This window comes from Musa acuminata, chromosome BXJ3-5 (assembly GCF_036884655.1).
Source record: "Musa acuminata AAA Group cultivar baxijiao chromosome BXJ3-5, Cavendish_Baxijiao_AAA, whole genome shotgun sequence".
NCBI lineage: Eukaryota > Viridiplantae > Streptophyta > Magnoliopsida > Zingiberales > Musaceae > Musa > Musa acuminata.
This window is the reverse complement of record NC_088353.1, coordinates 20,350,512-20,494,690: the sequence shown is the minus strand read 5'-3', so window position 1 is coordinate 20,494,690 and position 144,179 is coordinate 20,350,512. Positions and strand designations below refer to the sequence as shown.

At 39.0% G+C, this 144,179-nt stretch overlaps 4 protein-coding genes across 8 annotated transcripts; 3 read left to right on the top strand and 1 right to left on the bottom strand.

Annotated features, from left to right (window-relative positions):
- Positions 1–73,808: 73,808 nt before the first annotated feature.
- Positions 73,809–84,305, top strand: LOC103973832 (ATPase 10, plasma membrane-type). Of its 3 annotated transcripts, none has more exons than XM_065152774.1 (22): positions 73,809–73,931; positions 75,217–75,310; positions 75,387–75,506; positions 75,686–75,784; positions 75,940–76,077; positions 76,637–76,771; positions 77,029–77,208; positions 77,595–77,801; positions 77,858–77,977; positions 78,178–78,297; positions 78,399–78,521; positions 78,725–78,829; positions 79,062–79,206; positions 80,280–80,441; positions 80,604–80,842; positions 80,932–80,964; positions 81,054–81,135; positions 81,754–81,914; positions 82,012–82,185; positions 82,674–82,856; positions 83,090–83,253; positions 83,888–84,192. In XM_065152774.1, the coding sequence occupies exons 2-22, from the start codon at positions 75,248–75,250 to the stop codon at positions 83,982–83,984; spliced, it is 2,850 nt and encodes a 949-aa protein (XP_065008846.1). In that variant the 5' UTR covers positions 73,809–73,931; positions 75,217–75,247; the 3' UTR covers positions 83,985–84,192. The 3 variants fall into 3 exon arrangements, with proteins under 3 accessions (XP_065008846.1, XP_009386770.2, XP_065008845.1); XM_009388495.3 differs by having other exon boundaries at positions 73,844–73,931; positions 75,171–75,310; positions 83,888–84,305; XM_065152773.1 differs by lacking the exon at positions 80,932–80,964 and having other exon boundaries at positions 73,844–73,931; positions 75,171–75,310.
- Positions 84,306–85,413: 1,108 nt separating this feature from the next.
- On the top strand, positions 85,414–91,651 carry LOC135639032 (uncharacterized). The gene is made up of 4 exons (XM_065152737.1): positions 85,414–85,844; positions 86,750–86,902; positions 89,339–89,656; positions 90,945–91,651. The coding sequence occupies exons 1-4, from the start codon at positions 85,482–85,484 to the stop codon at positions 91,383–91,385; spliced, it is 1,275 nt and encodes a 424-aa protein (XP_065008809.1). The 5' UTR covers positions 85,414–85,481; the 3' UTR covers positions 91,386–91,651.
- Positions 91,652–92,615: 964 nt separating this feature from the next.
- LOC103973835 (26S proteasome regulatory subunit 7) lies at positions 92,616–108,112 on the top strand. Its single transcript, XM_009388498.3, has 10 exons — positions 92,616–92,775; positions 93,716–93,797; positions 97,928–98,019; positions 98,102–98,179; positions 98,267–98,328; positions 100,013–100,157; positions 100,369–100,587; positions 100,709–100,890; positions 107,303–107,478; positions 107,667–108,112. Exons 1-10 carry the CDS (start codon positions 92,692–92,694, stop codon positions 107,822–107,824), a joined length of 1,278 nt encoding a protein of 425 aa, XP_009386773.1. The 5' UTR covers positions 92,616–92,691; the 3' UTR covers positions 107,825–108,112.
- A 47-nt stretch (positions 108,113–108,159) lies between these two features.
- Positions 108,160–120,141, bottom strand: LOC135638587 (protein STRUBBELIG-RECEPTOR FAMILY 6-like). 3 transcript variants are annotated; one of them, XM_065151757.1, is made up of 17 exons: positions 120,033–120,141; positions 119,779–119,891; positions 118,781–118,913; positions 118,627–118,698; positions 118,486–118,557; positions 118,339–118,410; positions 118,186–118,257; positions 117,710–117,781; positions 117,556–117,621; positions 117,408–117,473; positions 117,015–117,319; positions 114,284–114,561; positions 112,626–112,897; positions 110,636–110,771; positions 109,104–109,240; positions 108,753–108,909; positions 108,160–108,575 (listed from the first exon to the last, which is right to left on the bottom strand). In XM_065151757.1, exons 2-17 carry the CDS (start codon positions 119,882–119,884, stop codon positions 108,429–108,431), a joined length of 2,163 nt encoding a protein of 720 aa, XP_065007829.1. In that variant the 5' UTR covers positions 119,885–119,891; positions 120,033–120,141; the 3' UTR covers positions 108,160–108,428. The 3 variants fall into 3 exon arrangements, with proteins under 3 accessions (XP_065007829.1, XP_065007830.1, XP_065007831.1); XM_065151758.1 differs by lacking the exon at positions 120,033–120,141 and having other exon boundaries at positions 118,781–118,866; positions 119,779–119,892; XM_065151759.1 differs by lacking the exons at positions 119,779–119,891; positions 120,033–120,141 and adding an exon at positions 119,554–119,656.
- Positions 120,142–144,179: the final 24,038 nt, after the last annotated feature.

Here is a 144,179-nt window from a genome sequence, read left to right as displayed (position 1 = left end):
AAAATCTCCTCTTAAGAAAATACCAAGTAGAATCGTAGGATAACAATTAATAAAAAATCTCGATTCATAATAAATCTTAATTTATAAGTATCAAGGAATCAAAATCATGATTTGGATAAAAATGTATTCAAATTTAAATTATCAAATCATCAAAATCAATTTTATAGTTTAAGAAATTCATAAAAGCATAATATACATGGATTCATTAATCTTTTATCGAAAAATCAATAAGATAGAGAAGAAGAAATTTTTAAGAAAAATGCTTTCCTCTTTTTAGTTGTTTCAATTTATGTGATTTATTTCATAGAAGTATGCCTTTTTCATTTATGCCAAATAAAGACATGCATCAACGTTTAAAACCGAAAAATAACTTTTATCACGGTAAAGATTGATAATCCATAAATCACACAAATCATCATGCATAATTTCAAAAGATAAACTCATTAAGCATGATATCATCAAACATGATTTCATAAAGTATTTTTAATCAAAATCAGAAATCATCAATTTAGATACACATTATTTTTTCATAAAAACATACATAGGATTATCATTACATTTAAAACTAACATTTTATTATATTTTCATAAAACATCCAATTGTCATTATCATTTTCAAAATTACTAGCATGATCCCAATTTTTTTAACATTTTCATTACATCATTAAACATACAATTTTTAAGAAAAATTAATATATAATTTTTTTCTAAACTAAATTAGAAATAACTCATGAAATGCATTATGTAATTTTGAAATAAACTAAGGGAATTTTGTTTACCTCATCATCGAAAGTCGTTAAGGCGAAGTTCGTCATTTCGTCTTCATCGGTTTGCTCCTCGTCATCGGATGAGCTCGATTCATCCCAAAGTTCTTCCCTCCTCTTACGTTCATAGCAAGTAGTTGCATTCTTTTTAAGTTTATTTTTGTTATTTAATTATTATTTCATAACTTTTTTAAATTTCATAGTGAGGAGTTCAATTTCACTATCACTTGAGCTTATCGGGTGGTCTTCAATTGTTATAAGTCTAAAATCCTTCCTATTCTTTGGAAGGTTATTCTCATGTTCGTTTTGTGTCATACAACTCATTTTATAGGTCATTAAAGACCCAATAAATTCTTCGAGTGGAAACTTGTTTAAGTCTTTTGCCTCTTGTATGATAGTTACTTTTGAATCCTAAAGAGAACATAAAATTTTATTTACAAGTTCAAAATTTGAAAAACTTTTGAAGTGCTTTTAAACTATTAACAACATCCATAAAATGGGTGTACATGTCTCCAATGGTTTCGCTTGGTTTCATATGAAACAATTCAAAATCATGGATCAAAAAGTTAATTTTTAAATCTTTTAACTTTGCTAGTGACTTCATATGTGATTTCAAGAGTATGTCAAATGTTAAAAGTCATTTCACAAGTAGAAATTTGATTGAATTCATTTTTATCTAAGGCACAAAATAAGGCATTCATGTTAGGATCAAGAGCGGCACTAAGAGGGGGGGGGGGTGAATTAGTGCAGCGGAAAACTTTCCCGATTTCAAAAAAATGTTTGTTTCGATTAAAGCTTTTGTAAAAGTGAAAGAGAGGATTAAGGAGATTTGTAGTAATGTAAATTGTACAAATGAAAAGTAAACCAGAATTTAGAGTGGTTCGACCAATGTGACCTATATCCACTTTCGGATTCCTCCTCTGACGAGGTCTCCAGCGTCCACTAAAGGCCTTCCTTCAATAGGCAAAGGCCAATCACCTTTTACAGCTCTTTCTCCTTTTGCCGGGTTTAGGAGACAACCCTTACATGTCTCACTCCTCTTTCTTTGATGGTTACAAGGCTAAGAGATGAAGGAGGAGAACTCTTCACTTTTACAATAATTTAAGACTCAAGAACTCAAGATTATGCCAATAGCTTTCATGCCCTTTCATGCAGAAAAGGGTGAGGTTTTTATAGACCTCAATGGCTTCAAAATTGGAGTAAAAAAGTATCTCATCCTGGATTTTTGAGGTATTGGCGGTACCACCACCATTACTAGGTGGTACCACCACTAGACACCTAACACTAGGCGGTACCACTGCCCAGTCTGGGCGGTACCACCACTTGATAAGGGTAGTACCATCACTGACAGCATTAACTGCCAGCGATACCACCGCCCAGAAATCCTAGGGCACTGCTTTCCAAGCAGCGCCACCGTCGGCCATGTTTTCAAGGGCCGAATTGGCTACTTAATTTGGCCCAATTCAGCCTTGTTAAGGGCCCAATTAGCTCTAATTAAGTTAGTTAGATTACCTCCCAATCCTAACTTAATTTACGCCCTAACTACAATAATTAAGATATAATTACAGCACTTCTTGTTCCGATGCATCAATTGCTCTTTCGACGAGCTTCCGACGTACTTTCAGCGAACATCCAATGAACTCTCGACAATATTTCGGCGGACTCTCAGCAAGCTCCTGGACTTTACGACGATCTTCTTGGTGAGTTCCGATGAGCTTCTTTCACAAGCTCCTAGACTTCTTGGTTGGTTATGGTAGAACTTCCGACGAACGTCCGGACTTTCGACGAACTCTCGAACTCCTAATAAGTTCTTGATCTTGACTCCAGCACAACACCTGCTTTATGTCTTATTGCTATCATAGTTAATCCTGCATACTTTTCTCAATATATAGATTAAATCAAACAAATTACAATTGACTTCATCATCAAAATCCGAGATTCAATAATCCTCCCCCTTTTTTATGATGACAATCAATTGATGACGAAGTTAACCTTAACTCCCTCTATCTATATGTCATACTTGAGAAAAGACATTCTTGAATTCAAGGGCTTTGAATTCAAGAAACAAACTGATAAGATAAATTCATTAGACTTATCAACATGTACATCATGATTCCTATCATGATCTAACATTCTCAAGATACGATACCAAGTATGATGTCAAGTCATGACATCCATTTTCAAGTATGATATTTCAAATATGAAAGATGACAAAGATAGCAACTCATCATTTTATGGCAAGATATCAATTGTAAAATAGCAAGTTAAGCTCTAGATATCTTATCATAACGAAAGAAATTCAAGCAAACATTTCACGTATATATAATGAAATACATTGCATACATTTATCATCAATTTACCATATTTTGGTATTATTTCTCCCCCTTTATCATCAATAAAAAGGAGAATAATTCAACAATGCAAGTATGGTAAAAAAAATTCAAGCAAGTTTCACACTAAAAAATTCTCATCATTAAATGTTATCAATATTAAAGCGATAGATTCCATCAACTTCTCCCCTTTTGTTATCACAACTTTGCATGAAGAAGAGGAAGAAAAATAAGGAGGGAATCCATTAAGAACTAAATTTGTGAAATGATTTGAATCAAGTCAAAAATTATAAATAAGTTTTTGTTAAAACATGCTTTCATTTTGTCAAAGAGAAGGGATTCATGAAAAGAATCAAGATATCCAAACGAAATCAAATCCCCAATCTTGCAAATAATTATCACACAAAAATTCATCTTTCAAGGATTAAGATATCCATTGGAATTCATAAAATTCATCTTTTATGAGAAGAACAAGGAAGAATTCATGGGAGAGAAGCATCACATGAATGAGACTTCATAAATCACGAATTCGTTTCTTATAAAAAAAATCATTAAGTGATGGAGCAAGGATATGAAGTAATCTTGATATCAAGGAAGATAAAAATGAAATAAATTCATGAAAGCTCCATTCATAAAATACATAAAGATGAAGATAGTTTGAAAAAGATATACATTAAATTCATACATTCGGACAAATTAACATTCCTAATTCTCTTCTAATCAAATCAAATTGTTCTTCACTTAAGAGCTTTATAAAAATATCAGCTAATTGATATTTCATATCAATAAACTCTAAGATTATATCATAATTATTAACATGATCTCGTATAAAGTGATGCCTAATATCAATATGTTTAGTTCTAGAGTTGAATGAGATTTTTTGTTAAACATATTACACTTATGTTATCGCATTTTATGGGAATATTTTTAAGATGAATCTTATAATTCTCTAAAGTGTTTTTCATCCACACAATTTGTGCACAACATGCACTAGCTGCAATGTACTCAGTTTCGATTGTAGATAGTGCAACCAAGTTTTGTTTCTTGGAAGACCAAGAAACAAGTATGTGTCCTAAAAATTGACATGTTCCAGATGTGCTTTTTCTATCTAATTTACATCTAGTAAAATCCACATCAGCATAAGCAATTTGTTCAAAGTTCTCAGATTTTGGATACCATATGTAACATCTCCCATTTTTGAAAATTTAGTAAAAGGTTTGTTTGTAAAAAAATAAGGATTATTTAATAATTATTTTATATTAAATGATTAAATATTTATGTCTAGGGACCTAAGAGTAAATATTAGAAGTTTGATATAATTTATTTATGATTCAGATTTAAGTTTAAAAAAAAAAAATTAGTGGACATGTGTCACTAGCTAACCTAATGGAGCCACCTAAATTTGCTCTAAGGATTACACCTAGCATTTTTCATGCATGCTTGCCACCTTGCAACTTTGCAACCCTTGTGTTAACCAAAAGAAATTAAATAAGAGATTAAAGGAGAAATTAAATGTAACATTCAGATACTGCAGCCAACGTGAGTTTAAGAAGAGAAGAGAAGGGAAGAAGAAGAAGAAGAAGAGGAATCGAACAAGAAGCTTTGATTGAGGTTTTGCATCAACTCCCCCCATTTGGGAATCAAATTTGCTTAAGGCAAGTGTTCTAATCTCTTCCTATAGAATTCCTAATCTTTGTTTTCGTTTTAATTCTTCATAATGCAAAAGATTTCAGCTTAGTACCAAACCGTTCTTTCCTTTTGATACAAAGCCATGAATCTGAAATTTTTAGGTAATCTGACTTCTGTACATTGTTTTCGATCTAACTTTTAGCACTAAACTCTGATTTAGGTAAAACCTATTCCATTTGAAAGTAGACTCAAATATCTTTATTTTGACACTAAGATTGAATGATTTGGAGTTTAAATGCCTACTAAGACTTCTGTTTCAATTAACCCTACAGATTCTACAAAATAGAGACTGAAATTTCTGACCTCTTGTTGCTTAACTACTTATAACTTTCTGCTGTGAACTCAGATTCATACAAAGTATGATTTATTCGAAGCTAGACTCAAAATGCTTTCTTTATATACCTGAATTGAAATTTTCGGAGTATAATTGCTAACTAAAACATCTGCTTTCATCGACCCAATGGATTCAGTAAAACAGAGCAAATATTTTCAGACCTTTGGCTATGAAATTATCTGTAACTCCCTGTTGTAAATTCCAATTCTTGTCAAACTTAATTTTCCTAAAATTAGATTGATAAAGCTTTCTAATGACACATATTTTGCATAAATTGGAGCATAATTGGTTATCGAAATAGTTCATACAATGTCCTTATCAAATTCTGCCAGAATCGAGCTTTGGTCGATTTCGACTCTTCTTGTTTCTTCTCTTTGGAAATCGATTTCGGCAAACACTCTTCAGTTAAGCTTTACATTATTACCTTAAATTCCTGTATACTTTTGTCCTTTATTTATTTGTCTACAGCTATCATCTAAAGTTCATGTTTTCAGCGTAATGATTCGGCACATGCATCCCATTGTTCCGCATTTGCTTTCGATATGTGCCTCTTCCAGTTTCATTTCTTTGGACATTGAATTCATCTAACTTTCTTATTTCAATTGAGCCATATGTGATTTCTTGAAATCCTTGTATACTCCTGCTTTTGTTTCCTTTTAAATCTGAATACATTTGTGAAAGATTCTGTTTGTATCGTATTGACTCGAAAGGCATATGTACATTTCGTTGTTCCGCATGTGCTTCTGATATGTGTCAATGTTATTGTTCGTACTACCTTTTTGTACTCTGGTGTCTTGTGGGATATTGTGAACCTTTGCCAGAAATGGTAAAGGGAGTTATGCTTAGAGCCCGCGATTGCTCTGCCGGCCCCATTGACTTCACTCAGACGTGGGTGGATGGAGCTCCCAGACGTGGGAGACTTATGCTTGGTGGTCATCCAGAAATGGATGGACCATATTATGTTATGATCCCACTTCACCTTTTATCTGTTTGATATAAAATTCAGAGCCGACCTAGCACTTGGGCAGGGTGAGAGGGCTCGAGTAGGAAAGGGCTACCCGTGGATGGAGTCGAGAACTCATCACGGCGTGGAGCCACCACTGAGTTAATCCTCACATGCACTATGCTAGAGTACGACGTTTGAGCTTCTATTTCGTATTTGTTCTTTGATATGTTCTGAAATGCTTCTTATGCTTCCAAAATATTTCCATATGCCATTGATACGTTCTGAAGCATTTCATTCACCATTGATATGTTCCGAACTATTTCATATGCCATTGATATCCAAAATGCTCCTTACGTCTTTGTTATGCCTTGAAATTATCATATGTCATTGATATGCTCCTCATGCCAATGATATGCTCCAATTAACTTTTCTCGATTGTATGAACAAAACGTGCTTCGAACGAAATGACATCGTAATTCTGCATTCATGATGTCCAAAATGCTCCTTACGTCTTTGTTATGCCTTGAAATTACTTTATATCATCGATATGCTCCTTATGCCAATGATATGCTCCAATTTCTTTTCTCCTATTGTTATGTCTAATGCCTGTTTTTGAACGAGGTAAACCTTTGTGATTTTATATCAAATGAGATGACTTCAAATGAACACTTGTATTTCTGCTTTTGTTATCTTGATACTAAGCCTGCTTGAACTTCTCCTATCGCCATGGATATGTTAGTCGCTTGCTGAGCTCTTTATGCTCACCCCGTTGCTATATAAATTTTTCAGGGTAGCTTGTTATGTTCTGAAAATCTAGAATTGGGTTGAGGCAGTGGAAAGCTAGAAGATTTTGGGGCAAATCTTTCGTAATTAATAAGTTGATATTGTATAAGTTCTTTTGTGTGTATCAACGACAAATCTAGATTGATGTATCTTGTAAATATTTGGAAAGTACCTCTTGTGTTGGGATTTTGGGAATGTTAAAGTTTAAACTGTGTAATGATATAAACATGTAATACATGTTGGTTTTGTGATTGTATAGATTGCTACGCTTATGGATTTATGATGTGGTTATGGTTTAGTTGAGTTGGCTTTGGATTTTGTGAATCATTAAGTGATATTATACTATGATTATAAACTGCACAGGTTTTATGAATTGGAAAATTATAGATATGAATGACCTGAATGTTTTCTCAGTATCCTCAAATGTGTGAACGGATCCTGGAATGAATTGTTGTTGAATTATAATACAAAAAAAAAAAAAAAAAAAAATTCAGCGGGGCGTGACACCATAATCCTAGATTAATGGTACCTTTAAGATATCTAAGAATTCTCTTAACTACTTTAAGATGAGATATCTTAGGATTAGATTGAAATCTAGTACAAAGTCCTACACTAAACATGATATCCGGTCTAATTGCGATGAGGTATGGTAAACTTCCTATCATACCCCTATAAGCTTTTTGATCAAAGCTTTCTCCACTTTCATCAATGTCTAACTTAGTGGAGGTACTAATGGGAGTATTGATAGCCTTTGAGCTATCCATATTAAACCTTTATAGTAAATCTAAAACATATTTTATTTGACTAAAAAAAAATATCATTACTTAGTTGTTTGATTTGTAAGCCTAAAATGAAAGTTAATTCCCCCATCAAACTCTTTTCAAATTCAAGACTCATACTTTTAGCAAATGATTCATATAGAGATTTATTCGTAGAACCAAAAATAATTTCATCAACATAAATTTGAATAATAAAAAAATTATTTTTAAATTTTTTTATAAACAATGTAGTATCGATTTTGCTTTTAGAGAAATTATTTTCGATAAGAAATAAGCGAAGTCTCTCATACCAAGCCCTTGGAGCTTGTTTCAATCCATAGAGAGCTTTAGTTAATTTAAACACATTGTTCAACATAAACTTCTTCGAAAATAAAGCCATTAAGAAAAGCACTTTTAACATCCATTTGAAATAATTTAAAATTATTACTACTAATATAGGCAAGGAGCATCCTTATGGCTTCTAATTGTGCCATAGGAGTGAAGGTCTCTTCATAATCGATACCTTCTACTTGGTTGAAACCTTTGGCCACTAATCTAGCCTTATTTCTAACTACGATATCAAGCTCATCTTGCTTATTTCTAAAGACTCATTTAGTACCAATAACTAAATGGTCATTTGGTCTCGGAACAAGCTTCCACACCTCATTTCTCTCAAATTGATTTAACTCATCTTTCATTGTAATGATCCATAAATCATCTTTCAAGGTCTCGTCAATGCATTTAGGTTCAATTTGGGAGAGAAAAGTGGTGTTTACACAAAAATTCTTAAGAGATGAATGAGTTTGAACCCCTTTAGATATGTCTCCTATGATTAGCTCCTTGGGATGAGCATCTACATACTTTCATTCCATATGTAAGGATGTTTCGAAAGAAGATGCATCCAAGTTGCTAGATTGAGAAGGGGTTTCATTTAAATTCAAAGCATCAAAATTAACATCATTATCGAAATCATTTTTCTTAACCTCGGAAACTTCATTAAAAACTATATGAATTGATTCTTTTATAACCAAAGTTCTTTTGTTAAAGATATGAAAAGCTTTAGAAATGGAATAATAACTAAGAAAAATTTCTTCATCGGATTTTACATCAAACTTTCCTAAGGTATCTTTTTCATTCAATATAAAGCATTTACATCCGAAAACTTTAAAATATGAAACATTGGATTTTTTATTGTTCAACAACTCATAAGGAGTTTCGAAAAGTAACGGTCTTACTAGAACCCTATTCATGAAATAGCATGTCATATTTATGGCTTCGGCCCAAAAATATTTGGGTAGGCTATATTCATTTAACATGGTTCTAGCCATTTCTTGTAAGTTTATATTCTTTCTTTCTACTACTCCATTTTGTCGAGGATTTCTTGGAGTAGAAAAGTTATGGTTGTATCCATTAGATTCACAAAATTCTTGGAAATCATGGTTTCGAAATTCACCACCGTGATCACTTCATATTGGAAATCATAAAACCCTTTTCATTTTGAACTAGTTTACAAAACATAGAGAAATACCTAAAGCAATTACTTTTGTGTGCCAAAAAGTAAGTCCATGTGTATCTACTAAAATCATCCATAATGACAAATGTGTATTTGCTACCTCCTAGGCTTGATGTAGTAATTGGTCCGAACAAGTCCATATTGATCAATTGCAAAGGTCTAGAGGTGCTTATTTGGTTCTTAAGTTTGAAGCTACATTTTATTTATTTTCCTAGTTGACATGCATCACACACATTATCTTTGACAAACTTGATATGAGGAATTCCTCTTACAAGTTCTTTAGATGAAATTTGAGAGATTAGTTTCATGCTAGCATGACGTAATCTCCTATGCCAAAGCTAAGCATCGCTATTCAAAAGCGAAAAGCACATTTCATTACATAGATAATTAATGTCGATAGTGTATATATTATTTTGTTTTAAGGCAATCATAGATTTGTTTTTGTATGGTTTTTCAATAAAGCAAGCATTGGATTCAAATTTACTGATATATCCTTTATCACGTTAACACATCTTCAATAAAGAAGTTGGATTTGTGGTAGAACCCTTGCAGATTCTAAACTTGGGGTTGATCTCTTTAGGGGATCGGCCTCCGTAGAACTCTATAGGGGTTCCTCCCTCCAAATTGCTACTCAAAGGCTGCAGAAAAGATTCATCTATTGCTTATCAAAAGAGAAGGAATACATGGCTATTTATAGGGTTTCTAAACCCTAACTCTTAATAGGACTCCTACTCAAGACTCCTACTTCTAACCAACTCCTAATAGGACTTCTACTCAAGACTCCTATTCCTTTACAACTCTTAATTCATCTCTAAGAAACAACCTCCTAATCCTAGCCGGCCTCTTCACCTCTTTAATAAGGGTCAGCTTAGGTAGGTTTTACATGAATGTCCCTCTTAATTAGGACTCTCCTAGCTAGAGTCCTAACAGACCCACCCTCTTCAAATCAGTCTTGTCCTTGAGGCTGATGATTCATGAATTTTGGGAATTTGATCTTCAAGTTGTCATAGTTCTCCCAAGTGGCATCTTATGTTGGTAAGTTCACCTACTGTATTAGCACTTTAGTAGTGGGTCATCGTCATTGAGTCACGATCCGTCGATCAAGAATGGCACTTGGCTGTGTCTGGAGTTCTCCTTGGATAGTCATATTTGGTGGGTGGCTTTGGGCTATCTCCAAGCACGTATTTACAACTTTTATCTGGCTATTGATTTGTGGGTGATATACCGTACTCCGTTTCAATTTAGTACCCTGCATATGGAATGACTTTGTCCAAAATCTGCTCGTGAAGATGCAAGTAGAATTTATCATAAGCACAATGCATCCCTTATAGTGTAATTCTTTTGAGTCCCAATTGTAATGAGCCACGGAGCTTGGTGCTTCCTCCAATTTTTTTATAATCTTACTAGTCTCTGAATCTTCCTGCCATTCCATCTTAATATCCTCAAGGAAGTCGCTGGTCGGAAGTGAAATGGCCGAAACTTCAGCTTGCTCGGGTAGTTGCCAAAGCGCATCTGCAAGAACATTCTCTTTCCCCTTTTTGTAAGTTATTTCATAATCAAATCCAAGAAGTTTTGTTACCCATTTTTGCTGCTCATGGGATGATATCTTTCACTCCAAAAAGTACTTGAGGCTTTTATGGTCGGTTTTAATTTGAAATCGTCGACCAATCAAGTAGGGTCTCAACCTCGTTGCTGCGCGCACAATGGCGAGCATCTCCTTATCATATGTTGAATTATTTTGATGGAAGGGAGATAATGCCTTGCTAGTGTATGTGAGTGGTCGACCATCTTGCATGAGAATGGCTCCAATTCTGACTCCAGATGCGTCGGCCTCAATAATGAAGAGTCGGTTGAAATCTGGTAGTGTTAGCACCGACGTCGTTGTCATGGCTGCCTTAAGTTTGTCAAAGGCAGCGGAGGCTCTATCTAACCATTGGAAGACATCTTTTTCCAGTAAGAAAGTAAGTGGTGCATTGATCTTTCCATAGTTTTTCACGAACTTACGATAGTAGCCTGTTAAACCTAGAAAGCCATGTAGCAATTTTATGTTCCTCGGGGTAGGCCAGTTTTGCATTGCTTCAATTTTGAAGGGGTCCACTATCACACCTTCCTCTGATATGATATGCCCAAGATATTCCACCTTCTGTTGAAGAAAACAAAAATTTGTAGTGGTTGTTGTGTGTTCAAAAGGTGGTTTTCGGTATGTCTTCTTCGCACACTCATATTGGATGATACCCGGATCAAAGGTCCAACTTTGTGAAGATTTGTGCTCCCTTTCATCTAGCAATTCATCTGCTATTGGAATAAGGTATTTGTCCTTGATGGTTATGCCATTGAGAGCTCGGTAATCAACGCATATTCGCCATGTTCCGTCCTTCTTGCGTACAAGTAGCACCGGTAAAGAGTAGAGGTTGCAACTTGGCCGAATAACTCCTGTTTCGAGCATCTCTTTTACAATACTTTCTATTTCATCCTTCTAGAGATGTAGATATTGATATGGCCGAGTATTTGCCGGAGGTTTGCCTGAAAGAATTGTTATATAATGATCATGCCGACGGGTAAGAGGTAGGTTGTACGGTTCGTCAAATATATCTGAAAATTCAGCAAGCAAAGGAAGTATGTTTGGATCTGCAAATTCTATTGGCTCTCTCTTAGTTTGCTGCTCAAGTTGTACCAAAAATCTGCTACATGCTTTATGCAAAACATTCTCCATTTGTTGTGTGCAAATCGTCGTTACGTCGCCCCCACGTTTCCCGTTCAGTATCACCTGTTTCTCCTTACTGTAAAATTTCATAATTAGTTGCATAAAATTCCAAGAAATATCACCTAATGTCGTCAACCATTTAATTATGAGCATGGCCTCATGATCATCAAGAGGGAGAAGGAAGAAATATGCAATTATCTCTTGGTAAGGCCTCATGATCAGCAATAGTTTTACTTGTGGGCGCCTACGATCATATTTCAAAATCCATCCATCGGTGACCTTAACATCAAACCTGTTGCAATTCTTGATAGGTAAGGCCATTTGGATAGTAATCTTACTGTTTAAAAAGTTATTAGTACTACCCGTGTCGATGAGAATAGTGATCGGTTGTTGTTTGAGAAGGCCTCCAACTTTCATCATTTGCGGGTTTGAGTAGCCAGCTATTGTATGTACCGTAACTTCAATCGATTGTGGCTCTTCTTCTGCATCTTCTTCTTCATGTTCAAGGCTCTCTTCTGGATTTTCAATGACCTCTTCTTCTATTGGTTCAATCATAAGAAGTCTCTCTTTACTACAGTGATGCTCACGGCTCCATGACTCGTCACAATGCCAACATAACCCCTTTACATATCGCTCCCGAAGCTCTTCTCTTATTAACCTCTTTGGTGTAGGGACTTGGTTGATAATAGGGGGGGGTGAGGGCTTCAATATTACTGGTTGAGGAGTGACCCTAGTCCTCTGAGCTTCATGGTTCAATTACTCCTCTTGATGTCGTGCAAAAGAGATGGCTGCCATAAGCGTATATGGTTGTCGCGCTTTAACTTCTCCTCGGATCTCCGGCTTCAAGCTCTCAATGAAGGTCCTCAATAGCTATTTTTGAGACAATTCACGAGTTTGATTAGATAACCTTTCAAACCTGGTTTGGTACTCCTGAATGGTAGAGGTTTGTCGGAACTTTGCTAGTTTTCCATCAATATTCTCGTAATCGGTTGGTTTGAAGCGGATCAGCAGTCCTTCTTTGAATTTTCGCCATGAAAAGACTCCATAAGTATGTTCAAACCAGTCAAACCACTGTATAGCATCCCCTTCAAGATGTATAGCTAAAATTTTCACTATAGATGCATCCGCGGTTTTATGGTACCGAAAATATCGCTCCGCGTGCGAGATCCAACTAATCGGGTCTCCTTCTTCCCATCTAGGGAAGTCCACTCTCATGCATGGATAGTTAGGGTTGGTCATAGAGCTTCCCCTCTCTTAGAAGTCATATCTTTGGGCTTAGTGCGATTGGGCAAAGCTCTCTCCTTGATGTGATTTCTTAGGGCTTAGTGGCCGGCCCAATCTGAGTTCGGTAAAGAGCGTTCGAATCTTATCATCCATTCGCGCCTCGAAGACTTCGAATTTAGCATTGATTACCTCCTCAGATGCCATAGTATATGCCATCAAATCTGTGATGTTAAGATCTCTCTTTTGTTATCGGGTTAAAGACATGTATTAGTTGAGAGAGGTGATGGTCGAAAGGGTTGGTAGATTGGTGGATGTAGGCCACGGTTTAGGCTTATTTTGTGGCTATTTTGGGTACAGTTTGAGGGTGTGGTTTGGTGGAGTTTTAGGACTGTAAATGAATGTTTTGGATCTGTGGTAGATGGTAGCAAAGGTTCGATAGAAATAAGTGGAAGTTGCAGCAAGTATGTGTTGTCTTGTAAGAGTAGAATTGTCCTCGAAGAAACAATAGTTTCTCGACGTAATTTGCACCAAAAACTTGAGAGAATTAAGGAGGGAATTGATAGCAAAATCACAGTTTATATGATAGCAAGGATATCTAATTTAATCAAGAAAATTCCGGTAGTATAACAGTAAGGAAATTGGTGCAAGTTGCGATTGTAGAATTCTCGTCGAGAAATTTCAACGGGATACGATGAAAATTTGCAGCAACACAAAATCATTTTTAGAGATAAATTTCTTAATAGATCAATCTTATATGGAAGCCAAGATGATCTATGAAGTATATAAGAAATTTCATTCAAAAAAGATTACAAATAGATGGGTTAAGGCAACAATATGTGGCTGAAATTTTCTGCAGCATAGATTTTTAAGTATAGCAGATTGGACATAAAAGATCAATGGTTTATATTGAGAATTTTTTGATGAAAACAAAGGGAATTCCACTATTAGGAAGTGTTAAGGCTATCATAAAAATTTTGTAGAGATTTGGATAGAAACAATATAGTATCAAGATCAAACAAACAGTGCTATGCGGCTGAAATTTTATAGTGCAGATTTTCAAGTATAGCAGATTAGACATAAAATATCAATGGTTTATATTGAGAATTTTTTTACAAAACCAAAGAAAATCTACTGTTAGGAAATTTCAAAGATGTCATAAAAATTTCGTAGAGATTTGGATAGAAAAAACACAGTAGCAAGATCAAACAGACGGTGCTATACTGTTGGAATTCTACAATGTATCTTTCGTCGTAGAGATGAAAACTTTATGACGAAAAGTTTATGCAGCAATATAGGAATAATTTTTTGGGGATTTTCAAATAAAGATAACTAAATTGCAGCAGTAGTAAGGTAGAAAACCAGAACCTATTGTAATTCACGGGGAGATCATAGGATGATCCGTGGTGGTGGAGATGACGGCGGAATTTGGCAACGATCTCTTAAGCAATTGTGGGAATTGCTTTGGGCGATTGTGGAGGGTTGATGAATGGTTGTGGAAGGGCAGCGAGATGCCAAGAACACTGCTCTGATACTAGGTGATAGAACCCTTGCAGATTCTAAACTTGGTGTTGATCTCTTTAGGGGATCGACCTCCGTGGAACTCTATAGGGGTTCCTCCCTCCAAGTTGCTGCTCAAAGGCTGCAGAAAAGATTCATCTATTGCTTATCAAAAGAGGAGGAATACATGGCTATTTATAGGGTTTCTAAATCCTAACTCCTAATAGGACTCCTACTTCTAACCAACTCCTAATAGGACTTCTACTCAAGACTCCTATTCCTTTACAACTCCAAATTCATCTCTAAGAAACAACCTCCTAACCCTAGCCGGCCTCTTCACCTCTTTAATAGGGGTCGGCTTAGGTAGGTTTTACATGAATGTCCCTCTCAATTAGGATTCTCCTAGCTAGAGTCCTAACAATTTGTTACCTATGGTTTCTTTGCCAATGATTTTACCCTTGTTGTTGTCTCCGAATATGACATATCCTTCATCTATGCTAGTGAGCTTAGAGAATTGAGATGGATCTCTGGTCATATACCTTGAGCATGTTGAATCTCGGATTTTGATGATAAAACTAATTGATTGTGTTTAGATGTTTAACTGCATTTTGAGTGATGTAGGTCTACTCGATCAGGATTAGACAGTTAACGCAGGAGAAATTGACGTTGCACCGGAGGAGATCTCGTTAGGATATTGGATGATAGAAGGCTTCGAACGTCGGGCATTGGGCCAAGGAGAGCGGGATTGCACCAAGGATATCAAGGTTGCGTAGGTCAACCGCCGATTGGGCAACAAGCCACAAGAGAGGACGATGCACTGAAGAATCGGACGAAGCGCCAACCAATTGTTGAATCTCGGATTTTGATGATGAAGTCAATTGTCATTTGTTGTCTAATCTATGTGTTGAGATAAGTGTGTAGGATTAACTATGATGAAAGTTAGACATGCAGCAGGAGTTGCGTTGGAGTCAAGACAATGATCACGTTAGGAGTTCGAGAGTTCGACGGAAGTTCGGACGGTCGTCGGAGGTTCTACGGGAACAAATCCGAGAAGTCCATAAGCTTGCCAAAAGAAGCTCGTCAGAACTCGCCAAGTGGATCGTCGCAAGTCCATGAGTTTGCCGGAAGTCCACAGGAGCATCACCGAGGGTTCATCGGATGATCGACGAAAGTTCGCCGGAAACTCGCCGGAAGAAGCGATTGACGCCCCGGAGCAAGCTGCAGAAATTGTCTTAGGATTTATCGTAGTTAGCACAATGATTAAGTTGGAAATGGGAGGTGATCCCATTAGCTTAATCTTGGGGCAATTGGGCCCCTGGAAAAACCCAAATTGGGCCGAATGGATCTACCCATTCGGACCCTGATTGCTGTGGGAGGTGCAACCGCCCAAGCCAGGAGGTAGCACCGCTTGGGCTAAGTCTCCCAGGGATTCTGGGCGGTGCAACCGCCCCAGCCAGGAGGTAGCACTGCTTGGGCTCAGTCTCCGAGCGAGACTGGGCGGTGCAACCTCCCCTGATAGGAGGTAGCACCGCTTGAGCTCGATCTTCGAGGTCTGGCAGGCGGTGCAACCGCCCCAGTCAGGAGGTGCAACCGCCTGAGCTCGGTCTTCGAGCTCTGGCAGAGAGGTGCAACCGCCCTTGACAGAGGTGGCATCGCCCAGAGGCTCAGTCTTCGAGCTTTGCCAAGCAGTGCAACCGCCCCAATCAGGAGGTGCAACCGCCTGATCCCAGAATTCCGGGAATTGACAGTTTTGAGCTCCAAATTTGAACTGGGTTAGGGCCTATAAATACCCCACCCATTCAGCACGGAAAGGTAGCAACTTACACTCGAAATCTTGATCTCTTTCTGTGATTATTAGAGCTCAAAATTGTTGTAAACGCCAAAAGTTCTCCTCCCTCTGTTCTTCAAAGTTTTGAGTTGTAAAGAGAGGAGAGAAAATTTCTGTAAGGGTTGTCTCCTAAGCCCGTCAAAAGGAGTGAAACTGTAAAGGGGTGGTTGGCATTCGCCTATTGAAGGAAGGCCTCTAGTTGACGTCGGTGACCTCTGTCACGCCCCCCCCCCCCCCCCCCCCCGAATTTAATTCTCATTTAGGAGGTGTGAACCTAATTCAAGATTGATAAATTTAATTCAACAAACAATCCAGGATCCAATCACACATTTGAGGTCACTAAGAAAAACATTCAAGTCATTCACCTTTACAATCCACAATTCACAAAACCTGTGCAGTTTATAATCATACATCATGTCACTAGATGATTTTTAAAATCCAAAAGCAACTTAACTAAACCATAACTATATCATAAATCCATAAGCGCGGTAATTAATGCAATCACAAAACCAACATATACTACATGTTTATATCAGTACACAGTTTATACTTAACGTTTCCAAAATCCTGACGTAAGAGGTACTTATCAAATATTTATAAGATACATCAATCTAGATTTGTCATTGATATTTCATTACACCCAAAAAGAACTTATACAACATCAACCTATCAAGTACAAAATATTTGCCCCAAAATCTTCTAGTCTTCCACTGCCTCAAACCAATTTACACATTTTAGTGAGCGATAAGCTATCCTGAAAAATTTATATAGCAACGGGGTGAGCATATAAAGCTCAGCAAATGACTAACATATCCATAGCAAAGAGGACAGTTTTCAAACAAATGAGGTATCAAAATACAAAGCAGAGATACAAGGTGAAACAGTAGCATGTTTTGTTTGAATGTAGAATTACAATATCATATCGTTCAAAGCACGTTTTATTTATACAATCGAGGAAAGGTAATTGGAGCATATCATTGGCATAAGGAGCATATCGATGACATATGGTAGTTTTCAAGGTATAACAAAGACTTATAACATTTCAGAAATATATCAAAGAACAAAACATGAATAGAAGCTCAAATGTCACATGACGATGCATTCATTTCATTCTTACCCAAAGCATGCATAGAAACATAGCCAAAGCTTTGGATATCATATCAAACACATAGAAGGTGAAGTGGGATCATAACATAATATGGTCCATCCATTTCTGAATGACCAACAAACATAAGTCTCCCACGTCTGGGAGCTCCATCCACCCACGTCTGAGTGAAGTCATAGGGGACCGGCAGAGCATCGCGGGCTTTAAGCATAACTCCCTTTACCATTTCTGGCAAAGGTTCACATTTATCCCACAAACACCGGAGTACAAAGGGACAATATGAATACTAAAATTAGCATATATTGGAAGCACATGCGGAACAATGAAATGTACATATGCCTTTCGAGTCAATACGATACAAACATAATCTTTCACAATGTATTTAGATTTGAAAGAAAACAAAAGCAAGAGCATACAAGGATTCCAAGAAACCATATATAGCTCAATTGAAATAAGAAAGTTAGATAAGTTCAATGTCAAAAGAAATGAAACTGGAAGAGGCACATATCGAAAGCAAATGCGGAACAATGGGATGCATGTGCTGAATCATTACGATGCAAACATGATCTTTAGATGATAGCTGCAGATGTACAAATAAATAAAGGATAAAAGTATACAGGAATTTAAGGTAATAATGTAAAGCTTAAATGAAGTAAGAGTTTTTTTTTCCAAAATCGATTTCCAAAGAGAAGAAACAAGGAAAGCCGAAATCGACCAAAGCTCGATTCTGGCAGAATTTGATAGGAACATTATATGAACTATTTGGATAACCAATTATGCTCCAATTTATACAAAATAGGTGTCATTAAAAGCTTTGTCAATCTAGTTTTAGGAAAATCAAGTTTAACAAGAATTGGAATTTACGACAGGGAGTTACAGATAATTTTGTAGTGTAAGGTCTGAAAATATTAGCTCTGTTTTACTGAATCCATAGGGTCGATGAAAGCAGATGTTTCAGTTAGCAATTTTACTCCAAAAATTTCAAATCAGGTATGTGCAGAAAGAATTTTGAGTCTATCTTCGAATAAATCATACGTTGTATGAATCTGAGTTCACAGCAGAAAGTTATAAGTAGTTCAGCAACAAGAGGTTAGAAATTTCGGTCCCTGTTTTACAGAATCTGTAGGGTTAATTTAAACAGAAGTCTTAGTAGGCATTTAAACTCCAAATCATTTTATCTTAGTATCAAAATAAAGGTTTTTTTGTCTACTTTCAAATGGAATAGGTTTTGTCTAAATCAGTATTTATTAAAAAATGTTATGACCGAAACATTGCATAGAGGTCAGATTACCGAAAAATTACAGATTCATAGCTTTATATCAAAACGAAAGGAGGTCTGGTTCTCATTTGAAATCTTTCAAATTTTGCAGAATAAAAATGGAAACAGAGATTAAGGTTACTGTAGGATGGGGTTAGAACACTTGCCTTAAAATTATTTGAATCCCAAATGTGAGAAAATTGATGAAAAACCTCAAGCTCTTCTTCTTCTTCTTCTTCTTCTTCTTCTCTCAAACTCACGTTGGCTGCAACTCTTCAGGTTTGTTTTCTTTAACCTTTCATCTAATTATTTAGGTTTTGGCTAATACAAAAGTTGCAAGGTGTCATGCATGCATGAAAGGGGCTAGGTGTCATCTTTAGAGAAAAGATAAGTGGCACCAACCTTAGGTTAGCTAGTGACACATGTCCACTATATTTTTTGTTTTATTTTTTTTTAACTTAAATCTGAATCTTTCATAAATTATATCAAACTTCTAATATTTACTCTTAGGTCCCTAGCCATAAACTTTTAATATAATATCATTGAATAAAAAAATAATTATTAAATAATCCTTATTTTTATAAACAAACCTTTGACTAAATTTTTAAAAATGGGGGATGTTACAACCTCGTCGGTGGAGGAAGCCAAAAGTGGAGTAGGTCAAGATTGACCGAACCACTCTAAATCTCGGTTTGCATTTACTTTGAGCATTTTATCTTTACTGCAAACCTCCTAAATAGCTACTGCTTTCTGCGCTTTTACGAACGAGTTTCTAAGTTCAGAGCTTTCCGAATCTGCGTTTAGATGTAAATCGGCTTTTTCGTATGATCATTACATTTCAGTTTACGTTTACGTTTTGATTTCAATCATAACTGCAAACTGCCTTCTGCGCATTTATAAAACATATCTCAAAGTTCAGTATCTTCAAAATTGGCATTTACACGTAAACCGGTTTTATCGTACGAACTTCGCATTTCAGTTTGCGCTTGCATTCTGATTTTTGTTATAAACTGCAAACTGCCTTCATAGATTTACTTTAATGTCATCTCGCTTAATCTTAAGTTAAAGTAATCTTAAAATCAGCTTTTATATCGAAATTATTTTTATCAAACGAACGTAGCTTTCGATTTTAATAGTGAAAGATTTCCGCTGCACTAATTCACCCCCCCCCCCTCTCTTAGTGCTCTTGATCCTAACATCAATGACGTGCCGGGCAACATAATGTCAATTCGCGTTGTAATAATTGTCTAGATCGGAGTAGAGTTTTGGCTTGTGTGCAGGATTAACTACGATAACGACGAAGACATAAAGTGAAACAAAGTGTCGAAGTCAAGTACGAAGGATCTGTTGTGAGTTCGAGAGTTCGACGAAAGTCCGAAGGTTCGTCGGGAATGCTGCCGGAACTAGCCAAGAATGAGTAGGGAGCTTGCCGAAGGGTTTTTCGGAAGCTCGCCGGAAGGTTCGTTGGAAGTTCGCGGAGCTCGCCGAGAAAGATCGGAGCATGCCGAAGAAGCTCATTGGAACTCGCCAAGATCAAATCGTGAAGTCTAGGAGCTTGTCGGGAGTCCATAGAATGGTTTCCGAGAGTTCGTCGGAAGACCGTCGGAAGTTCACCGGAAGCTCGTCGGAAAAAGTCTTGACTTACGGACTTTGTAATAGCTTAGAAAATGTCTTTAAATTCGTAGTTAGCATGTTAATTAGGGTTAGGATTATGTGTTAATCCTAGAACTCAAGTAGGGGCCAATTGGGCCCGAGTTTGAACTGGTTTGGGCCAAGTTTGGAGCCCAACCAATGAGCTAAAATAGTGTAGGCGGTGGCACTGCCTAGAACCTGAGAACCAAGCGGTGGCACCGCCCAGCACCCGAGAGCCAGGCGGTGGCACCGCTAGTCCACTGTCAGTGTCAAAAACTGACAGGCGGTGGCACCGCCAGCATCGGGAACCCAAAGAGAATTCAAATTTTGGAGCCCAAATTTGAATCCTCTTGAGGCCTATAAATACCCCTCAAATCTCAACTGAGATCACAACTTTTTGAGAAGCAATTGATTGAGAGAAATGTCTTAGAAAAGTCCTAGCTAGTCTTGTTTTCAAGTTGCTAGTGTTCACCTCCTTCTTTCTTGCTGAAAATATATAAGAGAGTGAACCGCTTGTAAAAAGTTGTAAGAGGGGTATTTACCCTTCCCCTTAAAAAGATTTGCTAGTGGAAGGTGGGAGCCTCATCGAAGAGGGGCCTCGCAAGTGGATGTAGGTCATTTGACCGAACCACTTTGAAATCGGCGTGATCTCTAGTTTGCATTTACTTATTGTCATTTATATTACTGCAAACCATTTGCACTTTAATGCTCTACTTCTTTGTCTCCTTCTTACGTATCCCTTCAAGTTAAAATGCAATCGAAACGGTTTCAATCGAAACGTTGCTTTTATCGTACGAAGTTTTCGAAAGTGTTTAAATCGTCAAAAGTTTATCGTACTTTACCACAACACTAATTCACCCCCCCCTCTTAGTGCCGCTCCAATCCTAACAATTGGTATCAGAGCCTGGTATTTCTTATTTTGGATTTACACCCGAGAGAAATGGCTCTTCATGGCTTTCAAGAGGGCTTATCGGTTTTTCGTCCACCGTTGTTTAACGGATTGGACTACACTTATTGGAAAACTCGAATGAGATTTTTCTTGATTTCTATGAATTTGGATTTATGGAATATCGTTGAAAACGGTTTTCAATTTCCCTCTAAACCGATGAACGAATCATCGGATTTGGAGAAGAAGTATTTTTCTTTAAACGCAAAGGCTATGAATGCCTTATTTTGAGCTTTGGACAAAAATGAGTTCAATCGGATTTCAATGTGCGAAATAGCTTTTGATATTTGGCGAACACTTGAAATCACGCACGAGGGAACTAGTAGAGTCAAAGACTCGAAAGTTAACATTTTAATGCATGATTTCGAGTTTTTTCGAATGAAGCCGAGCGAAACCATTGTTGACATGTGCGCACCCGTTTTACGGATGTCGTCAATGGTTTACAAGCTCTTGGCAAATGTTTCTCGAATTTTAAACTTGTTAGTAAAGTTTTACGATCACTTTCTAAAGCTTGGGAATCAAAAGTAACAACAATACAAGAAACAAAATATTTAAATATTTTTCCACTTGAAGAACTTATCGGCTCATTGATAACATATGAAATGGTGCGCAATGCACATGATGAACACAATCAACACTTGAACCACCTTCCAAAGAATAGGAAGGATTTGGAACTCCGGACAAATGAATACCACTTGAGCGATGACTCAAGTGATGAGGACAATGATGAACTTGAACTTCAGACACTAAATCTTAATAAGTTCATTAAACAAAAATCTAAAATAAACAATGAACTTGAACGGAGGAAGAGGCCAAAGAAGAGGAAGGCAACCAAGGATGAATAAAAAACTTCCAAAGGTGAAACGGCGAATTGGGCTTTGACGAGCTTCGACTACAAGGTAAGTAACTCAACTCTCTTGAATTATTTTGAAATTACATAATACTTTTCATGAGTTATTTTTAATTTAGTTTAGGGTTAATTACATGAAAATAAAAAAAATTAGAAATCATGCTTATCATTCTAGTAATTTTGAAAATAATCATGAAAATTATATGTTTATGATAAACAAAATGATTTTGATTAAAAATGCCTTATGAAATATGATATCATGCCTAATAAATTTATTTTTTGGAGCTATGCATGATGATGATGAGTTTTGGGTAATTTATAGTTTATTGATTATTGATGATTTTCATAATGATCTTTTACGATTTATGGATTATCGATTTATACCATGATGAAAGTTGCTTTCGAAAATGATGCACTGCTTTTGTATGCAAACTAAGCATGAAAAGATAGATTCACCTAAAAAGAAAAATGTATGACTACAACAAATAACAAATGATTTTGGTTGAAATAACTTTATACTCAATGAAACCATCATTGATGAATATGCTTTATGTTTAGTAGTTTCTTTGGCTTATATGCTCTATCATGATAAATAGTTTGAAAATAAATGAAATCATGTTTGATTTGAAGTAATGCATAATGATCATGCTTAATGATGCATTTTTTGATTTGACATAAAAGTGGCTTTAAAAAATGATGTATGTTTTGATTTGACATAAATGAAATAGGCATGCTTATATGAAATAGTGAAGTGTCATGCTTGACAATTGTATACTTAATGATGTATAAAGTTCTAATGAAAATATTAATATTTTAATACTATGATTTGATGATTTTATGCATGACATTGTAAAGTTATATATAATGATGCATAATGATGAAATTGTGTAATAAAAATATTAAATATTTTGAAACCATGTTTTAGTGTCATGCATATTGATCATGCTTAATAAATCTCAAAATTATGCATGATGAATCTTATGATTTATGGATTATTGATTTTTACCATAATGAAAGTACCTTATTGATCTTTGTTGTAATAAATCTTACTCTTTCGGTTTTAAACATGATACATGTTTTTATTTGGCATAAATGAAACAAAATCATATATTTTGAAACAATCTAAAAGAGGGAAACATTCTTGAAAATTATTTTGCTCAATTTTATTGATTTTGATGAATCCATTTGTATCATCTTTGTGAATCTCTTGGATTTTGATAATAATTTTGATGATTTAAATTTGAATAAATTTTTATCGAAATCACGATCTTGATCTCTTGAAATTTATAACATGAAATCCTTTATGAATCAAGATTGTTTTCTATTTAAAAGGAGATTTGTCGAAATGTTTCATAGTCTTTTAGTATTCATGATCTTTATAATTACGTTTTGAAACTCTATGTAAACCAAGAATGTTCATCATGATTCTCTCTTTGAATATTTAAAGAGGAGAATTTTCTAGATGAATCATGATTTTGATGATTGAATATTTGATGTGAATGAATTGAGATCTTGCTCTCCTACTATTCTTTTTGCCATTCACCAAAAGGAAGACTAATTCTAATAAACCATGATATTCTATATGAATTTTATTGTATTCATGAAGTAATATCTCATCACTAATTTTTGTTTATATTCCTTCATGTGATGATATGAATGTATGAAACACTTATGATATGATTTTTTATACAATTCCATGTATTCGTGAAATATTTATCTCATCACCCAATTAATTCCTCTTGATACTCCTAATGTGATGAAGTGAAATTATGCATGAAATACAAATGGGGAGAAGTTTTGATCATGCATGGTAGGATATAATTTGACAAATTGATACCATCATGATATGAAACATTTATGATTTACAATACTTGTGCTTTCTAATTATGATGTGATGTATTACATATGATGTAAATCATGATTTAAAATACTATGAGTTGTTGCTAAAATGATGTATTATAAATATTGATTTAATGTTTTGTATCATGAATACTCTAAATGATGAATGTTTGGTATCATGATCAAAATATTGACAAATAATTAAAAATTTTAGTATTATGTATGATATCCTCATAATGTTGATCGATTTATTCAATATCGTGCATGAATGAATATAAAGATTTTTTTTTAAATGTACATATTCTAATTTGAAAATATGATGATGCACAAATAAGATTGATACTTACCTTTGTCATAATTGATGTAAAGAGTCTTCCCTTCTTTTTTACAATGACAAAGGAAGAGATAGCTAGCTTGCACAAGTCAAGAAGATGCAAAAACTTGATTGCTAGCTTGCCTATCTTAAGTAACAAAGATTGCTAACTTGCTTATTTCAAGAAGCAAAAGTTGTCTTCTTGAACATCACTATCTTGCCTATCTCAAGAAGCAAGACTTGCAACCTGCACATTACAATAGGAAGCAAGAATCGATAGCTTACACACTTCAACAAGAAAGCTATCTTGTATTTGCTTTCGAAATTTTTGCTAGCTTGTATGTTGCAAAACTTGATCACTTTTTCAAACACTTTGCTAGCTTGCACTTTGTAAAGGAAGCGAAAATAGCACTTCTGAAAAGAGAAGAAATAACTTACTATCTTGAACATCACAAAAATTTGCTACCTTGCATGATGTAAAATTTGCTAAGATCACTATCTCAAAAGAGTTGCTATCTCAAAAAAAGCAAATGTGCTATCTTGCCTATCTCAAAATACAAAACATGCTAACTTGTTACGGAAGCAAAATTGCTAGCTCAAACATTGCAAAGGAAGCAAAAATTTGCTAGCTTGCAACTTGCATATCATGAAAATTGCTAGCTTGTAGTCTAAAAGAGAAGCAATTAATTGTTATCTCAAGAAAAGAAAATATGCTAAACTTACACATCTTTAATTGCTAGATTGCATGACGATAAAATTTGATACTATGTTCTTCATGCAATGTATGGAACTTTTTATCTCTAAACGCATAAGAGTAGAGCTACTTCTCCTTTTTGTTGATGACATAGGGGGAGAAGCATATTGATGACTTCATGCATTGAATTGAATATTTTATACATATTTGCATGATGGTTTAAATGTTTTTCATAACATGTGATGAATGTTACTTGGATTTGGGATAATCCAAGTGTTCTATCAATGGCATATTGATAGGGGGAGTTTTGGTTAAACTCCAGGGAGTTAAGGTTGTTAGGAACGGAGCGGCATTAAGAGGGGCGGTGAATTAGTGCAACGATAAAGTATGATAAACTTTCGACGATTTAAACACTTTCGAAAACTTCGTACGATAAATGCAACGTTTCGTTTGAAACCGTTTCGATTGCGTTTTAACTTGAAGGGATACGTAAGAAGGAGACAAAGAAGTAGAGAATCAAAGTGCAAATGGTTTGTAGTAATATAAATGACAATAAGTAAATGCAAACCAGAGAAGACGGTAGTTTATAGTGGTTCGGTCAATCATGACCTACATCCACTCCTCTGATTCCTCTTCCGTCAAGGCCACCGGCATCCACTAATGATCTTCATTTACTAGGCGAAGATCAACCTCCTTCTTACACCCCTCTTACAACCTCTTACAAGTGGTTCACCCTTTTACAAAGATTTCAATGAAAAGAAAGGAGGTGAACACTCAAGCTATTGAAAACAAGACTTTTCCTAAAGCTTTTCTCAACTTCTAGCTTCTCAGAAATGAGGGGTATTTATAGGCCTCAAGAGGATTCAAATTTGGGCTCCAAAATTTGAAATCTCTTTGGTTTCCAAGGCCGGCGGTGCCATCGCCTGTCAGTGGCGGTGCCACCGCCTGTTAGTGTCAGACACTGATAGTGGACGGGCGGTGCCACCGCCCAACCAAGCAGTGCCACCGCCCAGCTCTCGGGTGCTGGGCGGTGCCACCGCCTAGGCCAATTCAGCTCATTGGTTGGGCTCCAAACTTGGCCCAAACCAGTCCGAACTCAGGCCCAATTGGCCCCTACTTGGGTTATAGGATTAATACCTAATCCTAACCCTAATTAACATGCTAACTATGAATTTAAAGATATTTTCTAAGCTATTACAAAGTCCGTAAGTCAAGACTTCTTCCGGCGAGCTTCCGGCGAACTTCCGACGGTCTTCCGATAAACTCTCGGAAACCATTCTGCAGACTCCCGGCAAGCTCCTAGACTTCACGATTTAATCTTGGCGAGTTCCGATGAGCTTCTTCAGTAAGCTCCGATCTTTCTCGGCGAGTTCCGCAAACTTCCAACGAACCTTCCGGCGAGCTTCCGAAAAACCCTTCGGCAAGCTCCCTACTCATTCTCGACTAGTTCCGGCAGCATTCCCGACGAACCTTCGGACTTCCATCGAACTCTCGAACTCGCAACAAATCCTTCGCGCTTGACTCCGACACTTTGTTTCGCTTTATGTATTCATCGTTATCATAGTTAATCCTGCACACACAAGTAAAAACTCTACTCCGATCTAGACAATTATTACAACGCGAATTGACATTTTGTTGCCCGGCATGTCATTGGTTGGCGCTTCGTCCGATTCTTCAGCGCATCGTCCTCTCTTGCGGCTTGTTGCCCAATCGACGATTGACCTCCGCAACCCCGATATCCTTGGCGTAATTCCACTCTCCTAGGCCCGATGCCCGACGTCCGAAGCCTTCTGTCATTCAATACCCTGACGTGATCTCCTCCGGTGCAACGTCAATTCCTCCTACTTTAACTGTCTAATCCTGATCGAGTAGACCTGCATCACTCAAAATGTAGTTTAAATTATAAACACATATCAAGTGGTTTCATCATCAAAATATGAGATTCAACAATCTCCCCCTTTTTGATGATGACAACCACTTGATGACGGAGTTAACCTTAACTCCCGGAGTTTAAACAAACTCCACCATCAATATGCTATATTGATAGAACCTTGAATTCAAACAGAATTCAAGTAATTGTAATATTCATCATGAATACTTGCAACACATCATCATGAACATATGCATAAACTTATGCATCACATGTCATGTCATCAACATACTTCTCCCCCTTTGTCATCAACAAAAAGGAGAAGCACCACAATCAAGTGTTTGTTATATGGGTTCAACTCATTGCATGAAAAACATAATATTAAATTTTTATCATCATGCAATCTAGCAGTTTTACAACATTTTAGAACTTGCAAGCTAGCAATTTAGAGATGTTAAAGAAAGCAACTCTTGCTTCTTGAAATATGTAAGTTTTATATGCTAGCAAATTCAAATATATGCAAGTTGACATATTTGCTTTTCTTGAGATAGGCACAATAGCACATTTTTACATTTTCTTGATGTTTCAAGCTAACAATTCTCAGTGATGTTCAAGATAGCAATTTCTTCTCTTTTAAGAAGTGCAATTTTTGCTTCCTTCTTGAATTGTGTAAGCTAGCTATCTCCCCCTTTGTCATTGTCAAAAAAAGAAGGTAAACACCTTTTACATCAATTTCTAAATCATGACAAAGGTAAGTAATCATTCTTATTTGTGCATCATTATAGTTTCAATGCACAAATTCATTAACATTACATTTTTTTTTTTTTTTTTTTGCACGATACCGAAAAATCAATCATCATTATGAGCATATCAAACATGATATTCAAGCATTCATGATATATCATTTTGGCAACATGATCATAGCTATTCCCATTTTATCATGCATGATCATAACTTTTTCCCATTTTATCATTGTAAACAAGAAAGAATAAGGGAAGAACAAAATAGTGCATAATATTTCAATTATTTCAAGGCATACAAGCCATAAATCCAATGGTATTATGTCATGAAAGATAAGACCTCTTGAATTACAAAAGACATGATTCATTTTATCAAATCACTTCTTTTTATAAATAACAAAAATTGTAGGTGTACAAAGAAGAGATTGTGAAAAAAAAATCTCAAGTAGTAAATCCAAGAAATCAAGATCATAATTTGAATACAATCTCATTTAAATTCAAATCGTCAAATTCATCAAAATCTCAACATTACTTTCAAGAGATTCAAAATGGTATACATAGATTTATCATAATAAACATCAAGATCAATAGGATAGATAAAAATAATTTTTCAAGAAAAAAATATTTTCCTCTTTTTAGTTGTTTCAATTCATATGATTTTATTTCACTTATACCAAATAAAAACATGTATCTTGTTTAAAACCGAAATTGTAAGATTTATTACAACAAAGATTAATAAGGCACTTTCATTATGTTAACCATCAATAATCCATAAATCACAAGATTCATCATGCATAATTTCGAAATTTATTAAGCATGATCAATATGCATGACACTCATTTATTTTCAAAATATTCATCATGTTTATTTTCATGAGATTCACAAGAATGGTAAATTAAATTCATTAATCTCAATGGGATATAAAATTTATTTCCATTTCATACAATCGATTTCATGTGAGGGTGTTCAAGTTTTTTTGTGAAAACATGTATCATCATTTAAAATCAAAACATAAGTTTTGTCATAAAGCCGTCAAGACCAAACACATAAAAAATAAAACATCATGATATCACATCTAACATCAAAAGACTATCAAGAAATTCATACATAGATGTACATGCACTATGTCATCTTAATATGTCATGAGAATGTCATCTTAATTCGTCATAAAAATGATTCAACTAAAAACATGTTAATCCAAAATGAGAGTTTCAAATCAACATTTACTTCAAAAACTCATGCATGACATAAAATCATCAACATACATATGTATGGATTAATCCTAAGCATTATCACATATCATATTATCATCCCTAATATTGCATCATTCAACATTTCAAAACATAACATGCAATATACATTTTATGATCAAATTTTTAATTTTTCAAAGATGCTGCAAAGAAAAACATAATATGATTTTTGAAAAACAATTTTTTATTTCCTATTCCTATTATCTAAATTAAGCACTTCATGAAAAACTTCAAGTAATTTCAAAATAATTCAAGAGAGTTGAGTTACTTACCTTGTAGTTGAAGCCCGTCAAAGCCCAATTCGCCGTTTCACCTTTGGAAGTTCTTGATTCATCCTTGGTTGCCTTCCTCTTCTTTGGCCTCTTCCTCCATTCAAGTTCATTGTTTATTTTATATTTTTGTTTAATAAACTTATTAAGATTTAGTTTTCGAAGTTCAAGTTCATCATTGTCCTCATCACTTGAGTCATCACTCAAGTGGTATTCATTTGTCCGGGGTTCCAAATCCTTCCTATTCTTTGGAAGGTGGTTCAAGTGTTCATTGTGTTCATCATGTGCATTGTGCACCATTTCATATGTTATCAACGAACCAACTAGTTCTTCAAGTGGAAAAATATTTAAATCTTTTGTTTCTTGTATTGCGATTATTTTAGGATCCCACCTTTTTGGAAGGAATCTTAAGATCTTGCTTACGATATCAAAATTCGAAAAAGATTTACCAAGAACTCTTAGATTATTGACGACATCCATGAAACGGGTGTACATGTCGCCTATAGTCTCGCTTGGTTGCATTCGAAAAAACTCAAAATCATGCAATAAAATGTTAACTTTCGAGTCTTTGACTCTACTAGTTCCCTCGTGCGTGATTTCAAGTGTTTACCAAATATCAAAAGTCGTTTCGCACGTAGAAATCCGATTGAACTCATTTTTGTCGAAAGCGCAAAATAAGGCATTCATAGCCTTTGCGTTTAAAGAAAAATACTTCTTCTCCAAATCCGACCATTCGTTCATCGGTTTAGAGGGAAGTTGAAAACTGTTTTCAACAATATTCCATAAATCCAAATTCATAGAAATCAAGAAAACTCGCATTCGAGTTTTCCAATAAGTGTAGTCCAATCCGTTAAACAACGGTGGACGAAAAACCGATAAGCCCTCTTGAAAGCCATAAAGAGCCATTTCTCTTGGGTGTAAATCTGAAATGAGAAATACCGGGCTCTGATACCAATTGTTAGGACCGGAGCGGCACTAAGAGGGGGGGGTGAATTAGTGCAACGGTAAAGTATGATAAACTTTCGATGATTTAAAAACTTTCGAAAACTTCGTACGATAAATGCAATGTTTCGTTTGAAACCGTTTCGATTGTGTTTTAACTTGAAGGGATACGTAAGAAGGAGACAAAGAAGTAGAGCATCAAAGTGCAAATGGTTTACAGTAATATAAATGACAATAAGTAAATGCAAACCAGAGAAGACGGTAGTTTATAGTGGTTCGGTCAATCGTGACCTACATCCACTCCTCTGATTCCTCTTCCGTCGAGGCCACCGACATCCACTAATGATCTTCCTTTACTAGGCGAAGATCAACCTCCTTCTTACACCCCTCTTACAACCTCTTACAAGTGGTTCACCCTTTTACAAAGATTTCAATGAAAAGAAAGGAGGTGAACACTCAAGCTATTGAAAACAAGACTTTTCCTAAAGCTTTTCTCAACTTCTAGCTTCTCAAAAGGTTGTGTTCTCTGCTGAGAAATGAGGGGTATTTATAGGCCTCAAGAGGATTCAAATTTGGGCTCCAAAATTTGAATTCTCTTTGGTTTCCGAGGCCGACGGTGCTACCGCCTGTTAGTGGCGGTGCCACCGCCTGTCAGTGTCAGACACTGACAGTGGACGGGTGGTGCCACCGCCCAGCCAAGCGGTGCCACCGCCCAGCTCTCGGGTGCTAGGCGGTGCCACCGCCTAGGCCAATTCAACTCACTGGTTGGGCTCCAAACTTGGCCCAAACCAGTCCGAACTTAGGCCCAATTGGCCCCTACTTGGGTTATAGGATCAACACCTAATCCTAACCCTAATTAACGTACTAACTACGAATTTAAAGACATTTTCTAAGCTATTACAAAGTCTGTAAGTCAAGACTTCTTCCGGCGAACTTCCGGCGAACTTCCGGCTGTCTTCCTATAAACTCTCGGAAACCATTCTGCGGACTCCCGGCAAGCTCCTAGACTTCACGATTTGATCTTGGCGAGTTCCGATGAGCTTCTTCGGCAAGCTCCGATCTTTCTCGGCGAGCTCCGCGAACTTCCAACGAACCTTCCAGCGAGCTTCCGTAAAACCCTTCGGCAATCTCCCTACTCATTCTCAGCTAGTTCCGGCATCATTCCCGACAAACCTTCGGACTTCCGTCGAACTCTCGAACTCACGGGATTGCACCAAGGATATCGTGTTAGGATCGAGAGCACTAAGAGGGGGGGGGGTGAATTAGTGCAGCGGAAATCTTACAGCGATTAAAAACCAAAAGCTGCGTTCGTTCAAAAACTGTTATGATGCAAAAGCAAATTCTCAGTTTGTATCTTAGTGCAGTTTGCGTCTAAGCGCAGATTGCGTCTAAGCGCAGTTTTGCGTCTAAGCGCAGTTTACGTCTAAACTCATATTTACGTCTAAACGCTGTTTTACGTCTAAACGCAGATTTACGTCTAAACGCAGATTTACGTCTAAACGCAGATTTACGTCTAAACGCAGTTTTACGTCTAAACACAGATTTACGTCTAAACTCAGATTTACGTCTTAAACTAAGATTTATGTCTAAACGCAGATTTACGTCTAAACGCAGTTTTACGTCTAGACGCAGATTTACGTCTAAACTTTGAAACTTGTTTGTATACTCGCAGAAGGCAGTATGCAGTTGGAATCAAGACATAAACGTGAACTGAGATCTGATGATTGAGCGAGGAAAGCCGATTTACGTCTGAATGCAGTTTTACGTCTAAATGCTGAAACTCGTTCGTAAAATCGTAGAGGAAGGTTTGCAGTTATCAATAGGATCAAAATGTAAGTATAAACTGCAAAGAAGCTCGTTCGTAAAAGCACGGAAGACAGTTCTGCAGAATCAAACGTAAACGTAAACTGTAATGTATGAAAATACGAATTTACGTCTGAATGCAGATTCGGAAGAACAGCACTTAGAACTTGTTCGTGAAAGCGCAGAGAGCAGTAGTAATGAAGGAGGTTTGCAGTAATGATAAAGTGCTCGAAAATAAACGCAAACCAGAGATTTAGAGTGGTTCGGTCAGCCTTGACCTACTCCACTTTTGGCTTCCTCCACCGACGAGGTTGCCGACGTCAACTAGGGGCCTTCCTTCAATAGGCGAAGGCCAAACTGCCCTTTTACAATTTCTCTCCTTTTGACAGGCTCAGGAGACAACCTTTACAGACCTTTCTCTCCTCACTTTACAACTGAAAACTTGAAGAACAGAAGGAGGAGACTTAAAGGCTTTACAACACTTTTGAGCTCTTAGAATCACAGAAAAGATCAAGATTTCGGTGTAGGTCTGTATCTTTTCAGTGCTGAATGGGTGGGGTATTTATAGGCCCCAACCCAATTCAAAATTCGAGCTCAAAACGATCAAATCGATCAAATCCCAGAATTCTGGGATCAGGCGGTTGCACCTCTTGACTGGAGAGGTGGCACCGCTTGGCAGAGCTCGAAGACTGAGCTCAGGCGATTGCTTCTCTCTGCCAGAGCTCGAAGACTGAGCTCGATGGTTCCATCACCTGGCAGAGCTCGAAGACTGAGCTTGGTGGTTGCATCACCTGGCAGAGCTCGAAACTGAGCTCGGTGGTTGCATCACCTGGCAGAGCTCGAAACTGAGCTCAGGCTGATGCACCTCTCTGCCAGAGCTCGAAGACTGAGCTTGGTGATTGCATCACCTGGCAGAGCTCGAGACTGAGCTCAGGCTGATGCACCTCTCTGCCAGAGCTCGAAGACTGAGCTCGATGGTTGCATCGCCTGGCAGAGCTCGAAACTTGAGCTCTGGCGGTGCTACCTCTTGCCAGAGGAGGTTGCACCGCCCAGTCTAGCTCGAAGACTGAGCTCTGGGCGGTTGCACCTCTCGGCTGGGGCGGTTGCACCTCCCAGCCTCGCAGCCCTGGCGGTTGCACCTCCTGGCTGGGGCGGTTGCACCTCCCAACCTCGCAGGAAGACATAGCCTGGGCGGTGCTACCTCCAACCCTGGCGGTGGCACCTCTTCACTATTCCAGCTCACTTGGTTTGGCTCCAAACTTAGTCCAAACCAGTCCGAACTTGGGCCTAATTGGCCCCTACTTGGGTTATAGGATTAACACCTAATCCTAACCCTAATTAACATGCTAACTATGAATTTAAAGACATTTTCTAAGCTATTACAAAGTCCGCAAGTCAAGACTTCTTCTAGCGAGCTTCCGGCAAACTTCCGGCGGTCTTCCGATGAACTCTCGGAAACCATTATGCGGACTCCCGGCAAGCTCCTAGACTTCACGATTTGTTCTTAGCGAGTTCCAACGAGCTTCTTCGGCAAGCTCCGATCTTTCTCGGCGAGCTCCGCGAACTCCCAACGAATCTTCGGACTTCCGTCGAACTCTCGAACTCGCAACAAATCCTTCGCGCTTGACTCCGACACTTTGTTTCGCTTTATGTCTTCATCGTTATCATAGTTAATCCTGCACAACAAAACAAAACTTCGATCGAGACAATTAATCCTAAGCAATTAACCAAGTTGTCCGACATGTCATTGGTCCCTCGACGCTTCGTCCGATTCTTCGGCGCATCGTCCTCTCCTGCAGCCTATTGCCCAATCGGCCAGTTGACTCCGCAACTCCGATATCCTTGGCACAATACCCGCTCTTCTTGGCCCGATGCCCGAGTCCATGGCCCGAAGCCTTCTGTCGATACGTCGACCGATCCACCGGCCCGACGTCCAATCTTCTGACATGTTCCTCCGGCACAACATGATTTTCCTGCTTTAATTGTCTCATCCTGATCAAGGCATCCTGCGTCACTCAAAACGCAGATTAAATCATAAACATATATCAAGTAGTTTCATCATCAAAATACGAGATTCAATAATCTCCCCCTTTTTGATGATGACAACCACTTGATGACGGAGTTAAACTTAACTCCCGGAGTTTAAACAAACTCCCCCTATCAATATGCCATATTGATAGAACGTTGAATTCAAACTGAATTTAAGTCATTGCAATATTCATCATGAATACTTGCAATACATCAACATGAACATATGCATAAACTTATGCATCACATGTCATGTCATCAACATACTTTCATCAACATACTTCTCCCCCTTTGTCATCAACAAAAAGGAGAAGTATCACAATCAAGTGTTTGTGTGTGATATTGGTTCAACTCTTTGCATGAAAATCATAATATCAAGTTTTATCATCATGCAATCTTGGAGCTAGAAGATTTAGCAAGTGTTACATCATGCTTAGAACATTCATGCTATCAAGTTTTAGATATGCAAGTTTTATAGCATATAAGATAGCACTTTTGGTAATGTTCAAGATAGCAAGTTCTATATTATGCAAGCTAGCAAATTTTTATGATATACAAGTTTCACAATATATAAGCTAGCAAAAATTTCGAAAGCAAATGCAAGATAAATTTCTTGTGTAAGCTCATGATTCTTGCTTCCTATTGCAATGTGCAAATTGCAAGTTTTGCTTCTTGAGATATTCAAGATAGTGATGTTCAAGAAGACAATTTTTCTTCTTGAAATAAGCAAGTTAGCAATCTTTGCTTCTTAAAATAGGCAAGCTCGCAATCAAGTTTTTGCATCTTCTTGACTTGTACAAGCTAACTATCTCCCCCTTTGTCATTGTAAAAATGAAAGAGAGAATACAGTTTTGTAGTTCTCTTTTCCTTTTAGAATGATTTCAAAATCATGACAAATGATGAATAATCAAGTTATGAATGTCAAGATAATTTTTCATCATGAATATTTTATCATTGCATGTATTATTATCATAAATTGAAGTATTACATGCATGATATCATATCACCATTTATAATTACATTAATATTTCAATATAACAATTTCTTCTCAAAATGTGTAACTTGGCACTCATAGCATTTTAAATCATGATTTACATCATATGCAATACATCACATCATATCTAGAAAGCACAAGTATTGCATGCATAATTGTACATCATAAATGTTTCATATCATGATGGTATCAATTTTGTCAAATTATATCCTACCATGCATGATCAAAACTTCTCCCCATTTTGTCATTGAAAACAAGAAGAAAGTAGGGGGAAGAGCATAAAAGTGTTAAATATTTCAATCATTTCAAGGCATTTACATCATAGATCAAGTCATGATTCGTGATTCATCATAAAGCAAGTTAGTTTTTAATCATCACATAAGGCTTTTAAGGAATTTTTGAAACATAGGAGAATGATTAATTTAAGCGTACAATGTTTCAATCCAGTTCAAGTCATGAATATCATAAGATATTATTTGTGACTTCAATTTTGCAAGATCAAGATTATGATTTAGATAAAACTTATTCAAATTAAATCATTAACTTGAAGTTCATAATCAAGTCATTAAAATTAATTTCGAGATTCATAAAATATCATGAAATCATTAATCTCGATCAAATGGGAAAAGCATTTTTTTTTTTTAAGAGATTCCTTTTCATCTAAGCATGCCTTAGTCTTTATATGCCAAATTAAGATAAGCATGAAAGTTCAAGACATAAGGCAAATAAATCTTGTATTATGAAATATACGATATCAAGGCTCATGATTCATTCGAAAAGATATAGTACAAAGAGCAACTTGAAACATTCTTATCAAGATCACATTTTAAAATATTCCAAGTTTCAAGATATCAATATGACACTTCATTGAATTGCATTTCATTTGAAGAACTCCTTTTTGATAAATGTAGGGAGCATAATGAACGATCTTGATTTATAAAGAGCTCCATGTTATAATTATCAAGATCATGATTTTAATAATTATTCTCTTTAGCAAAGAATCACAAAAGCACTTTATTTTTGCATAAGAAATCTCATTGTATTATGATTTATAATTTTTTTTTCTGCACATGAATCATAGGAGATATGAACGTGAAACAAATCTTTGCAAGCAAAAACACTATCATTCATATTTCAAGATGGAATTTATAAGCAGGAATCATTTCATCAAATCCATTTTAGAAAAATATTTTTCATAAGTGTATGAGAGAATCTGATTGTTAGGATACCAATTGTTAAGTGAATCCAAAAATGAAATTAACACTTTCATATATTCAGACATGATTTTTGCTATAGATCTTAAAATTAAGTCAAGAAGATCAAACAAGCTCATGATCATGGATAACTTAAAATCACATGCATAAAATTGTTAATAACCATTTCATATTACATCTTTATGCATTACTTTAAATCAAACGTGATTTCATTCAACAATGTTAATCAAACATGATACACATTATTACTTCTTAACCATGATCAAAATCATTTTGTTTGTTTATCATAAAATATTCAATATTATTTTCGAAATTATCAGCATGATCATAATTTTTGTATTTTTATTTTTAAACATGTAATTTTCAAGAAAATTAATTCTAAACTAAAAAAGAAAATATATCATGAAAGCATCAAGTAATTTCAAAATAAACCAAAGGCATTTTAATTACCTCAATGTCGTAGGCTAGTAAGGCGTAGTTTGCCGCCTTGCTTTTGTTGACTTTCTCTTCTTCGGAGGAGCTCGATTCATCCCAATTTTTGTTCTTCTTCTTGTGTTTAAAGCAAGTAGTTCGATTGCTTTTTAATTTTCGTTTCATTTGTAGTTTAAGTTCACCATCACTTGAGCTTATGCTCGAGTGGTCTTCAAATGTTCTATATCCCAAATCCTTCCTGTTCTTTGGAAGGTGGTTCTCAAGTTCTTCACGTGCATTGCACGTCATTTCATATGTGATCAATGAACCAATTAGTTCTTCAAGTGGAAATTGGTTCAAGTTTTTCGATTCTTGAATAGCAGTTACTTTTGAATCCCAAGTTTTAGAAAGTGAGCGCAAAACTTTGTTAACGAGTTCAAAATCCGAAAAGCTTTTACCAAGTGATTTCAAACCATTGACGACATCCGTAAATCGGGTGTACATGTCAACAATGGTTTCGCTTGGTTTCATATGAAAAAGCTCGAAATCAAGCAGTAAAATATTAACTTTCGAGTCTTTGACTCTACTAGTTCCCTCGTGCGTGATTTCAAGAGTGCGCCAAATATCGAAAGCCGTTTCACACGTAGAAATCCGATTGAACTCATTTTTGTCCAATGCGCAAAATAAGGCATTCATAGCCTTTGCGTTTAAAGAAAAATTCTTCTTCTCCAAATCCGACCATTCGTTCATCGGTTTGGAGGGAAGTTGAAAACCGTTTTCAACGATATTCCATAAATCCAGATTTAGAGAAATCAAGAAAACTCTCATTCGAGTTTTCCAATAAGTGTAGTCCAATCCGTTAAAGAACGGTGGACGAAAGACCGACAAGCCCTCTTGAAGAGCCATTTCTCTCGGGTGTAAATCCGAAATGAGAAATACCCCGCTCTGATACCAATTGTTAGGATCGAGAGCACTAAGAGGGGGGGGGGTGAATTAGTGCAGCGGAAATCTTACAGCGATTAAAAACCAAAAGCTGCGTTCGTTCAAAAACTGTTATGATGCAAAAGCAAATTCTCAGTTTGTATCTAAGTGCAGTTTGCGTCTAAGCGCAGATTGCGTCTAAGCGTAGTTTTGCGTCTAAGCGCAGTTTACGTCTAAACTCAGATTTACGTCTAAACGCTGTTTTACGTCTAAACGCAGATTTACGTCTAAACGCAGATTTACGTCTAAACGCAGATTTACGTCTAAACGCAGTTTTACGTCTAAACACAGATTTACGTCTAAACTCAGATTTACGTCTTAAACTCAGATTTACGTCTAAACGCAGATTTACGTCTAAACGCAGTTTTACGTCTAGACGCAGATTTACGTCTAAACTTTGAAACTTGTTTGTATACTCGCAGAAGGCAGTATGCAGTTGGAATCAAGACGTAAACGTGAACTGAGATCTGATGATTGAGCGAGGAAAGCCGATTTACGTCTGAATGCAGTTTTACGTCTAAATGCTGAAACTCGTTCGTAAAATCGTAGAGGAAGGTTTGCAGTTATCAATAGGATCAAAATGTAAGTATAAACTGCAAAGAAGCTCGTTCGTAAAAGCACGGAAGACAGTTCTGCAGAATCAAACGTAAACGTAAACTGTAATGTATGAAAATATGAATTTACGTCTGAATGCAGATTCGGAAGAACAGCACTTAGAACTTGTTCGTGAAAGCGCAGAGAGCAGTAGTAATGAAGGAGGTTTGCAGTAATGATAAAGTGCTCGAAAATAAACGCAAACCAGAGATTTAGAGTGGTTCGGTCAGCCTTGACCTACTCCACTTTTGGCTTCCTCCACCGACGAGGTTGCCGACGTCAACTAGGGGCCTTCCTTCAATAGGCGAAGGCCAAACTGCCCTTTTACAATTTCTCTCCTTTTGACAGGCTCAGGAGACAACCTTTACAGACCTTTCTCTCCTCACTTTACAACTGAAAACTTGAAGAACAGAAGGAGGAGACTTAAAGGCTTTACAACACTTTTGAGCTCTTAGAATCACAGAAAAGATCAAGATTTCGGTGTAGGTCTGTATCTTTTCAGTGCTGAATGGGTGGGGTATTTATAGGCCCCAACCCAATTCAAAATTCGAGCTCAAAACGATCAAATCGATCAAATCCCAGAATTCTGGGATCAGGCGGTTGCACCTCTTGACTGGAGAGGTGGCACCGCTTGGCAGAGCTCGAAGACTGAGCTCAGGCGATTGCTTCTCTCTGCCAGAGCTCGAAGACTGAGCTCGATGGTTCCATCACCTGGCAGAGCTCGAAGACTGAGCTTGGTGGTTGCATCACCTGGCAGAGCTCGAAACTGAGCTCGGTGGTTGCATCACCTGGCAGAGCTCGAAACTGAGCTCAGGCTGATGCACCTCTCTGCCAGAGCTCGAAGACTGAGCTTGGTGATTGCATCACCTGGCAGAGCTCGAGACTGAGCTCAGGCTGATGCACCTCTCTGCCAGAGCTCGAAGACTGAGCTCGATGGTTGCATCGCCAGGCAGAGCTCGAAACTTGAGCTCTGGCGGTGCTACCTCTTGGCAGAGGAGGTTGCACCGCCCAGCCTAGCTCGAAGACTGAGCTCTGGGCGGTTGCACCTCTCGGCTGGGGCGGTTGCACCTCCCAGCCTCGCAGCCCTGGCGGTTGCACCTCCTGGCTGGGGCGGTTGCACCTCCCAACCTCGCAGGAAGACATAGCCTGGGCGGTGCTACCTCCAACCCTGGCGGTGGCACCTCTTCACTATTCCAGCTCACTTGGTTTGGCTCCAAACTTGGTCCAAACCAGTCCGAACTTGGGCCTAATTGGCCCCTACTTGGGTTATAGGATTAACACCTAATCCTAACCCTAATTAACATGCTAACTATGAATTTAAAGACATTTTCTAAGCTATTACAAAGTCCGCAAGTCAAGACTTCTTCTAGCGAGCTTCCGGCAAACTTCCGGCGGTCTTCCGATGAACTCTCGGAAACCATTCTGCGGACTCCCGGCAAGCTCCTAGACTTCACGATTTGTTCTTAGCGAGTTCCAACGAGCTTCTTCGGCAAGCTCCGATCTTTCTCGGCGAGCTCCGCGAACTCCCAACGAATCTTCGGACTTCCGTCGAACTCTCGAACTCGCAACAAATCCTTCGCGCTTGACTCCGACACTTTGTTTCGCTTTATGTCTTCATCGTTATCATAGTTAATCCTGCACAACAAAACAAAACTTCGATCGAGACAATTAATCCTAAGCAATTAACCAAGTTGTCCGACATGTCATTGGTCCCTCGACGCTTCGTCCGATTCTTCGGCGCATCGTCCTCTCCTGCAGCCTATTGCCCAATCGGCCAGTTGACTCCGCAACTCCGATATCCTTGGCACAATACCCGCTCTTCTTGGCCCGATGCCCGAGTCCACGGCCCGAAGCCTTCTGTCGATACGTCGACCGATCCACCGGCCCGACGTCCAATCTTCTGACATGTTCCTCCGGCACAACATGATTTTCCTGCTTTAATTGTCTCATCCTGATCAAGGCATCCTGCGTCACTCAAAACGCAGATTAAATCATAAACATATATCAAGTAGTTTCATCATCAAAATACGAGATTCAACATATCGGCCCAGGAGAGCGGGATTGCACTAAGGATATCGGGGTTGCGGAGGTCAACCGCCGATTGGGCAACAAGCCACAAGAGAGGACGATGCACTGAAGAATCGGACGAAGCGCCAACCAATGACGTGCCGGGCAACATAATGTTAATTCGTGTTGTAATAATTGTCTAGATCGAAGTAGAGTTTTGGCTTGTGTGTGCAGGATTAACTACGATAACGACGAAGACATAAAGTGAAATAAAGTGTCGAAGTCAAGCGCAAAGGATCTGTTGTGAGTTCGAGAGTTCGATGAAAGTCCGAAGGTTCATCGGGACTGCTGCCGGAACTAGCCGAGAATGAGTAGGGAGCTTGCCGAAGGGTTTTTCGGAAGCTCGCCGGAAGGTTCGTTGGAAGTTCGTGGAGCTCACCGAGAAAGATCAGAGCTTGCCGAAGAAGCTCATTGGAACTCGCCAAGATCAAATCGTGAAGTCTAGGAGCTTGCCGGGAGTCCGTAGAATGGTTTCCGAGAGTTCGTCGGAAGACCGTCGGAAGTTCGCCGGAAAAAGTCTTGACTTGCAAACTTTGTAATAGCTTAGAAAATGTCTTTAAATTTATAGTTAGTACGTTAATTAGGGTTAGGATTAGGTGTTAATCCTATAACTCAAGTAGGGGCCAATTGGGCCCGAGTTTGGACTGGTTTGGGCCAAGTTTGGAGCCCAACCAGTGAGCTGAAATAGTGTAGGCGGTGGCACCGCCTAGAACCCGAGAACCAAGCAGTGGCACCGCTTGGTTGGGCGGTGGCACCGCCTAGCACCCGAGAGCCAAGCTGTGGCACCGCCCAGCACCCGAGAGCCAAGCGGTGGCACTGCTTGGCTGGGTGGTGGCACCGTCAGTCCACTATCAGTGTCAGAAACCGACAGGCGGTGGCACCACCAGCATCGGGAACCCAAAGAGAATTCAAATTTTGGAGCCCAAATTTGAATCCTCTTGAGCCCTATAAATACCCCTCAAATCTCAGCTGAGATCATAACTTTTTGAGAGGCAATTGATTGAGAGAAAGGTCTTAGAAAAGTCCTAGCTAGTCTTGTTTTCAAGTTGCTAGTGTTCACCTCTTACTGAAAATCTCTAAAAGGGTGAACCACTTGTAAAAAGTTGTAAGAGGGGTGTTTACCCTTCCCCTTCAAGAGATTTGCTAGTGGAAGGTGGGAGCCTCATCGAAGAGGGGCCTCGCAAGTTGATGTAGGTCATTTGACCGAACCACTTTAAAATCGTCGTGATCTATGGTTTGCATTTACTTATTATCATTTATATTACTGCAAACCATTTGCACTTTAATGCTCTACTTCTTTGTCTCCTTCTTACGTATCCCTTCAAGTTAAAACGCAATCGAAACGGTTTCAATCGAAACATTGCTTTTATTGTACGAAGTTTCCGAAAGTGTTTAAATCGTCAAAAGTTTATCGTACTTTACCGCTGCACTAATTCACCCCCCCCCTCTTAGTGCCGCTCCGATCCTAACATAGCATCCACTATCAAGGTATCATCTCTTGCTCCTAGCTTGTGATGATACATTTTTCTACAAAAAATGATGATTTTTAGGTAACCATTTGACCTTGAGTGCCTCAAAAATTGATCTACATAGTTGCTTATCATGTTGCATTGAGTCATTTAAGGTTCTTTTAGGAACCCAAATCAATTTATGTGGACTACATTTCTTGAATGGACAATGATAGCTATGTACTCAAATTTACAACAAAAGTTACATTTGTTTCGGGATGAAACATGCAAAGTAGGGCCTTTAACAAAGGTAGTTGGATTTGGTGAGAGCTACTCACAAATCCGATTCCTCATTTTCTATGAACATGACCCTTGTTGGCAAGGATCATGTTCAAGGACTTGCTACCAACCTCAAATTTTTCTAACGTTTCTTTGAGTAGTAGCAAGTTTTCCTTTCTAAGTATTTCTAGTTCATCACATTTCGTATATGGAGCTAAACTATCATTGTGCTCAACTTTTAATCTATTGTAATTACTAACAAGAGAATCATGCTCCTTTTCTAATAATCTATATTGTTTACTAATTAATTTACATTCATCAAATAAATCATAAAAAGTATTTAATAGTTTATCAAAGGATAAATTTACATCAAATGAACTTGTTACCTCATCTCCAATGGCCATTAGTGCATAGTGAGCAACTTGCTCAGTGATGGTAGGCTCCTCTTCTTTGGATGCACTTGAGTCATCTCATGTTGCTTTAAGAGTTCTTCTTTGATTACCTCTTCTTGGTTAGGAGACATTCACTCTTGTAATGTCCCAACTTCTCGTATTCGTAGCATATTACTTGATCTTTCTTGGGTTCAAATTTATTTTTAGTGTTATTTTTAAATTTGTTCCTTTTAATGAATTTTTTGAATTTCCTTATTAAGGGTGCCAAGTCTTCATCAAGATCCTCATCACTTGAACTTCTTTCAAGTGGTCTTCTTGGGTTTTTAGTGTCATATCCTTCCTGTTCTTTGGAAGGATATCCTCAAGCTCTTCATGAGCTTTACAGGTCATCTCATAGGTCATTAGTGACCAAATTAGTACTTTGAGAGGAAAATTATTTAGGTCTTTGGCCTCTTGAATGGCCATGACTTTAGGGTCCTAAATCTTTGGAAGGGATCTTAAAATTTTATTAACAAGTTCAAAATCTGAGAGACCTTTACTAAGTCCTTTTAAACCATTGATAACATTCGTAAATCGGGTGTACATGTCTCCAATAGTCTCACTCGGTTTCATTTGAAACAACTCATAAGTATGCACTAAAAGATTAATTTTTGACTCCTTCACTCTACTAGTGCCTTCATGAGTCATTTCGAGTATATGTCAAATATCAAAAGCAGTTTCATAAATGGACACACAATTAAACTTATTTTTATCTAAGGCACAAAACAAGGCATTCATAGCCTTTGCGTTTAAAGCGAAAGTCTTCTTCTCCAACTCATTCTAATCGTTCATTAGAAGAGAAGACTTTCGAAAGCCATTTTCTATAATATTTCATAATTTAAAATCCATTGAAATTAAGAAGATTCTCATTCTAGTCTGCCAATATGTGTAATCCCTTTAGGTTGTCGGCAAATGTCATCTCTCTTGGGTTTAAAACTAAATAAGAGTGAATCTTACTCTGATACCAATTGTTAGGATCAAGAGCGGCACTAAGAGGGGGGTGAATTAATGCAGCGAAAAACTTTCTTGATTTTAGAAAAATGTTCATTTCGATTAAATCTGATTCCGACGAAAATAGTTTCGATTCAATCCATTTCAGAGATATTATGAACTTGAAAGCTTTTGTAAAAGTGCAATCGAGGATTAAGGAGATTTGCAATAATGTAAATTACACAAAAGAAAAACAAAACAGAATTTAGAGTGGTTCGGTCAATATGACCTACATCCACTTTCGGATTCCTCCTCCGACGAGGTCTCCGGTGTCCACTAAAGGCCTTCCTTTAATAGGCGAAGGCCAACTACCTTTTACAGCTCTTTCTCCTATTGCCAAGTTTAGAAGACAACCCTTACAAGTCTCACTCCTCTTTCTTGGATGGTTACAAGGCTAAGAGATGAAGGAGGAGAACTCTTCACTTTTACAACACTTTACTCAAGAACTCAAGATTATGCTAATAGTTTTCGTGCCCTTTCATGCAAAAAATGGTGGGGTTTTTATAGGCCCCAATGGTTTCAAAATTGGAGCTAAAAAGTGTCACATCCCGGATTTCTGGAGTACTAGCGGTACCACTGCCATTACTAGGCAGTACCACTACCTAACACCTGACACCTGACATTGGGCAGTACCACTACCTAGTCTTGGCGGTACCACCGCCTAGTCTGGGTGGTACCACTACTTGACAGAGCTCGGAGACCAAGCTCTGGCGGTACCATCGCCTGACAAGGGCAGTACCACCAATGGTAGCATTAACTGCCAGCGGTACCACTGCCCAGTCTGGGCCATACCATCGCCTAGAAATCCTGGGGCACTGCTTTCCAAGCGGTGCCACCGCCGGCCATATTTTCAAAGGCTGAATTGGCTGGTCAATTTGGCCCAATTCAACCCTGTTAAGGGCCCAATTTGCCCCTAATTAAGTTAGTGGGATTACCTCCTAATATTAACTTAATTTACACTCTAACTATAATAATTAAGACATAATTATAGTACTTCTTGTTTCGGTGCGTCAATTGCTCTTCCAGCGAGCTTCCGGCGTACTTTCGGTGAACATCTGACGAACTCTCGGAAATATTCTGGCGGACTCCCGGCAAGCTCTTGGACTTCTCGGTTGGTTCTGGCAGAACTTTCGACAAACATCTAGAATTCCGACGAACGTCCGGACTTCCGACGAACTCTCGAACTCCCAATGAGATCTCGATCTTGACTCCAGCACAACATATGCTTTATGTCTTACTACTATCGTAGTTAATCATACACACTTTTCTCAATATATAGATTAAATCAAACAAATTACAATTGACTTTATCATCAAAATCTGATTCAACAATTCATAGCCTTTGCATTTAAAGAGAAAGTCTTCTTCTCCAACTCATTCCAATCGTTCATCGGAAGAGAAGACTTTTGAAAACCAAATTCGACTATATTCCATAAATCGAGATTTAACGAAAGTAATAAAATTCTTATTCGAGTTTTTCAATATGTGTAGTTCGTCCCATTGAATATAGGAGGACAAATGAGAGAGTGACTCTCTTGAAAGCCAAAAAGAGTCATTTCTCTTTGGGTGTTAATCCAAATGAGAAAAATGTGACTCTGATACCAACTATTAGGAACTAGTCGGCACTAAGAGGGGGGGGGGGGGGGGGGGGTGAAATAGTACAGCGGTAAAAACGTTAATTTCGTGAATCTTTCGTTTCGATTAAAATCGATTCCGATGAAAACTGTTTCGTAAATATCTTAACTTAAAACACGTTTGTATATATAGTGGAAGTAGTAGGCAAGTAAAGTAGTTTGCAGTAAAGGTAAATTGCTTAAATATAAATGCAAACCGAGTTTTATAGTGGTTCGGTCGTCGTGACCTACATCCACTCTTGATTTCTCTTTCGTTGAGGCCACCGACATCCACTAATGGTCTTCCTTCAATAGGTGAAGACCAACCACCTTCTTACCATTGCCTGTGCTGGGCGGTACCACCGCCTACAGCACTGACACTAGGCGGTAACACTGCCCAGTCTGGCGGTACCATTACCTTACACCCTACCATTGGGTGGTACCACCGTCTAACAGTCTCTTAGAGACTATGTTGTTGAATCTCGTATTTTGATGATGAAACTACTTGATATATGTTTATGATTTAATCTGCGTTTTGAGTGATGCAGGATGCTTCAATCAGGATGAGACAATTAAAGCAGGAAAATCATGTTGTGCCGAAGGAACATGTCAGAAGATTGGACGTCGGGCCGATGGATCGGTCAACGTATCGACAGAAGGCTTCGGGCCGTGGACTCGGGCATCGGGCCAAGAAGAGCGGGTATTGTGCCAAGGATATCGGAGTTGCGGGGTCAACTGGCCGAATGGGCAATAGGCTGTAGGAGAGGACGATGCGCCGAAGAATCGGACGAAGCGTCGAGGGACCAATGACATGTCGGACAACTTGGTTTATTGCTTAGGATTAATTGTCTCGATCGAAGTTTTGTTTTTGTTGTGCAGGATTAACTATGATAACGATGAAGACATAAAGCGAAACAAAGTGTCGGAGTCAAGCGCGAAGGATTTGTTGCGAGTTTGAGAGTTCAACGGAAGTCCGAAGGTTCGTCGGGAATGCTACCGGAGCTCGCCGAGAAAGATCGGAGCTTGCCGAAGAAGCTCATTGGAACTCGCTAAGATCAAATCGTGAAGTCTAGGAGCTTGCCGGGAGTCCGCAGAATGGTTTCCGAGAGTTCATCGGAAGACCGCCGGAAGTTTGCCGAAAGCTCGCCATAAGAAGTCTTGACTTGCGGACTTTGTAATAGCTTAGAAAATGTCTTTAAATTCATAGTTAGCACGTTAATTAGGGTTAGTATTAAGTGTTAATCCTATAACCCAAGTAGGGGCCAATTAGGCTCAAGTTCGGACTGGTTTGGGCCAAGTTTGGAGCCAAACCAAGTGAGCTGAAATAGTGAAAGAGGTGGCACCGCCAGGGTTGGAGGTGGCACCGCCCAGGAGAGGATCTCCCAGCGAAGCTGGGCGGTGCAACCGCCCCAGGCAGGAGGTGGCACCGCCTGGGCTCAGTCTCCGAGCGAGACTGGGCGGTGCAACCTCTCCTGACAGAGGTAGCACCGCCTGAGCTCGGTCTTCGAGCTCTGCCAGGAGAGGTGCAACCGCCTCAGTCAGGAGGTGGCACCGCCTGGGGCTCAGTCTCCGAGCCAGACTCAGGCGGTGCAACCGCCCCTGACAGAGAGGTGCAACCGCCTGGGCTCAGTCTCCGAGCTCTGCCAGGCGGTGCAACCTCTCCAGTCAGGAGGTGCAACCGCCTGATCCCGGAATTCCGGGATTTGATCGTTTTGAGCTCCAAATTTGAACTGAGTTGGGGCCTATAAATAACCCACCCATTCAGCACAGAAAGAGCAACAGATCCACACCGAATTCTTGATCTTTTCTATGATTCTAAGAGCTCAAATTTGTGTAAAGTCCAAAAGTTCTCCTCTTTCTGTTCTTCAAGTCTTGAGTTGTAAAGAGAGGAGAGAAAGGATCTGTAAGGGTTGTCTCCTGAGCCCGTCAAAAGGAGAGAAACTGTAAAAGGGCAGTTGGCCTTCGCCCATTGAAGGAAGGCAGCCAGTTGACGTCGGTGACCTCGTCGGAGGAGGAAGCCAAAAGTGGAGTAGGTCAAGACTGACCGAACGACTCTAAATCTCTGGTTTGCTTTTATTTCGAGTACCTTATCATTACTGCAAACCTCCCACATAACTACTGTTCTCTGCGCCTTTACGAACAAGTTCTAAGTGCTGATCTTTTCGAATATGCATTCAGACGTAAATCTGTGTTTTTCGTACGATCAGCTTACGTTTGTGTTTTGATTCTGCAAAACTGTCTTCTATGCTTTTTATGAACTAGCTTCTAAGTTTGGATCTCTTTGAAACTGTTTTAGATGCAAACTACGTTTAGACGTAAAACTGCGTTTAGACGCAAACTGCGTTTAGACATAAAACTGCATTTAAACGTAAACTGCGCAAACTGTGTTTAAACATAAAACTGTGTTTTAGACGTAAACTTCTTTTAAACGTAAAACTACGTTTAGACGTAAAACTGCGTTTAGACGTAAACTTCGTTTAGATGTAAAACTGCGTTTAGACGTAAACTGAGTTTAGACGCAAAACTGTGTTTAGACGCAAACTGCGCAAACTGTGTTTGGACACAAAACTGTGTTTTAGACGTAAACTACTTTTAGACGCAAACTGCGTTTAGACGTAAAATTACGTTTAGACGTAAACTGAGTTTAGACGCAAAACTACGTTTAGACGTAAAACTGTGTTTAGACGCAAAACTGCGTTTAGACGCAAACTGTATTTAGACGCAAACTCAGTTTAGACGTAAACTGTGCTTAGACGTAAACTGCGCTTAATCTTAAGTAATCTTAGAATCGGCTTTTACATCGAAATCGTTTTTATCGGACGAACGCAGCTTTCGTTTTTAAATCGCTGAAAGATTTCCGCTGCACTAATTCACCCCCCCCTCTTAGTGCTCTTGATCCTAACAATTGGTATCAGAGCGGGGTATTTCTCATTTCGGATTTACACTCGAGAGAAATGGCTCTTCAAGAGGGCTTTTCGGTCTTTCGTCCACCGTTCTTTAACGGAATGGACTACACTTATTTGAAAACTCGAATGAGAGTTTTCTTAATTTCTCTAAATCTAGATTTATGGAATATCGTTGAAAACAGTTTTCAACTTCCCTCTAAACCGATGAACGAATGGTCGGATTTAGAGAAGAAGTATTTTTCTTTAAACGCAAAGGCTATGAATGCCTTATTTTGCGCTTTGGACAAAAATGAGTTCAATCGGGTTTCTTTGTGCGAAACGGCTTTCAATATTTGGCGCACTCTTGAAATCACACACGAGGGAACTAGTAGAGTCAAAGACTCGAAAGTTAATATTTTACTACATGATTTCGAGCTTTTTCATATGAAACCAAGCGAAACCGTTGTTGACATGTACACCCGTTTTACGGATGTCGTCAATGGTTTAAAATCACTTGGTAAAAGCTTTTCGGATTTTGAACTCGTTAACAAAGTTTTACGCTCACTTTCTAAAACTTGGGATTCAAAAGTAACTGCTATTCAAGAATCGAAAAACCTAAACAACTTACTACTTGAAGAACTAATTGGTTCATTGATGACATATGAAATAGTGCACAATGCACATGATGAACATGTTGAACACAATCACCTTCCAAAGAACAGGAAGGATTTGTAACTCTGGACAAATGAATGCCACTTGAGCGATGACTCAAGTGATGAGGACAATGATGAACAAACCAACCTTCCAAAGAACAGGAAGGATTTGGGACATAGAACATTTGAAGACCACTCGAACATAAGCTCAAGTGATGGTGAACTTAAACTACAAATGAAACGAAAATTAAAAAGCAAAAAGAATGGAACTACTTGCTTTAAACGCAAGAAGAACAACAAAAATTGGGATGAATCGAGCTCCTCTGAAGATGAGAAAGTTAACAAAAGGGAGGCGGCAAACTACGCCTTACCAGCCTACGACATTGAGGTAATTAAAATGCCTTTGGTTTATTTTAAAATTACTTGATGCTTTCATGATATATTTTCTTTTTTAGTTTAGAATTAAATTTTCTTGAAAATTACATGTTTAAAAATAAAAATACAAAAATTATGATCATGCTGATAATTTCGAAAATGATAATATTGCATGATAAACAAATAAAATGATGTTGATCATGGTTAAGAAGTAATAATGTGTATCATGTTTGATTAACATTTTGAATGAAATCACGTTTGATTTAAAGTAATGCATAAAGATGTAATATTAAATGGTTATTAACAATTTTATGCATGAGATTTTAAGTTATCCATGATCATGAGCTTGTTTGATCTTCTTGATTTAATTTCAAGATCTATAGCAAAAATCATGTCTGAATATATGAAAGTGTTAATTTCATTTTCGGATTCACTTAACAATTGGTATCCTAACAATCAGATTTTCTCATACACTTATGAAATATATTTTTCTAAAATGGATTTGATGAAATGATTCCTACTTATAAATTCCATCTTGAAATATGAATGATAGTGTTTTTGCTTGCAAAGATTTGTTTCACATTCATATCTCCTATGATTCATGTGAAGAAAAAGAATTTATAAATCATAATACAATGAGATTTCTTATGCAAAAATAAAGTGCTTTTGTGATTCTTTGCTAAAGAGAATAATTATTAAAATCATGATCTTGGTAATTATAACATGAAGCACTTTATAAATCAAGATCGTTCATTATGCTCCCTACATTTATCAAAAAGGAGTTCTTCAAATGAAATGCAATTCAATGAAGTGTCATATTGATATCTTGAAACTTGGAATATTTTAAAATGTGATCTTGATAAGAATGTTTCAAGTTGCTCTTTGTACTATATATTTTCGAATGAATCATGAGCCTTGATATCATATATTTCATAATACAAGATTTATTTGCCTTATGTCTTGAACTTTCATGCTTATCTTAATTTGGCATATAAAGACTAAAGCATGCTTAGATGAAAAAGAATCTCTTAAAAAATGTTTTTCCCAAGATTCGTTGGGAGTTCGCGGAGCTCGCCGAGAAAGATCGGAGCTTGCCGAAGAAGCTCGTTGGAACTCGCTAAGAACAAATCGTGAAGTCTAGGAGCTTGCCGGGAGTCCGCATAATGGTTTCCGAGAGTTCATCGGAAGACCGCCGGAAGTTTGCCGGAAGCTCGCTAGAAGAAGTCTTGACTTGCGGACTTTGTAATAGCTTAGAAAATGTCTTTAAATTCATAGTTAGCACGTTAATTAGGGTTAGGATTATGTGTTAATCCTATAACCCAAGTAGGGGCCAATTAGGCTCAAGTTCGGACTGGTTTGGGCCAAGTTTGGAGCCAAACCAAGTGAGCTGAAATAGTGAAAGAGGTGGCACCGCCAGGGTTGGAGGTGGCACCGCCCAGGAGAGGATCTCCCAGCGAAGCTGGGCAGTGCAACCGCCCCAGGTAGGAGGTGGCACCGCCTGGGCTCAGTCTCCGAGCGAGACTGGGCGGTGCAACCTCTCCTGACAGAGGTAGCACCGCCTGAGCTCGGTCTTCGAGCTTTGCCAGGAGAGGTGCAACCGCCTCAGTCAGGAGGTGGCACCGCCTGGGGCTCAGTCTCCGAGCCAGACTCAGGCGGTGCAACCGCCCCTGACAGAGAGGTGCAACCGCCTGGGCTCAGTCTCCGAGCTCTGCCAGGAGGTGCAACCGCCTGATCCCGGAATTCCGGGATTTGATCGTTTTGAGCTCCAAATTTGAACTGGATTGGGGCCTATAAATACCCCACCCATTCAGCACAGAAAGAGCAACAGATCCACACCGAATTCTTGATCTTTTCTATGATTCTAAGAGCTCAAATTTGTGTAAAGTCTAAAAGTTCTCCTCTTTCTGTTCTTCAAGTCTTGAGTTGTAAAGAGAGGAGAGAAAGGATCTGTAAGGGTTGTCTCCTAAGCCCGTCAAAAGGAGAGAAACTGTAAAAGGGCAGTTGGCCTTCGCCCATTGAAGGAAGGCAGCCAGTTGACGTCGGTGACCTCGTCGGAGGAGGAAGCCAAAAGTGGAGTAGGTCAAGACTGACCGAACCACTCTAAATCTCTGGTTTGCTTTTATTTCGAGTACCTTATCATTGTTAGGATCGAGAGCACTAAGAGGGGGGGGGGGGGTGAATTAGTGCAGCGGAAATCTTACAATAATTTAAAAATGAAAGCTGCGTTCATCCGATAAAAAACGATTTCGATATCAAAGCAGAATCACAGTGCAGTTTGCGTCTAAGCGCAGTTTGCGTCTAAGCGCAGTTTGCGTCTAAACACAGTTTGCGTCTAAGCGCAGTTTTACGTTCAAACGCAGTTTTACGTCTAAATGCAGTTTTACGTCTAAACGCAGTTTTACGTCTAAACGCAGTTTTGCGTCTAAACGCAGTTTTACGTCTAAACGTAGTTTTACGTCTAAATGTAGTTTTGCGTCGAAAAGTAGTTTTAAACCTTGAAAAGTGTTTTACGTAGAAAGCAATTTGCAGTTATAAATGGAATCCGAATGTAAGCGTAAACTGCAGTGTGAAGATCGTACGAAAACACGATTTACGTTTGAATGCAGATTCTGAAAGATCAGAGCTTAGAAACTTGTTCGTAAAGGCGCAGAGGGCAGTAGCAATGTAGGAGGTTTGCAGTAATGATAAAGTGCTCAAAGTAAAAGCAAACCAGAGATTTAGAGTGGTTCGGTCAGTCTTGACCTACTCCACTTTTGGCTTCCTCCTCCGACGAGGTCACCGACGTCAACTAGCTGCCTTCCTTCAATGGGCGAAGGCTAACTGCCCTTTTACAGTTTCTCTCCTTTTGACAGGCTCAGGAGACAACCTTTACAGATCCTTTCTCTCCTCTCTTTACAACTCAAGACTTGAAGAACAGAAGGAGGAGAACTTTAGGACTTTACACAAATTTGAGCTCTTAGAATCACTGAAAAGATCAAGAATTCGGTGTAGATCAGTATCTTTTCAGTGCTGAATGGGTGGGGTATTTATAGGCCCCAACCCAGTTCAAATTTGGAGCTCAAAACGATCAAATCGATCAAATCCCAGAATTCTGGGATCAGGCGGTTGCACCTCTTGACTGGAGAGGTGGCACCGCCTGGCAGAGCTCGACGACTGAGCTCAGGCGATTGCTCCTTTCTGCCAGAGCTCGAAGACTGAGCTCGATGGTTGCATCACCTGGCAGAGCTCGAAGACTGAGCTCAGTGGTTGCACCGCCTGGCAGAGCTCGAAGTCTGAGCTCGGTGGTTGCATCACCTGGCAGAGCTCGAAACTGAGCTCAGGCTGATGCACCTCTCTGCCAGAGCTCGAAGACTGAGCTCGGTGGTTGCATCACCTGGCAGAGCTCGAAACTGAGCTCAGGCTGATGCTCCTCTCTGCCAGAGCTCGAAGACTGAGCTCGGTGGTTGCACCGCCTGGCAGAGCTCGAAACTTGAGCTCTGGCGGTGCTAAATCTTGACAGAGGAGGTTGCACCGCCCAGTCTAGCTCGAAGACTGAGCTCTGGGCAGTTGCACCGCCTGGCTGGGGCGGTTGCACCGCCCAGTCTAGCTGGGAGACGCAGCCCTGGCGGTTGCACCTCCTGGCCTGGGCGGTTGCACCGCCTGGTGCAATCAGGGTCCGAATGGTTCACTCCATTCAGCCCAATTTGAATCTTTTCAGGGGCCCAATTGCCCCAAGATTAAGCTAATGGGATGACCTCCCATTTTCAAGCTTAATCATCGTGCTAACTACGATTAACTCTAAGACAACTTCTGCAGCTATGCTCCGATGCGTCAATCGCTTCTTCCGGCGAGTTTCCGGCGAACTTCCGTCGATCATCTGATAAACCCTCGGTGATCCTTCTGCGGACATCCGGCATACTCCTGGACTTTGCGACGATCCACTTGGCGAGTTCCGACGAGCTTCGCTTGGCAAGCTTCTGGACTTCTCGGATCTGTTCTCGCTGAACCTCCGACGACCGTCCGAACTTCCGTTGAACTCTCGAACTCCCAACGTGATCATGATCTTGACTCCGGCGCAACACCTGCTGCTTGTCTTACTCTCATCGTAGTTAATCCTGCACACTTATCTCAACACATAGATTAGATAACAAATGACAATTGACTTCATCATCAAAATCCGAGATTCAACAATCTCCCCCTTTTTGATGATGACAATCAATTGATAATGGAGTTATCCTTAACTCCCCCTATCTATATGCCATAGTTGAGATAAGTCAACCTTGAATTCAAGACCTAAGAATTCAAGTGATGTATTGATAAGTTAGATCAGTTAAACTTATCAATGCTCCCATCATGATACCCATCATGATGTATCTCTTCAAGAATGATGTCAAGGCATAACATACATCATCAAGTTTGTATGATAGTGTTTGTAACTATTCATCATGTAATCATATAACGCTGCGAAGGATTATTACATGATGCACACATTTGAGATTTTCTAGCAAGTTTGCATTTACTTCACAAGATAGAATATCAAATCAAGACATGATGCAAACTATAGCACATGTTCACATATCTCTTGGTGATGCAAGGATGGCATAACTATAACATTGTTTATAGCATCACTCAAGTATTTGCAACTATGATATAGACATGATTATGGCAGTTTAGCTATGACATAGTGTTTATCAATTCATATGTTTCTCCCCCTTTGTCATCAACAAAAAGCACGATAGCATTATCAAGCACATAAAGGAAGTCATGACACATATAATACTTTGAATATCTCTTTATTGTTTGTTGCTTGAAGGAGGAAAGTCATTTTTCAAAAAGTTTTCATAGCATTCAAACCGAAAAATGAACTTCTTACATGCATTTGGTTAAAAATATTTGTCACATAATTTGTAACATGTTATTTGATCAAGCGATATCAAGGCATGTAATAGTAATACCATCCGAAAAATAATTTTGACTATTCATCATGTATTCGGACACATCAACATTCCTAATTCTCTTCTTATGTAATCAAATTGTTCTTCACATAGGGGTTTTGTAAAGATATCAGCTAGTTGATGTTTGGTATCAATAAACTCTATGGTTACATCATGATTAGTGACATGATCTCGTATAAAGTGATGTCTAATATCAATGTGTTTTGTTCTTAAGTGTTGTATAGGATTTTTAGTTAAGCATATTGCACTCGTGTTATCACATTTAATGGGAATATCTTTAAGATTCACTTTGTAATCTTCTAAAGTGTTTTTCATCCATACAACTTGTGCACAGCATGCACTTGCTGCAATGTATTCAGCTTCGGTTGTTGATAGAGCAACCGAGTTTTGTTTCTTAGATGACCAGGATACAAGGGCATGTCCTAAAAATTGACATGATCCTGATGTGCTTTTTCTATCTAGTCTACAGCCAGCGAAGTCTGCATCAGCATACGCTGTTAAGTCAAAATTTTCTGATTTTGGGTACCATAATCCTAGATTGGTAGTTCCATTAAGATATCTGAGTATTCTTTTGACTGCTTTGAGATGAGATATCTTAGGGTCTGATTGAAATCTAGCACAAAGTCCTACACTGAACATGATGTCTGGTCTGGTGGCAGTGAGGTAAAGTAAACTTCCTATCATACCCCTATAGGATTTTTGATCGAAGCTTTCTCCATTCTCATCAATTTCTAACTTAGTGGAGGTGCTCATAGGAGTGTCAATGGCTTTTGAATTATTCATTTTGAACTTCTTTAGCAAACTCACAGCATATTTGGTTTGACTAATAAAGATGCCATTGCTTAGTTGTTTGATTTGTAGGCTTAAGAAGAATGTTAACTCTCCCATTAGACTCATTTCGAATTCACGACTCATAGTTTTCGCAAAGGATTCACAAAGAGATTCATTTGTAGAACCAAAGATAATATCATCAACATAAATTTGAACAATGAGAAAATTGTTTTCAAGGTTCTTGATGAATAATGTAGTATCAACCTTGCCTTTTATGAAATTATTTTCAATAAGAAAAGAACTAAGTCTCTCATACCAAGCCCTAGGAGCTTGTTTTAAACCATAGAGAGCTTTAGTTAATCTAAACACATGATTAGGGAGACTATTATTTTCAAATCCAGGAGGTTGTTCAACATAAACTTCTTCGGAAATAAAGCCATTAAGAAAGGCGCTTTTAACATCCATTTGAAACAACTTAAAATTTTTACTGCTAGCGTAGGCAAGGAGCATCCTTATGGCTTCCAATCGTGCCACAGGAGCGAAGGTTTCTTCGTAATCGATACCTTCTTCTTGGTTGAAACCTTTGGCCACTAATCTAGCCTTAATTCTAACCACGATACCATTTTCATTTTGCTTGTTTCTGAAGACCCATTTAGTACCAATAACTAGATGGTCATTTGGCCTAGGAACAAGCTTCCACACTTCATTTCTCTCAAATTGATTTAATTCATCTTGCATTGCGATAATCCATGAATCATCTTTCATGACTTCATCAACGCATTTGGGTTCAATTTGGGAGAGAAAGGCGGTATTTGCACAAAAGGTTTTAAGAGAATATCGTGTTTGAACTCCCTTTGATGTGTCTCCTAAGATTAGCTCCTTAGGATGAGCATCTACATACTTCCAATCCTTGGGTAAGGAAATCTGAGAAGTGGATGCATCCAAGTTGCTAGTTGGAGACGGGGTCTCGTTTAAATTTAAAGAATCAAAATTAACATCATCGTCAAGATCATTTTTCGTGATTTCAGAAGTCTCATTGAAAACAACATGAATGGATTCTTCAATAATTAGAGTTCTTTTATTAAAGATACGAAAGGCTTTAGAAACTGTAGAATAACCAAGAAAGATTCCTTCATCGGATTTAGCATCAAATTTTCCTAAGTTGTCTTTTTCATTCAAGATAAAACATTTACACCCAAAGACTTTGAAATATGAAACGTTGGGTTTTTTATTATTCCATAACTCATAGGGAGTTTTGGTTAGTAGAGGTCTCACTAGAACTCTATTTAAGATATAGCATGCAGTATTTACGGCTTCGGCCCAAAAATATTTGGGTAGGTTATGTTCATTCAACATGGTTCTTGCCATTTCTTGTAAATTTCGATTTTTTCTTTCTACAACTCCATTTTGTTGAGGGTTTCTAGGAGTAGAGAAATTATGGTTGTATCCATTGAGTTCACAAAATTCTTGGAAATCATGGTTTTGAAATTCACCACCATGATCACTCCTAATTGACGAAATCATAGAACCTTTCTCATTCTGAACGAGTTTGCAAAACTTGGTAAAAGATCTAAGGCATTCACTTTTCTGTTTTAAAAAGTAAGTCCATGTGTATCTGCTATAGTCATCTATGTTGAATCTCGGATTTTGATGATGAAGTCAATTGTCATTTGTTATCTAATCTATATGTTGAGATAAGTGTGCAGGATTAACTACGATGAGATTAAGACAAGCAGCAGGAGTTGCCCCGGAGTCAAGATCAGGATCACGTTGGGAGTTCGAGAGTTCGACGGAAGTTCGGACGGTCGTCGGAGGTTCAGAGAGAACAGATCCGAGAAGTCCAGAAGCTTGCCAAGCGAAGCTCGTCGGAACTCGCCAAGTGGATCGTCGCAAAGTCCAGGAGTATGCCGGATGTCCGCAGAAGGATCACCGAAGGTTGTCGGTTGATCGACGGAAGTTGGCCGGAAACTCGCCGGAAGAAGCGATTGACGCATCGGAGCAAGCTGCAGAAGTTGTCTTAGAGATAATCGTAGTTAGCACGATGATTAAGCAGGAAAATGGGAGGTGATCCCATTAGCTTAATCTTGGGGCAATTGGGCCCCTGAAAAGATACAAGTGGGTCGAATGGAGTGAACCATTCGGACCCTGATTGCACCAGGAGGTGCAACCGCCCCAGCCAGGAGGTGCAACCGCCAGGGCTGCACGGCTGGGAGGTGCAACCGCCCCAGCCAGGAGGTGCAACCGCCAGGGCTGCACGGCTGGGAGGTGCAACCGCCCCAGCCAGGAGGTGCAACCGCCAGGGGTGCACGGCTGGGAGGTGCAACCGCTCCAGCCAAGAGGTTGCACCGCCAGAGCTCAAGTTCCGAGCTCTGCCAGGCGATGCAACCACCAAGCTCAGTCTTCGAGCTTTGGCAGAGTGGTGCATCAGCCTGAGCTCAGTCTCGAGCTTGGCCAGGTGATGAATTCACCAAGCTCGGTCTTCGAGCTATGGCAGAATGGTGCATCAGCTTGAGCTCAGTTTGGAGCTCTGCCAAGTGATGCAACCACCAAGCTCAGATTTCGAGCTCTGCCAGGTGATGCAACCACCAAGCTCAGTCTTCGAGCTCTGCCAGGTGATGCAACCATCGAGCTCAGTCTTCGAGCTCTGGCAGAGAAGAAGCAATCGGCAGAGCTCAGTCTTCGAGCTCTGCCAGGCGGTGCCACCTCTCCAGTCGAGAGGTGCAACCGCCTGATCCCAGAAATTCTGGGATTGGATCGATTTGATCGATTTGAGCTCGAAATTTGAATTGGGTTGGGGCCTATAAATACCCCACCCATTCAGCACTGAAAAGATACAGACATATACCAAAATTGTGATCTTTTCTGTGATTCTAAAGAGCTCAAACGTGTTGTAAATCCTTGAGTCTCCTCCTTCTGTTCTTCAAGTTTTCAACTGTAAAGTGAGGAGAGAAAGGTCTGTAAAGGTTGTCTCCTAAGCCTGTCAAAAGGAGAGAAACTGTAAGAGGGAAGTTTGGCCTTCGCCCATTGAAGGAAGGCAGCTAGTTGACGTCGGCAACCTCATCGGTAGAGGAAGCCAAAAGTGGAGTAGGTCAAGGCTGACCGAACCACTATAAATCTCTGGTTTGCGTTTAATTTCGAGCACTTTATCATTACTGCAAACCTCCCTCATCTCTACTGCTCTCTGCGCTTTCACGAACAAGTTCTAAGTGCTGTTCTTCCAAATCTGGATTCAGACGTAAACTCGTATTTTCGTACATTACAGTTTACGTTTACGTTTGATTCTGCAGAACTGTTTTCTGCGCTTTTACGAACAAGCTTCCTTGCAGTTTACGCTTGCATTTTAATCCTATTTATAACTGCAATCTGTCCTCTACGATTTTACGAACGAGTTTCAACATTTAGACGTAAAACTGCATTCGGACGTAAATCGGCTTTCTTCGCTCAATCATCAGATTTCAGTTTACGTTTACGTCTTGATTTTAACTGCATACTGCCTTCTGCGAATATACAAACGAGTTTCAGAGTTTAGACGTAAATCTGCGTCTAACTGCGTTTAGACGTAAATCTGCGTCTTGACGTAAAACTGCGTTTAGACGTAGAACTGCGTTTAGACGTAACACTGCGTTTAAACGTAAAACTGCGTTTAGACGTAAAACTGCGTTTAGACGTAAAACTGCGTTTAGACGTAAAACTGCGTTTAGACGTAAATCTGCGTTTAGACGTAAATCTGCACTTAGACGCAATCTGCGCTTAGACGCAAACTGCACTTAGATACAAACTGAAAATTTGCTTTTGCATCATAATCGTTTTTGAACGAACGCAGCTTTTTGTTTTTAAATTATTATAAGATTTCCGCTGCACTAATTCACCCCCCCCTCTTAGTGCTCTTGATCCTAACAATTGGTATCAGAGCTCGGTTAACTCTCTAAAGGATTAAAACCCAAGAGAGATGGCATACGCCGGAAACCAAGAGGGGCATTCGATTACACGTCCACCCATGTTCAGTGGAACGGACTACACTTACTGGAAGACCCGAATGAGGATCTTTCTTATTTCTATGGATTTTGAACTATGGAACCTTGTTGAAAATGGATTTTCAAAATCTTCTCTTCCAATGATCGAATGGAACGATTTGGAAAAGAAGGCTTTCGCTCTTAATGCAAAGGCTATGAATGCCTTATTTTGCGCACTAGATAAAAACGAATTTAATCGTGTTTCAACTTGCGAAACTGCTTTTGATATTTGGCACACACTTGAAGTGACCCACGAGGGCACAAGTAGAGTGAAAGAGTCAAAAATCAATTTGTTGCTACATTCTTTTGAACTTTTTCGAATGAAACCGAGTGAAACCATTGGCGACATGTTTACCCGTTTCACGGATGTCGTCAACGGTTTAAAAGGTCTCGGAAAGAGCTTTTCGGATTTTGAGCTTGTTAATAAGATACTAAGATCCCTTCCTAAGAGTTGGGATCCTAAAGTTACCGCCATTCAAGAGGCAAAAGATCTGCAAAATTTCCCTCTTGAAGAACTAATCGGGTCATTAATGACCTACGAAATGACATGCAAAGCTCATGAAGAGCAAGAAGACATCCTTCCAAAGAACAGGAAGGATATGGCACTTAAAACTTCTGAATGCCACTTGAGAGAAAACTCAAGTGATGAGGATTGTGACGATGACTTGGCACTTTTGACAAGAAAGTTTAAAAAATTCTTCAAAAGAAACAAGTTTAAAAATGATGTGAAAAATAAACTTGAACCTAAGAAGGACCAGGTGATCTGCTATGAATGTAAAAAGCCGGGACATTACAAAAGTGATTGTCCCCAAGTCAAGAAAAGAACAACAAAGAAGAAGGCGCTCCAAGCAACATGGGATGATTCGAGCGCATCCGAGGAAGAAGAATCCAACACCGAGCAAGTTGCTCATTACGCCTTTATGGCCATCGAAGGGGAGGTAACGGATTTATTAGATGCTGATTTATCTTTCGATGAATTACTAAATGCCTTCCATGATTTATTTGATGAATGCAAAGTTATAAATAAGAAATACAAGTTGCTAAAAAAGCTACATGATAATCTCACTTGTGAGTTTGATAAGTTAAAAGTCGAACATCATGATAGTTTAAACTCATGTATCAAATGTCATGATTTAGAAACTATACAAAAAGAAAACTTGCTGCTTAAGGACACCTTGAAGAAATTCGAGGTTGGTAGCAAGTCATTAAACATGATCCTTACAAACAAGGGTCATGCTCCCAAAAGAAGTGGGATTGGATTTGTGAGGAGTCCTCACCAAAATCCAACTACCTTTGTAAAAGGCCCCATCTTACACGTTCAACACCAAACCAAGTGCAACTTTTGTTGCAAATTTGGACACAAGACACATTGTTGTCCATTCAAGAAAACAAGTCCAAACAAATTAGTTTGGGTTCCTAAAGGAACCATGATAAACTCTATGCAACATGATAGAAAATATAGATCTGTTTATGAGGCACCCAAAAGCAAATGGGTTCCTAAAGATCATTCGTTCCTATAAAAAACATTAAAAGTCTAGGCCGGAGCAAGAAATAATGTTCTGCTCCTTAACTCTCAATAATCATAAACCAAGAATCAAAAAGGAACTCACAACACTTAAGTAACAAGTGGAAGCTATGAAATCACAAATACGATACAATTTGAAACTTATGATTCATATACCCCCCTGATCTTCAAAAACCTGTTCATCTACGAATTAATTCCTGTAGAAGCTAAACATGTCATGATCTTAAAAGGGACACCAAACAAACATTCGTATGCACGTTAAAAGATCTATCTTACAAAGAGCTTCTTCCTTAAATAAAAACTCATACGAATTCATGTAAATCGATTGCTCTGAAACTCTCCTCAAGGCAAAGGCTCCCTAAATCAAAACATCCTAAAATGCTCACCTGCTGCAGGCGGTGGCACCTCTCCAGCTGGCGGTTGCACCTCCAGCCTTCACGGGTTGCCAGAGGTTGCACCGCTCCAGCCAGAGGTGCAACCGCCAGCAGCTCTGCCCCCTTAAAATCACGCTAGGGCCGGCTAAGGAACCGACCCCAACTCACCCCCATTTCCTCCTCTACTCTTCCAAGACTCCTCCATTCCCACTTCACTCCTCTAAGCCTTCCAAATACCTCCCATTTCGGAGCAAAACATCAAGAATCCTTCCTTCTCTTGAAGATTTTCACAAAGGTATTCTCTAAGAAGCTCTTAAATTCTGTTTTATTCTTCATCTACTTTAGCTCATCATCATCCCTTTAAAACAGCAGTAGTAATGGGATCTAGAAGATCCTCAAGGGACAAGGGAAAGAGGAGAGTTGTAGAAGAGTTTGATCTCTCTCTTTTTGATTCCAAAAACCATGCTGAAAAATTTCTCTCCTTCGAACTAAGAAACATCAATAAAGGAAGATATGTAGATCTGAATGAACTAAGAGATGTAGAGACTATCCATTGGTTTGCAAACCTAAATCTACTTCCCATTTTGCAGATCAACGAACCCATTTATCCTAGACTAGTTAGATTGTTTTATAACAATATGCAAAAAGATGATGAAGAAAGGATATCAACCTATCTATTAGGACAACACATTTCAATCACTGATAAATTCATTTGTGATATAATAGGTATTCCCATGAAAAGCATAGGACTTTACTTTAAAGGATCATGGGATGAAAATACTATTGGAACATCTTACGTTGACACCTTAGGAACAATCCTTGCCAATCCTAACGTAGAATCTATTCCTAAAAGTTGTGAACATCTAATGCCCTTTAACACTAAGATACTTCATTATATCATGACTAGTATAATTCTTCCTAAGCAATACCATCATGATGAAGTGAGTCAATTGGAATTAGGAATTATGTACCTAATTATGAAAGAACGTGACATTTGTCTTGGCTATCTGATCCAACAAAACATGTTGGAATTATCTACGAAAGATATGATGCTCCCATATGGTGGAATTATTACTAGAATAATGAAAGCTTACGACATTCAAATACCACCAGAAGAAGAAGTAATGAAATCAGATAGATACAGCATAATAAACAAAAATCTACTTCACCGACTGAGATGTCACTATAGAAACGGTAACTGGGTTAGAATGCCTAGAAGAACTGATCCCCCTCAGCTTGAACCTGAACCAGAGCCGGAAACCCCAGTCTTTAGGAGTACCCACTCTCCTCCGATCTGTCCCTTTGAGGAAATACATCCGGTTGAGCAAACTCACACAACATCCATCGAAGATATCGGGATTCGGATGGACCGATTTGAGCAACGACAAGAACGGCTTGAACGTCGACAAGATCAAATCCTAACCGAGCTACAACAAATCCATCAACAATTTGACTCTTTATTTAGGCACTTTAATCTTCCACCTCATGAATAAGCTTGTATAAACAACTGATGTTTTTGATATGACATGTTGTAAACTCCTTATGTTATTCATGAAGGACTTTGTCTTTATGGTTACCTGATATGCTGTACATATGTTACCCATACCAATGCAAACATCTCTTGTTATTTATCTCTCTTGTTTACTGAAACTACAAAGGTTTAAAAGCCTATGCCTTGAAAATATGAAGCAACATACCAATGTAAGTTGATAAGTTAGCAGTATGACATTGATATGGTAGCTATTGCTAATATGTTTGCTATCATGCCATGTATCAAACAAAAATTTGCATCATACAAGCTGATATCTTACCATGTGATACAATGCTACACTTGCTAAAAATCCTGCTATGCAATATGATATAATGCTGTACTTAAAATAATTGTGTTACTACATCAAAATTATTCGAATACTATTACATGCCTTGACAACGCTTAACATGTCGCAAATTATGTGACAAATATTTTTAACCAAATGCATGTAAGAAGTTCATTTTTCAGGATGTATGCTAAAAATGGGATGTTCCCATACACTCTTATTAAAACTCCTTGGAAAATGACTTTCCTCCGTCAAGCAAAAACAATACAGTGATATATGTGTCATGACTTCTTTTATATGCTTGATAATGCTATCATGCTTTTTGTTGATGACAAAGGGGGAGAAAAATATGAATTGATAAATACTATGTCATAGCTAAACTGCCATAATCATATCTATGTCATAGGTGCAAATACTTGAGTGATGCTATAAACAATGTTATGCCATCCTTGCATCACCAAGAGATATGTGAACATGTACTATGTCATAGCTAAACTGCCATAATCATATCTATGTCATAGTTGCAAATACTTGAGTGATGCTATAAACAATGTTATGCCATCCTTGCATCACCAAGAGATATGTGAACATGTACTATAGTTTGCATCATATCTTGATATTGTAAAGAAAATGCAAACTTACTAGAATATATCAAATGTAAGCATCATGTAAAAAGTCCTTCGTTGCTTTATATGATTACATGATGAATGGTTACAAACACAATCATACAAACTTGTTGATGTATGTCATGCATTGACATAATTCTTGAAGAGATACATCATGATAGGCATCATGATGGGAGCATTGATAAGTTTAACTGATCTAACTTATCAATGCGTCACTTGAATTCTTAGGTCTTGAATTCAAGGTTGAATTATCTCAACTATGGCATATAGATAGGGGGAGTTAAGGATAACTCCTTTATCAATTGATTGTCATCATCAAAAAGGGGGAGATTGTTGAATCTCGGATTTTGATGATGAAGTCAATTGTCATTTGTTATCTAATCTATATGTTGAGATAAGTGTGCAGGATTAACTACGATGAGATTAAGACAAGCAGCAGGAGTTGCCCCGGAGTCAAGATCAGGATCACGTTGGGAGTTCGAGAGTTCGACGGAAGTTCGGACGGTCGTCGAAGGTTCAGAGAGAACAGATCCGAGAAGTCCAGAAGCTTGCCAAGCGAAGCTCGTCGGAACTCGCCAAGTGGATCGTCGCAAAGTCCAGGAGTATGCCGGATGTCCGCAGAAGGATCACCGAAGGTTGTCGGTTGATCGACGGAAGTTGGCCGGAAACTCGCCGGAAGAAGCGATTGACGCATCGGAGCAAGCTGCAGAAGTTGTCTTAGAGATAATCGTAGTTAGCACGATGATTAAGCAGGAAAATGGGAGGTGATCCCATTAGCTTAATCTTGGGGCAATTGGGCCCCTGAAAAGATACAAGTGGGTCGAATGGAGTGAACCATTCGGACCCTGATTGCACCAGGAGGTGCAACCGCCCCAGCCAGGAGGTGCAACCGCCAGGGCTGCACGGCTGGGAGGTGCAACCGCCCCAGCCAGGAGGTGCAACCGCCAGGGCTGCACGGCTGGGAGGTGCAACCGCCCCAGCCAGGAGGTGCAACCGCCAGGGGTGCACGGCTGGGAGGTGCAACCGCTCCAGCCAAGAGGTTGCACCGCCAGAGCTCAAGTTCCGAGCTCTGCCAGGCGATGCAACCACCAAGCTCAGTCTTCGAGCTTTGGCAGAGTGGTGCATCAGCCTGAGCTCAGTCTCGAGCTTGGCCAGGTGATGAATTCACCAAGCTCGGTCTTCGAGCTATGGCAGAATGGTGCATCAGCTTGAGCTCAGTTTGGAGCTCTGCCAAGTGATGCAACCACCAAGCTCAGATTTCGAGCTCTGCCAGGTGATGCAACCACCAAGCTCAGTCTTCGAGCTCTGCCAGGTGATGCAACCATCGAGCTCAGTCTTCGAGCTCTGGCAGAGAAGAAGCAATCGGCAGAGCTCAGTCTTCGAGCTCTGCCAGGCGGTGCCACCTCTCCAGTCGAGAGGTGCAACCGCCTGATCCCAGAAATTCTGGGATTGGATCGATTTGATCGATTTGAGCTCGAAATTTGAATTGGGTTGGGGCCTATAAATACCCCACCCATTCAGCACTGAAAAGATACAGACATATACCAAAATTGTGATCTTTTCTGTGATTCTAAAGAGCTCAAACGTGTTGTAAATCCTTGAGTCTCCTCCTTCTGTTCTTCAAGTTTTCAACTGTAAAGTGAGGAGAGAAAGGTCTGTAAAGGTTGTCTCCTAAGCCTGTCAAAAGGAGAGAAACTGTAAGAGGGAAGTTTGGCCTTCGCCCATTGAAGGAAGGCAGCTAGTTGACGTCGGCAACCTCATCGGTAGAGGAAGCCAAAAGTGGAGTAGGTCAAGGCTGACCGAACCACTATAAATCTCTGGTTTGCGTTTAATTTCGAGCACTTTATCATTACTGCAAACCTCCCTCATCTCTACTGCTCTCTGCGCTTTCACGAACAAGTTCTAAGTGCTGTTCTTCCAAATCTGGATTCAGACGTAAACTCGTATTTTCGTACATTACAGTTTACGTTTACGTTTGATTCTGCAGAACTGTTTTCTGCGCTTTTACGAACAAGCTTCCTTGCAGTTTACGCTTGCATTTTAATCCTATTTATAACTGCAATCTGTCCTCTACGATTTTACGAACGAGTTTCAACATTTAGACGTAAAACTGCATTCGGACGTAAATCGGCTTTCTTCGCTCAATCATCAGATTTCAGTTTACGTTTACGTCTTGATTTTAACTGCATACTGCCTTCTGCGAATATACAAACGAGTTTCAGAGTTTAGACGTAAATCTGCGTCTAACTGCGTTTAGACGTAAATCTGCGTCTTGACGTAAAACTGCGTTTAGACGTAGAACTGCGTTTAGACGTAACACTGCGTTTAAACGTAAAACTACGTTTAGACGTAAAACTGCGTTTAGACGTAAAACTGCGTTTAGACGTAAAACTGCGTTTAGACGTAAATCTGCGTTTAGACGTAAATCTGCACTTAGACGCAATCTGCGCTTAGACGCAAACTGCACTTAGATACAAACTGAAAATTTGCTTTTGCATCATAATCGTTTTTGAACGAACGCAGCTTTTTGTTTTTAAATTATTATAAGATTTCCGCTGCACTAATTCACCCCCCCCTCTTAGTGCTCTTGATCCTAACAATCTATGATGACGAAAGCGTATTTGCTACCTCCTAGGCTTGATGTGGAGATGGGTCCGAACAAGTCCATATGGATCAATTGTAAGGGCCTAGAGGTGCTTACTTGATTTTTAGATTTGAAGCTACTCTTAATTTGTTTACCTAATTGGCAGGCATCACATACATTATCTTTGATGAACTTGATATGAGGAATTCCTCTTACAAGTTCTTTGGATGATATTTGAGTGATTAGCTTCATGCTAGCATGACCTAATCTTCTGTGCCATATCCAAGCATTCTCATTTAAAGCAGAAAAACATGTTTCATTACATAAATCATTGATGTCAATAGTGTATACGTTATTTTGTTTTAATGCAATCATAGATATGTTTTTGTGAGGTTTTTCAATGACGCAAGCATTAGATTCAAATCTGATAATATATCCTTTATCACACAATTGACTAATGCTCAGGAGGTTATGTTTTAGACCATCAACTAGCAAAACATCTTCAATAGAAAAGTTGGATTTGTTACCTATGGTTCCTTTGCCAATGATTTTACCCTTGTTGTTGTCTCCGAAGGTGACATATCCTTCGTTTATGCTAGTGAGCTTAGAGAATTGGGATGAATCTCCGATCATATGCCTTGAGCATCCACTGTCAAGGTACCATCTCTTGCTCCTAGCTTGCGATGGTTTAGTTTTCTACAAGAAAGGATGATGTTTAGGTACCCATTTGCTTTTGGGTTCCTCACAAATAGATCTACATTTTTTATCATGTTGCATAGAATTTGTCATGGTTCCTTTAGGAACCCAAATCAATTTGTTTGGACTCAATTTCCTGAATGGACAATAATGTGTCCTGTGTCCAAACTTGCAACAAAAGTTGCATTTGCTTCTAACATGTAAGATGGGGCCTTTTACAAAGGTAGTTGGATTTTGGTGAGGACTCCTCACAAATCCAATCCCACTTCTTTTGGGAGCATGACCCTTGTTTGTAAGGATCATGTTTAATGACTTGCTACCAACCTCGAATTTCTTCAAGGTGTCCTTAAGTAGCAAGTTTTCTTTTTGACAGATTTCTAGATCATGACATTTTATACATGAATTTAAACTATCATGATATTCGATTTTTAACTTATTAAAATCACAAGTAAGACTATCATATACCTTTTTTAGCAATTTGTATTTTCTATTTATAACTTTGCATTCATCAAATAAATCATGGAAAGCATTTAATAATTCATCGAAAGATAAATCAGCATCTAATAAATCCGTTACCTCCTCTCCGATGGCCATTAAGGCGTAATGAGCAACTTGCTCGGTGTTGGACTCTTCTTCTTCAGATGAGCTCGCGTCATCCCATGTTGCTTGAAGAGCCTTCTTCTTTGATGTTCTTCTTTTGACTTGGGGACAATCATTCTTGTAGTGTCCCGGCTTTTTACATTCGTAGCAGATCACTTGGTCCTTCTTGGGTTCAAGTTTATTTTTTACATCGTTTTTAAACTTGTTTCTTTTGAAGAATTTCTTAAACCTTTTTGTCAAAAGTGCTAAGTCATCATCACAATCCTCATCACTTGAGTTTTCTCTCAAGTGGCATTCAGAAGTTTTAAGTGCCATATCCTTCCTGTTCTTTGGAAGGATGTCTTCTTGCTCTTCATGAGCTTTGCAAGTCATTTCGTAGGTCATTAATGACCCGATTAGTTCTTCAAGAGGGAAGTTGCGCAGATCTTTTGCCTCTTGAATAGCAGTGACTTTAGGATCCCAACTTTTAGGAAGGGATCTTAGTATTTTATTTACGAGTTCAAAATCCGAAAAACTTTTTCCGAGTCCTTTTAGACCGTTGACGACATCCGTGAAACGGGTAAACATGTCGCCAATGGTTTCACTCGGTTTCATTCGGAAAAGTTCAAAAGAATGCAGCAGCAGATTGATTTTTGACTCTTTCACTCTACTTGTGCCCTCGTGGGTCACTTCAAGTGTGTGCCAAATATCAAATGCAGTTTCGCAAGTTGAAACACGATTAAACTCGTTTTTATCAAGTGCGCAAAATAAGGCATTCATAGCCTTTGCATTAAGAGCGAAAGCCTTCTTTTCCAACTCATTCCAATCGATCATTGGAAGAGAAGACTTTGAGAATCCGTTTTCAACAAGGTTCCACAGTTCAAAATCCATAGAAATAAGAAAGATCCTCATTCGGGTCTTCCAGTAGGTGTAGTCCGTTCCACTGAACATGGGTGGACGTGTAATAGAATGCCCCTCTTGGTTTCGGGCGTATGCCATCTCTCTTGGGTTTTAATCCTTTAGAGAGTTAACCTTGCTCTTATACCAATTGTTAGGATCGAGAGCACTAAGAGGGGGGGGGGTGAATTAGTGCAGCGGAAATCTTACAATAATTTAAAAACGAAAGCTGCGTTCATCCGATAAAAAACGATTTCGATATCAAAGCAGAATCACAGTGCAGTTTGCGTCTAAGCGCAGTTTGCGTCTAAGCGCAGTTTGCGTCTAAACACAGTTTGCGTCTAAGCGCAGTTTTACGTTCAAACGCAGTTTTACGTCTAAACGCAGTTTTACGTCTAAACGCAGTTTTGCGTCTAAACGCAGTTTTACGTCTAAACGCAGTTTTACGTCTAAATGTAGTTTTGCGTCTAAAAGCAGTTTTAAACCTTGAAAAGCGTTTTACGTAGAAAGCAATTTGCAGTTATAAATGGAATCCGAATGTAAGCGTAAACTGCAGTGTGAAGATCGTACGAAAACACGATTTACGTTTGAATGCAGATTCTAAAAGATCAGAGCTTAGAAACTTGTTCGTAAAGGCGCAGAGGGCAGTAGCAATGTAGGAGGTTTGCAGTAATGATAAAGTGCTCAAAGTAAAAGCAAACCAGAGATTTAGAGTGGTTCGGTCAGTCTTGACCTACTCCACTTTTGGCTTCCTCCTCCGACGAGGTCACCGACGTCAACTAGCTGCCTTCCTTCAATGGGCGAAGGCTAACTGCCCTTTTACAGTTTCTCTCCTTTTGACAGGCTCAGGAGACAACCTTTACAGATCCTTTCTCTCCTCTCTTTACAACTCAAGACTTGAAGAACAGAAGGAGGAGAACTTTAGGACTTTACACAAATTTGAGCTCTTAGAATCACTGAAAAGATCAAGAATTCGGTGTAGATCAGTATCTTTTCAGTGCTGAATGGGTGGGGTATTTATAGGCCCCAACCCAGTTCAAATTTGGAGCTCAAAACGATCAAATCGATCAAATCCCAGAATTCTGGGATCAGGCGGTTGCACCTCTTGACTGGAGAGGTGGCACCGCCTGGCAGAGCTCGACGACTGAGCTCAGGCGATTGCTCCTTTCTGCCAGAGCTCGAAGACTGAGCTCGATGGTTGCATCACCTGGCAGAGCTCGAAGACTGAGCTCAGTGGTTGCACCGCCTGGCAGAGCTCGAAGTCTGAGCTCGGTGGTTGCATCACCTGGCAGAGCTCGAAACTGAGCTCAGGCTGATGCTCCTCTCTGCCAGAGCTCGAAGACTGAGCTCGGTGGTTGCACCGCCTGGCAGAGCTCAAAACTTGAGCTCTGGCGGTGCTACCTCTTGACAGAGGAGGTTGCACCGCCCAGTCTAGCTCGAAGACTGAGCTCTGGGCGGTTGCACCGCCTGGCTGGGGCGGTTGCACCGCCCAGTCTAGCTGGGAGACGCAGCCCTGGCGGTTGCACCTCCTGGCCTGGGCGGTTGCACCGCCTGGTGCAATCAGGGTCCGAATGGTTCACTCCATTCGGCCCAATTTGAATCTTTTCAGGGGCCCAATTGCCCCAAGATTAAGCTAATGGGATCACCTCCCATTTTCAAGCTTAATCATCGTGCTAACTACGATTAACTCTAAGACAACTTCTGCAGCTATGCACCGATGCGTCAATCGCTTCTTCCGGCGAGTTTCCGGCGAACTTCCGTCGATCATCCGATAAACCCTCGGTGATCCTTCTGCGGACATCCGGCATACTCCTGGACTTTGCGACGATCCACTTGGCGAGTTCCGACGAGCTTCGCTTGGCAAGCTTCTGGACTTCTCGGATCTGTTCTCGCTGAACCTCCGACGACCGTCCGAACTTCCGTCGAACTCTCGAACTCCCAACGTGATCATGATCTTGACTCCGGCGCAACACCTGCTGCTTGTCTTACTCTCATCGTAGTTAATCCTGCACACTTATCTCAACACATAGATTAGATAACAAATGACAATTGACTTCATCATCAAAATCCGAGATTCAACAATCATTACTGCAAACCTCCTACATAACTACTGCTCTCTGCGCCTTTACGAACAAGTTCTAAGTGCTGATCTTTTCGAATCTGCATTCAGACGTAAATCTGTGTTTTTCGTACGATTAGTTTACGTTTGTGTTTTGATTCTGCAAAACTGTCTTATGCGCTTTTTATGAACTAGCTTCTAAGTTTTGATCTCTTTGAAACTGTTTTAGACGCAAACTACGTTTAGACGTAAAACTGCGTTTAGACGCAAACTACGTTTAGACGTAAAACTGCGTTTAGATGCAAACTGCGTTTAGACGTAAAACTGCGTTTAAACGTAAACTGCGCAAACTGTGTTTAAACATAAAACTATGTTTTAGACGTAAACTTCTTTTAAACATAAAACTATGTTTAGACATAAAACTGCGTTTAGACGTAAACTGCGTTTAGATGTAAAACTGTGTTTAGACGTAAACTGAGTTTAGACGCAAAACTGTGTTTCGACGCAAACTGTGTTTGGACATAAAACTGTGTTTTAGACGTAAACTACTTTTAGACGCAAATTGCGTTTAGACGTAAAATTGCGTTTAGACGTAAACTGAGTTTAGACGCAAAACTGCGTTTAGACGTAAAACTGTGTTTAGACGCAAAACTGCGTTTAGACGCAAACTGTATTTAGACGCAAACTCAGTTTAGACGTAAACTGTGCTTAGACGTAAACTGCGCTTAATCTTAAGTAATCTTAGAATCGGCTTTTACATCGAAATCGTTTTTATCGGACGAACGCAGCTTTCGTTTTTAAATCGCTGAAAGATTTCCGCTGCAACTTCTTCTTTTTAATTATAATTTTATTTTTTGATTATTATTTTATGAACATTTTAAATTTACTTGTGAAGAGTTCAAGGTCATTATCACTTGAGCTTTTGCTCGAGTGGTATTCTTTTGTTCCAAGTGTCAAATCCTTTATATTCTTTGGAAGGTTGTTCTTAAGTTCATCATATGCTATACATGTCACTTCATAGGTTATTAAAGACCTGATAAGTTCTTCAAGCGAAAAGTTATTTATGTCCTTTACTTCTTGTATTGTCGTTACTTTATGATCTCAATTTTTTGGAACTCAACTTTTTGGAAGGGATCTTATAATATTGTTTATAAGTTTGAGATTAGAAAAATATTTGTCAAGAGCTTTCAAGCCATTGACGACATCCATAAAACGAGTATATATGTCAATAATGGTTTCACTTGGCTTCAGTCGAAACAATTCAAAATCATGCATCAAAAGATTTATTATAGACTCTTTAGCTCTATTCATGCCTTCATGAGTTACTTCTAGTGTGTGTTAAATCTGATATGCAGTTTCACATAAAGAAATACGATTAAACTCATTTTTGTTCAAAGCACAAAATAGAGCGTTCATGGCTCTAGCATTCAAAGAAAAAGTATTCTTCTCCAAATCATTTCATTCGTTCATTAATTTAGAAGACTTTTGAAAATAATTTTTAATAATATTCCATAAATTAAAATCTATATAAAGCAAAAAAACTCTCATTCGAGTTTTCCAATATGTATAGTCCGTCCCATTGAATATAGGAGGACGAATGATAGAGTGACCCTCTTGAAAGTTGGTAAAAGTCATTTTTCTTGGGTGTTAAACCAAACAAGAAAAACCTTAGCTCTGGTACCAATTATTAGGATCAAGTCGGCACTAAGAGGGGGGTGAATTAGTGCTTTTGGAGAACTATGTCGATCGTGAAAATTCATACGATAAAACTATCTCAGAAAGACGTTTAAGTTTAAAAATGTTTGTAGGAGAGTGATGAAGATATAAAGTAGTTGTAAAGTAAATAAATAGCAAAGAAGAGAAGGCACACAAATTTTATAATGGTTCAGTCATCGTGACCTACGTTCACTCCCGATTCCTCCTCTATTGAGGCTACCGACGTCTACTAACGGTCTTCTTTCAATGGGTAAAGACCAACTATCCTCTTACAACTCTTTTCTCCTTTTGATAGGCTCAGGAGAGAACCTTTATACCCTCTTTTTACAAAGTTTTACTCGTACTCTCTCTTAGAATAGTCTCTAAACTTTAGGAAAAGAAACTTTATTTTATAAGGGTTTACAACTTTAGAATTACAAAGTTTTGTTCTACTTTCGTGCTCTCTTAAGTAGGAAAGATTAGGGTATTTATAGACCCTAAATGACTTCAAAAATTGGAGCCAAAATTCAAATCCTTGAGATTTTGAGGTATTAGCAATACCACCGTTTGCGGCATTTACACTCGGTAGGACCACTACCTGACACTAGGCGATACCACCACCTGATATAGGCTCGAATACTATGTCTTAGAGACTGAGCCGCTAGTGGTTCCACCGCCTGGATCGATAGTGTCATCGCTTGCCCCAACTTTTTGGATCATTGAATGAGCTTTCTACTAGGCTCAAAACAGTCCCAACTCAGGCCCAATGGACCCTAATTGAATTGGCATAGTTACACCCAAAACCAACTCAATTACGACCTAACTATGACCAATTAAGACAACCGATTACAAGACTAGAATTCTATGTTGTCCGGTATGTTATTGGTTCATCCAACGCTCGTCCGATCCTTCGGCGCATCATCCTCTCCTTTGACGTATTGCTCAATCGGCATGTTGACCTCCCGCAACTGCTGATCTTCTTGACGTAATGTTTGATACTTTGGCCCAATGCCCGAACTCACAACACTAAGTCTTTTTGCCGGCACATCGACTAATCCTCCGGCCGACGTCCAATCTTTTGATATATTCAATCCGGCCCAACATCCTTTTCCTCCTATTTTAATTTACCTTTTCTGATCGAAGTTAGTCTTGCATCACTCGAAACACAGATTAGATTGTAAACTCATCAATTGATTTTACCATCAAAATATGAGATTCAACAGTCCATCCTTTAGCACTTCAACTAATCTTTTGGCCTGACGTCCAATTTCTAATATGATATACTCCGACCCAGTGTTTGATTCTCCTACTTCAATCGATTTATCTTGATAAAAATTAATCTTGTGTCACTCAATTTAAACATTCATTGTATCATAACTTCATTAATTAATTTCATTACCGAGATTCAACATAATAATTAAAAAATATATCATAAACTTAACACAAGATAATATGGTTTCACACTCCATTCTCATATCCTAGAAAACAACCAAGATCTTCATCATATGATAATAATTAAATATAATAAATATCTCTTTTAAATCAATCCAAATCTAAATCAGAAATCAATTTCCTTTCACATCAATTTAGAAGAATTATTCTCTCATCCGTCTCTAAATCCACTAAAAAACCCTGGAGCACAGTGTCTCCCTCTATATATCACTGTCATCATGTATTTATTACACTAATTATCCGAAAAGTTAGAATCTGATTGAATTCCTTGTAGGTGTTTGAATCTAATAATGACTTCTAAAAAATACCATTCAGTCCTAACAAAAACGGTAAAGTTTAACACCTAAAATATTATTATGATATAAAAATTAGTAAAATGGTATAAATTTGTATATAATTTATGTTGTTGTTTCCTTGGTCTCTGACATCACATCAAGTATACAAAATATATAAATTGAGAATATAACAAAATCTAAGAGGCTCCTAATTTATTTAAATATAGGGAATTGATCCACACCTAACCTTCCAACAACCTGTAATCACTTTGTTTCTGTTGCATTAATGCTTGCGTACGTAAGTCATCAATTCTTAAACACACGTAAAAGAGAACATCTCTCATGTCTTATTGTTGATTTCAATTGCATGTGCTCGGCCTAAGAAACAAAGTACAGAATAATTGGACGGTCCCGATCCTCGTCCATCTGCCCATGCACACATCTGAGCCGTTCAATCTGTTGATATGACGCATCAGTGTGGACTCCACCTCGCGTTGCCGCACCTGACGACGATGGACGGATGAGACGGGAAGATGAGAGGAATGGACGGTCGAATTGGGATCAGAGCCCCAGGCTCCAGTTTTTGGTGACGGTGGGGAAGGGTAGGTTTGACGGTCGAGTGGAATTTGAACAGCCGTTGGGGAGAACGCGAGCGAAGGTATGGCGCGAAGCGACGCCACCGCGGCACCCAACGGTCAACCGCTCGACCGGCATAAAGCCGCTCCCTTCCCTCCTCCGGCGACACTGCGTCCAGAGCTCCAGCTTCTCCTCTCCTCTCCTCTCCTTGGGTCGGTAAGTGTTGTCCAATCCGGCTGCTCTTTGTCATCTTGGTGTGATTACTCGAAGGAATTCCCCTTCATGTTGTGTTCGATTTCAAATCTGATAAGAGAAACCTGCATCTGAATTCGATATCAGATACTTTTGGAATTAGATAATCCGGAATGGGGTTCCGGACAAATTTGTCTCAATGATAGATTAGTGTATGGAGTCGAAGTTTTTCTTTGTGTTATAAGCAATCGGGACATGCTGTTTAAGGGGTACATCTGAGAGAGATTGTCATGTATGATTATAGAGGGTTGGGACAAATCTGTTTCTAGAAAAGATCAAATCTTTTCCTCTTTTTTTTCCTCAATTGGCAACTGATAGGTAACAATTATCCAAACATATTCCATAAGTAAATGAAAGAGTGGAGGACAAAGTAAAACACGAAAACAACAGATCAATAGTTGCGAGAAACCACATGGAGAGCAGGATCGGATTGACATGAACTTGAGTAGTCACTTTCATGGCATGAAATAGAGAAACCACCCATGTAGCTTTCTTGAAAAGCTCATCCGCAAAGGCCACAGTATTCCTTGCAATACTGGTCTTGAAGATCATCTGACATGGGTGAATTCAAGAGTCTTCTTTGGCTGTTTTCCAGGAAGGCAGAATAAATTCTGATTAGTGCAAAGGTCTCAATTAGGTAAGAAGGTTGAAGTCTAATTAATCCTCAGTCTTCATCGGTTTATGGACTCTTGATACAATTGGATAGGAGACCACAATGTGATTTATACTTTCAGGTTGCTCTCTACAAAGAAAGCAAGAGCCATCTGTTTTTCATCATTCCCAAATTAGAAGTTTAAAATAGTTGACCTAGCTCTTATGACCTACCCATCTGAAGACTTCTTGTTAAGAACTTGAGTCCAAGTTCCTGATTTCTCTAAGGTCTTCTCATGCGAATTTTTGCATTACTCTCATACAATATATCTTTTTTAAGGCCACTAAGGAAACACATTGCTCATTATTTTTTAATATGCCATTGTCGTTCATACAATAATTTATTCCATGCTTGATCATCAACCCTCCTCTTTTTTGTCTGACATAGAAGTCTAAAAAACTTTCAGATGGTCCTATGTTCATCTGTTAATGACTGACATTCTTATGCTTTAAAGGATTGGATTATAAAATTGTTTATAATCAAGAAGAATTAATTTGTTTTAGTTGCCCTTTATTACTTCTGATTATCTTGTTAAGTCCATAATTCTGCAGAAATTGTCTGATACAAATTTGTGTATTGAATTGGTACCAACCAAAGATATCTAGCTGGGGTCCTTAACATTTCAAACATGGAAGATCTGAATAAGCCATTGCTTGATCCAGAAAACTTTACTCAAGATTCAATGGATTTGGTAAGGATGTAGAAAGTCCTTTTTGAGGAATCATTTAAAAAATGTTACTCTGTTAGATTAACCGAAGATAATACAGGAACGCATGCCCTTGGAGGAAGTTTTTGAACAGCTAAGAACTTCTCGAGATGGACTTTCGTCAGCAGATGCTGAGTCACGCTTACAGCTTTTTGGCCTAAATAAGCTAGAGGAGAAGCCTGTGAGTTCTATGTTGTCATTTTTTAACAATTCTGCATTCTTCCAAGTGAATAAAGGTGAACTGTAACCTGATATCTTCCTTTAGAATCTTGGCCTACATTGATAACAATGTTATGCATTTGAAATTAGGGGCATGATAATCCAAACTATTGCTGATATTCTATGTTGGTTTAAATTTAGGAAAATAAGTTTTTGAAGTTCCTTAGTTTCATGTGGAACCCCTTGTCATGGGTTATGGAAGCTGCAGCAGTGATGGCAATCGCACTTGCTAATGGTGGAGTGAGTTGTCTCAGATTATTTTGTTCTTTTTCTAGAACTTGGTTGTGGATAAGTTTAAATTTCTAACTGTGTTTATTCTCATGTGTATATGTGTATATCGTATTTCTCAATGCTGCTCCTTGACTCAATTTCCATGTTTTTTATCTGGTTATTAGAGCGAGGGTCCTGATTGGCAAGACTTTGTTGGAATTATCTGCCTACTGATTCTCAATTCAACAATTAGTTTTATTGAGGAAAACAATGCTGGAAATGCAGCAGCAGCACTTATGGCTCGTCTTGCTCCTAAGTGCAAGGTATCTCCTGGCTGTTTTACTAAACTAGTTTTTGCACATATACTACCAGAGGCAGTCATATAAACTCATAAATGATGTCCAGTAATTGACGGAGGGTAAACAGATTCAGTAGCTTAGGAACATAAGAAAATAAGATAAAGCTTATATTATGTCAATAAAATCATGGAGATAAACAAATTATGTAGGTTAGAAACATCAGAAAACAAGGTAAGCAAATTTTATGTCCATAGAATAAGGCCCACAACTATTATGACACTGAGAACTCAATAATACAATAGTATTTATTCTGGCTGGCCTTTTAGCGAAAGTTTCTTAATTTTGCTGATTGAATGCCCTAAATTGATCTGTTTTTCTCTCATTAGTGTATTTAGTATTGCAGCTATTGGTTGCATTTTTTTTGTTGATCTTGTCATTTCATGGAGGATGAGTGTCTCTACAATTGTTTTTTCATGCTTTTAGCTCTTTTCCTTCTGTATTAGGAATAATAAATCCCTTGATCATGGTAATGTATTTGTTACTTCTGTAAGTTACATTGTTGACTGAGCATGCATGTCCCTAGGTACTCCGAGATGATCAATGGCAAGAGAAGGATGCAGCTATTCTAGTACCAGGGGATATCATCAGCATTAAGCTTGGTGACATTATCCCAGCAGATGCTCGTTTGCTTGAGGGTGACCCTCTGAAAGTTGACCAGGCAAATCGTTTATCTTTTTCCTTCCATAACAGCTTTACATTTCTGAAGAACTGATGATTATATTGTTATCTGATGGAATTATTGTGTAGCAAATTGCATAGTGAGAAATATGAGAATGGTGAATAAGACACCCATTGTGTATCTTGATTTTAGTTCTTCCATGCTGCGATAGCCCATGATATCATATGCTAAACTAGTATTATATCATTCACAAACTTTACAAGTTATTTTTCTGAGACTTTATTATGATGATGCAGTCAGCTCTGACTGGTGAATCTCTACCTGTCACAAAGATGACAGGTGACGTAGTATTCTCTGGTTCAATTTGTAAACAAGGAGAGATTCAGGCTGTAGTAATTGCAACTGGAATTCACTCTTTCTTTGGGAAAGCTGCTCTTTTGGTAGACTCTACAGAAGTAGTTGGGCATTTTCAGAAGGTAAGCACCACCAAAACCATGGAAATAATATATTGTTATTCTTCAGAATCTGTCAGTTCACTGATATGTCATAATAGATGACGTTGAGGAGGATATGTGAAATGCAGTATTTGCAAATCATCATGTAGTCCAATATACCTACTTGTTAAATATGATAATTGCAACTTTCTTAATCAGACTATTAGCTTATGTTCCCTTGTGGCACAAAATAAACTGGAATGTGTAAGTTATGGAACGAAAATACCTAGAGATGACTAACCATAATTTCAAACCTTGATATTATGTAAAATTCAATACCTTAACCCTAGCAATGCATGCAATTGGCATATTCACTAGTGAACTTTTTTTTTCTTATGACTATATAGCTGACCAGTTGACTTATTCAGGTTCTTACTTCAATTGGGAATTTCTGTATATGCTCGATAGCCGTTGGAATGATTCTTGAGATCATAGTCATGTTTCCAATCCAACATCGTTCATACAGAGATGGAATCAACAACCTTCTCGTTCTTTTAATAGGAGGCATACCCATAGCTATGCCGACAGTGTTATCTGTAACCCTTGCAATTGGTTCTCATCGCCTCTCTCAACAGGTATATCCTTGGAATTTAACTGTAATATCCGGACGTTATCTTACATCTATGTACAGGGTGCAATTACTAAAAGGATGACAGCCATCGAAGAATTGGCTGGAATGGATGTTCTTTGCAGCGATAAAACTGGCACACTCACCTTGAATCGACTCACTGTTGACCGGAATCTTATTGAGGTATCAAAAGGCTTTTTTGTTTGCTCACAAGTTATACATGATGTTTCAAAAAAGATTTGATTATTAATGATCACACATTTCTGCCTCAACTATCAGGTATCAATTGAATATATGACATAGCATGAAGAAATGTAGGTTTATTAAGGGCTTGTTTTTTATATCTTTGCCATGTATCAGAATGCCAAAGTATCATCCTGTAGGTTTTCAGTGAGGGCATGGACAAAGACATAATTGTTTTGCTTGCAGCAAGAGCCTCAAGGCTTGAAAACCAGGATGCCATTGATACTGCTATCATTAGTATGCTTGCTGATCCTAAAGAGGTAAAACAGAAATTTTGATATGAGTTTCGTAGTTCTTCATATAAAATTTTGCCTTGTTTTTTGTCTATGAAGTCAAAAGTTATAAATGATTTTTACTACAGGCACGTGCAAACATCACTGAAGTACATTTTTTCCCCTTCAACCCAGTGGACAAACGGACAGCAATTACATACATCGATTCAGAAGGAAACTGGTATCGAGCTAGCAAAGGTGCTCCAGAGCAGGTGCTAGCATTACGATTATAAAGAACGAACATAATCCATTAATTCATTAAGACCAGTTTCATGTTGAAGCAAAATCTTTGGATCTGACAGGGTTGTAAATGAATATCCAATTGGCTATGAAGATACGGTTCTAGTGTCATTCAAAACATGTTTTATATCTATCTCTGCTTAAAAATCTGAGATTTTTTTGGTCATTACTTCAGATTCTAGATCTATGCTATAATAAAGACAAAATTTCTGGAAAAGTTCATGCAATCATTGACAAATTTGCTGAAAGGGGACTACGCTCTCTTGGAGTTGCTTATCAGGTAAGGCCTGGAGACTTGATAAAATAATTAAGTTATACACACTAGTCATAATGAAATTGAAATTTGCATTAAGTTGAATATATTTCAATTTTTTACAAATTAGATTGTACAAGGTGGCTGTCAATTACAGATTCAATATTTCTGTCTGTTTCAAGCTGCTCCATGTGGCAGTTGCAGTTTGCAAATTAAGCCTGCTTGTAGTCAACTTGATGCGTGTTAAAAACATTTTCAGGCCATTCCTGAGAAAACAAAAGAGAGTTCAGGTGGTCCATGGGTTTTTTGTGGCTTATTGCCATTGTTTGATCCACCTAGACATGACAGTGCTGAGACCATTCGGAGGGCACTGAACCTGGGTGTCTGCGTGAAGATGATTACTGGTACGTGTAGGACTTCAAGAAATTGTTATGGTTGCCTCATTTAAATTGTTCTTTTTTGTTAAATAAATATCTTTCTCAATCTTATAATTCAAGTCAAACATAGATTGTCCCATGTTTTATTGCTGATACAATGCAGTCCTGGCATGTTAAATAGGCATGCTGTTTAACATGCCAATCTGCCAATTAAGGAAACTGGACATGCAGATAGATCTAAGTAGTTCAAAGCAAGTGCAGGTTCAAGGAGTTGTCAAAGTTTTAAAAAGATGATAGTAGGAACCAGAAAGTAGACATATGTATAACTGTCACCATTGAAATATAAACTAAAAGCTCATATTACTGTAACCATTACTCATATGACAACACGGAACAGTTGCCTTTAGTAATAACAATTAAAGGAGGATAAATACCTTTTTATTTGAACTAAATTTTATGAATTTAGTTCTCCTCACTTTGTTGTTTCTTTCATTTGCTAGCAGAAACAATCCCTCTATGATCCAAAGGCTTCCTCTGGATTAGAGCTTCAGTCATGTAATTAAGTAGATGTTCACGTTTTACAGAACATCAACAACTTTGAGTATCAATCTGAAATGAAAAATAACAATTTTCTATTAAAAGGATGGAGATCAATTTATTTCCCAAGACCTTATAACTCTTATCTATCTGATCATGGGCGATATGACTTAAGATATTGATGTGTTCTTTTTCCTCATAACTATGCATCCTTGTACATAAAGGTAGAGAATTGGTGTCAGGGACCATGGTAGGGTCATATATGAGTCTTAGAAATATCTGGTAAAAAAGAAAACACCAGAATCCTTGTCCACATAAGGTGGAATTATGTGAAAGGATCTTCAGCAGCCGGCAAGGTGACCACCCAACAAAGGCTGCCCTTAATTTTAATTATCAGCAAATTAAGAATCATAAATATGGCTGATAGCAGTTGAAGAAAACTTACTCTTATTTATATGGTGATTGATCTGATGATTATCAAGCCTACTGAATCTTGACATTGGCATTCCTGAAACCTTCAATTTCTTTTACTTATTGCTTAACAACAATTTTTACTCCTGTAGGTGACCAGCTATCCATTGCTAAAGAAACTGGAAGACGCCTTGGAATGGGAACGAACATGTACCCTTCCTCATCATTGTTCGGTCATGATAAAGATGAAAATGAAGCTCTTCCAGTTGATGAACTTATTGAAAAAGCGGACGGATTTGCTGGTGTCTTTCCTGGTAGTTTGAATTGCTTAATGCATCTTCTGAACATTCTGTCATAGCTGCAAGTTTTGGCATAAATGTTTCCTGGCATTAACCATGCGTTACGGGAGTATGTTTGGCACTTCTAATATGAACTTTCAGAATGGAGTGAACATGTTCCTTTTTGTCAACTTTCAGAGCATAAGTATGAGATTGTGAAAATTCTCCAAGAAAAGAAGCACGTGTGTGGGATGACAGGAGATGGTGTCAATGATGCTCCTGCACTCAAGAAAGCAGACATTGGAATAGCAGTATCAGATGCCACTGATGCTGCTAGGAGTGCTGCTGATATTGTTCTTACGGAACCCGGCTTGAGTGTCATTGTCAGTGCAGTCTTGACCAGCCGGGCCATATTTCAGAGAATGAAGAACTACACAGTTGAGTATTAAAAGGAAAATATTATTTTTTTTTCCTTCTTTTTCTTATAGGTTAATTTATTGGTAGTCATTATCTAAAATTGATGCAGATTTATGCTGTGTCCATTACTATACGAATAGTGGTAAGTCAACCTGAATAATCTAGGTTTTTCTCTCACATCAATATTGATGTACAGATCATCCTAATCCTCTATGTTTGGTTCTTCTGCAGCTTGGGTTCATGCTTCTCGCTTTGATTTGGGAATATGATTTCCCTCCTTTTATGGTTTTGATAATAGCCATTCTGAATGATGGTAAGAGTTATTTGCAGGATTTGGAGCGCACTAATTCATGAAACTCTTCTCTACTAGGAAACCATCTTAAATGGAAGTGTTCATTTTGTGGAAGCTTCATAACCCGTCATGTGAATCAGTATTTTTCTTCAAATTCAAATGATAGATTGCAATGTTAACCATGCCAACCTGTCCATATGATACACATACTCCCAACACAATCTATGTTCTGCATGAATATAGCAGTGCCAAGTTTGTGCTCATGGGCACAACCTCTGTGCTATGGTACTTTCTAGTTCTGGAATGGCATCTCACTTTGAAGAAACCTTATCCGAAATATTTTTTATGGTAGTCTCTTGCTAAGGATATTTTTCTATTTTTATTTAGTGCAAAACCTATTTCCTGATCATTGAAACCATACCAATACAGACAGACAATATTCAGGAAGCACATACAAACAGTTTCAATATCCAAAATATATATATCATGCTGAAAGCAACAACAATATCCGAGATACAATCAGTGATTATAAAAAATTGTAGACATATAGTACGATCGCTGCTTATGTTGTTTTATTTCTACATAATATTTTATGAAAATATTTGAGTGATTAGCATCATGATACGTTTTTCTTTCAAGGGACCATCATGACAATATCCAAGGATCGTGTGAAGCCATCACCACACCCCGATAGTTGGAAACTCAATGAGATTTTCGCTACAGGTGTTGTCATAGGGGCTTACCTTGCATTAGTTACAGTTCTCTTTTACTGGGCTATCATCAAGACTAGCTTCTTTGAGGTACTGCAGTTTATGTTGTTGTTATTTATTTACCTTTTATTCATGTTCTGATGGTTCATTTTAACATGAACTCTGTCTTTGTTTTGTTTAATTGCAGACTCATTTCAAAGTTAGAACTCTCAGCAGCAGCATTGAAGAGGTCTCGTCTGCTGTATATCTGCAAGTTAGCATCATCAGCCAAGCTCTTATATTCGTCACACGTAGTCAGAGTTGGTCATTTTTAGAGAGACCGGGTACTCTCCTAATGTGTGCATTTGTTATAGCTCAGCTGGTAAGTGCTCTAAAAATTTGTTATTAAGTTGTCCATGTTCATTTCCAAAAGAAGACCGTAAACTTGGTTCTCACATCTAGAATACATAAAGCAGCTTAGGGTCAGATGAAATGCATGCAAACTTTGATTTGTTCAATGATATCTATGAATGTGTGCATTTGTTATAGCTCCGCTGGTAAGTACTTTTGAAAAATTGTTTTTAAGTTGTCCATGTTCTTTGCCAAAAGAAGACCATAAACTTGGTTCTCACATCAAGCATACATAAAGCAGCTTAGGGTCAGATGAAATGCACGCAAACTTTAATTTTTTTATGAATTGTTCTGTTGTTCTTTGGTGTCTAAATTTTCCAAGCCCTTCCTTCTCAAGCTATCATGTGTTAAAATGCACCTCTAGGATACTTTCACTGCTCAACTTGATGAACCGAATGATATGGCTGGCTCTTATGGTTAAGTCATGCATCGAACAATAAGCTTTCCAAATTGGTGCAGGTTGCCACCCTGATTGCAGTTTACGCACATATCAACTTTGCATCGATTCGTGGTATAGGCTGGGGCTGGGCTGGTGTGATTTGGATTTACAGTTTAATTTTCTACATTCCTCTTGACATAATCAAGTTCACCGTTAGATATGCTCTCAGTGGAGAGGCATGGAATCTGCTGTTTGACAGAAAGGTCAGTACACGGCAACTTTGTTACTCTTCTCTCCCTGCTTTCGAAATTCTTATTCCTTGTGTTAGCTAGAGAAGCTCAGATGTCAGAGTTTCATCATTAATTACTCCAGTTAAAAATGTAGCTAGACACTCTTATGCTGCTTCTTTATTTTCTTGAATTTTCTTTACGTTGCTCAGAGCAATCAAGTTAGAAATTGCCATCACGAGCTAATCAGCGTTCTCACTCTATCGCAGACTGCTTTTACTTCCAAAAAAGACTACGGAAAGGAAGATAGAAAAGCTCAATGGGTAATCTCCCAGCAGTCCTTGCAGGGGCTTATACCTTCTGATATCATTGCCAATGGAAGACGGTCTTCTTTGATTGCTGAACAGGCAAAGAGACGTGCTGAGATAGCCAGGTAATTGAATTAACAACAAAATACTTATGAATAGGCAAAATCATACTATTAAACATGATATGATTCAGATAATCGATCGATCAATAAACTAACAGTTTCTGTCTTAATAAATGGTGGCCATTTGGAAGTTTAAGTAATTCTTGAGATCTTTATGCGGATTGTGATTAGTCTCTTTCTCTTCCTTTACGATCGTCTTCATTTGAAATAAATTAAATATTCACTCAGTTCCAAGTCATCGTAAAATTCTAGGTCTTTACCATTCCTAAAATTCACTCCTATCCGACACGATCCTTCACTCGGAATGTACTTGAAGAAAGTTCTCTAACTTGAGAACATAGTTTATGTCAGTAGTTATTATTTATTTCTCCTCATTCAATATGCAAGAGACCCTGGCCATCGATCAAAGCTGACCTGAATGGCTATAGGCAAAATTGAGACTCCTTTCCGTATTGTACTAATTATCAGATCGACTTTTGTGATACTTTGCATTGGCAACAAAAAGTTTGGCAGCATGTGATGGGTTCGTTCTTTACTCGATGATCCTTGCCTCAACAGTTTTGTTTCTTGAACATCTTGTTTCGAGTTCTATTCTTTTCATGGTTTCATTCTAACAAAGAGATGTTCTGTTTTGCAGATTGGGAGAAATACACACGCTAAGAGGACACGTAGAATCTGTAGTGAGACTGAAGAAGTTAGACATCAATGTTATTCAAACTGCTCACACAGTATGATACCTACCAGCGATAACCTTTTCACTACAACTGCGGAATAGATACATGAGACTCCGGTTAAAGAACTTTTGCTCTTTTACTTTTCACCACATTCTGATAAGCCCATAATATGAACAAGATAGGTGATTTAAGTTTATGATAGTCATTAAAATGATGGATTCGGACAATGTTCCTTCATGCAATGGAAGTGCCAGTTTTTTTCGCGTCAGACCAAGTCATGGTCAGATGTAATTGAGTTGTCAGCCAAATAATGCACACTCTGATTCAAACTTCAATAACATTGAGAAGAGTAAACAAAAGTCTCTTATTCTGTTTACTATACATACATACACATATACATATATACATACATACATATATATATATATATATATATATATATATATATATATAGACTGGCTGTTGAAATTGTCCTTTCTGTTCTATAAAATTAGCTGCTGACTAGTTTGTTTAAGTAGATATTGCAGTCTCTATTTTCATGTGAGCATTTGCTGATAAAAATCACGTTGAAAGAGAACATAATTCTGAATGTTCCTCTGTCAAGCAAGATTGGATCAATCCTTGTTCAGAAATTAAATTTTACTCCTCTTTTATATGATTTGTTTGTAACTTTTAGCCAATAATGAAACTAATCATACTGATCCAGAGTAATCAAATAAATGACAGAGAAAAAGGTGGATGAGCTTCAAGTTCCACTAATATGTGGAAGAAGCAATCTCCTTTTTGTTTCTCATTGAACTAAAAGCTGACAAAAGAAATCACTGAGGATTTGCTCATATTAATAAAAACCCATTCAAGATTTTAATAACTTGTTTCTCATTGTTTTCTTTATTAATTACACAATCATCTTAATGGTCAATTAATATGATTTTTTTTTTTTTGTTGCGTAGAAGAAGAAGCTCACAACCTCCCATAATTCAAAGTATTCTTACTAGGGTTCTTGAAATATCTTTATATCCTAAAAATAGCTAAAACTCTGACCTTTTATTTCCCTCAGCCCGAGCCCAAGCAACAATTTGTTGTTAGTTTCTATAATGAACCAGCTCAAAAAATAACCTGATTAATTTAAATTTGACTGTGATAAGATATCAGTTCCATAGACAACATTTAATTTAATGATGACAACAACGACGACGACGAAAACAACAATGACTTGCTAACAAAGAACAACAATAATAGTAGTAGTAGTAGTAATAATTATGATCATAACAATAATAATAATAATATGTATTATGTATAGTTTTAATCACCCAACCTGTTTGAGATCAAGCAAACTCAAGCCGATCAACAACCCTCTGTTTATTATAAGGATTAGCGCCAATTCGAGCTCAAATATTATGGGCCGACTCGGTCCTATTAATTTACGAGGAATCCCCTATTAGTTTAGGGGTTGACATTGGAGCCCCTTCCTATAAAAACCTAATTAAAGCTCTTCGCTTCTTTCAAAACCCTAGTTATCCTACCCCGGAGCGCAGAAGAAACCTTGGTCGTTCGCCCATGGCGGAAGCCACCGATGGCCGAAGCGACACGAAGAAGAAGAAGAAGAAGCGGAACAAGCGAGTGAGCGTGGAGATGGAGGGTCTGTCTGAGGCCGCCGATCGCGTCGCCCCGGTCGTCGGCTACTTTCCCTCGGGATACGATCCCCGGGGGGAGGGCGCTGATCCCAGCATCAAGGTCTTCAGGAACAAGAAGCGGCCCAACCGCCTCGAGCTCGTCGTGAGTCCCAGTGGCACCGGCGTCGACTTCGTTGGCAAGAGCTACGCCGGCGAGGCCGCGGGAGCACAGATCTGTAGCTACGCGCTCGGGGTCCTCGACAAGGAGTCGCAGACCCTCAGGATTGTGCCCATCGCCTCCAACAAGGTTTCTTATCTGAATAAGATCATTCTTTTTGTTGCAATTCATCTTAGCCACTAGATTAATGGTAGACGTTCGAACTACGGGTTTGGCTTCGAAAAGCAATCTTTTCCCAGAATTTGTTCGTGATGTGGTTTTAGCTACTTTTTGCATTATTGGGTCTTTAAAATTGGAGATTTTTGTAGATTACTGACATCGTTTAACTTTTTGTATTAGATTTCTTGATTACTAGAGTTTAAGAAGACCAATGACTTGTTTTTCTTCAAACATATTCAGAAATCAGATTTTCTGTTCATGTTTTAGTTGAATAGCTTAAAAGAATTTTTTGTGCAACAAGTAATCTGCGTTGTTTAAGACCCTTAAATTAATTAGTGGTAATGATCATTATATTTTATTAGAATCTTTATATGTTGTTGAAACATACATTTGCTGATTCTGGCTTGTTGTACATCTGATTTCTATTTTGTGCTTGTAATCTTGAAGGATCCTATGGCACACTGATTGGATCTTTCATTGCTATGTTTCTCAGTGATGCACCTAATATCTTTTTTTATCGGGGTCTGTATACTATGATGTGGGTATTTTGTTCAACGTATTTAAAGATGCATCTCGTTGGTACTTTTTTCCCCACCACACTTTATGTAAATTTAACATCTTGATGTCTCATTACTTAAAAATATCAGAGGATCCATAGTTGCTGTCTGTATGTTTGAGTATGTCTAACATGGAACTCCACAATAAAGGGCAGGTTCACGAATTACACAAAATCATCATCTTATTGTTCATGCATCTGTGTCATGACTGCCGAAATTATTCGGGTTATGAGTTTAAGCCTCAACTTTTGGTTCCTCCAATTTATGAAGTTATTGCACCTATATAGTACCATATCTTGATTAAAGTGATTAATGCAGATCTTAAGATTGGAGCCACGGTTGAAGATGAATCCTTTTGCTGATACAGAAGTTTCAGACGGTTTAGCTGAAGAGAGTATTGCTACAAGCAAAACAGAACGAAAAATGGTGGATCTTACTAGTCTTTATGGAACAAAGAAGGATAGGGACAAGGTAATGGCTTTTACCTTTGTACTTATTACCTAATATGCCATTTCATGTTTTGTGGATTCTTTAATATTTCAATTTCAGCGATTTGAAACCTCAATGTACTTATTTATGTACATTCCTTCTTGATCTTCTTGGGTTAACTTGGTATAACTGTATATGCAGCTGCTTACCTCTATTGCTGTATATGCCTCAATAACCTGCATGCTGCAATAACTGACAACATTCTTAATTCTTTTTATGTCATTGGTTGATTTCAAAATGATAGTGCAATCTTCATTGAAGCAATAGGAGGTTCTTGTAAGATGATAAAGGTACAAGAATCTTTGTCTTACAAGGGTCAATAATCAAGAAAGTACCTAACCAAAACTTAGATAAGAAGGATAAATACAACTTTTTTGTTTGTGTGGATCTATAATAAACTTCACTTTTGAACATTAATTAGGGGTCTTCTGTTATTAATATTGTTTGTCTTATTTTACATCATTAATTAGGTCTGTGTTGTTGGTAGCAAGGAATAGCATGCTCCATGCTAGTTAATGATCTAAATGAAATAAAATAGCATTGATAACATGGATCCCTGATTACGGTTTGAATGTCAAGGAAGGCAAATAAAATATTATTATGGTTGCAACAGGAGCTTTGACATTTTATGTTCGTCTTTGTTCTTGAGTTCTCTTGGCTGGAATCTTGTTGATTCATGAGCCTTTGAAGTGCTAATAATTCTTTCTTTCAGGCAAAATTTTAGACTGTTGATATGTATTTTAGTTGTATTGGCTATAAAATAGAAGGATGGTCAGTACACGAGTTTCTTGCCAATGGAGGGTCTCAAGAAAGTCAGATTATGCAGCCTTATTCTCATAAGAAAACAATCTATTTCTGTGACTCAAATTAGGGTCACCCATGACATAGAGGAGTAACCATACTGTTGTCAAACATTGCCTTCTATATTAGCTTAGAGAAGACAGACCTAAAAATTGCTTCAGATCTGAGTCTATAGATAGCACTTGTCTCCAAGCCTAGAACCCCAGTGATTTCAAAGCCCGGAGAAAAGGCTGGAATTAAACTGATAGTCAGCTGGAATTATGTCTTCCAGTGAATTCTAGCCTGCTGAAATTAGCTGTTCCCATGAATATGGGCTGTGCAAGGCTGATTTAGGCTGTTCCAGCTTGTCATTGACCTGATCTGATTCTTTTTCTTCCTTATTCTGACCTGTTGAGCTTTATCTTTAACTGCATGGAGAAGTTAAAAAAGTAGATATCTATCTCTTTGTCCAGAGGAGTATGTAAGTTTGGTCCCTAGAGTCTTGAGTTTAATTATATTTCAAAGATTCCTAAGTCTGTACAAAGCAAGGTATACATTTTCATTCGGACCAGTTTGTATCAGCCAGTATTTACTGGTGCAAATGTGAACTACTTGCAAACTGCCCAATTTTGAGTGGTCCATATGGGATAGGGCTTACCATTGTTCATAGTGTGGTAAGCTCTTTTTTTAACCCTAAAATACCTCATGCTGTTTGTCACCCATCAGTGGTACTCCTATCATACTCTAATACATTTTGCTCCTCCTTTTGCCCCCATTCTCCTCCTTTTTCTTGCTTTGTCACACACTCCTCTTGTTCTTCAGCTTCTCCTCCTCTTTTTTTCCTTCTCTTTTTCTCTTCCTCCCCCTTCTAGTAATGTGGTACTTATTGACATGTGTCAATTCGTCGGTTTCCTGTCAGGTCCATATCAGTCTAGCTGATGACGCATATAAATCACAATCGTTGGTGTAGAGTATTTGATGTGAGACAAATATGTCTTTGTGCTGGTCTTTTGCACAATCATGGCACTTTCTGATCAACAAATAGCTAACAATGTCAGAAGGAAAAGAATCAGGCTGTATTAGTGGAAGTTAGCTGTTGCAGGTCTAGCATCTTTCAAGTGATGGGAGGCACGTCATCTTGACTATGTTAGCTATCTTGTCATTTTTTTTTTCAGTGAGAAAGGAGTCTCAATTGAAATCTACTTTGCTTTTCTAATATAATTTGTTATAGAAAACTCCATGGCATCTGTTCAACGTTTAATTGATTTGAGTTTTGGAACTCCCTGACATAATTAGTTGTTGATCTCTTCATTTTTTATTGTGGTCCATTTCTAAAGTTTTAGAATTCCATTTTTAGCTTTCTTCCAGGCTTAATGATTCACTTATATACTACATTTGATCTACATGGTGCTGAAGAAGCACCTTATCTTGCCCTCGTGTGTTTTGGTGCTCTATCTATGATCTATCTCCTTTGAGAAAAGCTGTGTAGTTCTCTCATTTTAGCAGAATGTAATATAAACTTTCTAAAAAATCTGAGGTGCAGGTATGATAAAGCTATTTCTTTACTAGTTGATCATGGAATGAATTCACTAGTAGCAAAAGCATTGTTTTATATTTTAACCAACATACCATATGCAGGATAACAAATGGAGGTCGCTGATCCAGCAACGTAATGATTCTTCAGCTCGTGAACATCTAGAGAACATTAATCTCAATGCTGACGGGGAGAGTCAGGTTCTTGAAGATACTTTAGAAACAACCACTCGGAACATTCCACCTTATGATGCTTCTGCTGATACACCAGAGAAAGCATACCTTTTGGATGAGATTATTCCCAAAGGTGAAAGGGGTCACCTCCTGGATATTTTGGACGATTTACACTCTGGAACAGATATCCCTTCAAAAAGTTATCCAAGTTTTGTTTTTAATCGTATGCACAAACTAAGGGAGATTCAGGTGCATTATCTTGTTTCTTTGACCTTATTACTGAGCATTATGCTTGATCATTTATTTAGTATTTTGTTGTTGCCATTTAACTTAGTGTGCTTTATTCCTTTACAATGATCGAGTGAATTCCGCTAGCTTCTTGTGTCTTATTTGGTTATATTATGCCTTCTATTATTGCATATGATCTCATTTAAGCTACTCCATTTATTGTTTTAAGGCCTATAGACAATTCTTATAAAATAATTAACTAATTACATCGGCCTATATGAGCCAATACATAAATATATTTGAAACAGAAGTTGCAGAACTTTTGAAAGTATGTTTTTACTTTTCCAACTTGATTCTCATGCCGTAATTTAAACAACTCTTGGAGCATAAGGTTAAGCAGTGGTATAATGAAGTCATGTGACAGGCTACTTGGTTCTTCTCTAATAAGCCTAGTTCATCAAGGTAAAAAAAATTGATGTACTTTATTTTTTGCGGTTTAGTTTGAGATGCCAAACCCATAATACAAACTGGCAAATTTTTTTCCAAAAGATTTTACATAAGTGTGATACAGAAATATTACCAATTGTTCACTTTGATAAGGGAAGTCTACCTAACCAACAGCTCCCTATTGTTGAGGGAGGCATTTTTTTGGTTATAAGGTGAAATCCTTGTGAACATAAGCTAGGCAGCACATGAGAAATACCTGTAAACTTTTTCTTCCTTACATGTTCATCACATATGTATCCATGCTTCTAGTAGATGGTACATTCTACTAAAAGGAGTTAGAAACTCATCAAAGGAGGTGTATACTTCCATAATTTCTTTTGTTTTGCTGTGAACCATGAAAATCAGGATTTCCTAAATTTGGGTATTTTTACAAGATAAATTTAAGTCCTCTAGTGTGGAACTTGAGCATATACTCATGAAGGCATCTACTTTATAATTACTTGCTGTGTCCAGATTTTTCTCTTAGTGAAGTCGAGAGCATCTGTGCAACATGCGTTTTCTAGTCATTCAGCATTCTTGATGCTTGTTAATAAAATGTATTGTTTCTTATTGAATGTAGACTTCAGTTAAAACTTTCCTCATCATGTTATTAAGTTTCTAGGGAGGAAAAGGTCGTATGAAGTAAGCAAGTAATTGTAATCAGTGGCATCACCACTCTGCCAAATATACACACTTCATAAAGAGAAGGAAGTTCAATTAAACAAAATGTGACTGTGTGTTTCTCGATCAACCTATTTTGTTATTGTACCACAAACAATCATTTTTCTAGAAAAACTAATGTTTCATCTCCTGACATTTACAGGATGAGAAAGAGAGAGAGAAACTGGCTTGCATATTCTCATACATCTCTCATCTTCAAAATTTTTGGGAACGATCACGCCCTTCTCGGCATTTTAAGTCCGCTTCTCATGACAAATCCACCGATCACCTCAAGATTCCACGCATTGTATATCAGAAGCTGCTGAGGATGTTTTTGGATCGTGAATCAAATGTGCTATCAACAGAGAAGAATGAACTTCTTATTGGGCACATACTGGTGCTCACACTTTTCGCTGATTGCTTCCAAACAGACCCATCTGACATTGCAAGAGACTTGAAGATGACTGTCCAGACTCTAAAACCATACTATCAACAATTAGGATGTAAAATCTTCCGGGAGTCCCCTTCTGCGCCCATGTTTATGATTCTTAATGCTCCACTGCAGTTCCCAGAGATAAGGAGGACTCAGAGACGACGGAAGTAGCCATCCCAAATTACCGCTGGTACCAGATAATTTATATTCATGCATACATCTATGTGACGGAGGATGAGCATTTTTCATGTATCTTTTACAAGACACAGGTCTTGCTATCTATTTGCAGTACGAGAAGGATGATTGCAGTGCCTAGTCTTTTATGTTTTTGTGTTTCCTGCTGCTCAGTTGAATGTGTTCTGAGACGCAATGCTTATCTCTGTGCGGATACGTTTATCTTAAAAGGGCTATTATTATTAAATTGACGGCTTTGCATATGATTGGGTGTAAGACAGACTTCCTCGAGACCAAACTCCAATTTTTGTGGCTACTCATTTTCTTTCATGGTGGGAGATCATTTTGCATTGCTGAATGCAGACGTTGTTGACACACTGGACTATAATAATTTGTATGGCTCGTTATATGACATTGCTGTGTGATTCTTCAGAATAGAATTTGAGTTTCCATGTTCATCCAAGTGTCTAAGCTCAAAGCCATTTCAGATATTTTTGTTCAAAATCCAACTATATGCTCTACAAGTAAAGTTATATATTCATTCACATTACATGAGCAAATAAGTTAGCATTTAGTTTTTTTTTTTCTTTACAGTTTATTAAATAAAGTATTGTGTATTTATCTCAAATATCAAGTACACATTAAAGCTGCTTGTTTTCTAATTATATAACATTACCCCTTTGTTTTTTTTTAAAGCAATTAGTAAGCTTTTGTTTTTAGCTAGCTGGTATCTTCATATAGAATTTAACTTTACCAATAAATTGGTGAATTTGAACTAATCGAAGTTTGATTGTTTGTAGTTTGGCTAACTTCATCATTACGTTGGTTTATTTTTAACATGAACACAATACCGCTAATGCCATCCCTACTAATCAAAATTAAGAACCAAATTAGTACAGATTTGTTTTCTCCTGAGAAAACGAATATCCGAGGAGATTTAATTGGAAATTTTGCTGTCCGACGCCGTCTCTCACAAAATGTGGCGATCGAGTAATCCTGAAACATATCAAGGGTGACGTGGCCCCGCACGTTTCTTACGGGTGACAGTTCTTAGGGGTGATTCAGCATCTACCACCCTTGCGTTGCAAGCCAAAATTGTATATCTCGCGATATATGGAGGCGATCATCCAAGAGATGAACTGTGGACCGTTCGCTGCCCATCGGACGGACGATGCTACACGAGTGGCTTCCTTTTTGTCTGCTGTTCCCTTATATTTTGGTTCCGTGCGACTGGAGGAGCGGCCGCCGATTGATAACGCAAGACAAGCCCAAGGGAGAGCGAGCGGGAGGAGAGCAGAGAGCCATGGCTCCCGAACCCGAGGACGAGATCAGCGAGAAGAATCCTCGCCCTCTTGACGAGGACGACATCGCCCTCCTCAAGACCTACGTGAGCCCCTTCCTCTCGTCCTCCTCTCCGTCCCTCTCTCTTCGATCTGTAATCTAATCTTCGATCCTTCCTTCTCCCCTCTATTCCTGTCTCTCTCCGGGTCCAAGATCGTATCTTTTGTCGGTTTTGTTCTCGAGAAGCTCTGCTGTCAGGTGGTGCGAGTTAGGGCTCCTCCTCTTCTGTCCCTTTTTCATCTGTCATATAATCTTCGATTCCTCGTCCTCTTGTTTCTTATATTCGGGTTTGGTGTGAGTTAGGGGCTCCTCCTTTTCCATCCTTCTTTGAGATTTCCTATCTTCGTCTCTTCTTTTCTCTCTTCCAGTCCTTAAACCTCTTCCATCCGTCTTTAGTCCGTCATGTAATCTTCAATTTCCCTACTCTCGACTCTTCTTGTATATCTTCGAGAACAAAGATCGATTTTTTCGTTGGAATTTTACTCCTTAGGAAGTTCTAGGGTATACTCTTCCATCTCTCTTGGATCTGTCGTGTAACAACCTTCAACTTCCCCTTCTATTGTCTCATCTATTCCTCTTTTCGAGTCAAAGTTTAATACATTGGGTCTTCTTTCTTGTTTTGTTTTTGGCTGCCCGCTTTTTATTAGATATTTTGTTATTCTGAAATGTGGGCTGTATTGTGTTTGCTTAACCTTTACGATGCTTTTCTTCTTTTTTTTTTCCCTTCTCGCCCAGATTTTCCATTTGATTTCGCGTCATGTCACCTTCAACTGTAGAGAATTTTTTCCAGAATCTGCATTCGTTATCATTTCATGGTTTCCTTCTTCCACGTCAGCTGCTTCAAGCTTCGTGCTTTATCAATTTGCATGCTAGGTTCAAGCTGCTGTTGTTTACCTTGGCTTGTGGGATACCCTTGTTTTTGGATGGTTAAGAGTATTAGCCTTAATGCTCCAGTTCCTGATCTCTCTGATATTTTTTGATGGCAGGGCCTGGGGCCTTACTCTACAAGCATTAAGAAGGCCGAGAAAGAAATCAAGGAATTGGCCAAGAAAGTTAATGATTTATGTGGTATGTTTGTGAAAAAAAAAATCAACCGAGTGTGGACTTTGTTGACAAAGCCTTCTCAGTTTCGTGTAATCACTAATTATCACTATTATATGCTTTTTTGAGCAGTTATGTTATAAAGTGCTTGATTTAGACTGGAAAGGGAGTGGACTAGGAGCTTTAGAGTTATGATACAGTCTAAAATTTGTTGATTGAATGAGAGAAAGGTAGAATGCTTAAGTAGAAACATGACATGTATCAAAGTTGAATGCAAAAGCAAAGCTACACAGAAACATGTCATATAAAGGTAAATCCATTTGTAAGCATGTCACGAATTGATTTTATAGCCAATGGTTATCAAGTCTCAGATTACTTAAAATTATTGATTATGAGTCTCACAAGAGAATGAAGACGTGCTAAAACTGAGTTGTTCTAGTTTCATTGAGTGAGCAGGTTAGTAAATATTGATAATTTCACAATTTAACAATGAAGCAAGTTCTGATGCATGGTTGAACTTGTAAAGTAATGAACAATTAAATGGTATTTGACTCCATTGCACGTGATGGGCATAGTCATGATTCGTCTTACTGGTTCGTACCGGTGTACCAACTAGTTGTTGGTACGGTGCATATCGATTTGTACCGACATATTGACACATGATATGGTAGGGTGTAGTGACATTTTGATATGTAACACTCATGCCAGTCACCTATCGGATTGGTATGTACCACCCGTATTGGGCAGTATGGGCATAACTAAGTTATAGTAAACCTATGAATCACAATGTAAATTGTTAAGACCCCAAAGTAGTTGTACCATTAAATGAATATGTTATAAAGAATCAGTTAAGATGTTATATGTTTGTTTGGAAGATTCTTTCGTGCTTGGTGAATCAAGATATTAGATTCTCAAATTAGTAACTAGAGAGTCCAAGATATGTAAGATCTAAGCTATTTGAGAATAGAGATTTAAATTTTTCTGCACCATATAGGAACTATCAGTAGAAATGATCCTTGGAGAAGGATAAAATGTGGACCAATATAACGGAAATAGTTCTTGTGGTTAATATGCTTTGCACATTAGCTAGTTGAGGCATTATATAATGGTCTTCAAATATGACCTTTGTTTTATGAATGGTGGTTTCTCATCAAATATCTCTTCACAAGCTTCATCTTAGTATGACTTTTTTGTACAATTGATTTTTTTAAGGCTTCTCTTGCTTTTTAGCTTTTTACTAACTCCTGCGAATTTGTTTGGTTTCAACTTTTGAACATATACAAGAACTTTGTTTCATCTTGGAGTAGGACAGGATGTGAAAGGTTTACCACCGTGAGAGAGAGAGAAAGTACCTGGACTTTGATTCATTGTCTGTCCCAAGAGCGATAAATGTCAAGACAATGGAAACACACAATATTGTTCGAGACTCATTGTGGCTTTAGTAGTGCACCTGGGGATGAAAGTCCCAAAGTTTCACATAATGGTGTGAGAAAAGAAAAAGAATTTTTTTTTTTTCAAAACTCATTGCCCAATATATAAACTTCTAAATTCACATTGATATATAATCTTCTCTTTGCACAAAAAAGAATTTATTGGTATTGTTGTCCTTCTTTGCATCAATTAAACCTAAATATTTTTTGTAAATGTTTGATATTTTCCCCTTCCAGACAATCTAAATAGGTAATGCAGAGACATGGAAAAGTTATGTGACAACTTATTACATGCCAATCTAGGCTTGGATCAAGTATCCCAACCCAATCCAGCTGATTTCAACGTTTAATCATAGTCACCATCAAAAAACAACCATGATTTGGTTGGAATCAGTTGATTCTATGTAGAAACAGATACTTTAGGTTGATTTATGCAATCTGGCCCTAAAACGTGGAGGTTGGTTGCTGGAGGAACCACCACCTCTCTTTTTATTAAAATTACCATCTGTTGATGTGACCACTGCTTTCTCTTTCCCCCGATATTTTTTCAAATATTTTAAATTTTTTGCCTTTTTATTGATTTTATTTGCTTATATATATGCCATATGTTGTTATTATAATTTTTATACTTATGTTCTTAATTATTTTCTGTACTTCAATTCTTTTAAAACGAAATTTGTTCAATTTTCAACTACAACTATCTTATTTAATAAACCACAATCCCAATTCTTAAGCGGATCATGCACAAACCTTGGATTCTGTCACAGCCACAAGTCAAACCTAATCGTAATTTGTTTTTCCTATCACAATAATCTTTGTTTTGATATCAATATTTTTGTTATTGTTGTCAATTCATTTTAGCCTTTTAAGGCCATTAGATTGGTACTAGTTATACCCCATTGTCTTTTATATTAATTTAATCCATCACCACCTACTGAAGTGGAACTATTGCGGCATTGTAGTTTCCTATACTTAAGGATTAATGATTCGGTGATATTGTGAGAAGGCTGATGCTGATAATCGTTTAGCTACATGGGCTATTCCATCATGATACTAAGTGACACAGTGAATTTACAATTGGCACATAACTGCTGGTGTGTTCTCTGAGCAAAGAAAACTAGAGAGACAGATATACACACAAGGGGCAATTGTTACTCTTGATGGAACTTTAATTTTTCTTGTGACATTCTTAACTACAAACTGAGATCTATCGATGACATTTTAAAATTACAGTTATTTTTTAACTACCATCCTTTTAGGATACCATTGATGTCAAGAGAATCAACCTAATTCAACTTTCACAACTTTTTTAAATTAACACAGAGATCCTTTTGGATTCTTGTGATAAGCAGGTAATGTTGAAATGCCACAAGGCCAGGTGGTTTTATATTCTCAGTTTGAGACATATCAATCCACTATTGTACTCCTTTATAATTGAACTCCATTTATGACCAAAAAAGTCACTAAGTGCATTGTATTCGACTCTCTTTTGTTTGATGATGCTTTCAAGTGTTAAAGAAATGGGATGTCTAAATTTTTCATGATCTAAACTATATTTGAACAGTCAAATTTGTCTAAATCAACCATACTGCATGTTAATTTTATTTTTGTTTTTTTCTTTAGTTGAGAAAACACAAATCAGTCAGTGTTACAACAACGAGAAATACAAAAGGCTTGCAAACTCTCAGAAAAGAATCAGTATACACTTCCTGTGAATAAGAATCCAACAAATGATAGAGTGTGTATCAGTTGGTAATGTCATAATAACTAATAGAAAAGCCTTAGTTGGATCTCTGGATGTATTGAGGCCAGGTTTTTTGTGCATACTTTAGCACTCTTTTAATCTTTCCACTTCTGTTCACCTCATCAAGACAAAACATTGGCTGTTAGGAAGTGTTGCCTGCTCAAATTACTAATAATCTGGTACTACTATGTTACATGCTGTTAGTGTCCTACCTAATTGTTTTGGTTTGAATTGTGTCATACTGAATTAGAAGTTATATTATGGAGGCTCATCTGCAATGGGTTCTTATTTAATTGAACCCCTTTATAATTGAACTCCATTTATGACCAAAAAAGTCACTAAGTGCATTGTATTCGACTCTCTTTTGTTTGATGATCCTTTCAAGTGTTAAAGAAATGGGATGTCTAAATTTTTCATGATCTAAACTATATTTGAACAGTCAAATTTGTCTAAATCAACCATACTGCATGTTAATTTTATTTTTGTTTTTTTCTTTAGTTGAGAAAACACAAATCAGTCAGTGTTACAACAACGAGAAATACAAAAGGCTTGCAAACTCTCAGAAAAGAATCAGTATACACTTCCTGTGAATAAGAATCCAACAAATGATAGAGTGTGTATCAGTTGGTAATGTCATAATAACTAGTAGAAAAGCCTTAGTTGGATCTCTGGATGTATTGAGGCCAGGTTTTTTGTGCATACTTTAGCACTCTTTTAATCTTTCCACTTCTGTTCACCTCATCAAGACAAAACATTGGCTGTTAGGAAGTGTTGCCTGCTCAAATTACTAATAATCTGGTACTACTATGTTACATGCTGTTAGTGTCCTACCTAATTGTTTTGGTTTGAATTGTGTCATACTGAATTAGAAGTTATATTATGGAGGCTCATCTGCAATGGGTTCTTATTTAATTCTAGTCCTGATGAAATAGCAAAGCTTGTTTGAGTTTATAATAAATAATAACATTTCTTATAATTAATAGGAATAAAGGAGTCTGATACTGGTTTAGCTGCACCAAGCCAATGGGATTTGGTCTCTGACAAACAAATGATGCAGGAGGAGCAACCACTACAGGTAGTTATATTTCTGTGGAAATTATGTTTTTTTTTCTTTTTGTTTATTTTGGTTTTAGGTGAGCTACTCGTTTCTTTTGAAGGTTGCAAGGTGTACAAAGATTATCAATCCGAACACGGAAGATGCCAAATATGTGATAAATGTCAAGCAAATAGCTAAGGTAAAATTTGACTTTTTTAGGATTCAGATATCTGAGTGAATGTTGACACTTAATATATATATTTGGGGATGTCTTTGTCATATGCAGTTTGTGGTAGGGCTGGGAGATAAAGTCTCACCTACTGACATTGAAGAAGGGATGCGTGTAGGGTAAGAAATATCTTTCCCTATGGATTTTGTGAAGCTATTGATGTTGTTATTGTTGTTAGCTGGCAGAACTATAAGTCAATAAAAATGATGATACAAGTGATCAGTGTGCGGTTGATGTAAGAAGTTATAAATCATCTGGGTAAATGGATGTCAGAGAGGTGTCGTCATAGCAAGGTTTGAAATATCGTACCGTACCGACGTTTCGATATTCTCTTGGTACCGTATGATACAGTATACCAAGCGGTATATCGTTCAATATACCGTTCGATATATATATATATATATATATATATATAATTTGATGACATTGCCTCTCTCTTCTCCCCCAGGCAGGGCGACATCGTCTCGTTTTTATATATAAAATATTTTTTTAAATTTTTTTATATATAAATTTTTTTTTACATATAAAATATTTTTATAAAAGGTGACATCGCGTCGCCTTATATATATATATATATATATATATATATATCGTCCGGTAACTAGTGGTTTGTGTATCGGTCAGCTTACGGCCCGGTACGTATCGCCCGGTACGAGCGGTATTATTCGAAACTGCATACCTTGCATCATAGCTTAAAAATGAGGCTACTTTATGTTAGATTGAGTATGTAGTTAATCGAATCTGTAGGAGAAATTTTTGGAAGGTTCGCAGGCATAATGAATCTTTAGGCCTGTACCTGTTAAACTCTGATTTCATCTTGTTTAATACCTGGTGCTAAAGCGTACTTGCAACTTTTGATGGATAAACAAAGATCACTGATTCTTTTTGTAATGGGGAAGAATATTGAGAGCAACTCTGTAGTGGTACTGGTATTGTTTTGAGAGCACTAATTAATTAAGAACAATAACCTATCTTTGGATCAAGGATGAAAGATGAACATCATCTTTGCTATGTGGGCAGCTTCAGGTAGTGCATCATCTTTTTGTCAGTTGATGTACAAAACAATGTAAACCATGGTTCTTGGATCTTGTTGTAAATTCCAGTTGTGTTCCACTGTTAGTGCTCTCAATTTTTCTGGTGGAATGATTAGAGATATCGAGCTATAAAATTCAAATAAAGATGTTATTGGAGAGAGAGCTTTCAATATCATAAAGTTTATCATGCACCTTAGTAGGAGATTTTGGTTGTTTCTATATTTTCAGAAGTGCACACATTTAGATCTTGATTCTTAGAAATGTTGCCTCTGAATTTTAATTTATTTTTTTTACTTTGAATCACATCTAAGATCTTATGTAAGCAAACAAAACGTTTGTTTTGCATGAGTGTAGACAATTCTTGTACAATGGTGCCTGGTTTCTGCCATTCTGTGGTATGGTTCCAGAATTACCTATACTAGAAAATGGAAACATTCTTTTGTGAGAAAATTGTTGCTAGTTTGCCAAGGGGATTCAGATCATGGTATAAAAAGTCTCTCCATTGAATAGTATTTGCATAGTCAATTTGGCAGGGTGACAAATATAACTTCTCAATTCGTTTTTCTTCATCTTTTGGCATTTTGCATAGTAGAAAGGACTGGCTTTCTGATATCGGGCGAGGGTAGGATTCAACTATTTAATGTCATAACTACTGCATGCATTCTCATTCATCTTTTATTCTCAGTGTTCCTTTTTTGCCCCTTGTAAGAATACATTTAGGCTTCTCAATCCTTCATGGATATCACATCTATTCTCTTTCTGATTGCAGAGTTGACAGAAACAAGTACCAAATTCAAATTCCCTTGCCACCCAAGATTGATCCAAGTGTTACAATGATGACAGTCGAGGAGAAGCCTGATGTTACATATAATGATGTTGGTGGATGCAAGGAGCAAATTGAGAAGATGCGAGAGGTGTGTATGAGCTGTTTGTTGACCTTTTTCAGGGTTAGCTTATTTATTGATGTAGTTATAGCATATGAGATGCATTTACTAGGAGGAAAATCTGATATATAATTTCATTGTAATGTGTGCGTTTATGCCCGAGTGACCTGACTAGGCCTATTGGTTGTCAGCTTGCACACCAATATCTTGATATTCTTTGTTCATCTAACTTTTTCTGTAGGTTGTGGAGCTTCCTATGCTTCATCCAGAGAAGTTTGTCAAATTAGGTATTGATCCTCCAAAAGGTGTTCTCTGTTACGGACCCCCGGGAACTGGCAAAACACTATTAGCTAGAGCAGTAGCCAACAGAACAGATGCTTGCTTTATTCGTGTCATTGGAAGTGAGCTTGTTCAAAAATATGTTGGAGAAGGGGCTCGGATGGTTCGTGAACTTTTTCAGGTTGTCAAATCTTCCTGAGTAATCTGCCTTCTCTTCCTTTCATCCTTGAGAGTTCACATTCTTTTGTGCTAAATTTGTTGGTCTTCTATAGACTTGTTTGTTAATTGTTCTCCTATTATAGATGGCACGGTCAAAGAAAGCATGCATTGTCTTCTTTGATGAAGTTGATGCTATTGGTGGAGCTCGGTTTGATGATGGGGTTGGTGGTGACAATGAAGTTCAGCGCACAATGCTTGAAATTGTTAATCAGCTTGATGGTTTTGATGCCAGAGGAAATATTAAAGTTCTAATGGCTACCAACAGGTATACTATTTAATTTGGATTTGCTTTTTTATATCACTTGGAAATGGCATCTAGGCCACGGCTTAAGTTATGAGCATTTTTGGTGTCTGCATTTTTATCTGCTGCAATAGACTAACATAAGGACAATTTCTGTAGTACCTTGCAATAGATTCAGAATATCATTTTTATCTCTTTAAAATCTCTAATACCAGTCAGATATGCTACTTTGTTTAATAATCTCAAGTTATTCTTGTCATTGGCTTTATTATAAGTGGCCAGCCTTAACCGGGGTTAAACCTGTTCGAGTGTTTGATAACCAACTCATGTTTATAGCTAAGTCATTCTTATGTTTATCGTAAAGCATCTAAACATGTCCATTTTATGTTGCCTTTGATGTATGGCCACAAGGCAGTTGGAAGTCTAAACCTTTGTTACATCAAGTCATTGTCATCAGTACATGAGTACCATGCTGATGACAGAACAAGTACAACACATCAATGAACTGCAACTCTTTCAAATTTTACATTGGGTACTTTATATGGGGAGCAAAGCAGGGTTTGCAAAATTGTACCGGGTGGTACATACCAGTCCGCCAGCAGACCAGCACGCCGACCACCCGCTACTGGGCGGCATTAGGCTTTGGGCTTCGACAAGTTGTACAGATCTAGAGCACTGACATATCTGGAACACCAACAGGTTGTACGGCCTCGCCCTGATGATGTTGATTAGGTTGGAGTTGAGGGGAGCGACGGGCGTGGGCCACCCGGACACCATCTGCTCGTTGGGGAGCTCGGTGAAGTTCTTGGAGCTGTCAGCGATGGCAGGGAGGAGGGTGGACTTGTTGAGGTTTTGGTTGAAGGTGTTGGGGTCGTTGTAGTTGAGGAGGATGTGGGCGGAGATGGCAGTCTTGATCTTGTCGGTGGGGAGGGATGAGATGGGGGATATGGCGGTGTTGTCGACGACGAGGATGGTGATGGTCTGGTGGCTGTTGATCACGTCGACGAGCTTCAAGTTAGTGAGGTATTTGGTGAAGGCGGAGTATTTGGGGTAGGGGTCGAGGATCTCCTTGTCGTCAAAGGTCGCAGCCGAGGCGACGAGGAGAAGAAGGAAGGCTAAGGGTTTGGAGGCCATTTTATCCAGAGCAACGACCTTGGCCTTGGTCTTGTCTTCACCTTGGAGGGCTTCGGAATGTTATTGTGGCACTACTTTTAGGTATTTTCAGAGGATTTTATACCTTTTTTTTAGGTGTACTGCTCTGTCACGGACAAACTTCGAAACATGATGTTTGATGTAATGCTTATGTATGTCCGTGTCTTTTGGGCATGTTCATGCCTTGTACAACATCTAGAGGGGCGGCCGAAGGCTTAATAGTCCCATTTTAGTTGGGTTGGTGGCCTCTTTAGGCTTGTAAATAAAGGTTGTGTAATGTGGACACGTGCGAGAGATTTTCGGTCTGTAATGGACCATTTTACCCTTTGTTGTGCCACTGTTCAGAGCTTGTAAAGTCTATTTGTAATTTGCATTATCTATGAAGTGTTTTTCGGAGATGTTTGCTTGTGGATCCCGATTGAGGCATTCTCTCTAGCCCGTTCTCTCTTTTGTTGGTCCTAAGGGACAATGGGAGGCTTTGGGGAGGCTGACCTTTGCGGACGGACACGCAGGGGGCACCGACTTAGGCAAAACCAGCTAAGTTCGTGACAGATGGTATCAAAGCGGGACAAGCACTCATAGAAACACTTGACATGCAAACGTGGGGGACCTAGTGGGGCTGCGTTGAGGGCAGTCAGCACACGCGCGACCATTTGGGGGAAAACGGGCATGGAGATGTAGGGAAAAGGAGTCGCTCGGAAGAGCGGGCATCCGACACTAGCATTCAAAGGAATGGCCAACCCTTCGTGCAAGAGGCACCACAAGAACAGGCAAGCTTGGAAGAATGTGGAACGCACAAAGGTTGGGATGGCTGAGTTTGAGCTACGGCTCAACGTTGACAACTATACTTGATGGTGCTCAAAGCAAGCGAGGTGCTTGGCAAAGGATGAGACCATGCAAGGTGAAAGAGTTGCTCAGCGATCGAAAGAGTTGTGCAAAGCTCATAGAGGTGAGGGGAAGTGCTAACTCAAAGAATTCGATACTCATGCATGGGCTTGTATGCGGACGATGGAATGTTCGTGGCCATCCCAAGGCGACCGAAACTCGGCGCCATGAAGCATTGAAACTTTCTCTTCGGCATGTGAAGGATACGTCCGTAGGAGGCTGAAGTGTGCAACGAGTTCAGCATGTTGCTAGGCCTTGAGGGGTGCAGCGGGGATTGTATTGACGGTGAGTCGCAATCTAGCAAGTGCGTTTGCAGGAGGCAGAACAATGCACAGTTTGTTCAGCAGATCGGAGTAGTCCAAGGGGATGGTGGTCTCCGAAACGAAGAGAGATGTTGCTCCAACGGGATAGTTATCTAGGAGGGATAAGTCCCGGCTCTCCAGAGAGAGAATCATGTGGGATGGACCTCACATGTTGAGGAGGAGTACCTCAACAAACAACAACTCCACGAAGCTCGATGGACTGAGCAAGCGGCGAGGAGTCGTCGCATGATCTCGCTTGAGAGAATGCATTGGTGGATGCATTACGAGATTAAGTGGGGGAGCGACCCAAAGCAACTTAAATGAAGGCACACTTGGAGTCGATGTGGAGATCGGACTCAAGGGAGGGTCGACCCGTGGAATGGTGAGCGCGAGGGCCACCATCAACTCAATGTGAAAACGAGGAGCGGAGCAACTTGGGTGTAACTTGGCGGAGTACTCAAGCCGCATGAAGGGAGCCAACATAGAAGTTGGAACGTGGAGCAGAGGCACAGTGCTTTCCTTAGACAGAGGTCAAGGACATGAACTCTTGTAGAGGCAAGAGTAGGATCATGTTGTTCCATGGGTCCTTCATTCTGACGGAGCAGACTCATCTTGCATGGTGCCAAAGACGAAGGGAGCTTCGGGGCATATGCACCTTATCTCGGAGAAGCATTTGATGGAGGAACTAAGGCGACTCAACTTGCGGAGGCGAAGTTGGGTACAGAAGGCCTTAGCACGGGGCAAGAGGACGCAGAGGCGGGTACTCTTGAAGAATATGCCACAGTGTTGCCATTCGAGTTGCTATGAAGGAAGCGCCGCGCAGCGGAGATTGTGCTGGTAGGGGCAGAGGCCCAGGATCCAGACAATAGTGCACAAATTACAGTGAAGTCGGTGGACTTCGGGAGCTACTAGGCGACGGACTGTCCTAGAGCGGTGCTTCATCTAGGTGTGACCCAAGAGTGGGTGGATGAAGGTCAATTGCCAAAGGAGCGAACAAAATCGAAGGTGGAGGAGACCCTGTGATGTATTGGCAGAGGCCACACATGGAGGGTTCACAATTCGAGTTTATTCCACAAGGATCAGAATGCAATGGAGATGTCACCAGGAGGCGACATGGTGCAGCGGATCGTGGTGGAACAGTTCGTGGCAATGCGATACACACGACTTAGTCCCGGGAGGGACTAGATCATATGGAGGTATGATCGGGAGCTATTGGAAGCTCCACTTCGGTGAACAACACGACGGTAAGAAGGGCTATGGATTCAAGGAGTGAAGACCATGGTACCGCAGAGGCGGGTCTTCCGTGCGTGCATCGAATTTTGCTTCGGATGAAAGCCTTGGTCATCAGCATATGGGGGCTGTGTTCCACTAAGGGAAAAGTTCGAATGCAAGTACCAGTGAGTTCCATGGGAGGAACTTGATCATGCAGAGGTATGATCGAAGCAGCTGGAGAGTTGGACTGCTTCAGAGCTCATATTCGCTTAAGGGAGCCCGACAAGTCAGAGGACAAGGCCGAGTAAGCGAACGTTGCTACCAAGGAAGCTAAGGAGAACAGAATCGGTGCAAACCCTACAACGTGATGGCAGAGGCCATGCATGGGAGTTGCAGTCTGTCTTTCCATCGACCAAACGGACTGCTTGGAGAACACAGAGGTGTTGAAGCAGGGGGTCGAAAGGGGCGAGGAAGCGACGACGAGTCCAGAGGGACTTAGCTACCCAAAATCAAGCAATCAGTTAGAATGGAGGTGGACTCGGAGGAGTGCCACAGAGGCATATCTACTGATTGTGAAGAGAAGGGATACAGATGCGAGGCGACGGATAGTAGTGCCATGGGCATGGCAGCGCCATGGTACCGCAGAGGCGGGACTTCCGTGAAAGTCATTGATCCCTTGCTCTCATGGAGGGAGAGCGCTTGGTCGTGAAAGGGGCCGAGGAGGTGGAGAATGCAGAGGCAATCTCCAAGTACAGAGACAAGGCTGAAGGACAGAGGCCGAAGAACTTCGTAAGACCAGTGTCAATGTGCTTCTCATCAAGATAGCCGAAAGTGAAGGACTTCGGGTCATGCAAGAGTGTATAACCAAGGAACGAAGCAGGCAGTACGTGGTGTTGTACCTTTGCTACTCAGAGGAGTAGGCGGCAGGGTTTGATGGAGAAGATGGTATAATCCCAGAGGCGACCAAACCTATGAGAGAATTACTCCAAGTTGGGGTGAAAACTTCCTGCATTCCAGAAGTTCGATGGCATTGAGAAGGTGAATCACAGTAACTAACTCAACGCAAGGAGTGCAAACACTTCAAGTGCTTCAGAAGTGTGAGCAAAGAGCAGGCGAAGGCTAGTAACCAACTCGATGCATGAAGTACAACCTCGAGGAGGCGGGCGAAGTCAAGTAACCTTTGCCTTCTCAACTCTTAAGAGAATGGGCGAAACCGAGTACCCCAATTCTCTTATCTATCCAACAGAGGAGCTCTGTATATGTTCAAAGACCCTTCGAAGATAATAGAAGACAATAGTTGTCAAATCCTCACCAACGGTGATCAGTGTTACTGAGAGTAGATTGTCCGCTTCATTTCCCAACGAAATGCCAATCGAAAGCGGAAGTGATACGAACCTACTTGGATGTGACAACTAAGTGAAAGAAAGAGTCAATGAGCAAATTTTGTGGAGGAAGGACCCAAAACTTCAGAAGTTTGCGAGACGATGCTCGTTAAAGCTCCAACAAACATCCACCCAGTTCAAGCAGCATGTGGAATTTGAGAGACTAGCGCAGTAAGGATGGTCTTTTCCTTCATTTGGGGGATCCGCAGGAATCAACAAGGATCAACACAACTCAACCAACCCCACACCAGAGTCGGAGTCATTGGTGAGTTGAAGCAGCATGGCGGATCAAAGGTTCGACTACTCAAAAACAGCAGCGGAGAGCAGCTGGGAGTCAAGAGGCACATTGTAGCCCGAGCAGAAGATTGAAGACTCAGCAAAGGCGAGGAGTTGCAGTGTCGACAAAGGCTTCAACGAGGACGTCGAAGGAATAAGTGGGGGAGAATGTCACGGACAAACTTCGAAACAGGATGTTTGATGTAATGCTTATGTATGTCCGTGTCTTTTGGGCATGTTCATGCCTTGTACAGCATCTAGAGGGGCGGCCGAAGGCTTAATAGTCCCATTTTAGTTGGGTTGGTGGCCTCTTTAGGCTTGTAAATAAAGGTTGTGTCATGTGGACACGTGCGAGAGATTTTCGGTTTGTAATGGATCATTTTGCCCTTTGTTGTGCCACTATTCAGAGCTTGTAAAGTCTGTTTGTAATTTGCATTGTCTATGAAGTGTTTTTCGGAGATGTTTGCTTGTGGATCCCGATTGAGGCATTCTCTCTAGCCCGTTCTCTCTTTTGTTGGTCCTAAGGGACAATGGGAGGCTTCAGGGAGGCTGACCTTTGTGGACGGACACGCAGGGGTGCCGCACGACTTAGGCAAAACCAGCTAAGTCCGTGACAGCTCGGTACCCCATATCGTACCATACCGAGCAAAGCTCACTACATTGGTACAGCATGAGATTTAAAACCTTGGAGTAAAGTCCCTTCACAGGGTGATTGTCAGGTACAAACAGTCTAGAGTGGGAATTTAACCTTTGTGACATCATTGTTAGTTTAATAACATTTGCAGGGCCATGCTTGATATTTGCAACTTTGAAGGGACCACTAGGATATTATGCTACACTGCAAGGGTACAATGCAATTTTCAACATGAATATAATATTCATTATTCCATCATTTATTTCAAATTGATATCTTAGCTAGCATGTTTATTCTTTCTGAAAGCATCTGGCATCTGATGGAATTCATGAGTTCTTCAATTATGATGTATATGCTATGGCTTTTGGAGCATCTAATAGCAACATATTTTGGTGTTGAACTCCTTGGTTTTTCAACATTGCAATTTTTTTTTATTTTTAAATTGTCAATGTCCTCATTTCCATCTGGTTTATAAATTTGTCTATTTGCAATACATTCGTGGTTGTTAATGCTTTAACAATTGAATTGGTAATTGTCCTTTTAGCTTAAGCCGAGTCTAACTGTTTTAGCATGTTTGCTATGAAATAATACAGGCCTGATACTTTAGACCCTGCACTGCTGCGTCCTGGACGGTTGGACCGTAAGGTTGAGTTTGGTCTACCTGATCTGGAGGGCCGAACGCAGATATTCAAGATCCACACCAGGACAATGAACTGTGAGAGAGACATCCGGTTTGAGCTTCTTGCCCGCCTCTGCCCCAATTCCACTGGTGAGGAAATGCCCAATTTTCTAGTAATCGGCATCATAAAAAAATTTATTTTGATAGATTTGTTTTATGAAAGCTTAGGTGGATGTTTATGTAGCCATTTTGAATCAGTCTGATGAGATTATGTGCTCCAATCAGAATCTCTTTTTGATACTGATGATGTCTGTTGTCATTTTGTATTTTATTCGAAGGGGCTGATATAAGGAGTGTTTGCACTGAAGCCGGGATGTACGCGATCAGAGCACGGAGGAAGACTGTTACAGAGAAAGACTTCCTCGATGCAGTGAACAAAGTCATCAAGGGTTACCAGAAGTTCAGTGCAACACCCAAGTACATGGTCTATAACTAAACATGACTTCATCGAAACGATCGAAGGAAGGCAAACTGTTCATCCACCGTGCGAGATGTCTTATTACTTGATTTTTATTTCAACTAATGAAGGATTGAGCCAGGGCCTGTTTGCAAACCACTTGTTGTGGACTTTCAGCTACTTTCTTGTTCCATTAGCATGTGCATGTTTTGAAGCCTGGGTTTTCAAGATTGATATCATATCCATTCCTTGTGAAGTGTAGCTATGCATGTCACTCTTAAACTCTTAGATGTTGAAAGAATTGCTCCGTTAAAAGTTTTGGTTTTAGGGTAACAAAATATTTATCCTTGTGATCAATCTGAATTATATTCAAGTTATTTGGGATCATGGATGAAACCATTCAAGAAAGCATCTGCATTTTGCTTGAATTCCTGAAGGGAGATCAGTCTTTTCCCCTCATCAAAATTGAGAAAAAAGAAGAAAAATAGAACGGTACAAGGACGAAGTTTTGATTCAATATCCTTGCCACTGGTGGAATCAAACCATCATGTCTTTGCCTCAGTGCAGAAGGAAGGTGATGTGCCCACAGCTGACATCGGTACGAGTAACATGTAAGAGGAGATGGGAAGCTGCATCCCTGGAATTAGAGCATGTAATCATCTGGTTCATCAGCTCGGCTCGTCTCCTGCATCTCCCCACCTACCATTCTCTTGCTCATGTTAGCCCTCTGAACCAGGCGGACTAGGGCTTGCACGACCTCTGACATGGGTGGCCGGAACTCGGGCTCAGGCTGTTGACAGCAACAAAGGTGGGATTCGTTATTGATTCCTAGATTTCTAATGGGAACAAACGAGTAACACATAATGCAGCAAAGTGTTATCGTGCAGTTTGGGTTCACAGAGGCAGATGCATGAGATTTTGCATGGACAGAGGCGGAGAGCAAATCACGAGGGATGAAGGGTTTAACCTGGACACACAGGGCTATAACATCAGCAAACCGAGACAGCGATTTTGCTGGGTATAGCCCCTTGAGGACTGGATCAACCATCCTATCCAGTGCATCAATGTCATGGAGCTGGGGAGTTGCCCACTGAACCAGTGACTGCTCTGGCCTCGGTCTTGAGCTGCACAAAAGTTTGCCACAAATCAGACCATCAACATAAACAATGAAACCATCGCTGAAGTATCCAAAGAGAATGCATTTATCATATGGCAGGAATTTAGATATAGTAATAATGTTAATTGAGGCTTATAACATAAGAAACTTAGTGCTTAGATGCCGTTTCTGAATCAACTTCTATCAGATTAACAGAAGTACCTGTCAAAAGGTTTCCGCCCAGTCAAAAGTTCAAGCATAACAATGCCAAAGTTGTACACGTCACTCTTCAAAGTATACTGGCCAGACATGGAAACTTCAGGTGGATCATATCCGGATGCCATATTCTGATCTGATGCCTGTAGAAATCATCAAGACAAACTGTAGCACTTTAATAGGCAAATTGTTGGTTTAAAAATATTTACCCATACAAAAATCCTTAAGTAAATGTCATTATACTACTCACCAGTCATTATGATAATGTTCACTTGGAAGCTGTAAAATCCATTGATTTAGCCACTCAGGAATATACAGCTCTTAATGTTTGGTTCTGTAGTAAAGCAAAATACTAAATCTCGAGTCTGGAATTCCAAAGCAATTTATCTAGGTTGAAATCTGCCTAATTCTTTGTTTTGATTTAGCATAGAACTAATATCATTCACTATTCTATCTGTTTGAGTTATGTTTGACTTGTAAAAAGGAAAACATATCTATCATTGATCTCAAATTGTTGCTATAACAACTTTTATGTGTTTCTTAAACTACCTAGCATATCCCTTAACTCCTAGTTACTGATATTATGTATCCTCAGATCCAGTAAACACACCCACCACCCTCCTTGCCAATCAAAGAGAAACAAGGTATTAAAAAGATTCTCCCACTGATTCAAGTCCTAGTCACATCTTTTATTCAGTTTACAACTTTAGATCACTAATTATTGTATCTAACATAGATTACCATGGTAGCATCATGACTATCATCTTGCAGCTAGGCTCTATGTTTTTCTTCCATCAGTTAGATATCACAAGTCCAAATAATTGACACCATCTCATTCTTCTCCTTTCACCCAAAAGTTAGATATCTGATCTCAACCCCACATGCCTAATGCTGCAATCGAACGTCATCAAACAGATGTCTCTTTATCAACACAACTTAGGTTCGCTCTCCACTGGCCCTATCAGCTAATACTTTTTCATGTTGTCCTTGTGTCAAGCTCTTGTTTGTTTTCTGCATATTCCCCAGCTAGGCTATTTCAATCCTCTGAATGTCTACTGCCTAAGGCAAACAAACTTACTGAAATACTGTGCAAACTCAAGAAGTAAAAGACTCATTAGCCACAAATCACTCTCTTCATTCTATGAATAACTAGTTGCAGTAAAGAGATTTCTCCCCTCCCTTTCTCTGTTCTTCCCCTTCACTATCAGCCTCCTACAAACAGGATGACTTTTATTAGTTACTAGGGACACTAGTACAATTTTCTTCATAATGAATATGGTAAAACGTGTATCAATGGCAAATGACATAGATTTGATCAAATGAACATAGAACGTAGGAATGGATTCTCTCCGGGAAAATGTCAAAGCAAAAAGACATTTAATTAAGACTCTTTCTTGTAAAACATGCATAATTTCAAGACAAATATTAGGAAAATATATTCCATATATATTTAAGACCAAACTTCAGCATTGTAATTCCACTACTTAACCTTGTAAAAACTAATTCAAAGCAGACAAGTTTATCACGTTATGCTTCACCTGGAATTCTGCATCAGGTACAAGGCTTTCCAACCCACAATCCGAAAGGTGTGGGTTGAGATCCACATCTAATAAGATATTGGAAGACTTGAAATTTTTGTGGACAAGAGATGGTGAGCAAACCTCATGGAGATACCTGCAAACCTCATTTGAAAATTTGACAGTAATTTAAGAGGAAAATAAAGGCAAAAAGATACTTCAATTAGGTGCTGAAGGAAATAAGAACCAACAAAAAGAAGCATCATAAATTATAGGAATTATCGAGTAAAACTTTTAATAGAAATTTTCATTTTGCACCATGTTTTTTGTGAAATTATGATTCAAACCCTCCCTTGCAGTGCACACCGTCTTGTCTCATATAATTATATCCTGCACCCTTGGCCAACAGGAAGTGGTCACCCAAAATGTTTCCTTTGACCCTCAGGATCTGTTTGTTGGCAATATATTAAGAAAAATCCCTACTTCCATAATAACACATAGCTTGTTCTCATTTATCAGATTTACATTTCTCATTTCCCCTTGCCATTTTTTCTCCTGTCTTCAGCCTCCCACCTCTGCTCCACACTCCACTTTTTGGGAGTAGCTTGCCTTACCCGCTTCCTCTCTCTCTCTCTCTCATCCAGCATCTATGTTTGCATATTAAAAGACAACTGCTCTTATTTCAGCATTCATGCAGGAAGGTATTTTCTGTAATACATAAGTCACAAAAGGTGTTTCTCAAACTTTTACTTTACCACTAACCAATAAACTAATATTTTCATCAATTGGTTGCTCAGGGTATTTCAACTCATGAAATATTACATAAGTTTTTGAAAGAAATGCTAATGACAAGGTATAGAATGTACTGAAGTGATTGTATAAATTGTAATTTTATTAAAGCATAGCTGTGAAATGAAAATTTCTCAAATTTTAATAGAAATAATCTAGGTGTTTGGACAACCTATTTTCAAGGCAATTGGGATGGTGGTTTGGTTGGGTGGCGGAGGGAAAAAAAGGCAAAATGGCATAACTTGTGAATAATATTCATGAACTAAAACATAAATAGTTCATAAATTTTATAAGTTGTGTGTATATATTGAGAGAAATATGAGTTCATTTTGTTTGAATAATATATGTTTACTATAAAATCATTTCACACGGACTTATTGGAGATTCCATAAGTATTAGAGAACTATAATTTGTGGAGATGATGACAATTAAAAGTTTGTAGGACTTATCACTTAAATTCAAGGACTAATCCTATAGAATGTGCTCCATCATGACTGGTCATTCATACTCATGTTAGTTTTAAAAAAATGGTTGTGGTACAAGAACATCCTACCGAAAACAACCACAAATGTAATATGAGTTTCAAGATACTACTTCCAATACAAATCCCCAAGCTAATATAACATAATTCAATCCCAATTCTCAAGATAATATCACCCTGACAAGGATAATATGCACACATGACAAATAAAATCTGACCGAGAAGCTTCACACTTGTTAAGATGATTGATTGTTATATTCAAACATAAAGTTCACTAGTCAATGAAAATAATTTCTAACAAGATATGTTGTGGTAGAAACAGCTAAGTTGTTCAATTTTATGACCAGTCGTTCGTGAGATATTACTCACTGGACAAGATTAATGTGTCATGTAAGCCATATTAGGTCTGAAAAAGCTACAAAGGGAAGATAGTCCAAAGTCCAAACATGTACATGAATTGCTTATGAAGACCTAAAAAGCACATAAAAGAAAAAAAGTAGCACCATATGCTTGTGAGTCAGAATAATGTTGATGAGAAATGAGATAATTGATTTTATTTATGACAACATCAAGATCTATCTGTGCAGGGATTTTCTCAAAATAACACTTGCAGTAAGCCTGAAGCAAGACTAGCAATAATTTCTTGACCAAATGGCAACTATGCTGCACTCATTGTTTTGTTTTCTGCCAATAAATTTCAGGTCAAGCAGAAAAAGGCTTCAAAACCATACTTTCACTTACTCTAATGCTCGTGCAGTACCAAGGGCTATCTTGATACGGGCAGTCCAACTCAGTGGCTTGCTGTATTCATCTGAGAGGTGAAGCAGATCATGTAATGGACCATTCTTGTAATATTCATATACCAGCAAATGTTGTCTATACTCAGAGCAATAGCCTACAAGTTCACTCAAATTTGGGTGATGCAGATTAGATATATTCGAGACCAGCTCAATGAAGTCATCTGATGACTGGTGAGGAAGAGCTGAAGAGTTTATTTTCTTCACAGCCATAACCTGCAGAATAATAAGCATTTTATATTTTAGTTCCTTTGTTCCTAAGGATGGCAACTAGTAAACATGGTCTCATTAGAGAGTAAAAAACATTAATCAAGAAAAAGTTATGAAGTATATATATTTTACAGAAATGAGGAGTTTGACTCCAAAGATTCCTTTTCAGTTTACATGGATAGAAGTTGTTCCAGAAACTTCATATTGAAAAAACAAAGAAATATAGCTCTGGTAAATGAAGTACATTCAATGCTTGTAACTAGGGAAATAAGATTTCGATAATCTGGATTATTATGCTAACAACAGCATTTCTGTTGCAGTGGATGAGTTGAAATGCTTCTTTGTTGAAGCACGTGCAATGCATCTCTTCTTTCTTGTGCACAAGGAATTGTATGTTGCATTCGTATTTTACAAGTAAATTAAGTTAACATAAGACTGATCAGCATTATTGGGCCTGCTATTATCAGTAATCCTGCTAAAAGTGAACATTATAATGGTGATTGCTTTTTAGATACACTATGTTCCCAACTTGTCATTCTAGATATTTCTGCTAGATGGTTCTGGTTGACAAATGTAGTTTACATGCTTTGAGGTTGTCTCCTTAATCAAATTACAAATTTCTTCAGCCATCCAACAGAACTTGGTTCTTCTGCTGACAACTGATGCTTTTCAATAATATGATTGACCTTAAAGGATAAAACATGATTTTTCATCTCTCGAGTTTGTCTTTATGGCCAAGAGAAATAGATGCCTAACATTAAATGAGTATGTTATTCAAATTGACCCGCAGGTGAAAATGAAATGTGTTTATCTTTCCTATGTAAGTTTTCCAATAACGTGTGGGAGAAATTGCTAGTTTTTAATAGCTTCGGTTTCTGATATGCAACAAGTTCTCTAGCACAAAGTATCAAAGGCAGAAATATATTGCAAGGTATGCAGTGATTTATTACTACTGCGTATTATGGTCTGAATACAATTCTAGATTGTTTTCCAGGCTATTTTGTGATGAAGAAGCCATCTGAAAATTGTAAATACTGATAAGAGACAATTTCGAGGGCTTTCTGCATGATAGGAACTGCCAGCTGCTTTGTGGATCCAGTTGGAAGTTGGTTTTCTGTTTTCCAATAATTGAACTTGTTTTCTTGTTTCATAACTTTTGGCTTCTCAAAGGTAGTTGAGAATTGTAGTGATTATAGTTGTCTGTGGTTTAAATAAGTTGGGGTTTGGTTCAAGTCCTATAACCAGGAGACATTGTGCATTGTTTATGCTGTTCTGTTTTGGCAAGGAACAAAATCACTTGTGAAAAGTTAAAAAGAATGTGTGCTTCAGACTACAGATCAGAAGTTTATTGAGAAAGGATAACACAAAGATCTGGTTTGAAGCAAAAGATACCTTTCCATCACTAAATTGTGCCTTGTAAACACGACCAAAAAGGCCTTCACCTACAAGATTATCTATGTTGAAGCTGTCTGTACCAATCTGCAAATCTGCTACGGAATAAACAGTCACTGCTATTGCTGTTGTATTATCCTTCTTCACAACAGGCTTGTTTGAGAAATCATCTTCACCCAGTGATTTGTGCCTTTCTATCGGTGGAGGTTTAAGGGTTATGGGAGCTAGTGGCGAGAATGTCACTGTATCTGTAGAGGATGTCTGGATTGTCTTCATCCCTACAGAAGATCATTCACATGATAAGCAAAATAACAATATGAATATGAACCAGAAAATCAAGTTACAGTGCCTAAAGTGAGAAAATGAGGGACATAAATTTGTGTAGAAAGTATATTACAAATTGGGTGGACTAATTTAAAGAGACTGGCAGGTTGCATTGTTGTTGTTTCAATGGCAATGAGTCCACAACAGTTGGAACTTTGTTATGAGTTATTCGTTTAAGAATGGACATCTACATCAGTTTTACACGGTGTCCACTTGTCTATCTAAACTCTTAATATGAATAACTCTGATAGACACTTGGAAAAAAAATGGTCAAAAAAATAAAACCAAAAATGGTTTGATGTTTTTCTTAAAGAAAGTAGACTTTCTTTTTGTCAATTTTAAACACATTGGAATTTCTTGATTAATACTAGATAGACTGAACTAGGTTAAAATTACATCTTTTGCAACATTCGGATTGGCCTGATTTCAGCTTTTTGCTGCATTGGAGAGGCATCATGTGGGCGTACTAGGTGCACGAGGCTCTTGTGGATCTTGGGAGGGTCAATGTACACATCTTACCAATATTTATCCAAATATAAAGAGGCTATTTTCATGACTCGAAACTTGATCTCTTAGGTCGCAAAGGAGCAACCCCAGTCTCCCTGCTATGGATAGGCATCATGTATCTCATTAAAGTCTATGATGACATGAAGCTTACAGATATGATACACAGATTGCACTTATGTAGGACTTGTGTATTATACTAACATGACAGATATCTATTACATTCATGTGCATTAGGGGGGGAATGATTGTGTTTACTCATTCAATTTAGGATCATATGTCATGTCATCACCACTAAGAACCAAAGTCATAATGAAGTTAGTTTTTAAAATCATATACCCATTTTTTTAATTTTATCACTAAAATACCTAAATTAGACCTGTCATATAAAATAAAATTCAAGAACCAGGCAATTTTAGTCCTGAAGGCTAAACTCCTTTTGTTCAAAATAGTCCCTGTAGTGTACATTACTTTATTAGGCACTATTAGTCCTTGATAATAAATGGTTTCTTATGCCAAGGCAGTGGCCTTTACGGTATAGGGACTAATTGTGTCTAATGCCGTGGATACAAGGGTTAAAATGAACAAAGTTAAAGTAGGGTTTAAGTTGATAAAATTCAGGGAACACTGCAGTCATTACACCTCTATATTTGAATTATACTTCTTGCCATAGAGAGTCAGATTCGCCGAAGCAGGTTTTAGATTTTCAACATGCGTCCAGGTGAATTGACCTAATGACAGTTACCTGGCGTGTATACTTATATGAGGAGCTTTTATGAAAATATAAGAGCTATCTAATTCCTTTTACTCAGCAGCCTTTGTGTTTTGCAGTATAGAACACAAAGGACCGCATGAAATTTGAGAAAGAAGATGTTCCAATGAAGTGAGAAAGGAAGCATATAGTGTCCAAATTGTGTCCTATAAAAATGATTATTCAAAAGGACAACCAACATGAAAAGGCAAACAAAAACTTTTGTTTGGTATAATAGCTAGGAGGTTGTATTCCTATGATGTATTTTCTCTGTAATTTCTATGCCGCTTATTAATAGTTTACTCTTCTTCTGAAATACTTTGCACAATGAGAAATTGACCATCTATATAAACTAGTGTAGCCTCACAATAAATGAGGCCACATTTACTTGGAAAAAGAAAAAGAAAATTAAGCACTACAAAAATGACTAATCAACAACAGAGTAGAAAGTTCCATAAACAGTTATATTGGCAAAAAAAAAAGAAATCCTAACCTCCATAACTTAATAATCACCAAAATGCTTGCCAAAAGTAAAGATATACTCAGAGTAACCTCAATTTAAAAAAAACGCAAATTAGATCCAGTAATATATACTGTTAAAACCCCAATCCCTTCAAAGCCTCAGTTTAGTGATCATTCAGATAAAAATTTCAGACCTTGTATGTTCAGAGAAATTATCAAGTTCTAAGTAGCTTAATTCTTGTTGAAATTACTTGATCATATAGTCATTCAGAGGCCCAATGTAGGCCAGTGTTTGGTCCAATCACAGATTCACAGGCCATGCCACAACAATATGCATAGGCATATTTCAACCTGTGTAATATATGATAGGATTAGAGATTAGTCTAAAGAAGTCCTTGTTTCTTAAATTTTAAGGAAAATGCTCCTTCACATCTGTGCTTGCCTGTGGTAGCATGAGATCTTGCAAAATTTTCCACTTAGTTAATTGCTGCATTTAACCAAAACCAAGAAATGGATAGCAGCGACTGAATGGATGGGGATGGGACAGAAGAACACATCCTCGAGTGGGAAACTGGAGCAGTATGAAGGCAACTGTTGGGTGAAGGTAGGCTGGCAGATTGCATGCCCCCATTTGTTAAAATGGAAAAGTAGAATTTTCCAGATATTATGCATGTAGAAACAACTAATTACCTTTAGCATCATCTGAAGCATGAGGGGCAAAAGGCTGATCCTTTTTTAGAACATTTTCCCTCGAAGATTTTCGTAATTTCTTCCTCATAAAAAAGAATGCAATTATTCCGCCTATGACCAAAATAGATATAATAATTCCTGCTGTTGTCCCGGCACCAATATTAAAGTTATTCCCACCTCCACCGCCTGATGATTGGTTACTTCCATCAGATTGTTGGCCTGGGTTGCTTTTTCGGCCTGGTGGAGGAGATCTATAAGGTGACGGTGGAGGTGCGGGTGATGAGCTCCATGAGTTACCATCAGTACTGCAAATTAAGATAAATATAAGATCCATATATTGTGACTCACATGGTCATCAGGCAGTTCATGTCACAGAAGCCATTAAATGCTCACCGAAGATTATTTATCTTTTTTAACCGATCAGGAATCCATCCGGTGAAGAGGTTATTTGCCACATTTCTAAAAGCAAGAACATGTAAATCAACTAACATAAACTACAGAAACTATTTTTTATAAAACATAGTGAAATGTATACACTTACAAATCTTGAAGGGGAAGATTCGCAAGGACATCTATCTGGCCTGTAAACTGGTTGTTCTCCAAATACCTATATAAAATTAATGAATGATACATCTGTACTGTTTTCAGAATGAAATTTAATCAAGTTTATTGGATTTAACATTTATTCAACATACAAGGTTGTCAAACTTGATAGGTTGTTAAAGCTCTGTGGAAGTTCACTAGTAAGTTGATTGAAGGACAAGTCCCTGCAATATAAAGTTGTCATTCTTTAAGTGCAACGAAAGCAGATATTCACTTGAATAAAGTCAAGCTGACAACCTAGTGATTCGCTTATAAGTACCTAGAAGAGAATTCTATCTGACAAAATGGATAAATTAGCAATAATGATTTCAAACTCTTGGTGAAATAATCATGTTACTGTGTTCAATCATTTCATAGATGAACAAATCTATTCCATGATTTGCAAGTCAATTTAAATGTGTGACATGATAAACCTTACAGAAGTTTAAATGTGTCAAACATATTGTTACAGAAAATAGCATTCTATCAAACAATAGAATGATGATTAGATTATTTTATTGTATGAAGCGAGTGGTCGTCAAGCAGACACTAAGTAACATAATGACAAAATAGTAAAGTTTACACTTACATTGTTGTGAGATTAGAAAGGCTTCCAAACATATCACTCAGGTTTCCTTGTAGTTGATTATGAGCAAGATTTCTACATCAATTGGCACTTTGTTTAGATTGATAGCATCATGGTCAATAGTACAGAAAATAATGGGATTAAACTGCCACTCACAGATACTTAAGTGTCACCATCTGGAAGATTGAATAAGGTATATTTGCACCAAATTGGTTACCTCCAAAGTTTCTGCAAAGTTTATCCACATGAAGGTCACACAGAAGCATGCAAACAGTTAAAACTATCCCCACTTGCGTCACTTACAAACTCTGGAGGTTTGGTGGAAGGTTATAAGGTATTGGGTCTCCACCTCCAAGATTATTATTGCTCATGTCACTGCATTTTAACATCAGGGGATTAGATCCAAAATATAAAATATGATATGAATGGTTTCATCCAACTCACAGCTCAGCTAGCGAAGACATGCTTGCCAAATTATAGCCAGGTGTCCCAGCAAGTTCCAACCCTGACAATTTGCTGATATAGTCCACAAGGGTGACAAAAACCATCAGATAAAGCAACAACTCCAAACATAAATTTCATTTGAACAGAACCTCACATTGCTGTAACAGCGGAGCCTGTGCATGTAACACCCAGCCATGAATCCCCACAGGGATCACCACCACTTGGAACCCAACCTGTTAGCTGAGATGGCGAATTTAGGCTGGTAAAAAGGATGTTGAGAGAAGAAGCTGCACATGGAACATAATAACAAAATAAAAAAATAAAAAATCAGCACTGAATCTATTTAAGCTTAAAGTTCATAAGTTGCCATGAAGTCAGACAAGTGCATGCCAATAATTACACTCAGAGGCCATCGCTTCATTATGAAAAAAGAGTTAAAATTGGAAACGAAATGTCTGCAACTTAGCTAAGCTTGGTCAAAAATCCACCACGAAGAATCTGATGAAGATGCAATATAAGTCAACATCCTATTTATATTTCTCTTGATAGCATGCTCAAATATAGATCATCTAGCAAAGGGAAGATTTACTAGAAAGTATACGTATTATATCCCTAAACGGACGAACAAGAAAAGAAGCCATTTATCCTTGTTTAGAAATGAGTCTTTTCCCTTTTCGGCCAAGGTTCGATCCTTCCTTCAAATCCAACCAAAATTGTTTTTTTCCCCAGTATTCTCTCCACCAAAACCAAAACTTTCATCTTTTTTCCGTAGAAAACAACAATATGGACTAAACTATTCTTCAAATCCCGGAAACCCAAGAATGTTTATAAAGATCAAGAGCATGAATTTTAGCCCGTTAAACACCAGAAGATAACGACTCAACGACCAGAAACAACTTGCGAAATTCTCACCCTGTTTCTCTATACCTCAAAAAAGATTATTATTTTTTTCCTCAAGAAAACTCTTTCTTCACCGAAAAGCAAAAAAGACAGCTGCTGAAGAAATCTAAAACCATTCACCATCAGTCTAAAGGCAATAAAAAGGATCGAGAACATCTAACTAAAGAAGTCCTTTTCCTCAACAGAGAGACTTCTTTTCACCAAAGAGAAAAGAAAAAGGAAAGCTGCTGAAGAATCTCCGGAACCACTCACCATCAGTCTCGTCCGTGATGCCACCGACACCACCTGGATCCCCGGCCAAAATGCAGGCCAAAAGAACCCCAGTCACCACCACACCATTCCCCCTCTCCTTCGCCATTCACCACCTACAGGCCAAAACAAGTTAGCACATTGTTTACTCGAAGTTGCATATTGGGGAGGGGGGGAGAGGAGGGGAAGGGGAACTATCGAGGAATGATGGGATGAAATGAAATGATTAAAGAAGGAAAGAGGGACTCGTCTTTTACTGTTAGCCGGGAAGAGGGGAAACCTTTTTGCCGCTCGTGTCGATAGAGAGAGCAAGGAGAAAGTGACCCCTCTTCACACTCAGTGTCGGTGAGCGGACTTGGGGTGGGCGAGGGTGATCCGTTGTCGTGTACGAGGCTACCGGTGTTGTTCGACATGTCAAAGCTAATTCAACTAGCTGATAAATATCGGATTCTCAAATTGAATTCTGATCTGATTGCCGCTGAATTATCCGATGGTCTCAAATCGTACTCGTGTTTCCAAATAATAAATTTTTTTTTTAATCTTTCGGAAAAAATTAAATTATATTTTCACCGATTATCTTTATAAATTTTTTTAATAAGGAATAAATATATGAAATAAATATTATATAAAATAATAATTTAATAATATTATATTATTATTAAATTAAAAATATACTTATAATATTGATTCGATGATATTCATCGTTTGATAAGTTATTTATCTTTTAAGAATTTATTAAATAAAAAATATATATTAAAATAAAAAAAATAGTATATTTTTTTTTCTAATTGTGTGGATTCGGAAGACTTCGTAATGACTTCATAAATCATGATATCAGATCATGATATCATGCATAAACAAACCTTAGGGACCTTGAATTCAAACAAATGTCTTCGGTCTTATTCCCTACAATTCAAATCATCAAAAAACAAAAAAATCCTATATTTATATTTAAGCTCATTCTTTTAGATATTTATACAACTTCGTGAAGACTCGAGCTCCTTTCAATTCATTAAGAAGTTCATCCACCACTGGTATTGGGTATTTGTCCTTGACGGTGATGCCATTTAAAGCTCGGTAATCGATGCACATCCGTTAATTTTCGTCCTTCTTGCGTACAAGTAGCACCGGTGAGGAATAGGGGCTGCAACTTAGCCGAATCACCCCTGTTTCAAGCATCTCCTTTACGATCTTTTCAATTTCATCTTTTTGGAGGTGAGGATATCGGTATGGTCGAGTGTTCGCTAGTGGCTTGCCCGGAAGGATTGGAATTCGATGGTCATGTTGCCGAGAAGGAGGAAGACCGCGCGGTTCAGCAAATATGTCGGCAAATTCAGTAAGCAATTGGGCAAGATTTTGATCTTCAATTTCTATTTTCTTCCCCTTTGGTTGCTGCTGGAGGTGCATCAAAAAGCCACCATTTACCTTGTGTAAAACTTTCTCCATTCGTTGGGTCGAAATAGTGGTAACGTTGCTTCCGCGCTTCCCGCGTAGGATGATCTGTTTGCCCTTACAGTAGAATTTCATAATTAATTTAAAAAAGTTCCAAGAGACATCTGTTAGGAAATCATTGGGGGGCGACATCATATGCGCAGCGGAAGAACAAGAAAACAAAAATCCCCGATTCCCAAAAAGATGTTCATCGTCTCGCGAAGATTGGTGCGCAATAAATCCGCAAAACACAAAACTGTGTATAGAGATTGTGTTACCTAGGGAGATCGTATATCCCTGTTTCCTTGCAGATCCTTAGGAGAGGGTGAAGGAGGTCAAGCATCCTCCTCTCTAGCGGTGATCCACACAGCAGGGTTGCGACGACGCTCCTCAAAACTCTAGGCCTACTCTGAGGTGGAGAGGGAGAGGAGAATAGGAAAGGCAAGCAAAGACTCTCTCCTATGAGGCTGTGAATCCCTCCTATTTATAGAGATCCCGTGTCAAACCCTAATGGGTCCTTCCCTAGTGGGTATTGGATCTGCATCCAATAAGACAAGGGCTCCGTCGGATATCTCATATCCGAACCTCTACTCATCGCAATGCCTACCATATGTGTGTGACCCTCTAGGTCCAATATCGAGCTGGCCGTGAGTCATACCTGTCAGAACTCCTTCTAACTCAATGAATTATTATCTCTGTAATAATTCACTCGACTCATCGACTACGGACGTACTAGGCCACTACGCCGTAGTCCCCAAACGATACAGGGGAATCCAATCCATTGGACCTGTTTGTCCTCAGTTACCATGTACCTATAGTCCCTCATTCATCTAATATCCCAGAGACCGTATATCGAGTATGGTGTTGTCAAACCCATACGGTTTCTACTCGAGTCTCGCTCTAATCGGATTCTCCCGGAGAACTCTTTCTCTCTCAACCCGAATGACCCTAGCTAGGGATTTGTCTGAGCAAGAACACATGGGATATTCCTCTCATGACGCCGAGAGTGGATGATCCTTTATCGACACTCAATAGCCCTCGTAAGGTCGACTACCACTCCCAATGACCAGTTGTACTAGATCTGGGATAGCCAAACCTATAAGTTTGGTATCAAAGAGTGGAGCACTCATACAGGACATCCTTGGTGTCTCAAGTCTAAGGACCAGATACACCACTAGGACTACGGAATCACTATCTGACAATAAGTCATCATCAACCATCCAGCATTCCGTAAGCTGATCAATCAGTGAACTCATTCTCCAATAAGCACCTATACTGTATCCCTAGTGTCCCTACACGAGCAACTATGAGACCAGCTGCATCCATCATATGGACGGGTATACAGCACACTAGTCTATCCGGTTATCACAATGTCCCTCTCGAGTAACCTATGACCGGGATTATTTAGGATATGTGTTTAAAGGTGAATCGATCTCATTATCGTGATCTCATCACGATCCGATTCCCATTGCACAAATCCAAGGACATCACAATATATATATGCATTTATGAAATAGTTATAAAGTGATATACGCCAAAATATAATAAGCAAAAAGATTCTGTATCAAGTCACACGTGCCATCACTCACGTGATTGGCTTGCTGGGCACCTATGACTAGCAACATCACCTAGTGTAGTCAGCCATTCTATACCAAGCACTGCCTCATAGTCATCGATTGGTAGGAGGAAGAAATCGGTGATAATTTCTTGGTCTTGTAGTAATAGTTTCACCTGCGGGCATCTTTGGTCGCACTTTAGGATTCTGCCGTCGGCAACCTTTACATCGAACTTGCTGCAACCTTCAATATGCAGTGTCATCCGAGCAGCAACCTTACTATTCAGGAAGTTATTAGTGCTACCCGTGTCGATGAGAACAGTGATCGACTGTTGTTTGAGAAGGCCTCCAACTTTCATCGTTTGCGGATTTGAGTAGCTGGCTAGTGCGTGTACCGTAATATCGGTCGACTGTGACTCTTCTTCCATATCTTCTTCTTCATGTTCAAGGCTCTCTTCTAGATGTTCAATGACCTCTTCTTCTACTGGTTCAATCATAAGAAGTCTACCTTTTTTACAGCGATGCTCGCGGCTCCACGGCTCGTCGTAATGCCAACATAACCCCTTCGCAGATCGCTCCCGAAGTTCTTCTCTTGTTAACATTTTCGGTGCAGGGACTCGGTTGATAGTAGGGGGGGCTGAGGGCTTTAGTATTGTAGGTCGTGGAGTAATCCTAGTCCTCCGGGCTTCATGGTTCAATCGCTCTTCTTGAAGTCGTGCGAAAGAGATGGCTGCCATAAGCGTGTATGGTTGTCGCGCCTTAACTTCTCCCCGGATCTCCGGCTTTAAGCCCTCAATAAAGGTCCCCAATAATTGTTTTTCAGACCAATCATGAGTTTGATTAGATAATCTTTCAAATCTGGTTTGGTACTCCTGAATGGTGGAGGTTTGTCGGATCTTTGCTAGTTGTCCGTCAATGTTCTCATAATAAGTTGGTCCGAAGCGGATCAGTAGTCCTTCTTTGAATTGTCGCCATGAAAGGGCTCCATAAGTGTGTTCAAACCAGTCAAACCATTGTATGGCATCCCCTTCAAGATGTATAGCTGCAATTTCCACCATGGATGCATCCACAGTTTTATGGTAACGAAAATATCGCTCCGCGCGCGAGATCCAACCAATTGGGTCTCCTTCTTCCCATCTAGGGAACTCCACTCTCATGCGCGAATAGTTGGGGTGGGTCATAGAACCTCCCCTCCCTTGGAAGTCATCTCTTTGGGCATGATTTGATTGATTAGAGCTCTCTCCTTGATGTGATTTCTTCGGGCTTGGTGGTCGGTCCAAACCGAATTCGGTAAGGAGAGTCCGAATCTTATCCTCCATTCGTGTCTCAAAGGCTTCAAATTTAGCATTGATTGCCTCCTCAGATGCCATAGTATATGACTCCAAATCTGTGATGTTAAGATCTCTCTTTTGTTGACGGATTAAAGGCATGTATAGGTTTGATAGAAATCATTGAAAGTTTGCTGCAGAATTGTGTTGTCTTGTAAGAGCATAATTAACGTCGAAGAAACAGCGGTTTCTCGACGAAATCTCCACAAAAAATTTAAGAGATTTGAGTAGGGAATTGACAGTAATATCTCAGTTTATATAACAGCAAAGATGTCCAATTTAATCAAGAAAATTTCGATAGTAACAGCAAGAAAATTGGTGTAAGTTGCGATAGCAGAATTCTCGTCGAAAAATTTCAGCAACTTACGATGAAATTTACAGCAATATAGGAACGAATTTTTTTTTTTTTTTTGGATTTTCGAATAGGGATAACTAAATTGCAGCAGCAGTAAGGTAGGAAACCAGAACCTATTGCAATTCACAAGGAGATCAAAGGATGATCTGCGGTGGTGGAGATGATGGTGGAATTTGGCGACGATCTTTTAAGCAATTGTGGGAATTGCTTTGGGCGGTTGTGGAGGGTTGATGGATGGCAGTGGAAAGGCAGCGAGATGCCAAGAACGCTACTCTGATACCAGGTGTTAGAACCCTTGCAGATTCTAAACTTGGGGTTGATCTCTTTAGGGGATCAGCCTCCTTGGAACTCTATAGGGGTTCCTCCCTCCAAGTTGCTGCTCAAAGGCTGCAGAAAAGATTCATCTATTGCTTAACAAAAGAGGAGGAATACATGACTATTTATAGGGCTTCTAAACCCTAACTCCTAATAGGACCCATACTTAAAACTCTTACTTCTAACCAACTCCTAATATGACTCATACTCAAGACTCATATTCCCTTACAACTCCTAATTATTCTCTAAGAAAAAACCTCTTACATGAATGTCCCTCTCAATTATGACTCTCCTAGCTAGAGTCCTAACAGAATGTCATTCTCAATTAGGACTCTCCTAGCTAGAGTTCTAACAGAATGTCCCTCTCAATTAGGACTCTCCTAGCTAGAGCCCTAGCTAGAGGAACTAAATGTATGAATCATGAAGCAAAAAAAAATAATGGCAGCTGATGTCTTTAGAACAAACAGGGATTTTTTTTTTTTTTTTGAAGGAAAAGAAAATATATTGCCACTAAATACTAATCAGCATAAAACTATAAAGCCCACGGGTCATCCGTAAAATACAGAAATTGGAAAGACTCACATCTATCATAAAAATGCCAGTGAATGACTTATAGGATGTTGAGAGCTCTGAGTAAGTGAGCAACTTGATGTCAAGTAAGTGAAAAAATCATTAAAAAATAGATCTCAAAAACCAAGGGATAAGGGACAATCGTTGCCAAAATTTATAACTTACAGGGAATCAAATTCGATCCATATGTAAGAAAGTTGTAATCAAACATAGCCTCAGCCATTAGAGGGTTAGAAGCTTCACAGGATCCCATCCCCCTCCCCAGCCACAGCAAAAAGTGTCAGAAGAGTTTCGGATGAGGTACCCAATGGCTACAGGAAGATCCAGAAATCTAATAACACCATTAAACTCCAAATAGTATTGGAAACTTACCTGTTCATCCTCAAGGCTCTCATCAAACATAACGTCGAAGCCCTCAAGAACCTGGGAGGACCCATAGGAATCATTGACAGCCAATAGATTTTCCTTGAAAGGGGTGGAAACCTTGGAAGGACGGTTGCAATCCTTAACGTCGTGACGATTGTTCCACTATAACCAAAGGCAAGTAGCAATAGTGGCTAAGAATCTATCTTAAAGAAGGTTTGTTTTTATGTAGGAACCTTGTCAATCCAAGCAACTTTGAAAGCTTGGGCAAAACTATAATCAAATAGGATGTGGGGTGAGTCATGATAAACAGAAGAACATGTGTATGATGTTTGAGATAGAAGATGACAGGCGATTTCAAGAGAGCTTTCATCACAAGATTTATATCTTGGGTGTCATCTTAAGCCGTCATATTATCTTCCATCCTTGCCAAAGGTCCTCGGATGTATCATATTTGGTCAGTTGCTTATAAGCACTATTGACAGTTAGACTGTATGCTGGATTATAAGTCGGGTTGATTTGATTGATAGATGAATGACCAAAATTTGTTTAATAAATTGTAATATCCCTCACATTTGAAAATTATTAATAAGGATTTATATAAAAATTTTAGGACCTATATGTAAATATAAAAATTTCAAGAATTAAACTGCTAAGTTGCAAAATGAAAAGAAAATAAAGAAAACCGAAAATTTCGGTTTTATCCCACCGCCTCCCACGCACTCTCGGTTTCTTCGAGAAACAGAGAGGAGCGGTGGGGCGTGAGGAGAGAAGAAAGAAGAAGAAGAGGGAAAAGAAGAGAGGAGGAAGAGGGAGAAGAGAAGAAAAGAAGAAGAAGAAGAAGAAGAAGAAGAAGAGAGGGAAGATGGAGAGGAGAGGGAGAGGCAGCAGCCGCAGCTAGGGCTGCTGCACCTCTGTTTCCCGCAGGTGGAAACAGAGGAGAGTATGTGTGGGGCATTGGGGAGAAGAAGAAGAAGAAGAAGAAGAAGAGAGGAGGATAGCTGCGGCAAGGCTGCAACGAGGAGGTGTGTGGCGTTGGGGAGGAAAAGGGAAGAGGAGAAGAAGAGAAGGAGAAGAAGAGGGAAAAGAGAGGGACGAGGGAGAGGAGCGAGAGGTGGCAGCAGCTAGGGCTGCAGCACCTCTGTTTCCTGCAGGTGGAAACAGAGGAGAGGTGTGGGGAGTTCGAAGAGGAGAAGAAGAAGAAGAGGAAGAGAAGAAGAAGAGGAAGCAGGAGAAGAGGTTGTGATACCTCTGTTTCCTGCAGAGGAAACAGAGGAGAGGGTGTGTGTGACGCTGGGGAAGAAGGAGCTGTAGCTGCGGCGATGGCAGCAGTAGCTGGAAGAGAAGAAGAAGAGGAAGATGAGCAGGGGAGGAAGAAGAGGTTGCGGCCGTGGCTGCGGCCGCGACTACAGCAGTTGCAGTGGGGAGAGAAGAAGAAGAAGAAGAAGAAGAAGAAGAAGAAGAAGAAGAAGAAGAAGAAGAAGAGAGGAGGATAGCTACGGCAAGGCTGCAGCGAGGAGGGGTGTGGCGTTGGGGAGGAAAAGGGAAGAGGAGAAGAAGAGAAGGAGAAGAAGAGGGAAAAGAGACGGACGAGGGAGAGGAGCGAGAGGTGGCAGCAGCTAAGGCTGCAGCACTTGTGTTTCCTGTAGGTGGAAACAGAGGAGAGGTGTGGGGCGTTCGAAGAGGAGAAGAAGAAGAAGAGGAAGTAGGAGAAGAGGTTGTAATACCTCTGTTTCCTGCAGAGGAAACAGAGGAGAGGGTGTGTGTGATGCCGGGGAAGAAGGGGCTGCAGCTGCGGCGATGGCAGCTGCAGCTGGAAGAGAAGAAGAAGAGGAAGATGAGCAGGGGAGGAAGAAGAGGTTGCGGCTGTGGCTGCGGTCGCGATTGCAGCAGTTGCAGCGGGGAGAGAAGAAGAAGAAAGGAAGGAGAAGGAAGAGGAGAAGGGAAAGAAGTAGCTACGGTTGCGGCAGTGGCAGCTGCAGCTGTGGCAGGGAAAGAGAAAAAGGAAAGGAAGAAGAAGAGAAAGGGAAGGAGAGGAAGAAGAGAGGAAGAGGAGAAGGGGCTGCGGCTGCGGCGATGGCAGATGCAGTTGGAAGAGAAGAAGGAGAGGAAGATGAGCAGGGGAGGAAGAAGAGGCTGCGGCCGTGGCTGAGGCTGCGACTGCAGCAGTGCAGTTGGGAAAGAAAAGAAAGGAAAGAGGGAAAAAGGGGCTGCGGACGGGATTGCGGCCGCATCGGCAGCGACTGCGTATGCAGCAGTTATGTCTGCGAGAGAAGGGAGGAAGGAAGATAGTGCGGTGGAAGGGGTTGAGATTGTGGCAGCGGCTGCGGCGGCGGCTGTGGCAGCTGCGTTTGGGAAAGAAAAAGAAGGAATGAGAGTAAGAGAGAGCATGTGACTGTGTCTCGATGTTCGACACGTGGTGTAGTTGCGAAGAAAAGAAGAAAACGGGAGCACAAAACGAAACAGAGAGAGGACACGGAGGAAAAGTAGAAGGATTTGGGCTGGCACCTTCTTTGGATCTTCGGATCGAAATCCTTGAAAGGCAAGTTCCCTGATCGTTTCTCCTATAATTGCTCTGATATTTCTTATTGCAGGTTCCCGATTCGTTCCTCCTGTAATTGTTGTAATCTTTCCTATTGCAAGTATCCTGATCTTTCCTTACTGTAATTTGATCTCTACATTTGATTTGAATATGTGGAACTTAAATTGTTCTAGCCTTGCATTTGATATATCTCTTGTTTATACATATCGATCCGAATCTGTGCAACTTTTGAGATTCTGACCTTTCGTCCTTGTTATGATTATAACTTCATGTATTGACCTCTGATTTGGACAAAACTTATTTGATCAGAATATAGACTCATAAACCTTTGTTTTGATAGCTTATTTTAAGAATACGGAGTAAGTTTGTCTGCCCAAACTTCTGTTTCAAATGAGCCTACTGATTTTGCAAAACAAGGATCGTAATTTCTGACCTTTCGATATTGAACTGCTTATAAGTCCCTATTGCAAACGTTGATTTATTCAAAGCTTATTTCATTGGAAACTAGACTTGAAAATCTTTCTTTTGACATATAGTTGTGAATTTTAGAATCCAAATGCCTACCCTAGTATCTATTGAATCTGACCCTATGTATTCTGCAAAACAGTGATTGTGTTTTGACCTTGGGTTACCAAATCAAAGGTAACTCCTTGTTAGAAACTCTGATTCGTACGAAACTTGTTTCAACAGAAAATAGGTTGATATATCTTTCAATGACAGCTTTATTAAGGGTATTGGAGCATAATTGATAATCTGAAGTATTTGTTCTATGTGCCATTGGAATTCTGTCAGAAATCGAGCTTTGGTCGATTTCGCGTATTCTGTTTCATTCCTTTGGATATTGATTTCTTCTAACCTTCTTATTTGAATTGAGCTAAATATGATTGCTTGGCTTCCCTGTATACTCTTGCTTCAATTTCATTCCTAATATGAATAGATTTGTGAGAGATTTGTTCCTTGCATCATATTGTCTTGAAAAGGCACATGTATGTTTTGTTGTTCCGCGTGTGCTTCCGATATATGCTACTTATTGCTAAAACTGTCCTCTTGTACTCTGGTGTGTGGGATTGTCTGGACCTTTGCCAGAAATGGTAAAGGGTATGTGCTTATTGCCAGCTCCGTGGGATATTCTGGACCTTTGCCAGAAATGGTAAAGGGTATGTGCTTAGAGCCTGCGATGCTCTGCCGGCCCCCCCTCTGACTTCACCTAGACGTGGGTGGATGGAGCTCCCAGACGTGGGAGACTTTTGTTAGGTGGTCATTCAGAAATGGATGAATCACATTCTAACTGAGATCCCACTACACCTTCTATATGTTTGATATGATATCCAGAGCTTTGGTTATGTGTTTCTGTACATGCTTTGGATAAGAATGATATGATTGCAACGTCAAGGATGACGTTTGAGCTTCTGTACGGTATTTGTTTTTCATATGCTCTGAAATGGTTCATTCACTGTTGATATGCTTCGAAATGTTCCATATGCCGTTGATATGCTCCGGAACATTTCATACGCCATTGATAAACTCCGAAATGTTTCATTCGTTACTGATATGCTCCAATTACTCTGTGCTCCATTTGCTATGAACTGATATGTTCTGAAATGTCCTATCTGCCATTGATATGCTCCAATTACTCTGTGCTCTATTTGTTATGAATCAAATATGTTTGAATGACATGATACATATGATTTTGTATCTAATGAGATGGTATCCTTGAGAATTCTTGTATTATGTCTTGCATTATGATACCTTACTTGTTTGAAATCGTTCTTTTTATTCTGAATATGCTTTGTCACTTGCTGGGCCGTTTTTGGCTCACTCCGTTATTATATAAATCTTTCAGATCAGCTTGTCACTCTTCGAGATGTTTGATTTGGGCTGAGGCAGTGGATAGCTATTCATAATTATGGGCAAGTCTGATTGGTTATTATGATATTATTGTATAAGTATGTTTTGTATGTAATGAAATGTTGTCGATGAACCGAAATTGGATATACTGTGTCAAAGTGTTAGGAGATCTCTCTTATTTGGAATTTCAGAATGTTAAGTCTAATTTATGATGATACGAACTTGTGGTGAATAGTTGGAGTTCTGATTGTATATATTACTTAGCTTGTGAATTTATAAATGTTGTTCATGTTTGTTAAATTGGCTTGGGTTGCCATAAATGTGAATTATCGAGTGATGTGATATATGATTATAAATTGCACAGGTTTTATAGATGTGAATTTGATAGAATGTTTTTCAGTGTCCTCAAACGTTAGTTTGGATCTTGGATTGGTCCATGATGAAAATTTTAAAAATCATGGATATTTTAAGGGGCGTGACAGAGGTGGTATCAGAGCATGGTTTGAGGATTACTGAAATATTTGATATGTTGATGTGCAAAATATATTGAGGTCTAATGAACTTTAGTGATTGGTGGAAATTTTCTTTGATGCATTTTAGGAATCTGGGATGATGAGGACATTTGGTCCTCCTATTTCATCTGATTTTGATTAATTAAGTGGGATGAATAGGGTAATCGGGGATATTGAATCAGAGTGGCGCTGCAGAAGCATGGTGCACCTAATCCATTGGTGGCAGAAAAATGGATGATGCGAATAGGGAAGATATTTGATGTTCAAAATTGTTCCGATGATCAAACGATTTCTTTTGCCACCTTATATTAGAAGTAGAGGCTGATCATTAATGGGAACAATGAAAAAAAAAAAATAATTTTGAAGATCAATGACAAGAATGATAAGGACAAGTTTACCAATAAGAATGTGATTGGAAATGAATCAGTAAGTAATAACAAGAGGGTCAAGACATTTGGATTTGAAAAGGGAAGTCACCACAAAAGACTCAATCATGTGTGAATTGCAAGTTAAATTATGAAACAAGTTTGTGTTTGTGGGTGGCTAGAGTCTATTTGCGTGCGGAAAGTTGGATCATAAAATAAAAGACCGCCCTTTGAACAAGAAGAAAGAGTCACTGTCTCATAAACCATCAGCCCATGTTAGAGTGTATGCTATTACTGAATATGATTCTAAAACTTCTGAATTAGTGGTCGAAGGTATTATGCATGTTTATGAAAGAATGCAAATATTTGTTTGAACATGGGTTCTATCTACGATTTGATTCGTAACATGTTGCCTATCACTTGGGTATTCAACCTAGACCACTGTATTATGTGATATATATAAAATACGATCATTGGAGATTCTTTGATAACGAACTTGAATCTGGTCCTCTTGTCTGATTTTTATTGGAGAACTTGAACTTTTTGTTGATTTAGTTCTCCTAGAGATTTGGAGTTTTGATATTATACTTGGTATGGATTGACTATCTTCCTATCATACCAGTATAGATTGTTATATAACAAATGATCACTTTTTGCATATTTGATCATTCGATCTTTTATTTTGAAAGTATTGGACATGATTTATCTCCTTGCCTAATGTATCCCAGAATGACTTGCTTGGATTACCTCCAAACGTGACTTTGCTTTTGATTCGGTCTTTGGGACAATCCCAATATCTAAGCCTCTCTGCAGAATGATATCATTTGAGTAAGTGGAATTAGAAAAACAACTACAAGGATTATTAAATAAGGATTTTATTTGGCTTAATATTTTATCATGGGGTGCTCCGGGGTTTGTTAAAAAGATGGATGGAACATTGAGGCTTTGTATTGATTATGGATAGTTGAATCAGGTGATCATCAAAAACGAGTATTTTCTGAAGTAACGACTTGCTTGATTAATTACAGGGTGCGCAAGTATTTTTAGAAATTGATTGAAGGTCGGGTTACCGTCTATTGAGGATCAAGGAGCAGAATATTTCGGCCACTCTTAGATAATTATGTCATTATATTATATTGATGAAATTATTTGAGAGCAGGAGGAGGAAATAAAGATATCATAATCCTCATCTTTTCGTCGATTGAGCTATGATCAATTTAGAGGACTAAATTTTCTTTTAAGGAGGGGAGAGTGTAATATCCCTCACTTTTGAAAATTATTAATAAGGATTTATATGAAAATTTGAGGACCTATATGTAAATATAAAAATTTTAAGGACTAAACTACTAAGTTGCAAAATGAAACGAAAATAAAGAAAATCGAAAATTTTGGTTTTATCCCACCGCCTCCCATGCACTCTCTGTTTCTTCGAGAAACAGAGAGGAGCGGTGGGGCGTGAGGAGAGAAGAAAGAAGAAGAAGAGGGAAAAGAAGAGATGAGGAAGAGGGAGAAGAGAAGAAAAGAAGAAGAAGAAGAAGAAGAAGAAGAAGAGAGGGAAGATGGAGAGGAGAGGGAGAGGCAGCAGCAGCAGCTAGGGCTGCTGCACCTCTGTTTCCCGCAGGTGGAAACAGAGGAGAGTATGTGTGGGGCATTGGGGAGAAGAAGAAGAAGAAGAAGAAGAAGAAGAAGAAGAAGAAGAAGAGAGGAGGATAGCTGCGGCAAGGTTGCAGCGAGGAGGTGTGTGGCGTTGGGGAGGAAAAGGGAAGAGGAGAAGAAGAGAAGGAGAAGAAGAGGGAAAAGAGAGGGACGAGGGAGAGGAGCGAGAGGTGGCAGCAGCTAGGGCTGTAGCACCTCTGTTTCCTGCAGGTGGAAACATAGGAGAGGTGTGGGGCGTTCGAAGAGGAGAAGAAGAAGAAGAGGAAGAGAAGAAGAAGAGGAAGCAGGAGAAGAGGTTGTGATACCTCTGTTTCCTACAGAGGAAACAGAGGAGAGGGTGTGTGTGACGCTGGGGAAGAAGGGGCTGCAGCTGCGGCGATGGCAGCTGCAGCTGGAAGAGAAGAAGAACAGGAAGATGAACAGGGGAGGAAGAAGAGGTTGCGGCCATGGCTGCGGTCGCGACTGCAGCAGTTGCAGCGGGGAGAGAAGAAGAAGAAGAAGAAGAAGAAGAAGAAGAAGAAGAAGAAGAAGAAGAAGAAGAGAGGAGGTGTTAGAACCCTTGCAGATTCTAAACTTGGGGTTGATCTCTTTAGGGGATCGGCCTCCTTGGAACTCTATAGGGGTTCCTCCCTCCAAGTTGCTGCTCAAAGGCTGCAGAAAAGATTCATCTATTGCTTGACAAAAGAGAAGGAATACATGGCTATTTATAGGGCTTCTAAACCCTAACTCCTAATAGGACTCTTACTTAAGACTCTTACTTCTAACCAACTCCTAATATGACTCATACTCAAGACTTCTATTCCCTTACAACTCCTAATTCTTCTCTAAGAAAAAACCTCCTAACATAATGTCTCTCTCAATTAGGACTCTTCTAGTTAGAGTCCTAACAGAGTGTCCCTCTCAATTAGGACTCTCCTAGCTAGAGTCCTAACAGAATGTCCCTCTCAATTAGGACTCTCCTAGCTAGAGTCCTAACAGAATGTCCCTCTCAATTAGGACTCTCCTAGCTAGAGTCCTAACAGACCCGCCCTCTTCAAATCAGCCTTGTCCTCAAGGCTGAGATTCCATGAACTCAGGGAACCGGGTCTTCAGCTCCTCATATGGTTCCCATGTGGCGTCTTCAAGTGGTAGATTATTCCAGTGCACTAGTACTTCAGTAGAGGGATGTCGGCGACGCATCACGATCCTGCGATCGAGGATGGCCTGTGGTTGGGCTTGAATAACTCCATCCTCAGTTGTGTTGGGCAGTTGGATCTGGGGTGACTCGTGTTCTCCCAACTTGGGCTTTAGGCATGATACGTGGAAGACAGGGTGAATTTTGGCATCCTCAGGTAATTTAAGTCTGTATGCCACGGCTCCAATACGCTCTGTGATCTGATAGGGCCCATAAAAACGTGGGGATAGCTTCATGGAGGCTCGAGTGTTGATAGAGAGTTGTTTGTATGGTTGTAGGCGAAGATAAACCCAATCTCCCACTGAAAATTCTCTTTCACTTCGTCGTGTGTCGGCTTGCTGCTTCATTCTGGCTTGAGCGGTAGAGAGATTATCTTTTAACAGTTGTAAGAGTTTATCCCTATCAATCAATTCTTGGTCAACCTGATCTACCTTGGCCGAGCCAATTACATACTTTGGAATCACAGGTGCCGGTCGACCATACAATGCTTCATAAGGGGCACATTTTGTAGATGAATGATATGTAGTATTATACCACCATTCGGCCCAGGGAAGCCATTTCGCCCACTCTTTTGGTCGGTCGCTAGCGAAACACCGGAGGTATGTCTCTAAGCACCTATTTACCACCTCTGTTTGGCCGTCAGTTTGTGGATGATATGCTGTGCTCATCTTGAGTTTGGTGCCTTGTAACTGAAATAACTCGATCCAAAATTTACTAGTGAAGATCCTGTCACGATCACTTACGATGGACCTTGGCATCCCATGCAGTTTAACAATATTTTCTATGAAAATCTGGGCAATACTAGCAGCAGTGTAGGGATTTCTCACAGCACAAAAATGAGCATATTTCGTAAGTCGATCAACCACCACGAGAATCGTGCTTTTACCTTTGGAAGATGGCAGCCCTTCAATGAAGTCCATGGAGATGTCAGTCCACACTGAGTCTGGTATGGGTAGTGGTTGTAGCTTCCCTGGATTTGCCACAGTTTCACCCTTGTTCTGTTGACATATATCACAATGTGCCACATATTCAGCAATAATTTTTTTCATCCCTCTCCAATAAAAATTTTGCTTCACTCTTTTGTAGGTTCTTAGGAATCCAGAGTGCCCTGCTGAAGGTATAGAGTGCATTTCATGCAAGATGATTGCGATGCAAGGGGAGTCAGGTATAAGCACAATGCGACCTTTGTAGCGTAAATCCCTCGAATCCCATGTGTAGTGGGCTATTGCACTTGGATCCTCCTCCAATTTTTTTATGATCTTGTTGATCTCTGGATCCTTTTTCCATTCTTCCCTAACGTCCTCGAGGAGACTGGTGGTAGGAAGGGAGATGGCTGAAACCTTAGCTTGTTCAGGTAGCCGTGAGAGTGCATCTGCAACAACGTTTTCTTTCCCCTTTTTGTAAATAATTTCATAATCAAATCCAAGAAGTTTGGATACCCATTTTTGCTGCTCAGGGGATGATATCTTTTGCTCCAAAAAGTACTTGAGGCTTTTATGGTCAGTTTTAATTTGAAATCGTCGGCCGATCAGGTAGGGTCTCCACCTCGTTACTGTGTGTACAATGGCAAGCATCTCCTTATCATATACTGACATGTTTTGATGGGAGGGAGATAATGCCTTGCTAGTGTATGCGAGTGGTCGACCATTTTGCATGAGAATGGCTCCAATTCCAACTCCAGATGCGTCGGCCTCAATGATGAAGGGTCTATTGAAATCTGGTAGCGCAAGCACCGGCGTCGTTGTCATGGCTGCTTTAAGTTTGTCGAAGGCAGCAGAGGCTTTGTCCGACCATTGGAAAGCATCTTTTTTCAGTAAAGAAGTGAGTGGTGCACTGATCTTCCCATAGTCCTTAACAAATTTTCGGTAGTAGCCCGTTAGTCCAAGGAACCCCCGCAGTAATTTCACGTTTGTAGGTTTCGGCCAGCCTTGCATTGCCTCAATTTTTGTTGGGTCTACCGCCACTCCTTCTTTTGATATTATATGCCCAAGGTACTCTACTTTTTGCTGGAGAAAGCTGCACTTTGGTTGCTTAACAAAAAGAGTATTCTCCCGAAGGATCATCAAAACAATTCGTAAATGCTGAAAGTGAGTCTCAAGAGAAGAGCTGTAAACGAGAATATCATCGAAAAATACCAGCACAAATTTACGAAGAAAGTTCCGAAATATATCATTCATGAGACTTTGAAACATTGAAGGAGCATTAGTGAGTCCAAAAGGCATTACCAAGAATTCATAATGGCCATCATGTGTGCGAAATGCAGTTTTTGGAATGTCATCGTCACATACCCGAATTTGGTGGTAACCGGATCGGAGGTCCAACTTCGTGAAGACTCGAGCTCCTTTCAATTCATCAAGAAGTTCATCCACCACTGGTATTGGGTATTTGTCCTTGACGGTGATGCCATTTAAAGCTCGGTAGTCAATGCACATCCGTCAAGTTCTGTCCTTCTTGCGTACAAGTAGCACCGGTGAGGAATAGGGGCTGCAACTTGGTCGAATCACCCCTGTTTCAAGCATCTCCGTTACGATCTTTTCAATTTCATCTTTCTGGAGGTGAGGATATCGGTATGGTCGAGTGTTCGCTGGTGGCTTGCCCGGAAGGATTGGAATTCGATGGTCATGTTGCCGAGAAGGAGGAAGACCGTGCGGTTCAGCAAATATGTCAGCAAATTCAGTGAGCAATTGGGCAAGATTTTGATCTTCAAATTCTATTTTCTTCCCCTCTGGTTGCTGCTGGAGGTGCATCAAAAAGGCACCATTTACCTTGTGTAAAACTTTCTCCATTCGTTGGGTCGAAACAGTGGTAACGTTGCTTCCGCGCTTCCCGCGTAGGATGATTTGTTTGCCCTTACAGTAGAATTTCATAATTAATTTAGAAAAGTTCCAAGAGACATCACCTAGTGTAGTCAGCCATTCGATACCAAGCACTGCCTCATAGTCAACGATTGGTAGGAGGAAGAAATCGGTGATAATTTCTTGGTCTTGCAGTAATAGTTTCACCTGCGGGCATCTTTGGTCGCACTTTAGGATTCTACCGTCGGCAACCTTTACATCGAACTTGCTGCAACCTTCAATATGCAGTGCCATCCGAGCAGCAACCTTACTATTCAGGAAGTTATTAGTGCTACCCGTGTCGATGAGAACAGTGATCGGTTGTTGTTTGAGAAGGCCTCCAACTTTCATCGTTTGCGGATTTGAGTAGCCGGCTAGTGCATGTACCGTAATGTCGGTCGGTTGTGGCTCTTCTTCCATATCTTCTTCTTCATGTTCAAGGCTCTCTTCTAGATGTTCAATGACCTCTTCTTCTACTGGTTCAATCATAAGAAGTCTACCTTTTTTACAGCGATGCTCGCGGCTCCACGGCTTATCGCAATGCCAACATAACCCTTTCGCAGATCGCTCTCGAAGTTCTTCTCTTGTTAACCTTTTCGGTGCAGGGACTCGGTTGATAGTAGGGAGGGCTGAGGGCTTTAGTATTGTAGGTCGTGGAGTAATCCTTGTCCTCCGGGCTTCATTGTTCAATCGCTCCTCTTGAAGTCGTGCAAAAGAGATGGCTGCCATAAGCGTGTATGGTTGTCGCGCCTTAACTTCTCCCCGGATCTCCGGCTTTAAGCCCTCAATAAAAGTCCCCAATAACTGTTTTTCAGACCAATCACGAGTTTGATTAGATAACCTTTCAAACCTGGTTTGGTACTCCTGAATGGTGGAGGTTTGTCGGATCTTTGCTAGTTGTCCGTCAATGTTCTCATAATAAGTTGGTCCGAAGCGGATCTGTAGTCCTTCTTTGAATTGTCGCCATGAAAGGGCTCCATAAGTGTGTTCAAACCAGTCAAACCATTGTATGGCATCCCCTTCCAGATGTATAGCTGCAATTTCCACCATGGATGCATCCGCAGTTTTATGGTACCGAAAATATCGCTCCGCGCGCGAGATCCAACCAATTGGGTCTCCTTCTTCCCATCTAGGGAAGTCCACTTTCATGCGCGAATAGTTGGGGTCGGTCATAGAACCTCCCCTCTCTTGGAAGTCATCTCTTTGGGCATGATTTGATTGATTAGAGCTCTCTCCTTGATGTGATTTCTTCGGGCTTGGTGGTCGGCCCAAACTGAATTCGGTAAGGAGAGTCCGAATCTTATCTTCCATTCGTGCCTCAAAGGCTTCAAATTTAGCATTGATTGCATCCTCAGATGCCATAGTATATGACTCCAAATCTGTGATGTTAAGATCTCTCTTTTGTTGACGGGTTAAAGGCATGTATGGGTTTGATAGAAATCAGTGAAAGTTTGCTGCAGAATTGTGTTGTCTTGTAAGAGCAGAATTAACGTCGAAGAAACAGCGGTTTCTCGACGAAATCTCCACAAAAAATTTGAGAGATTTGAGGAGGGAATTGACAGCAATATCTCAGTTTATATGACAGCAAGGATGTCCAATTTAATCAAGAAAATTTCGGCAGTAACAGCAAGAAAATTGGTGTAAGTTGCGATAGCAGAATTCTCGTCGAAAAATTTCAGCAACTTACGATGAAATTTGCAGCAATATAGGAACGAAAATTTTTTTTTTTTTTTTTTTGGATTTTCAAATATGGATAACTAAATTGCAGCAGCAGTAAGGTAGGAAACCAGAACCTGCTGCAATTCACAAGGAGATCACAGGATGATCTGCGGTGGTGGAGATGACGGTGGAATTTGGCGACGATCTTTTAAGCAATTGTGGGAATTGCTTTGGGCGGTTGTGGAGGGTTGATGGATGGCAGTGGAAGGGCAGCGAGATGCCAAGAACGCTGCTCTGATACCAGGTGTTAGAACCCTTGCAGATTCTAAACTTGGGGTTGATCTCTTTAGGGGATCGGCCTCCTTGGAACTCTATAGGGGTTCCTCCCTCCAAGTTGCTGCTCAAAGGCTGCAGAAAAGATTCATCTATTGCTTGACAAAAGAGAAGGAATACATGGCTATTTATAGGGCTTCTAAACCCTAACTCCTAATAGGACTCTTACTTAAGACTCTTACTTCTAACCAACTCCTAATATGACTCATACTCAAGACTTCTATTCCCTTACAACTCCTAATTCTTCTCTAAGAAAAAACCTCCTAACATAATGTCTCTCTCAATTAGGACTCTTCTAGTTAGAGTCCTAACAGAGTGTCCCTCTCAATTAGGACTCTCCTAGCTAGAGTCCTAACAGAATGTCCCTCTCAATTAGGACTCTCCTAGCTAGAGTCCTAACAGAATGTCCCTCTCAATTAGGACTCTCCTAGCTAGAGTCCTAACAGGAGGATAGCTGCGGCAAGGCTGCAGCGAGTAGGTGTGTGGCGTTGGGGAGGAAAAGGGAAGAGGAGAAGAAGAGAAGGAGAAGAAGAGGGAAAAGAGAGGGACGAGGGAGAGGAGCGAGAGGTGGCAGCAGCTAGGGCTGCAGCACCTCTATTTCCTGCAGGTGGAAACAGATGAGAGGTGTGGGGCATTCGAAGAGGAGAAGAAGAAGAAGAGGAAGAGAAGAAGAAGAGGAAGCAGGAGAAGAGGTTGTAATACCTCTGTTTCCTGCAGAGGAAACAGAGGAGAGGGTGTGTGTGACGCCGGGGAAGAAGGGGCTGCAGCTGCGGCGATGGCAGCTACAGTTGGAAGAGAAGAAGAAGAGGAAGATGAGCAGGGGAGGAAGAAGAGGTTGCGGTCGTGGCTGGGGCCACGACTGCAGCAGTTGCAGTGGGGAGAGAAGAAGAAGAAAGGAAGGATAAGGAAGAGGAGAAGGGAAAGAAGTAGCTGCGGTTGCGATAGTGGCAGCTACAGTTGTGGCAGGGAAAGAGAAAAAGGAAAGGAAGAAGAAGAGAAAGGGAAGGAGAGGAAGAAGAGAGGAAGAGGAGAAGGGGCTGCGGCTGCGGAGATGGCACCTGCAGTTGGAAGAGAAGAAGGAGAGGAAGATGAGCAGGGGAGGAAGAAGAGGCTGCGGCCGTGGCTGAGGCTGCGACTGCAATAGTGCAGTTGGGAAAGAAAAGAAAGGAAAGAGGGAAAAAGGGGCCGCGGACGGGATTGCGGCCGCAGCGGCAGCGACTGCGTATGCAGCAGTTATGTCTACGAGAGATGGGAGGAAGGAAGGTAGTGCGGTGGAAGGGGCTGAGATTGTGGCAGCGGCTGCGGCGGCGGCTGTGGCAGCTGCGTTTGGGAAAGAAAAAGAAGGAATGAGAGTAAGAGAGAGCAGGTGATTGTGCCTCGATGTTCGAAACGTGGTGTAGTTGCGAAGAAAGGAAGAAAACGGGAGCACAAAACGAAACAGAGAGAGGACACGGAGGAAAAGTAGAAGGATTTGGGCTGGCACCTTCTTTGGATCTTCGGATCGAAATCATTGAAAGGCAAGTTCCCTGATCGTTTCTCCTATAATTGCTCTGATATTTCTTATTGCAAGTTCCCGATTCGTTCCTCCTGTAATTGTTGTAATCTTTCCTATTGCAAGTATCCTGATCTTTCCTTACTGTAATTTGATCTCTACATTTGATTTGAACATGTGGAACTTGAATTGTTCTAGCCTTGCATTTGATATATCTCTTGTTTAGACATATCGATCCGAATCTGTGCAACTTTTGAGATTTTGACCTTTCGTCCTTGTTATGATTATAACTTCATGTATTGACCTCTGATTTGGACAAAACTTATTTGATCAGAATATAGACTCATAAACCTTTGTTTTGATACTTATTTTAAGAATTCGGAGTAAGTTTGTCTGCTCAAACATCTGTTTCAAATGAGCCTACTGATTTTGCAAAACAGGGATCGTAATTTCTGACCTTTTGATATTGAACTGCTTATAAGTCCCTGTTGCAAACGTTGATTTCTTCAAAGCTTATTTCATTGGAAACTAGACTTGAAAATATTTCTTTTGACATATAGTTTGAGAATTTTAGAATCCAAATGCCCACCCTAGTATCTGTTGAATCTGACCCTATGTATTCTGCAAAACAGCGATTGTGTTTTGACCTTGGGTTACCAAATCAAAGGTAACTCCTTGTTGGAAACTCTGATTCGTACGAAACTTGTTTCAACAGAAAATAGGTTGATATATCTTTCAATGATAGCTTTATTAAGGGTATTGGAGCATAATTGATAATCTGAAGTATTTGTTCTATGTGCCATTGGAATTCTGTCAGAAATCGAGCTTTGGTCGATTTCGCGTATTCTGTTTTATTCCTTTGGATATTGAATTCTTCTAACCTTCTTATTTGAATTGAGCTAAATATGATTGCTTGGATTCCCTGTATACTCTTGCTTCCATTTCATTCCTAATATGAATACATTTGTGAGAGATTTGTTCCTTGCATCATATTGTCTTGAATAGGCACATGTACGTTTTGTTGTTCCGCGTGTGCTTCCGATATATGCTACTTATTGCTAAAACTGCCCTCTTGTACTCTGGTGTGTGGGATTGTCTGGACCTTTGCCAGAAATGGTAAAGGGTATGTACTTATTGCCCGCTCTATGGGATATTCTGGACCTTTGCCAGAAATGGTAAAGGGTATGAGCTTAGAGCCTGCGATGCTCTGCCGGCCCCCTCTGACTTCACCTAGACGTGGGTGGATGGAGCTCCCAGACGTGGGAGACTTTTGTCAGGTGGTCATTCAGAAATGGATGAATCACATTCTGACTGAGATCCCACTACACCTTCTATATATTTGATATGATATCCAGAGCTTTGGTTATGTGTTTCTGTACATGCTTTGGATAAGAATGATATGATTGCAATGTCAAGGACGACGTTTGAGTCTCTGTACGGTATTTGTTTTTGATATGCTCTGAAATGGTTCATTCACTATTGATATGCTTCGAAATGTTCCATATGCCGTTGATATGCTCCGGAACATTTCATACGCCATTGATAAACTCCGAAATGTTTCATTCGTTACTGATATGCTCCAATTACTCTGTGCTCCATTTGCTATGAACTGATATGTTCTGAAATGTCCTATCTGCCATTGATATGCTCCAATTACTCTGTGCTCCATTTGTTATGAATCAAATATGTTTGAATGACATGATACATATGATTTTGTATCTAATGAGATGGTATCCTTGAGAATTCTTGTATTCTGCCTTGCATTATGATACCTTACTTGTTTGAAATCGTTCTTTTTGTTCTGAATATGCTTTGTCACTTGCTGGGCCATTTTTGGCTCACTCCGTTGTTATATAAATCTTTCAGGTTAGCTTGTCACTCTTCGAGATGTTTGATTTGGGCTGAGGCAGTGGATAGCTATTCAGAATTATGGGCAAGTCTGATTGGTTATTATGATATTGTTGTATAAGTATGTTTTGTATGTAATGAAATGTTGTCTATGAACCAAAATGGATATACTTTGTCAAAATGTTAGGAGATCTCTCTTATTTGGAATTTCAGAATGTTAAGTCTAATTTATGATGATACGAACTTGTGGTGAATAGTTGGAGTTCTGATTGTATATATTACTTAGCTTGTGGATTTATAAATGTTGTTCATGTTTGTTAAGTTGGCTTCGGTTGCCATAAATGTGAATTATCGAGTGATGTGATATATGATTATAAATTGCACAGGTTTTATAGTTGTGAATTTGATAGAATGTTTTTCAGTGTCCTCAAACGTTAGTTTGGATCCTGGATTGGTCCGTGATGGAAATTTTAAAAATCATGGATATTTTGAGAGGCATGACATAAACAGAGGATAAAATATTAATTCTAAAATACTCGGATTCCAATGAAAATTTGATATAACGTTAGAATCTAAAAAATTTTCCCATATCATTAATCCCAAAATAGGTAGGCCATTTGTTGATTGGGATGCTATTTAACCATGAGTCATCCCATACTGATTTTAGTGCCATGGTCATTATTAATGAGCTTCCTAGAGTCATTTCTAATGTTGATAGATTTATTATATGGTGGAAGTCCTATTTAAGAATTGAGGGGACTAAGGATGAACATTGTTATATTTGGCTAGAAAGATTTTAACCCAGAGAAATATGGGAGTTAAAAATTTGTTTTATGTGTTTAGCTGCGATAGTCTTTTTAACAATTAAGAGGTTATGGATGATGATGATAGTCTTTTATTTAACAATTAAGAGGTTATGGATGATGATAGTTTTATGTGTTTAGCTATGATAGTCTTTTGAAAAGAGTCCTAGTATCAACTAATTAGATGCATTCTATTGTTGTCTTGGTTATCAGTCTAAAAGAAATCACGTCTAAGTTTAGAGAATCTAGCAATAAATTTATTATAAATTCAAGAGCTGAATAGGATATAAGTAGGGAGGGAATTAAATAAAGAGTTAATAAGAGCCTGCTTGTCAACTTAGAAGGCACCTTTTGTACCTTGCAATATGAATTTATTATAAATCCATTAATTTTCCTTATCTATAAGAATACTATGGAATCTACCTTGCAATTTGCCCTTAGATAAATAAGTACCTAAGTATTTGAAGGGCTAGTAGCCCTCTTGAATGCCTAGAGTTATAAATGAGGTGCTTATTTCATGTGTGTGGGAAAGTTGATATTTGATTTTCCAATGTTAACTTTAAGGTAGGTAAGGTTTCAAATATCTTCTAGATCTTGAGGACATCTATATAAGATTTAGAATTAGTCTTAAAAGATAAGAGGACTTCATTTGCAAACATAAGGTGGGAGAGGTTTTCTTTAACAGACATTAGAGAACAAGAAAAAAAGATTTGTTTGATGATGATAAATAGGTATAGAGAGAGGGAATCTTTTTATTTAATCTTCCTTTTTCTTCAAAACCAAGGGGAATGCTCCTTATTAATCAGACAAGCAAAAGTAGTCGAGAAGATACAAGTAGAGATCCAGTCAATAAATTTTATAGAAAAGTTTATAAATCCTAGAATAGTTTTAATGTCCTCTTAACAGATAGAGTCGAAGACTTTTTCGAGATCTAACGTCAAAAGGATATGAGAAGTTTTATATTTAGATAAATACATAGAATGAACAAGTTCGATAGTAATAAATATATTATCTATGAATATTTATATCCTTAATGAAAGCCAATAGTTCCTAGCCAATGAGCTAATTGATGTGGACCTTGATTTAGTTAGAAAAGAATTTGGTGAGGATTTTATAGTGCTATCAATATAATGTTCTTGATCCAAGTAATATTAGGAGTCTTTAGGATGAAGACTAGGAAGGTACAATCCTAATGGTCGGGAAAGAAGTAATAAGAGTAAAAAAGACAAAAAAAAAAAAAAGGCTAGGAGACTATCTTTTAAGACCTCCTAGAAGTCTTTGTAAAATTCTATGTTAAGCTGATCTAGGCTTAGACTTTTGCTTGTTTTCATTCATAGAAGAGTCATCTTAATTTTAGGAATGAAAAATGAATGGATAAGGGAACTATGATTAGAAGTGGACAAGAAAAGAAGTCTCAAACA

Excerpts from the sequence above, each read along its gene's own strand:
- LOC103973832 (XM_009388495.3), top strand. The coding sequence starts at position 75,248 with ATGGAAGATCTGAATAAGCCATTGCTTGATCCAGAAAACTTTACTCAA. Across the intron at positions 75,785-75,939 it reads TCGCACTTGCTAATGGTGGA|AGCGAGGGTCCTGATTGGCA; the intron begins GTGAGTTGTCTC and ends TCTGGTTATTAG. Across the intron at positions 80,965-81,053 it reads CCATTACTATACGAATAGTG|CTTGGGTTCATGCTTCTCGC; the intron begins GTAAGTCAACCT and ends GTTCTTCTGCAG.
- LOC135639032 (XM_065152737.1), top strand. The coding sequence starts at position 85,482 with ATGGCGGAAGCCACCGATGGCCGAAGCGACACGAAGAAGAAGAAGAAG. Across the intron at positions 85,845-86,749 it reads TGCCCATCGCCTCCAACAAG|ATCTTAAGATTGGAGCCACG; the intron begins GTTTCTTATCTG and ends TGATTAATGCAG. Across the intron at positions 89,657-90,944 it reads ACAAACTAAGGGAGATTCAG|GATGAGAAAGAGAGAGAGAA; the intron begins GTGCATTATCTT and ends TGACATTTACAG.
- LOC103973835 (XM_009388498.3), top strand. The coding sequence starts at position 92,692 with ATGGCTCCCGAACCCGAGGACGAGATCAGCGAGAAGAATCCTCGCCCT. Across the intron at positions 98,020-98,101 it reads AGGAGGAGCAACCACTACAG|GTTGCAAGGTGTACAAAGAT; the intron begins GTAGTTATATTT and ends TTTCTTTTGAAG. Across the intron at positions 98,329-100,012 it reads GAAGAAGGGATGCGTGTAGG|AGTTGACAGAAACAAGTACC; the intron begins GTAAGAAATATC and ends TTCTGATTGCAG.
- LOC135638587 (XM_065151757.1), bottom strand. The coding sequence starts at position 119,884 with ATGGCGAAGGAGAGGGGGAATGGTGTGGTGGTGACTGGGGTTCTTTTG. Across the intron at positions 118,411-118,485 it reads CCACCAAACCTCCAGAGTTT|AAACTTTGGAGGTAACCAAT; the intron begins GTAAGTGACGCA and ends TAAACTTTGCAG. Across the intron at positions 117,622-117,709 it reads CTATCAAGTTTGACAACCTT|GTATTTGGAGAACAACCAGT; the intron begins GTATGTTGAATA and ends AATTTTATATAG.